Source organism: Neovison vison, chromosome 11 (assembly GCF_020171115.1).
Source record: "Neovison vison isolate M4711 chromosome 11, ASM_NN_V1, whole genome shotgun sequence".
NCBI lineage: Eukaryota > Metazoa > Chordata > Mammalia > Carnivora > Mustelidae > Neogale > Neogale vison.
The window spans coordinates 150,795,926-150,940,104 of NC_058101.1; the positions used below are offsets into that span (position 1 = coordinate 150,795,926).

Consider the following 144,179-nt stretch of genomic DNA (forward strand, 5'->3'; position numbering starts at 1 on the left):
TGGCACATAATGGGTGCTCAATAAATATTTACTGATAAATACATAAGTTAGCAAGGTAGGAAGAAAGAATGAACTTAACAGAGAGATGTGGTGACCAAAAACAAACAAAGAACAAAACAAAACAAAGAAACCGAAACCAAACAACTATGCAAACCACAAAAACAAGAAAAAGAAAGCAAGCTTTTCTTCCCTAGTCTACTGTGTTCTTAGTATGCTTGATTCAAAGCATCCTGGGATCCAAAGATAAAACTCAGGGGTCAAGATAATATCTGCCCTCTTATACTAGCCCCTGTCTTCTGCAATGATCAAAATCAAAATATGTCATCAAACTTTTAACTTTTTCCTGTTGAAGAGATAAGAAGTGACATCTCTGTGTAGTTTAAATTTGCATTTCTTTTATTATGAGTAAAGTTGATCATTTTTTCATATATTTTTTTAAGTAGGTTCTACTCCTACATTGGGGCTTGAACTCACAACCCAGAGATTAAGGGTTGCATGCTCTACTGACTGAGCCAGTCACCCCTCTTTTCCTATGTTTAATATCCATTTGTTCTTTTCTTTTTTGGCCCCTTACTGTTCTTTTTGACTTCCTGATTTGGGAGAGCTCTATATTATCTTTGGGAACATGACAATCCTGTCTTAATTACTTTATGACCGATTGGAATCAATCCAAGTGCCTATCTAAATGGGATTGATTAAATAAACCACAGTACATCTACAGAATAGAATACTATACAGTCTTTTTAAAAAGAAATATACTAATAAGAAAGATCTCCAAGACACTTTAGTGAAAAATCAAAATGCAGGCCGTGTACACATACACACAGCAAACACTGGCTAGTTGTTTTCCAAAATGTTTCCCCTTTTCTCCTGGCACCGCTAAGCAGCAATTCTCAACCTCCATTGCAATATTGATTAAATTGTGGCCATTGAATGTAAGCAAAAGTGATTTAATGTCACTTGCAAACCTCACCCATAAAACTGTCCAGGGGGCCATTTGCCCTTCTTTCTCTTCTTATATGACTGGTTAGATCCATAGGATCTTAAAGAGTTTTCCAAAGTTTAGTGGATGGTAGAGCTACTAACTAGAAGCAAAATTCTTGAAGGCCTGTATGATTGGCCAACCAATACCAGACTGTTGTGAGCAAAATTAAATCTCTTTTGAAATGTAGGGACTATTTGTTACACCAGACAGCTTACACTGATTATAATTATGCTACCTAAGTACTTCATTTTATGCATCAACTTGGGTAGGCCGGGGTCCTCGGTTAGCTTATCAAATAGCCATCTAGATATTGCTGTGCAGGTATTTTTTTAGATCGGTTAACATTTAAATAGGTAGACTTTGAGTATAGGAGTTTACCCTGTATAGCTCAGGTAAGCCTCATCCAAACAGTTGATGGGCCTTAAGAGCAAAGACTGAAGTCCCCCAAAGAGGGAATGCTTCTGCCTCTAAACTCTAACACAGATATTTGCCTGAGTTTCCAGCCTACTGACTCATAATTGCAACATCAGCTCTTGCCTAGATTTCTAGCTTGCCAGACTGCTCTGCAGATTTCAGATTTGCCAGCCACACCCCACAACTGCATGAGCTAATTCTTTAAAAAAAGTGTGTGTGTGTGTGTGTGTGTGCGCGTGTGTGTGTGTGTGTGTGTTGGCTGAGATGGCCAGTAATGGGGAGCCACACAAACATGGCATTAGAGCAGGTGGGAGGCCCAGTGGTTGGCTACATGCATGAGATTGAGCAAATAACTTAATAAATTGAGGACAATGGGAGTCAGGTTTCTCACTGACAGAGACAATCAGTGTACATACGAAAACGAAGAAAGGAAGAATGAACCCTGTAGTATAGATTAAAAATAAAAGTATCAGTGTGAATTCGTGGTTTAATAGATTGGTAGATAGATGATAGATAGATAGATAGATAAATAGATAGGAAGAAAGACGATAAATGGATATGCTGAGAGGGCTTGAGAGCAGGATTCCCCAGCAGAAATGAGCATGTCTGGCTCAGACATCTCCATGGAACTGACCTTTAAATTCCACACTCTACTAAGAGGAACCAGGAATTCATGAAAAAATGACTGATTTCAGGGCTGGGGCAATGGAAGTACAAGGTGAGCCTGGAACTTCTCTTTTTTCTTTTTCTTTTCTTCTTCCTCTTCGTCTTCCCCTTCCCCTTCCCCTTCTCCTCCTTCTCCTTCTTTCTCCTGCTCCTGCTCCTCCTCCTTCCTCTCCTCCCTCCTCCTCCTACTCCTTTCTGCACTTCTTCTTCTTCTTCTTCTTCTTCTTCTTCTTCTTCTTCTTCTTCTTCTCCTCCTCCTCCTCCTCTTCCTCCTCCTCCTTCTTCTTCTTCTTTTTCTTTTTGTAGTACCAGAAATTAAGGAAATTCTCAAAGAATGATAGTAGTATGTAAAAGGACATGGAAACTAGCTTGCAGGGGCTCCTGTGTGTCAAATCTGGAACACTTCAAGCATCAAAACCATGACATTAATAGATTTTGTTTTAAGATTTTATTTATTTATTTGACACAGAGAGAGAGAGATATCACAAGTAGCCAGAGGCAGGCAGAGAGAGACGGGGAAGCAGGCTCCCTGCTGAGCAGAGAGCCCAATGCAGGGCTGGATCCCAGGACCCTGAGATCATGACCTGAGCTGAAGGCAGAGGCTTAACCCACAGGCGCCCCGACATTAATAGATTTTAATCCATTTCTTAAAATAGGAAATCCACACTGATATATGTACACAAACTAATAAACAGATGGGAAGAAGAGAAAGCTCTTTCATATAATAAAATAAGACCTAATAAATACAAAAGAACAATGAAGTTTAAAAAAAAAAAAACAAGGGCGCCTGGGTGGCTCAGTGGGTTAAAGCCTCTGCCTTCGGCTCGGGTCATGATCCCAGGGTCCTGGGATCGAGCTCCGCATCAGGCTCTCTGCTCAGCGGGGAGCCTGCTTCCTCCTCTCTCTCTCTGCCTGCCTCTCTGCCTACTTGTGATCTCTCTCTGTCAAATAAATAAATAAAATCTTTTAAAAACAAAACAAAACCCAATTCACAACCACCAAAAGAATAATTAAATCAGACCAAAACAAAAATCGACAGAGGTTAAAACTAGTAAGTGAGAGTAGAATAAAAAATAGAATAATCACAGAGTCTCAAAGGGTTGCCATACCAAGTACCTTTCTGGTACAAAGTAGGAAGAACATAGATTTTCAGTGGCAAAGCCTGGCAGACCCCATCTTAATTAAGTGATTAAAGTTAATACCACTAGGAATGGAACAAGTCAAATCACGTGAAATCTAATAGGGTGTAACAAGAACACAGCATCGCTTCTGTGCTATTCCTGCCCCCCAAAATGCATAATCTGGGTCTAATCCCAAGGAAATACTACATGAATCCAAGTTGCAGGATCTCCTACAAAGGCTGGCCTTATAATCCTAAAAATATATGTCCAGGGTTTGAATTTCAAGGAGGACCTGTTCTGGATGGAAGGAGATTAGACAGGCGTGGCAGCTGGGTGTGACGTGTACCCCAGGACCGCACTGGGGCCCATGCTCAAATATCTCCAGGGCATTTTGTGTAATGTAAGTGGGGGCTCTTGGTGAAGTTCTTTGTAGCATTTTTGCAACTCTTCTATAAGATCAAAATGGCTCCAAAATAAAATAGAGGTGTAGATGTAGCTACAGATAGATGTAGAGATGGAAGTGTAGATGTAAACGTTAGAATGATACAAAAAAAATTAATAGAAAGTGGTAAGCTAGGATACCAGAGTATGGGAGAAGGGATGGTTGGAGTCAGGCACGAGGACTAGATTTCCCAATGCATACCTTTTCACATAATTTTTATTTCAAACCATGCAAGTATTGATTTACTCAAAAAATAAACCAATTTTAAGAAGCACAAAACACAACTCCGACCATGTCCCTGTTCCACCTAAACCTTATCGTGGCATTTAGTTCTGTCTGTCCTTCTGTCTCAAGCAAGCTTCCTTGCTGTTCTCATCTCTGTTCACACTCCTTTAACCCTGCCCCCGGCCCTGCCCCTCCCTCAGGTTCTATTACTACTGTATACATTGATGGGCACTCAAACTCACTCAGGTTATGCCAAGCACTTGGCACATCCCTTATCTAATCCATGTGCTTCCCCCACTGTGGCCTTGGTTCCACGGAAGACCCTTTACCGAGAATGTTCTTCCACAACCTGGTAGCTTCCTTTGAAACCCAGCCCTCCTCACTTGTTTGAGCTTCTGCCACCAAAATGTCTTTGGGTTTAAAAGATAAAAGGCACAGTCCTTGCCCTCTGGGGACAAATGATGGATTACCATTTACTCTGAGAAGTGCTAGAGATCATTCCAGAAAACCAAGAAACACGGAGAAAGAGCAGGTAATTCAGCCTGCAGGGGATCAGGGAGAGTAAAGCCTTCACAGGTCAGGCCTTGGCAGGGTCAAAGTAAGGGAGAGAACAAGGGATCCTTTTCAGGAGAGACCTACAGGTTGGGGTTATGGAGATTATAGGAGACGAGCCGTGCCCCACCGGTGGGTATCACCTGGGTGAGAAAGTGCACCTAATTCCAGCAAACACTAATCAAGAGATGCTGAGCGGCCCCAGTAATGGAGGCTGTGTCTCCAGCCTTGCTCAGAAGGGTCCAGGGGAGCCTGATGGTTCAGAGGCAGCAGAAGCAGGATGGAGCCAAGATCACATCCTCAGGCCCAGATTTCCTCCTTTGTTCCTCATGTGAGCTTGAAGGTCTGGTCTTCTCGGCATCACATTTGAGCGTGGAAGGTACAGAGGTAATACGTGCCCTCGGCAGGACTCCATTCCCTCCCTGACTACCATCCCAGCCCACAGGATGTTTTGCTTGCCACGGACTGCCCTTTCCCTTCTCTCCAGCCACGCCAGAGCGCATCCAGGAAGAGGAGAAATTTCTCCCCCAAATGGCTCCATTTCTAACCTCTTGTGAATCTTGTTTGGGGTCTGGTGGGCCAGGGAGGTGGATGGGTCGGTGGTTTAAGGATATGTATATGCGGTGGGAGTAGGGAGTGAGGGTAGGCCGTTCAGTCTGTGCCCAGGACTGGATGGATTCCCAGTTTTGGGGAGCCTGAAACTGATATGATTTGGCAGGAGACTGTTTTTAAGAAGAGGAACAGAATATAACAAATGCAAAAATATAGACCTTGGGTATAGGTCTGTGCAAGGACACAGGATGGAGGTTACAAAGATAGTACTGTCCAGGGAATTAGGACCCTGTTCCAGACCTGCCTCTGCCACTCCCTAGATGATGAAATCAGAGCACATCTCTGTCTAGCTCATCTCTAAGGTCCTTTTCACCTTCCTTCCCTCTTTCATTCATTCAGTCATTTCATGAGCAAAGCCATTTAAAAGTCACCCAAGCCCCTATTACTTTTTTAAGAAGCCCCTTCCTGCCTCACATTAAATGCAACAAAATGCATTCATATCATCCATTAACTATATACTCGTATGTGCTGTGTTCTTAAGCTTTTTTTAAACTTCTAAGTTGAGGGGTGCCTGGGTGGCTCAGTGGGTTAAAGCCTCTGCCTTTGGCTCAGTTCATGATCCCAGAGTCCTGGGATCGAGCCCTGCATCAGGTTCCTGCTTGGCAGGGAGCCTGCTTCCCTTCCTCTCTCTGTCTGCCTTTCTGCCTACTTGTGATCTCTGTCTGTCAAATAAATAAAATAAAAATCTTTAAAAATAAATAAATAAATAGATACACTTATAAGTTGAACTTCTTCAACTTCACTTTTGAAAATTTCATTCACTTGACAAATACTTCACTGAGCACCTAGTATGAGCCAAGCACTGTTCTAGATGTTGGGGTACAGAGTTAACTAAAATCCCTTCCCTTACGGAGCCTACTTGGGGTCAAGCTCCACAAATAGGTTTTAAATATATATATATATTATATTTAAATATATATTAAATATATATATTTATATTTAAAATATATTAAATATATATTTATATTTAAAAATATATTAAATATATATTAAATATATATTTAATATATATATATATTACAGCAGATGGTGATAAATGCTAGGGAGAAAAATAAAGCAAGGGGGAAAAAAAGCAAAAAATAAACTTGAAAAATGAAGCCAGAATGGGGGTGAGGTTGGTTTATTGCCCATGAAGTTCCCTGGGTTTCAGCGGTTAGTTCTGGCCCGAGGCCAGGATTAATAAAGGATCACTGAAGTTAGCCCTAGGGAGATAACATCAGTAAGACTGAAGGTCTTGCCAGGAACTCAGGATCCTGGAGCTGAGCCTTGACTCAGAGATGATTCAGATGTTGGTTGGCTCAGATAAACTCGATCCCTTTATGGATGTGTATTGCTAAGTTACAAGCTTAGAATGGAATGTTTATGAATGCTACATTTCAGCATAAGGATGGCATCCTAGAATTACATTTGTAGACCCAGTTAAGTATATGTATATTAGATTGTGCTGGTGCCTATTTCAATTTGGAATCCCAGATGTGCTTTTAAAGGTGTCGCTGATTTCCTATGCCCTGGAAAGCTCGTGGGTATTGTGCCGAGTAAATTGTCCTGTTAATGAACTTCTGACTTTGGGCAGCGGCTCCTGTGGGCATGGAAGTGAGTAAAGACCCAAGTAGGCCTCATCATTTACCTTCCTATCGACTTTGGACTTCTGCATTTAGAGATCTGCAAAGAGATCTCCACCCCATCAGGGGATCAGAGGCTGTAACAAGATCACTCCTGGTCCTCACACAGACCCCCCAACTCTTTGTACCTTCCTCTATATTATCCTCAGCATCTCTCCTTGAAAAACCGCCCTCCCCCCCCCCCCCCGCCGCCGCCACCAGCTCCTCTGCTAGGTCCTGCAACTCTCTATTCGGCCTCAGCCCATTCCCAAAAGTCTGAGTCCTAGAGCTGCTGTCCCTGAGCCCTGCGGTTCCAGCTTCATCATCGCGAACTCCCATGCCTTCTCACTGCCTTTCCTCTTTGGCCCTTCTCCTTAGTAAAGTGGTTTCCACCCTGTCCTTTGGGTACATTGGGAAACCCACTGCTATCACATTCCAGGGCCATGCGGAAAACCGGCGCGTCCCCTGCTACAACATCCAGACCATTAACTCATTGCTGTCCCCTGCTCCTCCTTGGAAGATCATGCCGACTGGCTCTAGTACGTTCCCTTTCAACCCTAAGGTGTGGGCCTGGTGCCCTGATAGTCAGCGGTGCTCACCCTCAGAGGGGTGCCCCACCTGAGCTTGTTTCCACCTTCCTGACCTCTTCAGCCGCAGGCAGCACCATTTTCTAGGACACATATTGCCTTACTCCATGTGTCTCCTACTCAGGGCCTTCCTTTCCTACCATAACCAAACTCACCTTTCATTAAACCCTCAGTCACATAACCTATCCATTTTCCCCACTCCCTTTGTTCTACCTGATTTCCTTCCCCTGGGTCCTGGAGCCCCTTAGCCCCTTTGGTGTTGCCCCCACAAATGGCCTAAACTCCCCTAAATTTATCCCTTAGTTGGTGCACGCTCAGCCCCAGACTATTCTGTCTTCCTTCTCTTTTCCTGCTCCTTGGCTGGGAGTTGGCTGGTGGAGAGGGTTATCATTCCATGCTAAATGGACCGACTGCAAAGTCATCCTATGTCTACTCTTTCCTTTTGGCAATCTGATGCCTTTCTCATAAAAGCACACTTTCATGACTCCAGTCACTATCTCAATCCTGCTCCTTCACCCTCAAATTTTATTCCCACTCCTCTTGCCAATTTCTGAAAATGTCTTCATCTGCCACTTTCTGGAAGCCAATCATTAAGGGTTTTGTCCTTTTGTGCTAAAAATGCCCTCCTTGTCCCAGCAGATTAATCTTGTTCCCTCTAAGTCATAAATGCTTGGTCCAGGAGAAGGACATTCCAGGTACTGAAAACTTGCCAAGGGAGGTCATGCAAGTGTTATTTGTGAACGCAGAACTCATGGAAGGCATTAGATTAGAAAGTGGAGTTCTGATTTTCTGAGGGTCAGTGGTGATGCCCTGTAACTACAGGTTTGGTGAGCTTGCCATCATTCTCAGGGAGGATTACTGAAGGGCTGCTTTAGGTGATTTAGAAAATGTCACAGCAATTATTAGGAGCTAGTACAAGTTCTTTAAGTCTCATTTTGACAAAGTTGCTCAACAGGTAAATCAAATGCCATAAATCTATTTGATCTGGATTTCAAACAAGGTGTTTTCTGATACCCAAGTAAGCAAGGAGAAAAATATGGTCCGTATTAAAGTAAAATTAAGAGGATTAGTTACTGGGGGAGTGTGCTCAAAGAGTGCTGAATAATTGAGTATTCTATCAGAAAGGATGGTTCTAGAAGTTTTCTGGGAAGGTCCTAGCCTGAGACCATCTGCATTCAGTGTTTTCCCAAATTTTTGAATTATAATATAGGAGGAATATTTATAAATAGTTAGGTAATATTTGTAAAGGGGATTATTTTGGAGTAAATAATTAAAACCAGGATTAAGTTAATGAATTCAAACAAGATAACTTTAATAGGAAAAATTCATTAAAAATATATTAAGTGAAAAAAGCAAATCATAGAAAAAAATTTCAAGAAGATTCTAAGTGAACGTATCTTTCTATACACGTCTTTGTGTGTTTGTTACACTTTACAGAAAAAAAAAAATCAATCCATCCATCCATCAGGCCAAAGTCCTCGAATCCCAAAACCCCCCCCAAGCCCCAACAATCTAATCACCATGAGGTGTGGAAAAGACTTTGGGGTTGACAGTGTTGGTCAAAGAGTCAGCTGATCGAGGCTACACGCAGTGAAGACAGGTTTCAGCCCTGTTCTGTGCAAACCGCTGGGGTTGGGGCCAGGGACTGTGAATCTTTGGGGAGCTGCTCCTTTCCTGGGTGTTAGGCAAATGACTGAGTGAGGGGCGCTGACCCCATGTGATGTGAGAGGTCATCTTCTGTCCTCAGAAACCTGTTTTTCTGCTAAGGGGACACTTAGGAGCAATCCCAGGGGGGCAAAAGACAAAATGATGGGTAGAAGACACTGAGACCTGTGTGGCTCCATAAGTAACTTTCTAAGAGACACGTGGCTTTAGTTTTTTTTTAAAGATTTTTTTATTTATTTGAGAGAGCAAGAAAGCACAAGTGGGAGGTGCAGAGGGAGGGAGAGAGAAAATCTCTAGCAGACTCCGTGTTGAGCACAGAGCCCAACACTGGATTCAACGTGGGGCTCGATCTCATGCCCCTGAGCGGAAACCAAAAGTCAGAAACTTAACCGACAGAGCCATCCAGGTGCTCCTGGACAAATGGCTTTAGAAAGTACTGAGCTTCCTGTCTCTGAATGCATTCATGCTGACACTGAAGGAGTTCTGTAACAGGATGTCGTAAAGGGCACAAAGACGTCCGTCGGCTTTGGTGACCTTCAAGGTCCCTTCCAAACTCCCCGGCACATGTTTCTATGAAAGTCCATCATTCTATGAAATCTGTGCATGAATGCCCGTGAGGGAAAGCTAGAGGCTGAATCTGAAACAAAAGAGGTCTGTTTTTAAAGATAAGCTTTGTGTTTTGACAGCCATTTTCTTTTTAAATCAGTACATGGTATTGGTTTAGAAGATTTAGGCACCTTCTACCCCACATTTCTAAGATTTCAGTGGCAAAGAGCTTTGAGACCCCTCCCTCCCACCCACCCAGACACCAAAGCATAGCTTTTCCAGTTGTGCTTCAAGATTCTTGGTGCTGGAGGGATACCTGAGGTCCTGTCTTCCTCCCCCAAGCCAAATACAAGACATCGATACGGACTCACAAGTTGACAGCTGGAACCACAACTGGACAGAAGCTGAGACCCATGCTATTCTCTCCTGCCACCTGCTGGCCCTTCCCTTCAGGTCTTGTTTCTGCAGGATTCTGGTGGTGTCCGTCCAGGAGAATTCATTTCCAGGAGGCCTAGAGGGGAACAGGAGTGTTCCCTGTCTCTAAGGGGAAAGCCTGGATGACTTCCAGTGGTTCTTACTCAATCTAAGAAAATTATAACGTTGCAGATGACAATGACTGGAAGAGACCTTCAAACCTGTTGTAAGTCAGCCCTCTATTGATAGCCCACGGACAAGAATGATTCGGCGCAGGAGTGTTGGGTAATTTTGCGCTGACATACACAAATTTGACTTAAAAATCAGATTCATGGTGTGATTTGCTATTGGATAGTCACGAAGTCGCAGAGCTGAGAACAGCATGTGAGTACACCCACATTTCAGTTGCAAGCCATGCCAATAGCGAGAGGACAATAGTCACAGAAGGCCTGCATCTGCCCTGTCTACCTTTCCAGTCTCTGCACCCCCTGCCCCACCTTCTAGAAGAGCCGACCACTGGGGAAGAGGGAAGCATTGGGGGTGGTGGTCCGGGGGAGAACTGAAAGAAGCGGTGGCCTAGCTGGTGGGCTGAAGTTTTGAATTATATTTGGGATTCAAGTTTTGATTTAAATGGCAACATTTTTTATACCTAAAAGGACATTCTAATTTTAAAGGGAATCTGTTCCTATTTTGGGCACTTGATCAGAAAGTCCCAGAATCTGATCTCTTGGCCCAAGACATCATCAAAAGGTGGACAGGGGAATCCAGAGTTCTGCCAAAGAAAGACCTAGAAGGAAACAGCCACTTCTTTTTTCCTGTGCTATCAAGCTCAGCCCTTCTAATGAATCGGTTAATAAAACCTCGTTCCCCCATGGCAATTGTCCCGAGCTGAGAGGCAGCTGCCGCCTTTAGAAGCTCAAGCTTGGTTCGCCTCGCTGGCCTTCCTTCCCGTTACCTGCCTGACTCCCACAGCACTGGAAATTACCTCACTTGTAGTCCATTTTCCAGTGGGCAAAGGAAGCCCAGAGGGGACAGTCTTGTGCTAGCTCACATAGAAAATGTACTGAGTTGCATCCTAAAATCCACACTCCTAAAGGTAAAATCCATGGAAATGGTGTCTGGTGTGTAGCTCCCTTTCCTTCATGTTCCTGTGCCTATCCTCAACCACACTAGACCTTTTCTCCCAACCCTTGGAAGGGGCAAAGGGGCGCTGGGGCATGGGGTTAGCCAAGTCGCAGGGGGTTGGGGCGTGGACCTCCTGAGTCACTTGAGGCCAGTTCTGTCCCCAGCCCCTCCTCTCCCACCCCCAAGCACCAAACTTAGGTCAAAGCAAGCAGCTCTCTTCCTTCCTCGTGTTCCTTCTCCACTGAGCTCAGGCTGAACTGGAGTACAGGAGACCCTTGAGAGGCAGCCTGTCCAAGCAGACATTGTTTTGTGGGTGGGGACACCGAGACACTCAACTCTTTTGCTCCTCTCTATTTCAGACCTCATTACCCACCCCAAAGCCCTAGGAATCCGGCGTGATGTCTGGGAAGTGGCTGGGCCTTTTCTTTTGGATTAGATGCCCCAGGAGGCAAACACAGAGAGAAGTCCCTCGCCCCTCCCTCCTTAGCTGAGCCTCTGCTACATCCAGGCCCAGCTCAGCTGAGTCCAGAGAGAGAAATTCTACCTTTGATAAAAAACTGTTAACACTGGTTGCCTCCAAAAAGGGAACTGGGAACATATCACTCTGTACCCTTTCCTTCTTTTAAGTAGACTTTTTTTTTTAGAGCTGTTTTCTGTTTGCTGCATAATTGAGCAGAGCTACAGAGTGTGCTCATTTACCATCTACCCCCGCCCCTACCTACACACAGCCTCCCCCAACGTCAACTTCCCACCAGAGGTGTCCATTTGTTACCACTGATATCTAGCCACTGACACGTCACCATCCCCTGGAGCCCAGTTTCCCTTAGGGTCTATTCTCGGTGTCCGTGATGTGGGTTTGGACGAATGTCTACTGACATGTATCCACCATGACAGTATCCTACAGAGAACTCTGTGCCCTCTGCCCTTTTATACATTTGGAATTCTGAACCATGTGTCCCTAATTCATATAAGGGAAAACAGTTTGAACATTCTTCCCAACTCAGAATGCCAGGAGATCCTGGGGTGTGGGGGTTAGTCCTCCAAGGGAGCTCACTTGCAGCACCCGGAGGCAGCCGTGGGCAAGATGAAGTGAGGGAGAGTTTGTGTCCCTGTACTCTCTTTAGTCCCTGCTATTCGAGTTGTCTGAATACAAGCAAGGAAGAAAAAGTCCAGCTAATCAATATATTGTGCTGTTCACCAAGGTTTTACGATGTTACAAATCTTCAGTCGTTGTCTGGTTTTAAACGCGGCGGATAACACTTTTCACCATGGCAGAAGAGAGAACAAGCAGGGCCTCACTTTGGGGGTGAGGGACAGGAACCTGGACCACCTTCTCCCTTTTTGTGGCAAAAGGAAACATTTTCTAGCCATGGGCATCCATAAAGCCTTCTCTGGGACAAAATATAAGCTTTGTCTATTTGAGACCTTCCACCCATTCCCAGACATTTTTTTCCTCCCCATGAAGCATGTTAATAACATCCTGGAAAAGGCCAGGGAGAAGGAATTTCACAGTCCCTGAGCAGACAGCTATAACTTTAGCTTCTCATGCAGCAAAGGCGGTGGGAAGACCAGGCTGATCCCGGTCAAGGGCAGGAACAGGGGAGACCAGGCCTGGCAGGGTGGTCGGAGAGGCCACAAAACTTGCTTCCTGCTAGGAGTTCTGGAAGCACATGGGGAAGACTGGGGCATGATGGTGGATAGGGACTGCCCAGGGGATGCTTTCACATCCAACATTCAGCAGCCTTGGGAGGTCTCATGCCCATTTTGCAGATGAGAAATGAAGGCTCTCAGAGGTGAGGTAGAGACCAGCAAACAGCAAAGGCAAGGCAAGCAGGCGCCAAGGTTTCACATGAGGTCTGGAGCAGGACTATCAGCACAGAGGTCCCCATGGTGATGTTCTCATACAAGCCAATGTATAGTGGCTGGCTGAAGATAGCAGGTTACCATTCTCATTCTTGGCAGAACCATGTGGTCAGACACCCTCTCACTGGCAAAGAGGTCGAAGTCATGGTGGTCCATGGTCTCAGAGGCCTGGGGGATGGCCGCCTGGATATGAATGTCTAAACCCCACAGCATGGGAATTTACCTCGCCCTCGTCCTAGTCATTTTCCGGTGGGCAAAAGGAAGCCCAGAGGGGACAACAGTCTTGTGCTAGTTCACACAGAAAAGGACAGAGGTAGGAGTAGGGGAGATAATGAAGTGCTGGGAACCACTCCCTACCTCGAACATCCTGTTCAGGCCCAAGTTCCATTACTCTGTACGATCCTCTTCCCATGGGCCGTAGGGCAGGGATGAAGGAACATTGGAGCTTGGAAACTCCTCCAGAGGAAACAGGAATTCAGAGAGGTTAACTAAGGCACCCAAGGTCGCACAGGACATTGGAGGCCATGAAGATAAAAGTCCAGGCCCAGGTCCCAGGCTGGGCTGCCTTCCAGGCCAAGGGAAGTGGGGTCAGGGCATCCCCCAATTGTCACTCCAGTGTAACCCGAGCTACCAGTGCAAACAGAGTAAGGATGAGCACTCCAGAGCCATATCCGAATGAAGGCTGGCAGGTAAGGCCAAGCAGGGAGTTGCCCCGAGGAGGGGTTTTGAACTGGCTTTAGGAATGAAGGGAGAATGGACTTGAAGAGTTCCAAAGACTAGCAATTCTAGTTTTGAAATAAGTTATAGAAGCCTCACTGATACAGAGGACATTTATGATAAAATGGAAAAGTTGGAGTCTTGAAGTGACAGAACAGAGATAAGGGCTTCACACCCGAAGAGAATTCTGGCAAGGCTGAGCTGGTGTAAAGGGTGGCCTCTAGCAATATTTTTCTCTTGACCTTCTGCAGTCTGTAATTTTGACCCACTGACCCTGGATTTGGCCGAGGAGCTAAAAAGGTTTAAGACTAACAACCAGTCTTTGACAGCTGAAAGATCCTATTCTCAGAAGCAGAATGCAGGAGTGAGCAGCACACGTTAGCCTGCTCTCTGTGAGGCAAAACCCAAAATACCAGCAGGCATGTGGGCGCCTACGGCCTCAGCCAGGCAGGATGTGAAATGTCAGACCATTAGTCTTGTATTTTTACTGCAGTGGCTACAGGATGGGGTTGAGATGGGAATGAAAACGCATGCTGACTTAGGAGAATTCTTTCTTTCAGCCTTAAATATCACCACCCACTCACCAGGCTCGGGAACGAGTAATGGCTACAGAAGATACTGAGGCTGAGCCTTTGTTTCCCCTTGGCCTCCATTCCTTGGCTCTCAGCAAAGGCAGAAAATGCCAGGTCAGTGGCGACCGGTGCCTGCCAACAGCAGAGAAGTTTCTTATTTCATCTGGCTCTGAGACAGAACTATAGTCACAACCACTAAGGTGGGAAGTTCCTACCATAAGTGATACTGTGAGATCCGAAAGGCAGAAGCCATCAATGTGAGCAAGAAAGAGAGGTTAAGTCAATTCCAACAGTAAACCATGGGGAGCACATGGTGTGAGACAGCTATTTGTATTTGTAGTGTATTCCAAGTATATGCACAGGTCTCCACTTTTTTGGCATGAAAATTCTGGGTTCAACCTATATTCCTTGTATCAGTTATTTACTAAAAACTGAAATCCAAGAATTCTCGTAGCTAAGGCAATTCAAACCAAAAGGATCTAGGTGTTTCCCTGACTAGTGAGAAATAGGATTCAAAAACATCTTGTAATAGTCATTGAACAATTCAAGTATGCTTTTGCAGCTGGGAGAGACTCTGTGGCTCCCCTCTACCCCAAGACCTCCCCCTGCAAAGGTACTCAGTTACAGAACAAGCACCACTACAGAAGGGGTGAATCTGTAAATAACACTGGTCCAAAGTCCCTACATTCACCAGAGATACTATTCCAAGGCACCTGGGTGACTCAGTCACCCAGTTCAATGTTCAGATTATGATCTCAGGGTCATGGGATTGAGCCCTGCGTTGGGCTCCTTACTCAGTGGGGAGTCTGCTTCTCCCTCTTCCTCTGCCCCTCCCCCTACCTGTGCTCTTTTTTTCTCTCTCTCAAATAAATAAATAAAATCTTAAAAAGAAAAAAAAGGAGGCATACCATTCCAGCAAGTCTTCAGAAGTACAGCCTCATCCTGGTCAAAATCTCAGCAGAACCCCCAGGAATTCTGGAAGGTCAGATATCAAGTTGTAAACTTCAAATACTAACATGTAAACATCATGGCCCTTGCGCTCCAGGCTTTTTGCTTCTCTTCCTGGAATTCTTGGGCAATCTTCCCTTCATCCTAATTTGCTCTTTTCCTCCTGCTAAGAAGCAAAACTGTTTGAAGGGCATCATTTTAGGCAGCCAAGAACCTCCTTCTTCCTACTTGCCTAAAAGAAGTATGCACATCCCATCAGTGAGACAGAGGCTTGGGGACGCAACGTGAAAAGTAAAATCCCCCCCCCACACACTTGATTCTACTCAAAACGATAAGATTTTATTGTATTTTACATATCATTCATCCAGGATGCGATGAATATGCAGTTGGCATCTTCTTGTTTGTGAAATGACACAGTGCGCATAAAGCCTCCTTAAGTGTGCTGGGCCCGGGTGGGCAGAAGCTGGAATGGAGCCCTGCTTGGGCGCTGGCAGCGGCCTCATTTCTGAACCATTACACTTACTGGATGGAGTTAGATGGGTTGAGACTGACACTGAGCTTGGAATTTCAGTTTCTAATTTTACACTTTGGATTGTAAGACAGTTTGATTGTTTTATAGTCTACTTTAAAATCAAAAGGTTGCCCACTCACTTTACCATCATTTTGAGTATGGGATTTGTTATTCACCAAGCTGTATTTGCAATCAAACAGAGACAAAGCAGGCTTCAGTATCACAGTTCAGGAAAAACTGGGAAGGTGGTTCTATTTCCCTGTCCGGCACACTGTTCCCCAGAATCTGTTCCCACCCAGAGAACAAGGGCTTCGCCTCTCAGATGCAGAGGTGGTAGGGAGAGCTCTGGTCTCCAGCTGGAGGCTGCAGCTGAATTCTTTCTCCTCCTGCTCTGTGTACGCCTGACACCTTCCTTCCTCAGTGGGGAGACTACTGGCACGGAGTAGTTAAAAGGCTCACCAACAGCCGTGTTTTGAGAAAGTGTTAAAAATAAAACAACAGGGGCACCTGGGTGGCTCAGTGGGTTGGGGCCTCTGCTTTCGGCTCAGGCCCTGGTCCCAGGGTCCTGGGATGGGGCCCCGTGTCGGGCTCTCTGCTTGGCGGGGAGCCTGCTTCCCTCTCTCTCTCTGCCTGCTTGTGATCTCTGCCTGTCAGGTAAATAAATAAAATCTTTAAAACAAAACAACAAAATAAACAGGAGCTACTGACAGGGTTCAACCGAAGCTTGTTGCCTATTCTAATAACCACACCTTCCAGACTTCGGGAAGCTTCCCAACATGTGTTTCAGCACTGGCACTGTGACGGAGCTGCCTTGCCCAAAGACTGTGACCCCAGATCCACAAAGGCCGTTAAGAAATGAATTCTAAAGCTGTGAGAATAAAAGAGCCGAGCTTGTGAAGCCAATTAAATAATGTGACCCTCACCAGCATGCCCCTTGGAGCAGGGCAAAGAGACACAGGTAAAAAGACACACCCTTAGGATGCACAGATTTGATCAAGGGCACAGCTCATAAAAATAATGACCTGGAACTTTCCTATAGGAAGTTTAGTGAACAAGCCACTAGCAAGAAATGAGAGGGCTTCAGTGTCAGCAGCGTGACCTGTCAGCTCCGAGCCAACATCCTCAAGAGAAAAGGTCCTTGTTCTTTCTGGGATCATGGATGCTGAGGAAAAGGCTGCCCCCTACCCAGAGGCAGGGGAGATCAGCACAGAGCAGCTCTGGAAGTTCAAAGAACCAGGAAATCGATCCGGGACAATTCAGAGGAGAGGCTTTGACACTTTAAACCAGTGTGAGGTAAGAATGAGGACAGGTTTAAAATTTGGATCCCAGGATCTCACACATTACACCAAATATAGATGTCTGCTTCAAAAGCTCTAATTCTTCCTGCTGTAATGGGGGGTACACAGGAGTCCTTCAGAAGCATTGGCAGGCTAAGGTGATATGGTGAGGCCCATTCCAGATGTTGGCCACAGCGTGCAACAAGTACCTGAGGTGCCGAACTGGAGCCCTACTAGCTCCCACAGAGGGTGGGAACGGGCTTCCACCTCGGCCCTGTGGTGGGCATGTGGGGGAGAGACATAGGGGCAGCGAGGGAGGAAGAGGGTACCCTTCTAGAAGCTGCCATGTTGAGCCTCAGATGGACAAGGTTCTCTTACAGTCAGAGCACCCCAAAACCAGCATGGGGATGGGGATAACGAGCAAATTCTGAGAGTTCACATATTAATGTCCTTCCAAATTAAAAAAACGATTTTTTATTTTTACATTTCTAAAATCACAGAACTCCAGGCTGAATGTTAGCAGACACACGTACACACACGCGCACATGCGCACGCGCGCACACACACACACAATCTCTGATTTCTGGAGTCCTCTCCCATACCCTCTCTCAAAATCTGGCTGAGTTACGCCTCAGGGAAATTTTCCAGTTCAACCCTACACACCGACTTGGGATAAATAGAAACACTGAATTACCCATAGTTCCAAAGTGCTATAACAGGGTAACTTTTGCTGGGTTGGAATACAATTAACAAGAAAAAAGCTGCATGTGGAGTTCTGGGTGTGGTTAAAATGTGAATTTGTATGCCTCCTGACCCATAGGCTTTGTTCTCCTCCCCTCTGGCTGTTTTGTTTTGTCTCTTCCTACCAGGACGGCAACAAAAACACAACTTCTATTCAGGATCCCACTGGAGAGTAGGTGGTTCAGATGAGCAGTCCTGTTACATATTAAGTTACTGGGCCTACAACTGAGAAATCTGAACTCTGAGGATACAACTCAAAGTCAATATTATCTCAAGGTAAATAAACAAATTACTTAGCTGGCCCCTGAAATGCTTCGTTGTCTCTAAAATCATAACCCGAACACGGGACTTCTGCCTTCTGCTGTATCCCAAAACAAAAATGAGGTAACCTGACATCCTCAAAATGATTCAGATCATGCCGTCCTATTTCTCCCCTCAGTGCTGAGAAATGACTCCAGAGCCTGGAAATTGTCACGTATGTGGTCTGGGTTACTCGGTGCTTAGGTAAACACTGCCACGTGCCTGACCTTGACTAACACAGACTACCTCTCTAAGCACGATGGTAACTGGGGGGAGGCCCTCGCTCAGAGAAAGTATGCGGAAGGTAGAAGCCAGGATGAGGGGAGAGCGGAGGACAACGCTGCTAACACACTCACATGACATTGGGACAGGAGTACTGAAGCCACCAGTCTTCTGAAAATGTCACTATCACCTTCGAAACGCATAAGCTTTTTTGTTCTAGGCCCCTTCAGGGCCAAGGGCAACACTCGCATATACTGCACCGATACATTCTTCTTAACAGAAGTGAAGCTATTTTAAGAATATGAAAAAGCTTTTCAAGACATCTGTTTTCAGGGACACACCAGAGTAACAAATTCTTCTCAGGGCTGGTTTGTTCTAAAGTCTATCCTGAGAACGAGGGCAGCCAACTTTCATGAGGTACCAAGACAGGTTTCAGCAAAAATATTTTCACTTTCCTAAAGTTATATGCCGTTTTTCAAGTCCAAATATATTATAAATATCTGATCCTTTTCTGTCAGCAAAGGAGGAAACTTTTTTTTTTAAGACGCCAACGTTGGTAATATTTGTGTAGAATGAAGGTAGAATTTTAGTAGTGTTTTTTTTTTTTGTTTTTTTTTTTTTGTAACACCAAACACAGATGAAATCAAACCGTCTGCAACTGTCCCGAAATTCACATCTTTCAAAGGTCCTTTCCTCCATTCACATGAATTCATCTGAATCATTGCCATCCTGTAGGGAACAAAAAAGTGCAACTGTAAAAGCCTTCAACATAAACTACTCAAATTTTAAAAACTATCTTAAGTAACAAGCTTCCTGATGTGTAACTGCAAAGTTCAGAAAATAAAAGTAAAAAGTAACATCATTAAGTTCACTCACCAGTTCTCTACCTTAAAGTAGGAGTCGTTTAGACTAGCTGGATTTCTATGGTGTCATTATATGGCCTGAGTTACATAGCCACAAGTGACCAACAGTCTCTAAGTTATGAAGTAAAGGCCCACCCAATCTAGGATAGGACGGAACAGGTGTGACGAAAACAAAATGCAATTGCTCCAACAACAACAAATTATGAAACCAAACAGATCCTGCCTCATATCCTTTGCCAATGATGCTGCCAATAGGCAAACACATTTTTGGCCTAGATGCCATTATTCTGAGCCTCGAGGTTGTCACAAGATGGAATTTTTTTTTTTTTAAATAGGAAAAATGATTAGGAAGTCATGGGCTAGGTACTAAATTAAGTGGCTTGCCAACTTTTGATTAAAAAACCTTAAATGATGGTATACATTTGAAAGGCCCTTGTTTTATTGTGTGGCTTATAGACATGTCCTAAAGACCAAGGACAAGAGTAGAGCCTGACTCCTTTTTGATCTGTTGCATACCCTGAGAAAACTGCCCTGGATGCCACCATTCACTAAGTATCTAAGTTTGGGACATTTGCTTGAAAACGTCACAACCTCAACATATTACTTGCTGTAGCTTCTCCTTCCCCCCGGCCTGATACCTGAGCTGTGAGAGAAGGGGAGGGCTCAGGCTTCCTCCAGGTGTATATGCTCTACTCCCCCTTATTACCTCTTATTAAAGAAGGGCAAGGAAACAGGAAATACAGGCAGGAAACACCGGTTTCTGAGGCCCGCTCTGATCTCGAGTTTCATTCGGTAGTTCTCTCTGTGCTTCTCATCAATGAGTACAACAACCTGAGGCCATGGCAAAAAATGCCTTAAATAATTGTATGAAGAGCAAACTCATGTTGGCATTCTATGCACAAACTGGAACTGTGACTACCTTAGTTAGTGTCCTACGCTGAAATCACAGCATTAGAGATGTTCGAAGAGTCACCATCTATCTTGGAAGGTCCATATTAGATTCCGAACACTGAGGTGGAAAAATGCTCTAAGAAAATTTGGGTTGGTGACAATGAAAATGTGTCACTCCCAATAAAGGCTGTGAGTCAAGATTTGCAGAGCGTCTGTCCCATGTGTCTGAGGATCTGTATTTGGGGATTACAGTAACTTTTAAATATACATCTGAGATCTAAGACTTTATTTGGATAATTTAATTTTTTTTTAGAGAGAATGAGAGAAATGGTGTGTACGAATGGGGCGGGGGATGGGGAGGGCAGAGGGAGATGGGGGAGAAAGAATCCCAAGCAGGCTCCAGTGCGGAGTCAAACGTGGGTTCAATCCCACCACGCTGAGGTCATGAGTTGAGCCAAAATCAGGAGTCGGACACTTGAACAACTGAATGACCCAGGTGCCTCTATTTGGCCAATTTTTATATTTAAGAATCCCTTTAAGAGTCAATATTGGGGGGCGCCTGGGTGGCTCAGTGGGTTAAGCTGCTGCCTTCGGCTCGGGTCATGATCTCAGGGTCCTGGGATTGAGTCCCGCATCGGGCTCTCTGCTCAGCAGGGAGCCTGCTTCCTCCTCTCTCTCTCTCTGCCTGCCTCTCTGCCTACTTGTGATCTCTGTCTGTCAAATAAATAAATAGAATTAAAAAAAAAAAAGAGTCAATATGTTTTTCAATATAGCAAATAGATTTCCTGTCATCCGCCTATAAAGTGATAAATAAACTGAATTGAAAGGAACCGTTCGCTGATACCAAATTTAAAAGATTAGGAAGAAATTAGATTGACAAGAATTATACTAAAGAGGAGAGCAAGAGCTCAAAATTAAAATCAACTTCAGAGTGGAGACTATTTTTTCCTGATGAATTTACATAAGCCACATGAAAACTCAAGTCCTATTTTACATAAACACAAAGCTTTAACTAAAGACCAACCAATCACGCAGCCAAACTGGATCACAAAAGGTCTGTATTCCCGCAAGAGGGTTACAAGGAGAATGGAAACCTCTTCTTCAGCAGTACTGGGGGAAAGATCTAAAAGTCCTTCCACTACAAGGCAGAATAAAAACACCCAATGTAAAACTTCCCTGGAAACACAAATCTGATTGAAACCTGGAGCTCAGCTCAGGGACAGGGGAGCAAACAACAGACAGACAGGAACGACAGAGCAGTTAGGAGTCCTTTGGTTTATAAATCCGCATCACTAATCCTGGAGCTTTTAACATCGGCCACTACTCAGATCATGTCTGTGTATATATGTATATTTGCGTGTGCGTGTGTATTAATTCCAGAATATCCAAAATTTAATAATCCACAATGATGGAAATGAAAATGCCTAAGATTAACATAATACAGGTGCCAGATTTCTGTTGGAAAGTAGTCTCTAAATCACAGAAAATTTTTAAGCAATAATAACCATGACAAAAACAATGGGCTGAGGGTATGTTAAAGACTTCTGTTTAACTGTTTAGCTGTTTTAAGGGTTCCAAGAAATCTAAGAGTAGTTTCCAGAAGGTATTAAATACATCTCATCATCATTAATACTGAAAGTCTGTGGGAAAAGAGCAATTAAGGACTATATTGATGAGAAGCAACAATGACTATTTATATTCAGAGACTAAGAAACAACTTTCACATATATGCCCTTGTTTGAATTTTAGCGCAGACCCAGGAAGTCATTAGGTCTCCCTTCCACTGCTGATGAATACTCCCTCAGAGAGGTTAAATAATTTTATTAGGCTTATCCACTTAGTAAATGAGGGCTTAGGGCTCTAACCTTCAAGTTCAAGGCTGTATTTAATTACATAATGCTACTCTTGTATTTTTCAGGAATTACAAAGCTACAGCTGTGACTCATAAAAGAACCCTGTAAATTTAGTTCTTCACAGAGACAGGAATAAGAATATTGTTCTTACTCATTTTTAGAAGGATACAGAGATATGAACAAGGTATAAAATACTAATAACAAACCCAACTGGTGAACTAAATATGCGGTTTGACTCACTGACCTTTAAGGGATCTTAAATTCTGCTGTTTCTAAGCATCAAAGGAAGTAGTGTTTAATATTATTTTCTGTGATGGTGGAAATGTTCTATTTCTGTGCTGTCCAATAGGGTGACCACTAGCAACATGTGGCTAGTATGACCGAGAAACTGAGTTTTTAAAGTACATTTTAATTTGCTATTTTTAAATTTTAATTAAATTTAAATGGTAACATGTAACTAGTGCCTAGTATCCTGAACAATAAGATCTCAAGCATACATAGTTGACCCCTGAACAACATGGGTTTGAACCACACAGGTCTACTTCTACACAGACCTTTTTCAATAAATATAGCTCAGGGCGGTAAAAGTATTTTCTTCTCCCTATCACTTTATGGTCTTTTCTTCTGGTTTACTTTATTGTGTGACTATGGTACGTGATACATATGACATACAAAATATGTGTGTCAGGGGCACCTGGGTGGCTCAGTGGGTTAAGGCCTCTGCCTTTGGCTCAGGTCATGATCCCAGGGTCCTGGGATCGAGCCCCGCGTCGGGCTCTCTGCTCAGTGGGGAGCCTGCTTCCTCCTCTCTCTCTCTGCCTGCCTCTCTGCCTACTTGTAATCTCTGCCTGTCAAATAAGTAAATAAAATCTTAAAAAAAAAAATGTGTGTCAACTGACTATGTTATGGGTAAGGCTTCTGATCAATAGCAGGATACCAGCAGTTAAGTTCTAGGGGAGTCAAAAGTTACATGCAGGGGCACCTGGGTGGCTCAGTGGGTTAAGCTGCTGCCTTCGGCTCAGGTCATGATCTCGGGGTCCTGGGATCGAGTCCTGCATCGGGCTCTCTGCTCAGCAGGGAGCCTGCTTCCTCCTCTCTCTCTCTCTGCCTGCCTCTCTGCCTACTTGTGATCTCTCTCTGTCAAATAAATAAAATCTTAAAAAAAAAAAAAAAAGTTACATGCAGATTTTCAACTGTGGAGGTGGGCTGGTGTCCCTAACCCCCTTACTGTTCAAGAGTCAACTGTATTTATAAACTAAAAATATGCAACATAGCAAATATATCCACCCAGTTTCGATTTTCTGCAGCCTGGCTTAAGTGATAGCTAAACTGAGCTATCTCCAGCCACTTCCAAATAAATTTTGGTAACAGAGTAGTCATGGACAGTAAGTCCCTGACATAGTTCCAATAAAATCATTAGCTGCTGATGCTAAGAAAATTCTTTCAGTACTATAATCTGGATCTCCATTTCTCTTTATCTGAGGTCCTGAGGAACATGAAATCAACCAATGTTGTCACCTAGACTGCAGGAAAGACCTTGGGGTTAATATTTTCATTTTGTTTTTTAATTGAAGGTAAGGATTTTGTTTTCAGATGTTAATATAGAAACCACGGTCACATTAATGTAGAATATTAATAAGGGCCCTTCTGGCAGCTACAACTAGGAAAGAGGGAAATGAGCAGGAAAGTTCCGAAACAGACCTGGACATCATAAAGAGTGCAACGATCTCTTTCGTGAGGTGACCTACTTAATAACACATTGCCCTGCTTTCCCTTTTGCTCCAGGGAAGAGGGGCAATGCCCAATAGAATGCACCTGAGTTGCCAAGTCATGTCAAGCCATCAGCAACACGTGACTCAGTACTGGCTAGTCACCCGATTATTAAAATTCTTTATTAAGGCACAACACTGAAACAAATACCTGAACATACCTGATTTGAAGACATATTCTCAACTTTCATTAGTGATGAATAGCTCCTAGAAGAAAACAACACATTTAAAATAAGATCATCCAGGGGGTGCCTGGGCGGTTCAGTCAATTAAGTGTCCTAACTCTTGATTTCAGCTCAGGTCATGATCTTAGGGTGGTGAGATCGAGCCCCAAGTCAGCTGGGTGTGGAGCCTGCTTCCGATTCTCTCTCCCCGTCTTCCTCTGCCCCTCCCTGCTTCTCTAAAAATAAAATAAAATACAATAGCGCTATCCAGTCAGCGAGTATTTCATGAAAATTCACCATGTATCCCACACTGCTGAGGGTCTTTCAGAGGAAAATATGATCCCTCACCTCAAGGAGAATGCAACAAAAAAAGGGTAGGTATCTTCGAACAGTAAATAAAATGTGCACAGCACTTTATAATTAACAGAGTGCTTGCTTATACTCATTTCATGGCACTTCCACACTAACTGTGAGGTGGGTGGCGTTGGTCAGATGAGGAAACCCGTATATGGCCAAGAGCAGCCCAGACTCCTTGCTGGGGCAGACTGTGAGGGCTGTGGAGGCTGCAGGAACTCGGGAGGTGATACGTCCGAGTGGGCAGGGCAGGGCTGCTGAGAGGCACATCCAGAGGTGGCAGGAGCAAAGGCAAAGAGATGGTTTTTATAATGACATTCCAAGACAATTCAAGTGCAGTCTGAGGACAAAGTAGTGGGAAAGTAGGCTGGATGTGTGGGGCCCAGTTATGTTGTCCTAACTGCATGAACTAACACAACGTGATCAGCAAGAAGCCACAACATGAGACGGGAGCAGAGGAGAGACGTATGAGAGTCAACAAGTATTTATTAAATATCCATGATGTGTAAAGCCCTGTGCTAAACCCGGTGGAGGATGGGACGGGAAGAAAACAGAACCTGATGAATAAGACAAAGCCTAGCCCCAAGGAGCTTACCAGGAGAGGAGATCTGACCTATTCAGCCATAAACATGCAATAAGTTCAGTTAAAAATACACAAAGAGACAAAGGAAAAATACACAGAGACAAAAGGAAAAGGAAAGTGAGACCAGTGTTTTAAAAAGAGTAATCTGTAACAGACAGAAGAGAGGGAGAAGGGAAGTTAAGGCAAGGAGATGAGTTAATAATAACAGTATTTACAATTTACCAAGTATCCTTTGTTTGCGAGGACCTGTATTCTATGCCTTATAAATTACTGTCAATTGCCTCAACCACTTTATAAGGCAAGGGAGAATCTCATGCCTACTGAAGACATAGGAGGCAGAGCCGCAGACCTTAATAAAGTTGTGCAAGGCCTCCCAGCTAACTAGAGGAGAAGTGAGTCTGAGAACCCACATCCGACTTCCGAGCTCACACTCCTGCCGTCATACTCCATCCAATCTGCTGCAATATCCTCCCAACAAGGGCACGAATCCAGACTGCTCCAACAGCTGTCCTGGTAAGAAGCGATAAATCTGAGAGGAATCAATGATAACATCAAGGTTTCCAGCTTGCGTGACTTGAAGAAAATAATGCTACAGTTGAGAGAAATGGGCATATGTTGCAAAGAAGGTGTGCTCGGTGTGGGGCATGTCGTACGTGAAGGGATGGAGAGACATCCAAGTACAGAGTACGCACTGTAGAAATGGAAAACTGAGAATGAGAGGGAAGGAAGAACAGTCCTGGTCAGTGACGACCACCTGGGAGACCTCTGGAGAGAGTGGTCAGGTGAAGCTTGTTGGAGGAAGTGTTATCTCTAGGAAACACACAGGCCATATCGAGAAGCTGCATGAGCAGAAAGAAAGGCCTGCTAAAGCATGAAGTGGGTCGAGCAGGGAATCTCAATCCTGGCTGCATTTCAAAATCACCCAATGAAGATGGGCATCCACGAGCTGCGTTCAAGAACCATTGGGTCCGAGAGCCCACTTCCATGAAAGCGACACACAGATTTACCCTTCATCAGGCCACATCTGTCCTCTGAGCTCCACCCCATTCATCCATCTGCTTATCTAATATTTTTTTGGATACCTCAAGGTACTTTCAGATTCACAGGTTCCTTCGCAGCTCATGGTCCAAAACCAGTTTGGCTCCTTCCAGTATCCCCCAGCCCACAGAATGGCACCGCCATCCATTCCAGCTCACACACTAGAAACCTAGGAGTCACTCTTTCCCCTGCCCATCCCCTCCAGCCAATCTAGCTTCAAATCTTACAATTTTATCTACAAAATTACTTCTCCCCGGTTCATTTCTCCCCATCTTCATGACACCCCTGTATTCCAAGCTACCATCATCTGTCATGTGGCAATCTGCCATAGTTTCCTAACCAGCCTTGTCACCCCCACCTGGATCCCCTTCCCTCCAGGTCAGTAAAATGAGCTTTCCAAAACACAAAACTTATCATACAACCCCCTGTTAAAAGTCTTGATAACCTCACGAATGTCTGACGAGGGATAAAGACAAACACGACCAACAGGCCCTATGTGCATGGGCACTTCGATCCATGCATTCCCTCACTCCTGCGTTCCACACATTTGGGCCTGCCTTTCAGGCCCTGTGCTTTGCCTTGCTCCCTCCCATACAGTCTTGGCACACCTAGTTCCCTCTGCTTAGAGCCCTCTTGCCACCCAATCCCCTTTTAACCAGCAAACATTGTTCTGATCTTAGCTCAAGCATCACTGTATCAGAGAAGCCAAATTCAGTTATTTATAAATCCATAATATATTAACCAATCACTCACTGCATATGCAAAGCACCAGGTCACACATAAGAGTTACAAAGATGCATATCAGTGCCTCTTTGAAGAAGCTTATCATTAAAATGGAGAGCTATGGCACACAGGACAGTATAGAAAGCAGCAGTGCTCATATGTGAGAGAGAAACAAAAGAAGGTACAATTAAAGCAGACAATTCTAAGCTGGACTATATCATCTTTTAAATTAATGGTCTTGCTGTTGCCTCTTCTACGTTGCCACTAAACTCATCCTACGGGTCTACTACTTCCTAATATCCTAGGACACCTATAATGGCTCCTTATCACTTACAACCTGAAATTCTGTACTATGCAAAACCTTCTAAAATCACTCTCTGCTGTGCCTATTTTTTTAATTCTTTTATTTGCCTATATGACTTTGACTCTGGTCTAGCCAACCTGCTCTGTTCTTGCCTTACAGGCAGCACAGTGTGGACCTCAGGACTCTAGACTTGAGTTAGAATTCATGCTTTGCCACTTAATAGCTATAATTTTCCAAACATTGACCACCTTGCTAAAGTCATCTTTGTCCCCAAATCAAGTACAGGTTACTATTCAAACTGATGATCCATTCACCTGTGACTAACCATTTCACCTGGGTCTTGTACTTGTCTGACTTTGAGTACCCGAGCCTTGGATTCAAATTCGACCTCCCAGACTCCCAGTTTTTAAACTGGGACTGTAACCACAGTCCCTACCTTTTTCTTTTCTGATCTATTACTCAACTTATCCTCTATTAACTGCCTTTCTCTATTATTTCCTCTGGTTTCAATAACCACATGGTAGAGCTTGACTTTGATATTGATGTTGTAATACCACAAAGCCCAAATAAGAGAATATAAGGCTGAAAGAGACTGGCGAACATGCATTCCACTGCAGAGATGAAACAACACTACTAGGACACACCGAAGGGAGCCAGCGATGCTCTTCCCCAGCACCTGCCAACAGATGATGGTGTCTACTGGGAGACTCACGGGTAATCTGCCTAAAGGAATTCTCCAAATGCCTGCTCTCTCAAACCAAATGTAGACTGAGTAGAAGCCATTCTGCTTCTCTTACTCTCAAGGTCACATCTAAGACACCGACTACTCTGAAAGCCTGTGTTGAGTCTCTGCTGTCATTTCAGCTTGCTCAATGTATGGCTTATGGTGTAGCAGTCACAGAAAGGAAGGAACCTGTGAGGAGGCTTCTTTCTTACACCATACCCTACACAAAGATTCTCTAACCCCAAGCCCCATGAGCTTCTAGGCTCACGAGGCATGTGTCCAAGGAGCTAACGAGTAAAATGGGTAAGTGAGAATATGCAAAGTCTAAGGAAGGGGAAATTTTTCAAATGGTTTGGATGAAGAAAATAAACGGTGAGCAGAGGGTATTAAGATAGTGCCCTCCCAACAACCCAAATATTGCTAAAACCCATAAAGAGGATGATCTTTTTTTTTTTTTTTTAAGATTTTTATTTATTTATTTGACAGACAGATCACAAGTAGGCAGAGAGGCAGGCAGAGAGAGAGGAGGAAGCAGGCTCCCAGCCGAGCAGAGAGCCCGATGCGGGACTCGATCCCAGGACCCTGGGATCATGACCTGAGCCGAAGGCAGAGGCTCTAACCCACTGAGCCACCCAGGCGCCCCAAGAGGATGATCTTTATGCAGACCTATTCACATGATCAGACCGTTCCAGGTTCTGCCTGCTCAGTATAAGGAGTATAGGCTCATCGGCAAGAAGATGGAGTTCTGTCTCCAGAGGCTACCGCTCTTCACGGCAGAGCAGGAAGTCATGCCTTCCACAGGGTGGGCTGGGCTTTGTTCACTGCTGAGCTGGGGCTGGACAGGATCCAGACTAGAGCTCGGAGAACTTTTAGCTGTATAATGGCAATTCCATCCAGTGCTTCTCCCGGTAGACATTAGAAAGGAGAAGCTTATTGCCATTCTTGTTCAACAAGTTGAGAAGAGAAAGGGGACAAGAATCTAAATGGCTTTAGACTTGGAGGGAAGTGGGCTATCTCCGGATATGAGGCTATTGAGTATTTCTTTGCTGCAATCATCTGGAAGCATTGGGGAGAACTTCTGGGAGAAGAATATCCCTTGGTTTCTCTGCAGAATCCCCTGCAGACTCTCAGTTTCTTAGGCAATTGCAGCAACTAAAGTGGACATTCCCTACCAGATGGTCCAAATAAAAGAACCATCTGCCAGTGAAAGCTCATGAAATTTTCATTGTCAGAAAGCCAAGGGAAGGATGGAAGGGGAATGTCAGACAGTCAAGGGAAAGACTTGAGGATGAGATGATTCTGTAGGCCCACCACTAGAGCTCCTGGGTGGAAGAGTCAAAGGTAGAAACTCAGGTCATGCATAAAGCACTATAACGTATAAAAACAGATTCTAAAGCAGGTCAGAAGCTTAGAGCTTGTGGCTGGAACTTCACAGAAGCTGCAGGGCACAGCATGCAAACAGGCAGCGGCTTGGTGGGTCGCTGTGTTGGTTCCCCGCACAGCAGCCCTGCCTCACATCCTCCCAAGCCTCGGCAGTTTGGAGAAGTAAGTCACTGTGGTAGTACAGGTTTCACGGGAACAAATATATCAGTCGTTTTTCGCCTTCTCAGAGCCACAATCATTCATTAAAAAAGAAAGCATCAGGGACAAAACTGTGTAGAAAAACATGGACTAGAAAAGTGATTTCCCCATTTCGTTCACTTACACTTTCCTTTTGATAAATACGGGCCAGAGCAATATATGATAAAAATCTGTGTCTGAGAGAACAAATGGAAAAATTACAGGTGACAAGGGACAGCTTAGAATATGGGACTGGTTAGATAAATTTGCTTTTGAGGCAAAAATTTCATTCAACAACAATGAGAATTTTTTTCCCCTCAACTTATGTAAGTATTTTATGGGTTGTTGATACTATAAAAGAAAATCTGGGAGATATGAACATTGTGTCTTAAACTAATAAAATCAAACACACAAAATCCCCTAAATTTTACTAGTACCCAGCTTGATTTCAAACAAAAATGATATACATTTCAAGATAAATTCCCATATCTAGAAATTTCTTGATTCATATGCAATAAATTTTACTTTAAAGCTGAATAAACTGATCAGAGGCAGAAGAGAGTGCTAATAGCGTGTTGAGCTTGAGAATCAGAAAGACTCGCTATGTGACTTTGGGCAAGTTACTTAACTGCTTGTCAGGCTCAATTTCCTCTTCTAAAAATGCAAGTAATAACAACATTTGCCTCATATCCGTTATTGTTAGGGTTCAATGAGATAATGGAGCTAAACATAGTACAGCGTTTGGCAGATGACAAGGGTCCCAAAATGTTAGCCATTCTTTCTCAAGTTTTCAGGTAAATTAAGTGATATTATATTCCTAACATATTATGTTTCTAAACAAAATTGTTAGATTTAGAAAGGGTACCAGCAGGTATGTTTTAAATCTTTTCCCCCCTTCACATGAAAAACAAAAATGACACATTGCTCAAAATCGCACACATTTTACTGCGCTGATCGAGCTGATAATTTTTCTTTCATTCACGAAACAAAGCAGACTCCCAATCTAGGTCAAATCCAATCTGTGCATTTGTTTGTCTCGTGTCAGCAGATTATAACTCAGGATAACACTTCTGGAGTTCTCCATTTGAATATTATATTTTAATTGAAGTCACTTATCCCACTTTAGCAGAACCCCCAAAAGGGGCACATGTAGGCAGATAACTAAGAAATACCAGTACTTGATCATTATACCTATGCCAGGACCCAATACTCTTTCTAATCATCCAGTGTATTGGAAGGAAACAGAGTCAGGACATGGCAAGACAGCTCATTTTGATCCTATACCTTTTGCAGAGGCACAGCAGTATCCTTTCTTCCCCCCTTTCTTTTTGGTATACTTAACACAAAAGGTATCTATGGAGAACTGTGGGAAAATCCAGAAATCCTGTGAGTAGAAGGTGTAGGATTAAATTCCCTCTTTGACAAAGCAAACCCAGTAGTCTCTTTAAGTATAAACTATACATCAATTATAGATTTAGAGTGGTGGGCAGAATAATGATCCCACCTGTAGATGTTCACATCCCATCGCCAGAACCTGCAAATATGTTGCCTGGCATATTATCTGGCAAAAGGAACTCTACAGATGTGGTTGGGTTAAGGATCCTGGATGCAGAGGCAATGGATTGTCTGGGTGGGCCCAATGTCATCACACTGGTCCTCAACAGTAGAGAAGGCTGTACTCAGAGACAGGGCTGTGACTGTGAGGGTATGTTTCAGAGATGCCATGTGGCAGGCTTTGAAGATGGAGGAAGGGGCCACAAGCCACAGAATGTGGGTGACCTCTAGGAGCTGGAAAAGGAAGAAGAGTCTTCCCTAGAGCTCCAGAAAGGAACACAGCCCTGTTGAACCTTGGTATTAGCCCACTGAGAACCATGCTGGACTTCTAACATATGAATGGATGGAACTGTAAGATAAGAAATCTCTGTTATTTGAAGCCACTGAATTTGTGATAATTTGTTACTGTAGCCACAGAAAACTAAAAAAGTCAGTATTCTCATACACTAGAATTTTAGGACCCAAGCTATATTTTAACTACTCCTTATCATTTTATTTATTTTTATTTGTTTACTTTTTAAAGATTTTATACCTTATTTTATTAGGTAGGCTCCACACCCAACACTGGGATTGAACTCAACCCCAAGATCAAGAGTCACATGCTCTACTGACTGAGCCAGCCAGGCGCCCCCTACTATTTATCACTTTAAAATGTAGCGCTTTGGAGTAGGCCCATTACATTAATCACTTCCAACTTTCAGAATGTTTTTCTTTCTTTAAAAAAAAAGGGTTTTAAAAACATTTTTTTTTTAAAAAGATTTTATTTATTATTTGACAGAGAGAGATCACAAGTAGGCAGAGAAGCAGGCAGAGACAGAAAGCCTGACATGGGGCTTGATCCCAGGACCCTGAGACTATGACCTGAGCCAAAGGCAATGGCTTAACCCACTGAGTCACCCAGGAGCCCCTAAAAACAGATTTTAAGAAATACTAGCATTGGGGCACCTGGGTGGCTCCATGGTGTAAGTGTTTGCCTTCGGCTCAGGTCATGATCCCAGGGTCCAGTGATGGAGCCACATCTCAGGTTCCCTGCTCAGCTGGTGGCCTGTTTCTCCCTCTCCCCTCTGGCTCTCAACACCCTCACCCTACCACCCTTGCTTGTGCTCTCTCTCAAATAAACAAATAAAATCTTAAAAAAAAAAAAAATTACTAGCATTGGTCTTCAGAGCTAAGACCATCTTATTCAAATACCACAGTGAGTCCATGTTAAACCCTTAATATAGCATCTTTTCTTTTCCTGAAGATTTTTACAAACCAAACTCTAAAGATAACCCATGACAGTTTATCTAAGAATAAAATTAGCTCTTTTTATTTCACACACACTCATATCCTGCCCCTATAAAAGGGAGTCATTTGACTAATGTATCAGCATAACTGCCCTTCAGGGCCTGAAAACAGCCTAGGGAGAACATCTGTCCTGCCCTCCACTGGTCTAACCTTCCTATGGTCTGGTCCCTGATGAAAATTAGCGGCGATGAATCTCCTCGGTTAACACCAATAATGCAGCTCCGACATACCTAAGCTCGTCCATTTCCCGCTTCTTCTTCATCTCTTCCTTCTCTCTCCTTTTCATTTCCTGAATTTGGGCTTTTTTCTCATTCCTCTCTTCTCGGTCTCTGCATTCCTTCTCTGCCGCGAGGTCTGGGAACCGCTCCATTTTGGTCTTTTCTAATCTGTTCAGGATCTCATTCACTTTCTTCTCCACAGTCACGATTTTCACCTTTGAGGGAGATTTGGGGGGCGGGGAATAAAATGGAATCTTTATTGTAGGTTTCCCCCCAGAACAGAGGCGATGTTTTCGAGGAGCTGAGCAACCCAGCTGAAAGGGATCCTGAAGGCAGACATCACGCGGAGCCTTCAACAACCAAGGCAGGAGCCTGCAAAGCCTGGGCTACACCCTGCCCCCCCTCTGGCGGTGTGCGACACTTACATCCCTTTGCCTGTGAAAGCCTATCTGTCCCACGTCCATGTCGGCGGTTTTCTTCAGGTTAGACCATGGTGTATATACCACATTCACGTTGTTCATCTTGCAGCCTGCCAAGAGAGACTGTCTTCAACATGCAGGCCGGAGGATACTGAGCAATGCGCTCCCTCACCCACTGGCCAATTACCCAAGTCCAACAAAGGGAAAGGCAGCGCGAACAGCCATAGAGGGATTCAATCCACCAAATACTTTTTTCTTGAACGCACCCAGAAGAGATAAATGGTAAAGGTGACCAACACGACTCAAGCAGAACTATTATGAAGAAAAGCAGGGGTCTGTGGCTCAGCTTCAGGGACTTCTGAGACTCCCAAATATTGAATGCAAAATTTAGGATACGCATTTTTTAAAAAGAGAAATGGGTGCGCCTGGGTGGCTCAGTGGTTAAAGCCTCTGCCTTCGGCTCAGGTCATGATCCCAGAGTCCTGGGATCAAGCTGCTCAGCAGGGAGCCTGCCTCCTCCTCCTCCTCTCTCTTTCTGCCTGCCTCTCTGCCTACTTGTGGTCTGTCTGTCAAATAAATAAAAATCTTTAAAAAAAAAAAAAAAAAAAAAAGAAGAGAGAAATGGACCAAACAGGTTTCCCTCAGATTCCCAATGGAGTCCTTGATTCAGCAAAGGCTGAACATCAAGATAAAAAACCACGGTCTGAGATTCAAGAGACCGGCATGTCCCCTAGAGAGCATGCCCATGGCTCCCGGAATCTCAGTTGAAACAGGAGGCGACTGGACTAGCAGAGTTGTTTGTTTCTCTTCACAGTGGCCCCCCTCTTTTACTAAAGAAAACATATCAAAGGAATAAAAGCAGAGATGCTCTGGATGAAAGGGGTGCTGGGTACCCCATACCCCACTCATTCCTCCTACCACCTCCACCTCACATTTCCCCTCTGCCCAGGACTGCTTCTCAGGCAACTTGAAGAACTTCAGTTTAGTCACTGGTCCAGCACTCTTTAAGGCCCTCTTCAGTATATTACAGAGTTTATTAAATCACCATATACAGTGGAGAAAACTGGTGCCCAACTGCTTAAGTGATCAAAATTAACCTCATCAAAAATGGAGCAAAATAGTACCATGTGCCTCCCGACTGTAACACACAAGATTTCACTTATGTGGTATCCCTGACTCAAGTGGAAGTATCAGACCAACACATATTACAGGATATCCTACAAGTGGTTTCCATTCAAAGGATCAACATCTTGAAAGATAAAGAAGTGTCTTTAGAAGTAGGAAAAAATATACAGTGGAAAAAGACCATCTCTTCAATAAATGGTGCTGGGAAAATTGACCAGCTATGTATAGAAGAATGAAACTCGACCATTCTCTTACGCCATACACAAAGATAAACTCGAAATGGATAAAAGACCTCAACGTGAGGCTGGAATCTATCAAAATCCTAGAGGAGAACATAGGCAGTAACCTCTTCGACAATGGCCACAGCAACTTCTTCCAAGATATGTCTCCAAAGACAAAGGAAACAAAAGCGAAAATGAACTTTTGGGACTTAATCAAGATCAAAGCTTCTGCACAGCAAAGGAAACAGTCAACTAAACAAAGAGGCAACCCATGGAATGGGAGAAGATATTCGCAAATGACAATAAAGACAAAGTGCTGATATCCAAGATCTACAAAGAAGTCCTCAAACTCAACACACTCAAAAGAGATAATCACATCAAAAAATGGGCAGAAGACATGAACAGACATTTCTCCAAAGAAGACAAACAAATGGCTAACAGACACATGTAAAAATGTTTATCATCATTAGCCATCAGGGAGATTCAAATCAAAACCACACTGAGATACCACCTTACACCAGTTAGAAAAGCCAAAATCAACAAGACAGTAAACAAGTGTTGGAGAGGATGTGGAGAAAGGGGAACACTCTTACACTGTTGGTGGGAATGCAAGTTGGTACGTGTAGCCACTTTGGAAAACAGTGTAGAGATTCCTTAAGAAATTAAAAATAGAGCTTCCCTATGACCCTGCATTGCACTACTGGCTATTTACCCCAAAGATACAGATGTAGTGAAAAGAAGGGCCACCTGTACCCCAATGTTCATAGCAGCAATGGTCACAGTCACCAAACTGTGGAAAGAACCAAGATGACCTTCAAATGGATAAAGAAGATATGGTCCATATATACAATGGAGCATTATGCCTCAATCAGAAAGGATGAATACCCAACTTTTGTATCAACATGACAGGACTGGTAGAGATTATGCTGAGTGAAGTAAGTCAAGCAGAGAGAGTCAATTATCACATGGTTTCGCTTACCTGTAGAGCATAAGGAATAACACGGAGGACATGGGGAGATGGAGAGAAGGGAGTTGGGGGAAATTGGAGGAGGAGACAAACCATGAGAGACTGTGGACTCTGAGAAACACTGAGGATTTTGGGGGTAAGGTTGGGGGGTTGGGTGAGCCTGGTGGTGGGTATTATGGAACACACATATTGTATGGAGCACTGCATGTGGTGCATAAACAATGAATTTTGGAACACTGAAAAAAAATTAAATTAAATTAAATTAAAAAAACAAGTGTCGGGGTGCCTGCATGGCTCAGTGGGTTGAGCCTCTGCCTTTGGCTCAGGTCATGATCCCTGGGATTGAGCCCCACATTGGGTTCTATGCTCCGCGGGGAGCCTGCTTCCTCCTCCCTCTCTCTCTGCCTCTCTGCCTAATTGTGATCTCTGTCTGTCAAATAAATAAATAAATCTTTAAAAAAAAAAAAAAAAAGGTCTTTAAAAAAAAATAAGTGTCTTCAGGTTAAAAGAGACTAGAGATATGATGAATAACTCTAACATATGATCTTGGGTCAGGAAAAAAAATGCTATAAAGGGACAGTAGTAGGACAACTGGGAAAACAACTGGGACTGTATTTCAAACGATAGTATTATATCCACATGAAATTTCCTAAATCTGGTTCAGTAATACAGTTACTTAAGACAATGTTCCTGTTCTTAAGGCATACTAAAGAGCTACGAGGTCTAGAATTTTTCCATCAAATGATTCAGCTAAAAAAACAAATAATTAGAACATTATAGAGAGAAAGCAAATACATATGGAAAAATTATTGAATCTAAGTGAAGAGCATATAGGAGTTGTATTTTTTTTGCAACATTTCTGTAGCTTTGGAACTTTTTTTTCAAAATGAAGATTTAAAAAGATCTCCATGTGCATGGTGCTATGGGAGATCTAAACATGGATCAGACAATGGGTCTTGCCTTCCAAGACTAAAGGAAGGCAGGTAAGTATGTAAATCACTACTATGAAAAGCAGAACTCACCACGGCACCTAGGTGGCTCAGTTGGTTAAGTGTCTCCCTTTGGCTCAGCTCATGATCTCAGGGTCCTGGGACTGAGCCCCATGTCAGACTTCCTGACTTCCTGCTTAGCAAGAAGTCTGCTTCTCTCCCTCTGCCTTCCCTGCAACAGACACCCTCTCCCCTGGTCCCCGCGCTCTAAAATAAATAAATCTAATCTTAAAAAAGAAAGAAAGATAAGAAAAGCAGAACTCATCAAATGCTACTTGAAAGGTAGAGGTAAAGTGCTCCGAGAGGGCAGTGATCACCCACGCTGGAAGAAGGCAAAGACTCCACTGGATCAGTTAATACAGTTCAGTGATTTAGACAGAAGACTTTTAGGTCAGACTGACTTCAAATGCACCTGCTGCCACACTTCAGAGCTCTGAGGACTTGGGCAGGTTCCTTAACTCCCTTAAACTCAGCTCCCTCATCTCTAGAATGAAAATAATAATGCATATCTCCGTAGCGTTGATAAATGAAATAATCCGTGAAGTTTTTAGCACAGTGCCAGGCATGTAATTAACGCTCAAGGTTAGCTATTAGTACCATTACTACAACCACTGGGTGGACCTTGAACCTTAGCTTGCATCTAGACGTGAGATGACTGACAAGGCAGATAAAACTGAGGAAAGAGAAGACAACATAAGCAGAGGTGTATGGGAAGAAAACAATCAAGACATGCTTTGGCTGGAGGGTGAAATATGTGAAGGGAAAAGAAGCCTGTAGTCAGAGCAGAGATGCTTACCTTCCAGCTTAAGAAGTCTGGACTTAACTGTGTAATTAAGGGGAAGCATGTCATAGATAGTATCTAAGCTTTTAGAAAGTTTAATCTGGCAAAGGAGTCTACGAATAAACTGACCAGATTCCATGATGACAAACAAGTTTAACTCAATTTCTTGGTTCTGAGAGCCAGAGATGGTCAAGCAGGGGGTTGGGGGGTAGATATTTTAACCACACAGCAAGGAAAATGGAGCAGCTCAGCATCCTCTGCTGTCAACTCCTAGATGAGGTTCCTGGGCTCAGCTACTTGTTCTGCTAAGAGAGCTTTCACCGGGGAAAGCTGAAGTGGAAAGCAGCGGAAGGCAGTGTCAGAACTCTTCTGTCTTTTCTGTCTTCTCTAAAACTAGTAAACTACAAAGAGATTAAGAAGAAAGAGGCCAGGCCCAGAATAAACAGTCCAAAGATCCCTTAATAAAGTAACATCTCCTCGCCAGGGCATGGAAAGGGGACAAGATCATATGAAAGGTTGCAACACACAGGAGGATAATGATTGCTTTAATTTTATTATTTTTACTTTAATAACTGAAGCTCATGACTGGAAATCTTAAGAACGCTGTTCTGCTCATAAAAATGGAATGTCCTAAGATTAACTGCAATTTAATGATTTATGGAGTTGAAAATCACTGGCTCTTCAAGACCAGACTTCTACTTTCTTTGGCTCAGTATCTGACTCAGTAAAGCTGCCCAACTTAGATTTAGGAAACCCTGTCTAAGTGATGAGGAAAAGGTACACTGGCCAGCTCTTATCCTATAATCTCCAACCCTGGTACCCGCTATCAGCTATGTGTCCGCCCTCTATCCAAACCATATTACTTTCCAACCCTCTAGATCATCTCACAACCTCACATCTCACCAAACTTACCTCCACTCTATCTAACTCTATGTCCTACACCCCAAAAATCCAACCTACTAGCTCAACCATTCTTAGCAGACTACCATCTCCTGGCTTCCTTTTTAAGTCCCACTTCCTCCCCCAAAATTATCCTTCTTGACCTGTACCAACTACTGACTGATTAAATCTACTACTGACAGAACTAAACAAGCACCAAGCCCAGAATTGCAGGCCTCCCCTAAAACAAGCCAATTGTTCTCAACCCTCTGTGCACATTACAATCTCCTGGAAAACACCGGAAAAATATGGATACTTATGGATCACCCCAGACCAACTAAATGAGATTCTCTAGGAGATAAAAAGATCAACAGACTTGATACCTTCACAATATACAGGGAGAAGAAAGAATGAAAAAAAGAGAAGGAAAGAGTAGGAAACAGGGATACAGAGCTTTGAGTTCTAGAATTTAAGAACAAATGATGAAAAGAAAGACATCACACAGCATTAAAAAAATAAAGCCTTGAGACAATCTCTTGCTTAGCTATTAACCTAACCTCATTTCCAAAAGCTTTCTTTCTTTCTTTCTTTTTTTTTTTTTTTTAAAGATTTGTTTATTTGTGGGCGCCTGGGTGGCTCAGTGGGTTAAGCCGCTGCCTTCGGCTCAGGTCATGATCTCAGGGACCTGGGATCGAGGCCCGCATCGGGCTCTCTGCTCAGCAGGGAGCCTGCTTCCTCCTCTCTCTCTGCCTGCCTCTCTGCCTGCTTGTGATCTCTGTCAAATAAATAAATAAAATCTTTAAAAAAAAAAAAAAGATTTGTTTATTTGTGTGTGAGAGAGAGAGAGAGAGAGAGCGAGTCGCTAGTGTTAGGGCAAGGGCAGATGGAGAGACTAGCCAAGCAGACTCCCACTGAATATGGAGTCCCACAAGAGACTCGATTTCATGAGCCATGAGATCAGGACCTGGGCCAAAACCAAGAATCAGATGCTTAACTGATTAAGCCACCCAGGCGTCCCCAAAAGTCTTTCTACGAACAACATCAAGGATAGGCAGGTCTAGACAAGGTTCCAGACAAGGTAATGAGAACACGGTAGAAAGAACTGAGAAAGGACCAGGAACGTGAGAGGGGTGGAGAGATTAGTTTTCAATTCTTGGACAGGTAGCAGAACTGCCACCTTAAAGAACAAAACAGGGGAAAGGGGTATTACAGATTATTTGTTTGACTCAAGCCGAAGTCACTGACATGTTTTCTAAAATATATTCAATTTCAGACACAGACATTGGCATTAATTCTGAAAACACTTCTAGGAAAACTGACCTTGAATGCTATTGGCCTTCACAAGATGGGCACAGTCCATCAGGACTTCCTTTGGAATGTCTTCTATCTTCTCCCCCTGGAACATAAAAATAAACCAGACGGTTCACTACCTTGTGACTGATCAATACCAGAGCACTTAGAGGGCTTTAGTGCTTTATTACTAGGCACAATTAAAAGCAGAATCTCTTCACCATATCTCTGAACACTGAAAAATGAAGTCTATATTATGGGAATGTTTGAGAGAAGGTAGTACAAGTAATATGGAAAATAATAATACTTAATAAGTGGGGGAAAAGGGTATAAAAGAAAACCACCAAAATACTAATTGGAATTATGTCTCAGGAACTTTCTCCTCTCTCTTGTTACTTTCTTCTCTTCATTCTTACTTCTGGAAACATTGTAGGGAAATGGTACCTATTTTTGATAATTGGAAGTCTTCTTTGATGAGGTCCCTACGACCTTCCTCTCACAGAGATATCTTATGGTCTTGGGTCTCAAATGTCATTTGAGGCAGGTCATCCACCAGCCTTAATTAGGAACCCAGTTCTTGGTGTGTTCGATATAGCCACCCACCCTAACGGAAAAATAATATTGACTCATTTTTCTGTACAGATACTGTAACAAAGTCCAAGCTGAATAAGCAAAGCCATTCCAAAAGAACAAAAATATTTCAAAGGCAGAGCAAGCCGGAATCACCTCAGTGCTGGCTCCAACTAGGCATGGGACTAAAGCAGCACTTCTGTATGGGAATGAAATGTTTTACCTACCCAAATAACTTGAGATAAATTAAGTTTATTCCATGACGTTTCTGAATTTTGTTTTGTTTTGTTTTAAAGTGGGGATCACTCAAATACATGAGTTTTGACCAAAAAAATACACGATTTAAGTTTGCCACTACTTCAATGACATACCTCATGCTAAGCAATTCCCTGACCACTTAAAGAAAGGATTCTGAATTTAACATCTTGATAATACAGTGTCATTACAAAGACTACCAACCATTACACTAGGCCATTAAATGGTGATAGTGATGGCTTCAGAAGCTTCTAAAATGCACAGAAGGACATTCTGTTCTACATAAATTCAAATGAATAAGTAAAAAACAAAAGAGCTACCACTTTTTAAGTAGCCACCATGTGCCAGGCACTAAGTAAACAGTCATATGAAATAGACAGCATTATCTTCACTTTAGCAATGATGAAAATGAACTTTAACAAGGTTAAGTAATTGGGCCAGGGTCCCCCAAATCTAGCAAGTGACAGAGCTGAGAGATAGGCTCTCTCAGCTGAGACAGGCCTAAGCGTTGTAGCAACTGACCCCAGGGTACAGTGCTTTCAGAATTCTTACAAAAACATAGGTTCTTGGTCCCTGATGTTAGGCTACATCCTGATATCCCTTCTTACTACCTGTGTCTGTCACTATGGCTGAAGCGATCTCATCTTTCTGTTGGCTACTTCTAATATAATAAGGGAGGACTTAAAGCAATCTTTCAGCTTAGCATCATGCATAAAGTCAGACTGAACTGACTGGAGAAGTCTGAGGTGCTCTCAATATGTAAATGTCAGAATTGTGACTGTGGGCTTTGTGCCATCTCTGTCAACGAGATAAGAGACCTCTAGATAGGTGAGGGTTTTCTACAGGTTTCTGAAAGTCAAAGAAGCCGAGGAAAAAATACTGCTGAAAATCCATGATCTTCAAGTTCTGGGTTGAAATGAACTGAATTCAACAACCAAAAAGTTAACAAATACGAAGCTTAGCATGTGCTAGGCATTACTTTAACTGCTTCAGTCATTATTCAGTCATTATTCTAAATGCTCAGTTAATCCTCACAATGGCCCAGGAGGACAGGCACTATTAGCTCCTTTTAGAGATGAGGAAACGGGCACAAGGTGATCTCCTCAAAGTCACACAGCTACAGAGCCACGGCTCACCTCCAGCAGTCTGGGTCCCCAACCACTTGGTCTGACTCCAGCTCCAACACTCACTTAGGACCTACTAAGTACAAAAGGCTATGCCATTTACTGCAGATCGAACAGGTAAACTTCCCTAAAGAGTATGTATTTTTATAGAATACATGACGTGCTTCCAAAAGAAAATGAAATTAAACTTTTTCTCAAACAAGGAGTAACTGGTGGTAAATGAACTTGGGGCTACCACTATAATTTCCATTTCCTGACAAAGCAGAGTCTAAAGGAAAAAAAAATTAATTTGAACCAAAGGGAAACTTGGTAACACCATACTCTATTTACTCTAAAATTAAAATAGTTCCAAAATGGCAAGAAGTTGCCAAGGAGAATCCAGACTTTTGTTCCAGCACAGAGTTCAATCTTCCTTTTTCCTTTACAACACAGTTCTCAAAAACAAACAGTATAAATAAAAATGGGGCACACTTTTTAACCTTGCTAAAAAACTAAGAAATGAATATTATTATAATCATAATGAAATAGCATCTTATACTTATTTAAAAATTGTCAAAAGATTCCTATTGTTTTTAAGTTATAAAATCCCAGGAAGGATTTGGAAAACCTGTACATATCAGGCAGCATTTTAAACTAGTGCAATTATTTTTAGAGGGCAATATCTTTTGACTTGGTCATTCCATTTCTGAAAATCACTGTAAAAAACTTAATTCAAAAGAAAAACAGAAAATGGTTCATTAAAAAAAAATTTCTTGTTGGCAATTCATAATGCCGAAAACCATAAAGAACTCATGTTCTGACATGAGAGGTTCCGTATTAATTGCGGCACAATATCTATCAACTCAAAGCATCTAGTCAAAACAATAAATATGAAATACAGTAAGATGAAAAAGCTTATCAAACTGTCATTTTAAAGAGTAATATAATTAACTAGGGGAACTAATAATTGTTTCATAATACAACAGGATGGAATGTAAACTGAGACAAAAAAAACTAAGTGCGTGGCATGACATCACTGAAAGGCATCGGGTAAAAAACGGAGCAGCTTAAAAATAATTTTGGAAAACAGTATTTTGACTGGAAACTATAAGGCAAAAAGATAAAAAATAATTGCATATAAACACTGTACTTTAGTTGATAAAGTTGTTTTGCATGGGGAGATACCTGAACAGATCTGAAACCACTTATACAAATAGTGAGGCTGAATAAGCAAATAGATGGTGGATCGTGGGAACCAGGCTTCTTGCTCTGGGAAGTAACAGAGAAGAAAGGAGAAAAGGCTAGAATGGCCTCTGTAATAACAGGTTAGTCAGAGACATCAGTATGAGCTCATGTTTAGCTTAAAATAGATAAAAATGGAGACACAGAAACAAAGGTTCATAGGAATTACTAACATGTGTTAGTATACACACATGTAGTTCCTAGCTCTGTAGCTGGCATATACATACATGTAGTTCCTAGACCTCGGAGAGGGCCTAAAGCAATGACACTCCTGGAGAGGTGAGCACACCACATCCAGACTTGGCTTCTAAGTACCATTCCCCAATAAAAGGAATCAGCATCCCTTGAAGAAAGGGATGATTCTAGGACTGTGCAGGGAAAATACAAGACAAGTCCACAGCATCTTGCAAGCCAGAAAGGAAGTGCTCAAAAACAAAAGGATGGGAGCATATCAGAGGAACACAGAAGTCAGGCTGAAAGAGCTCCGACCGAAGCTGGGACAATTTCAGCAACCAAATAACACAGAACTGGTTTATAACCCAGAGTATAAAATAAACATATGAGTCCACAGTGATACAAATAAATTACTGTATTAAATATACAGGGCAGAAGAGGTAAATCTTCCTTATATATGTAAATACTCCACCCACTGCAAGAAGTAGAGCTTAATTCCATCCCTACCCCCTTGAGTATGGGCTGGACTTGATGACTTATTTCCAAATAACAGAGTATGGAAGGGGGGAGAAAAATAACACTCCAGTGGGCAAACCTCGCAAACACTGGCCTGGCCAGGAGATGAAGGTTAGCCATGTCAGTGCTAAGTTCTATCAATGCATGTACCCTTGACATGATGTGATGAGGAGGGCGCTCCACCTTTGTGCTATTTCTTCCTCCAAAACCCAGAACTCCAGTCATGAGGAAAACATCAGATAAACTCAAATTGAGTGACATTCTGTGAAGAACCTGGCCAGTGCTTCTTAAATTGTCATGGTCATGAGAAATACGGAGAGTCTCACATTTTCAGTGTGAAACTGCCACGTATCAGAGCCTAGGCAGATGTGACCATTAAACACAGTGTGGGACACTGGGCTGGTTCCTGGGACAGAAGGAGGACATTAATGGAAAAACTGGTGAAATCAAAATAGAGTCCAGAGTTTAGTTAACAGTAATGTACCAATGTTGGTTTCTTGGTTCTAATCAATCTGCCATAGTCATGTAAGATGTTCACAATGGGGGGAAAATAGGCATGGGGTCTAGGGGAACTCTGTGCTATCTCTGCAACTTCTCTCTAAATCTAAAATCATTCCAAAGACATTAAAAAAAAAAAAAGGAATATACATAGCAAGTATATACACCCTATGATTCAATTGTATAAAATGTAATATATGAAATAAAGATATTAGAAAAATAGCACTTTTATGTTACTAGGAGACACTTGCATTTTTTTTTCCCTTTACTAATTTAGTGCTGTTTTAAATGTCTCAGAGAAGCCCCTGATAACTGGGAACATCAGTCCTCAGCGAGGCAGGACAATCCCATGAGTGTGAGAAAAAGGAACCACACATGATCTCCACAGGAAAAGACAGAGGTCCAGAATTGTCAACTGAAATGAAAGGGAGAGGAAGCAGAGGTGACAAACCACACAGCTGAACTGGCAGGATAATTACGCCAGTCAGGGCAGTGGTTCTAGCTGGGGTATATGGACGATGGCCCCTTCCAAGTATCCAAAAATCACCAGACTTTCCCTTAAGTGATGTTCCAGGTCAGGGGTAAGACATCTCTTCATTTGCTCATTTTTCAACTGTTGTACATATTTATTACTTTAAGTAATTTAAACTGCAAAAAAAAAAGGACAGAGGACGAGATAGGATTTTCATCCCCAGAGAAAAAGTCATGAGTCCACGTTTAAATCCAGTTACCTTATGTAATCGAAGGTATACATGAGCCGAAGAGAGTTTGTCCACATGAAACCTACAAAGAATGAAAACCACTTTTAGCAAGAGGTATAAGACAACCATCTCCTCAGGTCCCTTGCATTTAAAGCATTCCAATTCAGAAAGTATTAACTCAGTGCTTACCACATGCCAAGCACCACAGGGAGTATAAAACACAACCATGGCCTCCAAAGGCACTATCAACTGGGAGAGGTAAGATAAACACGAAAAGTTCTGCAGCTGTGTGAGACGAAGTGCCAAGATGAATACCAGAGAAATGGAAATACCCTGGAAAGGGTGATTTTTCCAGTGAGAAAGAGCTACCCATGACCAAAGGCTTCTCTGAAGGACTGAGGTTTAGAGAGTCCCTGAAGGAAGCAGAGGACTTAGAGAAACACAGGGAAAGGAATTTCAGGTGAGGAGAGAAGGGAATGAAAGACATCATCAAGACTTGAGTGTTGCAAGCCTGGGAGACTGGTAGGACCACGGGGGGAAATACTTTATAGCTGGAGAAGACACCAGCTTGGGAAAAAAGATGAGAGGTTTGGTTTGAGACATCCTAAGTTCCAAGGCATGGCAAAACAATCCAAAGAGAAGCACAGAGTTGGGAAAGTCATAAAATGGTCAGACCAACAACTCATCCTCCCTCACATCTGGCAGTGGCCCTAATACAGGCCTTCTCGGAAAGCATGGGACATACCCTTTATGATACTGTCCTAAAAACATTTGGAATGTCCTCCCATCTCAATATCCCAAATAAAACCTTACCTTTTATTAAGGCTCTATCACCCACCAATGTAATGAAATCTTTCTAAACTTAATCCTTTTCTCACCTAGTCTAGTGGTTAAGGTTTTCATACTTATAATTTACCAAATAAAGTTGACTTTCTCTCTTTTCAACATCCAGAGATGCCCCCAGGATTCTAGCACCAAACAACAGTAACACATGATGGTCACTTCGGGATTCTGTTAACTTGACTTGTCTCTTCCTTAGTCCATAATGTCCCGGGCTGTAGAGTTTTCAGTAAAAACCTAAGGAGGTTCCATTGCATCCCATTATGTATTTCTTAAGACATTTTCTTAGCATTAATGTATCTTTCAGAAGTGAAAATAGTCACTCACACCTAGTACAAGATGCAGACAGTATGATTCTACATAAATGTTAAGATTATGGTGTTCCTAATATTCTTTTCAACAAATTAAGCATCTTGTTAGTCACTGTGGATACAGAAAAACAGTACACATTTTTGGCAGTCAATGATGACTCTAGGTTTTTTTTTTTTTAACTTTTTATTTTTTAAAAGATTTTTATTTATTTATTTGACACAGAGAGAGCAAGAGTTCACAAAGCAGGCAGAGAAGCAGGCAGAGGGGAAAGCAGGCTCCCTGCTGAGCAGAGAGCCCGATGTCTATGGATGCCTATGCCAGGCTTGATCCCAGGACTCTGAGATCATGACCTCAGCCAAAGGCAGAGGCTTAACCCACTGAGCCACCCAGGTGCCCTCTAGGTTTTATTTTTAACCATCACTGCTAGCCAGAAGTGGATACTGATTTTTCCCCAACTGGTTCATTTACTCATTTGCATTCCATATAAAAGATTGCTACTGATTATCGTCTTCAGCTTGGCCTTTTCCATTGGGAAAAAATGTGTTTTTACAAATTTAGAAATTATCTATCTCATTACTCTCTTTCAGAATCTTAGGAAAGACTCCATGAGGAAGCAAGTTCAGCTGAGAACTAACTCCTCCCATTCCAACTTGTTTTATTTATTTTTTTATTTTAAAGATTTTATTTATTTATTTCACAGAGAGAGATCACAAGTAGACAGAGAGGCAGGCAGAGAGAGAGAGGGAAGCAGCTCCCTGCTGAGCAGAGAGCCCGATGCGGGACTCAATCCCAGGACCCTGAGATCATGACCTGAGCTGAAGGCAGCGGCTTAACCCACTGAGCCACCCAGGCACCCCCATTCCAACTTGCTTTAAACCACTTCTCCACTTACAACAACTTTTTCCCACATACATACAGTAGTTTAATTGTATTCTGATTTCCTTTAAGAAAAGGTCTCTGATATGGAATTTTGTCAAAGGAAGTACACAAATAATTCAACGTATATCTAATCCCAAAACCCACAGGGGAATATATCACTACTGATACACAGACCAATTCCACACTGGTAGGTTAACCTCTATGAGGGCACAGGGAATGCAGGGAAATACAGGGCTTGGTTAAACTGTAAAAACAAACAAAAAACCCCCCAAAAACCCAGCTCTACAAGTTTCCTTAAAAAAACTTTTCCAAACCTTCTAAAATGTTTATTCCAAAAAGTTTCAATTATTCCCCGTAGTTTCCTAGTTCCTTCTTGTCCTTGTTATCTTCCTTTCTCTTACTTCATCCCTGTTTTCTTTACTGAATTCAAAGACTAGAAAGCTCAATAAATGATTGTCAATGACTGGGAGATGCAGACCCTCAAAACTGAGTCATTTAACTCCTCAAAGTGGGGTCCCTGGAAATAGTGTTCACTAGGGTGTCTGGAGGCAAACTATTTCTATTTTTCTTTTTCTTTTGTTTAAAGATAAACCCAGTTTCATTCTCACTTAGTCCCGGGAAAATCCTTTGCTTAAAGGTGCCTCAGAAGGTTTTCTGGTACAAACTCAGGTAAAGTTCCAAAGTGTACCTTGGAGAGACAAGGTTGGAAAAATCACCTTGGAATGCTGATCAACTGAATCATTCCTAGCATGCCGAGGACTGTTCCCAGGATTGCCAAGACAGTCCTGAAACTGAGGGCTGGCTATTCCACCTTACATTAGGCCCCAAATAACTTCAGAACGTAAAAGTCCATCACTTCCAACAAGTCATTAGTCTCAAGAGTTGGTCAAGATGGGTATCAAGGTATCTATAGACATTAATTTGGTTAAATAGCATTCCAGGAGAGAGTAAACCATAGTGAAATAAAAAACTCAACTCAGAACACATAGGGCATAGAAATTTCTCTTCCATGTACTTAATTTTTAAAAAAATTAAGGTAAAAGGCTGTGGTAAATTGACTTCCGTGGTACATCTGAATACTCTGAATATGGCACCTTTACTAGGCGAGTATTTACACCTCAAACGTGACATGTTAGAAATTCACAGCAGATAACTACATAACAGAGGCAGCCATTCTCATCTCCCTTGGCAGGATCTGGAGCTCTGTGGGTTTTAAGGACAACTGAAATAAGCCAGCTCAGTGATACGCCCTCAAAATGAAGATACCAGAATGCAGTTATTGTGGAGAAATGTCCAGTAGAGATGACTGCTAGAGAGGAAGAAAGTTAATCAGGAAGTTAACAAATATTTATAGGACATGTGCCATAGGCCAGGTGCTATGGTGGGTAATGGGATGGGATAGTAAGTAAAGTGATCATTGTCCTCATGAGGCGTATAATCTAGAGTTCCAAGAAGGTAAGCAGTGCTCAGTCCAAAAGCCCCTTGGCAGTGCACACTGCCCACCTGAGGTAAGAGGGAACCAAGCAGTGTCTACCTTGAGGACCCCTAATTTTTGAGTTCAGAAGACAGGCCACTGTGCTGGAAGAGGGGGCAGATTGAAAAAAAAAAAAAAAAAAAGACTTTAAAATTCTTCATGTTTATAGTGCCTCCGGGCTCCTGGAGTGTGGACTTCAGAGAAGACAGACAGGAAAGCATTTCCTCTTAGTCATGAATTATCCCCTCCATCATAGGGCAGACTGAAGCAAGAGAGGAGGCGCCCTTTGGTGGGTACCTGCAGCTGGGCTTGGGGGTTCTGGGGATGGCCATCTCTGGCGGGGAGCTTAGGCTAACCTCTGTGCAATAGTTTTCCTATTAAATGTCCAATGCTGTCCACTTTATTGAAACTAAAGCAGCCCTTCTAAAAAGTGTCTAACTTCTGTCTCTCTAGGGAATTGAGTGAAGGATCCAGGCCCACACTTGGGAGAAAGGAGGTCCAGAGAGAGCTGCAGCAGTGGCCCGAGGGAGGAAGGAAGTCACATTTAGCCAGAGCGCAGCAGCCGAAGGGAAGAAAAAAAGTTGGTACTTCAGAACTCGAGCCAGCTGGGGAAACAGCAACAACCAGAGCATAGCTGTTCAGTCTCCCAGAGCCTTAGTTTCTTCGTCTGAAAATGGGTATAATACCAGTAACTCTTTTACAGGGTTACTGTGAAATTAAAGGTATTAATAAAGTAAACATCTACCAGCACTTGGCATGCAGTTAGGTATTCAATACGTCTTTGTTATTACTATCATTAAAGCAAATAGGATCTGTGTGCTTATCTTTAGGGACAGCACTGAGGGGAGGGGCGGTGTTTGGGGAGTCGTGGAGACCATTTCCTGCTCTCTATATAGAATTAGGCTTCAGGAAGAATAAATAAAACAAGATGGGATTGGGAGGAAGACAAACCATAAGTGACTCTTAATCTCACTAAACAAACTGATGGTTGCTGAGGGTCGGGGGCGGAGGGGGGGTGTCAGTAGGGAGAGGAGGGTGGGGTTATGGACATTGGGGAGGGTATGTGCTATGGTGAGTGCTGTGAAGTGTGTAAACCTGGCGATAGACAAACCTGTACCCCTGCGGATAAAAATACATTGTATGTTTATAAAAAATAAATAAATTTAAAAAAAGAATTAGGCTCCAGGAGACACATCACAAGAGTATAAGTTGAAGACAGAAAAAGAATGCAAACTGAGCCCAACAGTATTATGTGAAAGTCATGGGAGTACATGTCCTCCTAAAAGGTTCAAGGTCTGAGAGGTAGAAACGCCCATATGGCATTCTAAGGCAGTCAGAAAAAGAACTCAACTAAAATGAAGGAGTTTTTTGATCATTGGTCATTGTCCTTTGGGCTGGGTTTTGTGAGCAGCAAAAATAATCTTGGAAGGAGGCGAAGAAAGTAATTATTATGTTTTAAATTTCCAGAAAATGTTTTAAAGAGGGAGTAGAGGCTGGATCAAGATGGTGCTAACTTCATGAGGGAGCTGGAAAGACAAAGGGAAGCCAGATTCTGTTTTCTTTAAAGCTGGACCTGGTCAGATGCTCTATCTATTCCATCTACAGGAAAGCTTCTACTTTCCTCATTGCAACTTGTAAGGCCCTCACTCATCCTTTGTCCTTTCAGGAAGAAGGGTCTGAGTGTGTGAGTGAGATGGTCTCATTAGCCTACTATGAGAAGACACACATGAGGTTAAAGGAAAGCCTAGGTTCTAGAGGCCTAGTCATCCCTAGTTTACATGGCAATTGTAAATGAGGGGAGCTGGCAGGCAGCTACTTACCACTGACCATTCATAAACAAAATGCAAAGCGTTAAGTTCTAGGTTTCAACATAAATACCAGGTGGGCTGGCCAAATCTAAAAAAGTAAACAAGGCATAGAAAGCAGAAGCAAAATTATTTCTTACCAAATATCTTCAGGCCAGCCATGCTTTATTAGATCTTCATCTATAGTGAGAAACAAGAAAACAAAGAAAAGGTTTAAAAAAAAAACCTGTCAAATGAAAATATGCCAGAGTTTATAGTAAGCTGGGGAGTGGAGAAATACCAAGCCTTTCCACAACCGTTTCTCTCACTTAATGGAGGAAAGAGTAATTCAGAGAGGCTATGATACTTGAAAACACAAGAAAAAGAAAAATTTGTAAAAATGGTTTTTACATTTGGGCCATGATAATTGTTATTATTTTTATAATAACACTTCTAAGAAACTTCAAAGATATTTCTATTAAAAAGTAATGAAACTTCAAATCAGAGCAGCTAAGAAGTTAGATGAGGTCTTACAAAATTGATGCACTGTAAGAAATTTGTTAAAATGGTTTTGCTAATCAGAGAATCGCATTTTACTTTTTTAAAAAAGACCTCTCAATTATAAAATTGTAGGACATTAGAGGATGCAACAACCACCAGAAGTATAAAAAAGGAAATAAAAATCACCTAAAATTCTGTCACATATAAAACAAAAACAAAATAGAAGAAATAGCTAGAAATTAAAACTGTCTCTCTGGGATGGAACATGGGTGTTGGAAAGGATAGGGTGAAAAACAAATGTTTTTATGATATGCATTGTTACTATTTGAAGTTCTGAGCTATGTATTTGTTAGATCAAAGTAAAATAAAAAATGAAAAAGTTCTTTGGAAACAATGACTACTTAATTCTGTCATGTGAATAAACTTTTCTACTGTTCATATTTGTACTGTTTTTAATTATAAATACTTTAGTAAATATTTTTAAAATAAATATGTCCATATTCCTGATTATTTCCTTCAAGCATATTTATAAAAGGTGAATTATTCCTTCAAAATGTATACTTTTACATTTTTAAGGCTAATAATATATTATCAGTACAGAAAAATAGTATCAATATACATTTCCAATAGCCACATTAATAATTAAAAACTAATTGTGTTTAATACAAAAGCATTATTTAAAGTGTTAGATACAAGGTTAAAAACTGTAAGGTAAACAAAATGATTAATGTGATGATTTAAAATGTACCCAAGAAAGTATAATCTATCTAACTTGAAAGGGGTATTCATTTTCCAGAAAAACAAAAGGATAATAAATCTTGGATGAGGGTGCAGACACCATAAATTTTCTGAAGGGCTTCCTACTAGCTTAAATGGGAAGCTGAGCCAATAGCCAACAAGTAACCAAAAAAAGTAAAGGGAAATACAAAAACCTCTTTCCCTCAGTCAGGCCATGTTTGGCTCCCTGGTGACACCTGCTGGCTAATAAAAAGAAAACATCTGAAAGCTTTTCAGTAAAAGAAAATTATTCAATTAAAAATTCACTTATGGGGACGCCTGGGTGGCGCAGTTGGTTGGACGACTGCCTTCGGCTCAGGGCGTGATCCTGGAGTCCCGGGATCGAGTCCCACATCGGGCTCCCAGCTCCATGGGGAGTCTGCTTTGCTCTCTGACCTTCTCCTCGCTCATGCTCTCTCTCACTGTCTCTCTCTCAAATAAATAAATAAAATCTTTAAAAAAAAAAAAAAATTCACTTATGTTCCACGTAGTCACTTGTCTGAAGTCATCAAGTCTGTTAGAAATAAGTATGAAGTGCTAGGAACACTAGAGAATGGGGTGTTTTAAAAATTTAATATTTTCATACAAAGTTGACTAGGAAAACGGACATCTCCAAATAACTCCAAATGGTCGTGGGGAAAAAATGTTCTATCATAGATTTCTTTCTACATACATTTTAAGGACAGCAAAACACCACTCCAGTGGGTTCTGGAAAGAATCTAAATTTATATCCGTAGAATCTAAATTTATGTCTTTAAATATAAATCTGTACATAAAAGTTTCTACAATGGACATTCCTTTAAATGGGCTACAATCAAGCCCATCCTAATCCTTCCTTCTCCACGAAGCCTTCCTGGTTCTCTCCCAATCACTCTTACTCTCTGCCTCTCTACTGCTATAGCACTTACTCATACTGCTTCAGTGAACCCATACTTTGTTTTTTTTTTTTTTTTTTTAAAGATTTTATTTATTTATTTGACAGACAGAGATCACAAGCAGGCAGAGGGAAGCAGAGAGAGGGGTAAGCAGGCTACCCACTAAGCAGAGAGCCCAAGGAGGGGCTTGATCCCAGAACCCTGGGATCATAACCTGAGCTGAAGGCAGAGGCTTTAATGCACTGAGCCACCCAGGAGCCCCTAACCCACACTTTTTAAAATAGGCTTCATTTTTAAGAGCAGTTTTTAGATTCACAGCAAAATGATCATTATTTGTTTTTGCATGTACCTCTCCACCTTTAATGCTGCAAAAGCACAGATTACATCTTCCCCTTTGGCTACTCAGAGAGGGTGGCATGTGGACCCACACAGATCAGCCTCAGCAAATAGTAAACTAAAATGGAAGGAAAAGAGAGACATGATGGGACTGTCCCTGGCACAGCTGCCTTGGGAGCTCGTCAATGAGAAGCAGTATCAATGCAGTCCTTCATTGTAAGAAATAAAGTTTCCTGCCCAGAGTCATACAGTGCAAAACCCACACAACCGTAGGGAGCAGCTCTCCTTTAGGTGCTTCTCAGTAACCTAAGTCTTGGGCTTGCATCCTCAATGTAGTAGAAAGCAAAGTAGATTTGATCAGGTATGGATCTATATCTAGTGTAGGTAACCAGGACTGGTTCTAACTGTTCCTCCTTGTTCAATGTTCTATATAAGGAGACAGCATCCTCTTCTCAGCCACATTCATCAGGAGGATGCTATGAAAAAAATACAAATTACCTATGATGATGTATGAGTTACTAAGAGAAATAGAAAACTCAAGTATTAATATAGCGCAGATTGCTTCTCTATAACTCACACCAGAGACAATGTCATATATTTATTATAAGGAAAAACTGTTTAAAAATTACTTTATTCTGTTGTTTTTAGGGTTTTTTTTTTGGTCTTGGATGGGATGTAATTGTCTTGCTTATTCTCATTCTGCTTTATGCAACCAGTATTATTGCAAAGTTCTAAACCATTTATACAGATCTGATTAATAACTATATATATTTACACAGCTATTACATGTATCACATTATACATTTTATATATATTACATTATATGTTATATTAAATATGTGTATATGTTAACTATAGTTCTACATCTACAATACTATAGTAATATATAACATTACTGTTCTCTGACATTTTTTTCATTTTTGGCTTTATTAATTTCATTCATGTCAAATGTCTCATACTGAAGAATGTTATACTTGCCTCTTTTAAAGAATCAAGTTTAAACTGTTGTCAGTTTCAAACTGCACCTGGAACAGACTGATGATTTTAGGGGTGGGGGGGGATAAAGCAATACCTGGAGGTTAAAGAAAAGTAACTGGAAGGAACTGGCCAGCTCTCAGAGTCCTAAGGTGGTCACCCAGCCATGGAGCGGTCCCAGGAGCAAGAGGAGCTGGTTCTGGGGAGCTAAAAAAGCTCCACTGGTGACTCCTACCATTGCTGAGCACCCACCCCAGGCTAGGTGCTTTACTCAGGCTCTTTATTTAACCCTCACACCCTTGCAAGGCAGACAATGGCCCATGATCCTCTTTGTACACCTCAGCAATGTGAGGTTCAGAGAGGTGAAGTGACTACAGCCAGTCTGCTAAGAGCTTGCATTTTAACCCACATGGGTCTGAGTTCAGAGTGCTTTTTTCCAAAACATGACATAACCCCTGTGAGAAGAGCCACTGCATATTCTCCAAGCTTGAAGAAGAGGGGTTCTGTCGGGTCTCCAAGCTCCCCTGCTGCCTATCTTTTCTCCCTCAGCTCAGGGCTGTCAACTCCCTGCTCCATAGCAAGAAAGCTCACCTCCGCTTTCGTCTCCCTCCTCACTCGGGCAACCAGAAGGCCACATCCCTAAAGTGGTTTTCCCTTTTAAACTTTAGTTTACATTGATTAGTGGATCAAAAAATTAATATAGCTGGTTGAGTCTAGCTTTGTAAAAATCAAACAAAACAAAAAACAGGCACAGCAAAAAGTATGGGCATTTTTTGTAAATTTTTATTTTAGTTACATCGATGTGTACAGTGTGGAATAATGTATTTCATTCTGAGCAGAGTGATCAACAAAGTTTGAAAAAAATAATGTTAACATTCTGTAACTCAAAAAGAGCCATCTTCGGCCTCAAAAATCCTAAAAGTATGTTTCCTCTATTCTTAAATGTGGTAAAAACATACAGAAAATGATCTTTACAACTAAGTTACACATGACTTTTACTTGATATAAATTAGCACAAGTTAACCTCTGATTCATATCACCTTACATCTGACGATACCACAAAACTCTTAGTAAAAGTTAAGTTTCTAATCAGCAACAAGTGGTCCAATAGACCCCAATATTATTTGATATAATTAAATAGTAGGAAAGTTAACCTACTGGAGTGTCTTATAATGGGTTTAATTAGTAGTAATTAGCTGAAAACTATCTGACCAACCAAGGCGGGGGTAGGGGAGGAGGCAATTAACACTTACCTGCTGGAAATTTCAAAATCAAATGCTTTTGAAAACTTACTTTCATATTTATCCTTTCCCATGTAAATAGTGTAAGCAGATGAATTAACTAAGACAAAACAAAAATATAAAAAACAGTTAGGTAATTTCATCCCCAACAAAACTGCTTCATGGGAAAAATACACAACAATACTTCGATTAGGGGTTGGCAACACATGGCCCACAGGCCAGATCCCGCCCTTTTTTGGAAGCCCGCATGCTAAGAAATGGCTTCTACATTTTTTAAGGAGTTGAAAACACAAAATGAGGAAGAATAAAGCTAGAGACTGGATGTGGCTCACAAAGTCTAAAATATTTACTACCTGGCCCAAATAGGAAAAGTTTATTGACCTTTATACAATAGATACTTTCCTGCTTTCATCAGGGATAGAGTTCAATACAATTCCATTTCAGCCCTATTCTTTTGCCTTCTTCAAAAGAGTAAAAAAACAAATAATTTAACCTTCACCTCAACCATTTAAAAATAGGCTCCTATACTTAGCTGAGTTTTTTCATAATTTTATTTTGGCAATATTATTCTCTTCCAGGTGTGCTGCAAATTATATATATATAATGCACTATCCCATTCTGGGGAAAGACAGGTTTTCTTTTTTCTTTTTTTTTTTTTTTTGACAGGTTTTCAATTATCTTCAAAATCAGTGACTGAGCCCTGATTACACATTAGAATAACCTTAATTATGTCCCAGGTCTATTAAGACTAACCAAATCCAGATTTCTGGTGGATAAGCAATGATGTATATACACATATATATTTTTTTAAGGATCTTCAACTATCTCTAATGTGAAGTGAGTGTTAGGAAATACTGCCTTAAACCAAACTGAATATTCTAGATATGGCTTACCTTAGAAATGACATTTGTTTTACTGAGCTAGTGACTTGCCGCAGGCATATTCCATCTGGAGTCAAACAAAAATTTAAGTTTCTGAAATTGAAATTCTGTCTGGGCACTGGGTTTCCAAGCTAGTCTACCAAAACTTGTTTGACCCCATCTGGATCTAAACTCCTGAGTTAATAGTCACAGGGCCCCCAATCTGGGCAGCCTCTTGGCTGTCATTCCAGGGCACAAACTAGTACATAAGAGTGGTGCTCCAAAGGCCAGAGGCAGCACTCTCATTTATAAATTTTTAAATAAATTGCCTGTACTTTCAGTAATGATAAACTCCTTAAATTATCAATCATAGTTGCTCTGTTGGGGTGGGAAAATCCCATTTCCTTCAGTTAACTGTTATAAATACCATAACCCAAATTATGGCATTTATGGTAAGTAGTTGAGGAAACTATCTGGAAAAGAGAGAGTATTTGCATTGACTAGTTGACAGAAATACTCATCTATAATTGAGTATTACATTAGCTTGGTAAGACCTTAGCATAGACAGAACAGCCATTATAACAAATGCCAGAAGTGCAGGAATAAAACCATTTCAGATTGTCTCTGTACAACCTAGTGTTATTCTATGTGTACACTCTTTGATCCTATAATGTCACCACTAGGTATATACTATAATGACTCAATCAAGCAATGATGTTCTTTTTACAATCTAAATACCCATTAATTAAGACTGGTTAAACACAGAAGAACATACATAAACAAAATACCACGTACCCACTGAAAACAAAAGGCAGGAATTAAATAACTATTTTTGTATACATATGGCAAGATTCAATTTGTAAAAAATTAATATATAGTTGTATATTCAGGTTTACAACCATATGCTTAATATATGCATCTGTTTTCTTTATATGTATGAGAAGATATATATATAACTATTAACAATACTTACCTTGGCTAGCTTGCTTACCAAATATGTAGATGGTTTTTTATAATCAGAACAAAAGTAATTTTTCAAATGATTAAAATAAAATAAAGCTGTTTGTGCAGGCTAAGCCACCCAAATTGTAGCCAAGAGAGTGAGAGACAATTGTTTGGATGGTTAACCTATAAAATGAGGTAATTAAGAATATAACTCAAGGGGCGCCTGGGTGGCTCAGTGGGTTAAGCCGCTGCCTTCGGCTCAGGTCATGATCTCAGAGTCCTGGGATCGAGCCCCGCATCGGGCTCTCTGCTCAGCAGGGAGCCTGCTTCCCTCTCTCTCTCTCTGCTGCCTCTCTGCCTACTTGTGATTTCTCTCTGTCAAATAAATAAATAAAATCTTTAAAAAAAAAAAAGAATATAACTCAAATGCAAACTAAGAGACATTCTACAAAATAATTCTTAAAAAAAAAGCGTCATGAAAGACAAAGACTAAGCAACTGCTTCAGATTAGAACAGGCTGAAGAGTAATGAATGACAACCAAATGCAACAAATGATCTGTAATGTTCCTTTGTTATAAATGCATTATTAGAACACCAATGAAAACCAAATAAAAGCTGATGAGTTAGTAGTATTGCTGCAATGTTAATTTCCTAATTTTGATAACGAGGAATGCTTTTTGATAACAGAACATCTTTGATTTTAGGGGGAAAAAATCCTGAAGTATTTGGGGGTAAAATGTGACTTACCAAAAAATGACTCAAGAAAAAAAAGTGTGTGTGTGTACGCACATGTGTGCACACACGTGTGGAGAGAGGGAGATGAAGAAAAATAAAGAGGGAAGGAAAGAAGAAGTTCTAATGTTAGAATTTGGGTGATCTAAGAGGTTATAAAGGAAATCTTTCATTATTTTTGTAAGTTTTCTGAAAGACTGAAATTAGTCAAAAGAGAAAATTAAAAAAAAAAAAAAAAGGAAAATGTTCAGTAAGAAATCTGAAGGAAGTTCCTGTGTATGTTAAGAGGGATATAGGAAAAGTAAATTGAATTATTCTAGTACTTTTGCTATTCTTGCCCAAAGAATAGGGTTGATTAGTATGGAATATAGCCATCTTAAAGGTAGAGGATTCAGGTGTAGCAACCAATCCAACTTTAGAGGCTCTGAAATAATTTCATTATTTACAGATGCAATCAAAAGGTACTAGAAGTGCAGATACTGTGTGGATCCATAAATCAGATGGTCTTGAATTTGACAGTGGAAATACAGTAAGGCTAATGTTTCATTATTCCATTATGACAGAGCATGAAACACGAATTAAGTCAAGATTTTAGTCAGAAACTAATTTTAAAAGGAAAAGCAGTAACTTTGTATTGAGATTTTCCCCCATTTAAAAAAAAGTTTTTATACAGCAAACCCTAAGTTGTCTGAAAAGCTTGGCAAGTGCTTTCCTGAAGAATCTGTATGTTCAAGTTGATTTCTCTAAGAGGATATGTTAAAGTTCTATTAATATTTTACTGACCAAGTTAAAATTTTTCCATTAACTTTGCAATTTTATTTTTAAAAATTTTATTTATTTATTGGAGAGCAAGAGAACAACAGAGAGGCTGCAGGAAGAAGATGGGTAGAAGGGAGAGGACGAAGGACGACCCTGGGATCATGACCCAAGCTGAAGGCAGATGCTTAACCGACTGAACCATCCAGGTGCCCCTTGGCAATTTTAAAAGATTTGCTGCCCAAGTGCGTTTTTGTTAGACTTAAAGTCCAAATATCTTTCTAACAGGAAGCAGTTCTGACCTTATAATGGAAGCCAATGAGGAAAACATGACCCATAATCTGCTAAAACACTGCTCTATTATGGGCATCTGTGTAAGTACAAATAGTGCTCAAAGAATTTAGAATGGCTTTAAGGAGAATAAAGCAGCTAACATAAAATACATGTAGTACCTATAAACCCCGCCTGTATTTTTTATTTCATCATTGGGCTTCTTCTTTGGATGCCTATATTGTTGGGAACTCTCATGAGTGGAGAAGCTAAAAAGAGATTGGAGTTAGGACAAAGTCAGCAAACAAAAAAAAAGGGAGGATGCTATTAGGGGTCAATAACAGCTTTTCAGGCTAGTGTGAATTATTTCTGACAATTTTAATAATAAGGGTAATACAAACCAACTCTATAAAAGCAGACAAATGGCTTAGGGCACACTGTCAAGTCTAGACTACCGAAAAAAATGAGATGGGACAGTGTTATGGAACGAGGATGGGGGCAGTCTGTGAGCAAATTCCCTGGGCTTTAATGTTCTCATCTTTAGAGAAAGTATCACCTTATTCAACAACATGAGGCTGGTTTCGCTTAACTCTCACGTTTAACAAGTAAGCAGAGAGAGTAACAACAGAATAGTATGTGCTGTGACTAAGTCAAAAAATACCTTTATTCAATAAGCATTTATTAACTACTATAAGCCAGGCACCAGACTAGGAAACAAGGAGATCTGCCCCTGTCCTCAAGAAGCTTACACTCTAGATTAAGCAGTCAGCATCTAAAACCAAAGATACACAGGGGGTGTTAATGGGGTTCCCCAAAGGGGTTTAGCTAAGTAATCTCTGGGTTAGGTTGGGAGAGGCATTTGCAAAAGATGGGCCAGAGCTGTCTTACGCGAGTTAATGAGATTGATCAGGCAAAAGGAATAACATAAGCACAAAAACCGAGGTCAAGACATAGCATTTCCTGGGAACTAAAAGCACCCTTTCCTGGGCTGCCAAAGACAAATCAGAAACACTATCATGTGTCAAATTTTGAGATCTGGGACATCAACTCTAGCCAGTGAGTGGCTGTACCGCCACTCCACCGTTTGTTTGTTTTTACTGTTTTATGTTGCATTCCAGGACCTACAACGCTATCCTAGAAGGGTAAGGCGCACTTCCTGGAAGGCAGTGTGGTTGGCAGGTAAACCCCTTCTCTCTCCAAGTGGGTAATTACCAGGACGCAGTCAGAATAAAGGTCAAGGAGGTGGAGATGAGACCTGCGACGGGGGTGTGAAGAAGCCCACAAACTCTGCCCAATTCCAGGTAGCGAAGGGGGGTCTTTCCGAGGAAAAAGAACTCCCGGATGCAAAGACAGCAGGAGTGATGGTCCATCTACACTCCCCCAGACCCACACAAGGGGCACAGGGGGAGGACAGGGACGGACACAAAGTGGGGACCGAAAGGGCGTAGGAAGAAGCCCCCACTGCCGAGGAGGAGCAGCTTTAAGATGAAGTTCAGGCTGAACAGCCGGGGGTCCCGGCTTCGGAGCCCCACTGTAGAGCAGGGACGGAGGAGGTCACCGCGCCCACTCACCGCTGTTGCTGGTAAAGTAGAAAACCATGATCTCGGCGGCGGCGCGAGGACTCCAGCGCTCAACAGCAGCACTCAACTCGCTAGCTCAGGATACCAGAGAGCGGAGGCCGCCTGTTCCCCGGAACTCCTCACGCACTTCCGGCGGACGTCGGGTCGCGTCATAACGCCAGCCTTTGGCGCCATCTTTAATCCTGGCGAATTGGTGAGTGGGGGAAGGGTGCGGGCGGGCTAATAGCGTTCATTGGTTTGAGGGTTGAAGGAAAGTAGATGGAGCTAGGACAATTCGTAGTTGGAAAACGCAGCGAGGAAATTCTATCCTCTTAAAAGAAAAATACCTTTGGCCGACTTTGCTTTTAGAGTCACCACCAAGTGAGCGGTCTTATCCTGAGGCTTATGTGTTGGTTGTTCACTGCTACCCATCACCCCCTGATGTGCTCCGGCACAGCAGAAACCATTGCCTCCACAGTTTTCCCTGCGCCAATCACAGTAGCTGGCACGTAGTAGGAACCTTTAATTTTGAAATGAACCCAAATGCTTCCACTATTCATATTCTAGCTCCACCACTTACAAGGCATTTGTTGGCCACATTTTGTGCTTCACTCACCTAATCTGCAAAATGAAGATGAATACAGCAACTAATTCATAGATTACTTTTCCAAGGTGAAGTAAGTTAACAGGTGTAAATGGTTAGAATATAGTGAACGGTTAACTAAACTGATTTGTTAATGACATTCCCCACAGGCATATGCTTCTTGGGGTTTGGACTCAGGACTAGTCTGCTATAAACTCTATGATGGGCCATCCATTACCTGTGTTATAGGGCAAATTCCAAACCAATGAATCTTAGAAATCTAACTGCTTTTGTCACGTGGGAATAATATTACTTATGTAAATATCCCTAGCAGTTAGTTTTGACTTGATGGTTTCTCTTCACTCCGACAGACTACGTTCTATGAAGAAAAGTGCATTCTTCACCCAAATTTATTTAGAACTAAAAATGTGCCAAAGACTGTACCAGGCTCTGGTGACACAAAGATAGTAACAGTAGCTGACAGCCCATGAGTACTTTAAGAACCACAGAGCTTCCCAAAGCAAGAACCTAGCTATATCCTATAAATAGTAATTGTTTTCGGGCCCTCAGTTTTAGTTTCAGTAAAATGGGAATGATAATACATATCTCACAGGTTGTGACGAGAAGTAAATGGAATAAAACTCGTAAAGGGTGTGAGATGCCTGGCATGTCACAGATGTTTAGAGCCAAGATTTAATTTTTTTTTTTAATTTAAGTTGAAAAATTTAAAAATGAGCTAGAAATCTAACATATTACTAATAAAAATCGTTAATGAACAAAGCTTCGAACGTAAAAGACAACTGCCTCGAGAATCTTGGGGAGGCTACTTTTCAAAAACATGCAAAACCAGTAACCCCAGAAGGTGACTCGACCTCAAGAGGGTGACTTTATCCGCCGAAAACTACAATCCCCAGAATGCATCTAAACCAGACCTAGGGAAGGGAGTCCGGCGCTCCCGCAAGGGATTATGGAAGGTGTGGATTCCTTGCCTGAAGAGAGCGGTTCACCTGCCAAGGGCGGGAGAATCTTGGAGACCCCCTCCCGGATAGGCGGGGCAACAGCTAATGAGCGACCAATCACCGAGCCAGCCCTTGGAGGGTCTGAAAAGCGGCGAATCAAAACGCAGCGGTTTCAGCCTTCACGGGCGCGCGGTAATTTGAATATAGTGGAGGAGAAACGGGCTCTACCGGAGAGAGATTCCCGGCTTCGAACCTCAGGTGAGCTGCGGGGGCCGAGGCGCGGGGCGGTAAGACTGAGGAGAACGGGAGATTCTGTGGAACGTGCGGGTGAATGTCAAGGAAAAAGGGCTTTAGCTGAGAGCTTGGCGCCGCGGCGGCTCGAGACCGAAACCACTCGGGGGTTCTCCGCACTTTGAGGTCACCGGGTTTCCATTTTTCTGACTTAAGGTTTCCTTGTCTTTTTGCCCTGACAGGGTTTGAGGACAGGCGCGCTTTTCTGTCATACTTTTCTTCATTCCTCTCCAGAAGAGTCGTCTCTTAAGCAGGGGCTCGACACTGAGTTCAGAGACCCGGGTTTTCTCTTTAAACTTGAAATCCTGCCCGTGTGTTACTTTTTTTTTTTTTTTTTTTTTTAATGTACCTAATCCGAAGGAAGGAGGAGAAACTACTGAGCAACATAACCAGGCTCTCTCATGCTCGAGGATTAATGTGCAGGATTGTGTTTATTTTCAGCAACAGGAGGAGCTCCTAGTCTTTTACAAACAAGGAACAAGCGGCTTGCTCTAGGCTCCTCAGAAGATGGGAGAGGATTATGCTAAACCCATTTTCTTGCATGAACTCTGAAGAAAAAGCTAGAAACGGTCTCTGCCTTCATTGAGCATTTGGGCTGTTGAGGAAGACAGTTAAACCACCTAGAAAATGTGTTAAATGTCGTATTAAGGAAGTGTGGGGTCTGGTGAGGGAAATCACAGAAGATATCCCGGTAGAGTATTTAAACTTGGAGTTAATTAATCAGGCTAACTAAAGGGGAAAATGTGCCCTGAAATGGAATTAAAAACAAAACAAAACAAACTTCTTCCTTGGTGGGATCATTTTCCCGCTTGAAACATGTACTAATTCTACTTTTATTTCTTCTTCTTAATTGCTACTGGGAGACCGTGTTTTCCTTCTTTTTTTTTTTAACCTTTTAAATATTTATTAAGCTGATTTTCTTTTTAAAGTACCTCTCCATCAAAAAAACTTTTTCAGACTCTAAAAGTATAATTTTGATAGCAGTGACTTTTATACATATTGGATAAATTTGGTTGTTATAATTTTCCTGTTGCTTTTAGGAGTTCAATTAAGAAGATGTCAGCTTTTACTCCAAGAAAAAGGAAGCAGCATTCTTCAAACTATGACAAGTGAGTCTCATCCCGTGGTTAGAAACTCCTAAAAAAGTAAAATCCACCTTTTTGTCTTTCTTATATTTCCTTTCTCCATTATTCCACTTATCTACTTGTGGCTATAGCAACATTTTAAATTCCAATTCAAATCTGGAAGTACTGTAAACTTTCAAAATTAATTATTCAGTACTTTGGGAGAGAATCAGGAAGAGCTGTTTTCTCTGACTTGGAAATGTATGTTAAATCTTTTATTATCTTCCTCCTTTCTGTTCTCTTATAAGAATTAACATAGTGGTTTTTATTCAGTACTTTTCTGTGAACAATCTTAGAAAGTCTGTTTACTCACTGCTTACTACATGTCATAATAGGAGATAAATTACTCTGCACAGAACAGGCTTGAGAGGGTCAGTTTATTACATAGAATTAATAATTTTAGGGAATTTGTAGTCAGTTAAGCCTGGTGAGCTCTGAATATATGGCCAAAACTTAGAAATAGGTTTTAAAGCAAGGGCGTGCCACGATATAAAAGCTTTTTTATTAACAGTGTTTGTTATTGCAAGCATTATTGGGAGTTTACTTTTTGAAAAATATTTGAATGCTTTGGTAAAGACACAATTTGAGGGGCGCCTGGGTGGCTCAGTGGGTTAAGCCACTGCCTTCGGCTCGGGTCATGATCTCAGGGTCCTGGGATCGAGTCCCACATCGGGCTCTCTGCTCAGCAGGGAGCCTGCTTCCCTCTCTCTCTCTCTGCCTGCCTCTCCATCTACTTGTGATTTCTCTCTGACAAATAAATAAATAAAATCTTTAAAAAAAAAAAAAAGATTAAGACACAATTTGATAATCCTGTTTAATAGATAATGTGTATGGATGGATGTTTGGTAGAGAAGATGTATTATTTTTAGTATGACATACAAGTATGGCTGTTTATTACTTAGCAGTAGATTGCCATAAAATTGAAGCAAGATGATACTTAAAAATGGACTTTGTTGCTTTTGGGTAAATTGGAAGGGGAGATGAACCATGAGAGACTATGGACTCTGAAAAACAATCTGAGGGGTTTGCAGTGGCGGGGGGGTGGGAGGTTGGGGTACCAGGTGGTGGGTATTATAGAGGGCACAGCTTGCATGGAGCACTGGGTGTGGTGAAAAAATAATGAATACTGTTTTTCTGAAAATAAATAAATTGGGAAAAAAAAATGGACTTTGTTTCTTTTCATAGCCTATTATCAGACATTCCATCAAAGAAATTAATTCTGGACTTTGCTGAGAATATACTTCCATCACCTGACCAAAATTACATTTGCCAAAGAAGTGATAACAGTGAAGAAAAGGCACATTGCTCTCAACAAGGCCATTTCCTTTCAAGTCCACTCGAAACAACTAAAAAAACCAAATTTCCACCTGCAAGTCAAGGTTCGCCATTTAAATCTGCTGTGTCTACTGTATCCTTTTACAACAAAGACAAGTGGTACCTCAACCCTTTAGAAAGAAAGCTGATAAAAGAGAGTAGATCCATTTGTCTAAAAACTAATAATGAAGACAAATCTTTTCCCGTTGTGACAGAAAAAATGCAGGGAAAACCAGTCTGCTCCAAGAGATTGAATAAAAAACCACAAAAGAGTTTAACTTCTAAGTGTCAACCAAAATATAAATGCATCAAGCCTCTATCAAAGAATTCTAAAAATTCTAAGCAAAATCGAGTGGCCTATAAGCCAATTACAGAGAAAGAGAATAGTTACTATTTGGCTCAAAATAATCTGAATGCTCCTCGGGTTCTAAGCCAAAAAGTCAAACCACAAGTTACACTTCAGGGTGGAGCGGCATTTTTTGTTAGTAGAAAAAAGCCCTGTCTTAGAAAATTGTCTCTGGAAAACAAGCCATTATTGGGACTCACACAAAAGAATATATCTGAAGTGATTGAAGATTCTGATGTAGAGACTGTCAGTAAAAGAAAAAATTTTGAGACAAGGCAAGTGCCAAAGTGCTTGTTACTAGAAAAAGAACCGAACGTCGAGCTGCTTCATGCAAGAAGTAAAAATGAAGAAAAATTAATAAAGGTAAAGAAAACCAAATATGTAACTTTAAAAATAACTAAAACTAAAGTATACGTAATATATATGTATACATAATACGGTTGAAAAAAATTTTATTTTCTTTATTGTCCAAAGGACTGTTTTATGAAGCCAAATAGTATGTTTAATCACCACAAAAGAATATAGGGGCGGGGTGGAATGATGGGACTTTTGCTCTCTTTTTTGGCTTAAGGACACCTAAACATTTTCTTGCATTAGGTATGCATTTCATTAAATCTCCTTATTACTAAAGTCCAGAGAAGCTTAGCAATTTTTACTTGGTAGTATTTTTAGAAAGTCAAAATAACAAAACCAGGGTAGTAGTTTTTCAGTCTATGAGCATATTGCTTTTGTTTGTTTCAGCTCATTATTTAAAGTGCTAGATTCTAGAACATTTAGAGAAGACAAAGTACAACTTTTTTTTTTTAATATCTTGTTTTTGCTGGCTAAGCCATGTCATTATGATTTTACTAATTCTTCCTATTTTTTCTGTCAACACCACTATATCTTGACTGGAGTTTTGGGTTTTGGTGATGTGTTTAAGTTTATCAAAACTGATCAGATTGTATACTTTATATCTGTGGACTTTACATAAATGTACCTAAGTTTTTAAACATGCACAGTTCAGGGTAAAATTCTCAATTTAGCAAAACCAAGTGGTGGTGTGGGGGTAGTTTCTACATTTCCACCCATCCATCTTTTTGTTAGTATTCTCCCTATCTGTTTGGTAATAGAGAACATTTACACAGAGACCTGATGAATTCTCTGCAACTGTCTTTTTTGCCTTATTTTCTTTTCTGAACTTCCTTTTGAGGGGCTGGGTATTGGGTTCTGTCTAGTTTTCAGTAATCTTTGAGAAGCTGGGTTTTTGTGCATCTTAAATTTGTGAAACTGAGCTCTGCTCAAGATTCTTAATAATTCGTTAAATACCTGCTAATAGTATTCATCTCATCTAGCCAAGGATGAATCCTCTTTTCATTTGTGGGTACATCACCTTTCCCCAACTCATTATGGTGCCCTGAGAAATGGTGAACTGATGTGTTGTCCCATTTCTACTGAGATGTAATGGTCTTAAATAAGAGTTCTACTTTGATCAAAAGGGGTTTTTTCCTTTCCCCTCAAGCTACATATTCTGAGTCTTACCAAATTAGTAGTGTTAGTGAAATACTTGAGAGTGTTTTCTACTTTGCTTTTCCCTGCTTCCCTGCTACTGCCCAAACAGGTAGGATTTGGAAGTCTCTCCAGCTACTCCAGAGTGTTTTGTTTTGTTTTGTTTTTTGTTTTTTCCCCTTGGCTGCCTCTTTTTTTAAAGTTCATGACAGAAGGTTGTTCCTTCCAGTTTGGTGGCTGCTGGGGAAATTTTTGCCATTTTTTTTTTTTTTTTTTTTACTTCACTATCATAGAAGGGATTTTTTTTGTTTTGTTTTTCTTTTTTTTTAAGATTTTATTTATTTATTTGACAGAGAGAGATCACAAGTAGGCAGAGAGGCAGGCAGAGAGAGAGAGAGGAGGAAGCAGGCTCCCCACTGAGCAGAGAGCCCGATGCAAGGCTCGATCCCAGGACCCCGAGATCATGACCTGAGCCGAAGGCAGCGGCTTAACTCACTGAGCCACCCAGGCACCCCTAGAAGGGATGTTTTATAATCTTCAATCTACCATCTTTACCAGGAAATGTAATATGTTTTTGACAGGATGACAATTACAGTGTTAAATATGTGCCCTCTGTCTTTTAAAAGATTATGTACATTTAATAAACAGAGAGGAAATTTCCTTAAAGTAGTCTGAAAATTGAGGATTTAAAATCAATTTAAAAGTGTAATTTATAATAAACTTAATATTTTGCTTTAGGAATATATCTATTGGGATTCATTCATGAGATAGAAAATAATTTAAGAATTATAACTTTCCTTTAATTTTCCCTATTCATTATTTTCAGGATTCATTAGGTGGAGTAGTTTCTTTAAGAGAATGTAAACCTAATGAAAATAAGTGTTTTCCTTCAGAGGATTCTTTCAGTGAAAACAAGGCAGGTAAGTAAGAGAAAACGTCTCAAAATGAGTTTATTTACTTGTAATGATAATTCATGTGTCAATATGGAATTATATACTGTAATATATTGTGAGGTTTTTTATTTAGTATGTGAGCTTCTGTTTTGTATCTTTGTGTTTATCTCAGTAACACTGTTATCAATGATAAGCATTGCAATGCATTTTGAAGACAAGGAGAATTTGGGCTGGAATTTAAGACAAAATACTGATGCATAATTGTTCTATGCGATTTGGCCAAGTTACTTAGGCTCCTTAGAACTTGGTCTTCTCATCCCACCTACCCTACCTATCTTTTACACAAAATAATAGGAAGGAGTAAAAACAATTTATGTTATATATATGTGATCAAAACCCTGTTGTAAATAAGCATAATTTACAAAACCATAGAAAGAACACTGAATTGGGCATCAGGAACCTTAGGATTTTGTCTAGGTCTGCCACTATTTAACTGTGTGATCTAGGGAGGAGATGGCTAAAGTAAGGGGTTGGTCTTCATTTTTAAATTTCTCTTAGTTCTGAAATCCCATTATTAACTCGTGGTGTCATTGTTCAAATAACCAGTATTTACTAAACTATGAATATACAGACAGGTTAATTAACATTTTATTTACCAACCAGATTCTTGGTAACTTTACCTTGTTGGTTATATCTGTAATTTTGGAAATAAATTCTGGGAGTACATATGTTGACTATAATGAGAAAACTGCAGTTTATAGGAAGAAAACAAAGATAAAACTAAAAGCATAATCTGGAACAATAGAACGTAACAGGACTTAATGATATACACAGAAAGATTGTTCATAATGATAATTCTGAAATACACTGTTAATAACTAGTATTTACTAGGTGATGAATATGGGCCAGGCAGTGCTAAGTGTTTAGTATGGGTTGTGCTATTATTGATATAATAGAACATGTAACAGAACAATAATGGCTTTCTCTTTGCAGTAGTTATAATGTTTTCTTTTAAAATAAATTTATTTCAGTACACTAAGTCCATTTAAAGAAGAATATTTAATGAATAAAAAATAATACAGATGGCATAAGGATATGGTAAAATTCATAAGGTAGTATACAAATGGTAAAAGTTTAATTTTTACTTCATAATTAGTTTATCATTTCTCACAATAACCCTAGGAAGTGGGTTTGTATGCCCATTTTATAGAAGAGGAAAGAGACTTAGGTTAAGTAACTTAGCCACAGCGGATCAGACCTGTTTTGGTCTTGTTTCTAGAGAATGAGCTCTATTTTTCAATGTGAAGTTTAAAGTTTGCTTTTTTCTACGTAGCCCACTTGCAACATATTTTTCTCTAGTCAACTACTATTTTAACTTCGGTCTTTAAAACTTTTTTTTTTTAAGATTTTATTTATTTATTTGATAGAGAAAGCAGGGAGATCGGCAGAGGGAGAAGCAAGCCCCACACTGAGCAGGGAACCCAATGTGGGGCTCCATCCCAGGACCCTGAGATCATGACCTAAACCTAAGGCAGATGATCAACCGACTGAACCACCCAGGCCCCCTCATCTTGACTTAATTTTTATGGAAAGTGCTGTCAGGTTTTTTTGCATATGACTGCACCATTTGTTGACTATCCTTTCTCAGCTTAATTACTTTTGCTTCTTTGTCAAAAGTCGGTTGGCTGTATATGTGTAGGTCTGTTTGGTACTCTCTATTTTGTTCCATTGATCTATTTGTCCTTTTGCCAATACCATATGGTTTTGATTACTTGTTAAGTCTTGAAATCAAGCAATTTGAATACTTTGGTCATATTAACATTTAAAATTTTATGATTTGGGGCGCCTGGGTGGCTCAGTGGGTTAAGCCTCTGCCTTTGGCTCAGGTCATGATCTCAGGGTCCTGGGATCGAGTCCCACATCGGGCTCTCTGCTCGGCGGGGAGCCTGCTTCCTCCTCTCTCTGCCTGCCTCTCTGCCTACTTGTCATCTCTCTCTGTCAAATAAATAAATAAAATCTTTAAAAAAAAAATTTATGATTTAAAGCTTTGAGTTTATGTTATAAATTATTGTCATTTTTTTCTCCTCCCAGTTTCTCCTGAGTCCATTGTTTATCCCATCTTCAGTGTGTCTCCAGTCAGTACAAAAAGGTAGGGATTGCTCTTCTTTAATGTTTAAATTTTTAATTTGGGGTCCTCTGGGTATCTTTCTTTCTTGCATTCTTTAATTTGGAGAATATTTTTTTTCCTCCCCACTAAAGGAATATTGAAAATAAGATGAAATCAGGTCCCCTCATAGAAACTTCGTAAGAACCTAAGAGTTGAGAGAAGGGAAAAATCTTTATGGGTTTGAGCAATAATAATTGTTAGCTTTTTTTTAAATAAAGATTTTGTTTATTTGAGCGAGGGAGAGCATGAGTAAGGGAGAGGCACAGAGGAAGAGGGAGAAGCAGGCTCCCCACTGAGGAGGAAGCCTGATGTTGGTCTCAATCCCAGGACCCAGAGATCATGACCTGAGCCAGAGGCACAGATGCTTAACCAACTGAGCCTTCTAGGCACTCCATTTTGTTAAGGTTTTTATACAGTACCTGACCCATAGTAAATAGTTTATATTCTTTATCTCATTTGATTCTTACAGTAACCTAGAAGGTAGGTAGTATTAATAATTTCATTTTCAGCTGAGGAAACTGATAGTAATTCAGTTACAATTGCATAACTCTTAGGTATAACAACTTTTAGTAGCCATGATTTGAACCCATATCTGAATTAAAGCCCATTCAGCTATATTGTCTTTCCTGGGTGATAATATATTTATAATAGTTCATGTTTAACAAGCATTTATAACTTCACGATGTAGGTACCATTATTACATTATTACCCGTTTTATAGACTGGGAAACTGGCCAGGGGAGTGAGTAACTCGCAGCAGTTCAGTGCTCTTATAAATGCCAGCTGAAGCTACCACTATCCTAGTCAAAGCTAAGACTGGGATGAGGGAGCATTGGCAGGTGTGAGCAGGATAGGTGGAAAAGCTCTGGAAAAGAAGTTTCTTACAGTCTTAACATCTTCCTAAGTAGTTTTGCTCCTTCTCTCCCCACTTGATTATAAATAGCAAGGTATTGAGCAAGGAGCTTGTAACTAGGTTTTACTTTCAGGACACCTCAACTTCTGTCACCTCAGAGACTGGGTTGGGTAGACAACTTTCTCACTTCAAAGGCCATTTTGTGGGTTTTTGTACGTTTCCATTTTTTCATCTATGTCTTCTTTCATGAGTATTTATTGCGAATTGAAACCTGCCACAATTGACTGACAAAACTATATACACTAATCTAGCCTAAGGAGATACTAGGATACTATTGCTTGAATTGCTCAAAATTTCTCTTTATGTAGGATCCAAAAGGTCAAATCTCATCAATCCCTTACAGTTTAACCTATGATTTTTAATTTAGGTAGGTTACAGATTCTCCAGGCACCTTGTCTCACATTTGCTTTTTGTTCAGTCACTCATTTGGCCAATATTTAGAGTACTATGCGGTACTGAACTATACTGAGTTTTGGAGCTGTGAAGATAAATAACACATAGTCCTATCATTGAAGTTATGGTTGGAGGAAGACCGGTATTTAAATGAGTACATATAATAAAGTATTAAAATTACTAGGATAGAACAAAGGGGGTGCCTGGCTGGCTCAGTCACTTGGGCATTTGTTTTCGGCTCAGGTCATGATCTCAGGGTCCTGGGATTGAGCCCTGCATTGGACTCCTTGCTCAGTGGGGTGTCTGCTTCTCCCTCTGCCCCTTACCCCTTGCTTGTGCTCTCTCTCTTTTTCTCTTTCATAAATAAATAAAATTATAAGAAAAAGAAAGAAATAGATTGTGATCATACATGCAGGGGTGGGAAGAGCTGAGTTCCTTAGCAAAGTTTGCATAAACAGGAGGGGTTAAATCAACCTAGAGAATGTGTTTTATTTTGCAGGTGTGTACCATTAGAGGTATGTCAGGTCAGTTTAAAAGCATCATATCTAGCATTTTTTAAAAGGAATAATGCATCTCTCACAGTTACTTATTTTCAGTAAGTCGTTTAGTGGAAATTCTTTGTTTTTAGTTTTATATATGTGTCTGTATTGGTCAAAATGTAAAATACATTTCTTACCATAATATTGCCAAATCAGTCTGAAAAATATTCTTCTAGTCAAAGGATAACAGGGTTGGTTGGCTTAGCCTTAAAGCACTGGACAGGACTTTTTCTAGTGTTTGTTTGTTTGTTTAACTTGTTAGTTTTCTCTGAATCTCTTGCTTTGGGCCCTTGGTTTTTTACTTGCTAATTTTCTTTTACCTCTACCCTCCACAGATTTTTATTCCTTTCATTCTTGGAAAACCAAGGTCTTTTCATTATAAGACAAGAGTTACAAACTCGGCCTCCAGAGACTGGTGAAGAGTGCATACCTCATCTAAAAGAGCATGCACGCTATTAGTTACATTCTTTGAAGAAATAGTGGTCTGGTGATCTTATAGTGTCTCTTGCAATATTGGAAATAAATATTTTTAAGTGAAGTCTGTAGATTTTGAAATATTGGTAGTTAATCCAAAGTTTTAAACATTGTGTAAGCCAAACAAAACATACCTGCTAGCTGGATTTGGCCTAGTTTACAACCTCTGTAAGCCAATCCCAACATTCTTTCCTAATGAGAACAGGTTGCCTCAACACCATTTATCCAGCCAAAATATTTTTTTCCTAAGTATTTGAGAACAGTGGAGTGGTGCATTTGGTATGAGGACAAGTGAATATATTAGCCTCATTCAGCTGCTCAAGTAAAGAGTTGTTAGATCATGAAATGCTGGTGACTGACTTCCTGTGGAACTATGAGGTTCAATAATAAATCTGCTTATTTTGTATGGTGTTAGGAATTTCTTTATGCCTACATGTCCTATAATTTGGTAAAGAAAAAAAAAATTTTTTTTTTTTTCACTTTTTAAGAAGGAAGTCAACTTACAGCTATGTATGTACATGTGATACTTTCGATGAGAGTCCCTTGGATTTTGAGTTAGAATATAAGGATTTGTGTTTTACTGCCATTCTTTACTACCTTGCCTGGATGAAACTACTGATCCTCTCTGAATGGGTTTCAGGTTTCTCATTGTTCTGAGCCGTATTCATTAAGTTACTGTCAATAAAGAGCAATAAAAATTGCAAGGTTCTCTGCAAGTATTATATACATATGTGTTTTCATTGTAAGTCCTTAGACATTTTTAATTTATTAAATAATTAAATGCTATTAAATATTAAATAATAATTAATTTTCATTTCAAAGATCTTTAGTTGAAGAGCAGTCTTCTGTGGGATCCATCATATCTGCTAACTCCTTGAAACAGATCAGTACGCAGAAAAGTACTAATACCAGAGATACAAATAAAGGAACAAAAGAGCAGCTCATCATTGTGAGTAAATTTAAAACAAAGCTTCTCCTGTTTTGTGGCTCTCACATACAGAGCATGAAGTCAGACATGTTGGCTTAGCATAGTTAACATGGTTTAGAGACATTTTGAGTTTTGTAAATGCCAGCTTTGTTGTAGTGATAGCCTTTAAAGTTAGTCGAGTAGATTTTCAGACTCATAATGTTAGGCAATGCTAGTAATTTAGTAGAATACTGATGAATAAGTTCTCTCCAGATAAGGAAAATTATTAGTGATCCACAAAAGATGTAATGAGCATAGCCACACTGTATTAGACCTGGGCTTGGCAAATTATGGCCGTGGACCAAATCTAAACTAAGAACAGCTTTGACGTTTTTAAAGGGTTGGCAAAAAGAAAAAGAGAAGAATATGAGACAAAAGGAGCCTAAAATATTTTCTGTCTTTCCCCTTGCAGCAAAAGTTTTCCAGCCCCAGTATTCATTCACAACTTGGTGTTTTTAGTAGCATTAAGTATTGCCTTATGAGATAAAATGGAAATTAATAAGCCATAAAATTGAATATTCCTGACTATCCTATAGTTATGAATTTATTTGTGCTTTTTCTGATCTTTTATTATGTATTACATTTGGGGTTTTTTTTATTAACTCTTAGGGGAAAGAATTTTAATATTTCTAATCACTTAAGGAAAAAGTACTATATAACGAATATACAAGTCCTGAGATTTTTGCCCTACCCCTTTGAAACAAGGCCTTTTCAGATCTTTCATTTAAGAGCTTAATAAAGAGGCTCTATTGTTCATCTTAACTATTGTCTTTATGATTTAATTTGATTCCTTCTAGAACTATGGGTCCAGGCAAGGAATCTTGATTTTTTTATATTATCAAAGAAACAGTTTCATTTCTTTCATCAATTTATTGCATTTTTAGGTTTCTTCTCATTCCATTATTTTTAGGAGATGGGGGAAGAGCATATAGTAACCAGACTTTCATTTAGTATTTCACTCATGCCGGCATAAAAGAAAAATAGGGAGAAATTTGAGTGAGTGGTTACATGAACCTAAACATAGAGCTATTTGTGATATGTTTAAGATGGGCTTTCTCTTTTCTTTTCCCACGTATAGGACGCAGGTCAGAAACACTTTGGAGCCACCATGTGTAAGTCTTGTGGCATGATCTACACTCCTTCCAGCCCTGAAGATGAACTGCAGCATGTACAGCATCACTACAGATTTCTGGAGGGCATCAAATACACTGTAAGTGAGAAATAGTCTTTCAGTTTGGTCTAAAAGTAAAACTGCCTTAGAAGTTATGTATCTTTTAAAAATAAATAAATAAATACGCGTGTGTGTGTGTGTGTGTACATATATATTTTTTCTTTTGCTTAGATGTTGAAAAGGCATATATGATCCATAAATAACATCATCCGTAGTTTTGTTGTCTTAATATTTGAGGCTGACGATACTCAAAAGCTGAATTTTAATAAAAGTGCCAGTTCAAACTTTCTATCCTAATATAAGAGAAGTATTGTTCTAGGTTGAGTGAACACCCTATTCCTAAGTCTAGCCTTTTGAGCAGAGCTGAACCATGAGGATACAAAACTCAAAGACTTGAGGAAACCCTCACTTCCCCTGGACCTCCTCACTTTACTTTCTCCTTTGTAGATAGGATTAGAAAAATAGCTTTTTTGTGACTTCTCCAGACTCTTTCTTTTCTCATAGGAGAGGTTCCATCTTTTTATTAAGCACCTGTCTAGTCCAGTACATCCACTTGTTGGATTTGTGACGGTTCCTGCTACTCACATGCATTTCCTTTTTTCTTCTATTTTTAGTGTGGTTTATTAAAACTGCTTATTCTAGCCCTCCCCTACCTTCCTACTGCTATTAAGTCATCATTTTTTCTCTATATTGCTATGAAGGGCTCTTTAATTGACTTCATCTTATTTTGTAGTAAATTATGTACATGTCTCCCACTAGGGTGTCAGCCTCCTGAGGACTGGCATTTTATTTTAGGCATCTTTTATTTCCCTTTTCACATTCCTTTACAAAGATCGTGTCTTTTTTCATAGCATTCATTGTTCATCTTTTTGTTCTCTCCAGACTATTTGATGTTTTTTTTCCCCCTTCTTCAATTAAACTGTGACTTTTTTTCTTTTTTGTCAGGGCTGGAAAAAAGAACGTGTAGTAGCACAGTTTTGGGATGGGAAAATTGTGTTGGTCCTGCCACGTGATCCAAGTTATGCTATTAGAAAGGTATGGAACATTAGTTTTTTAATCCTTATTCTCCTCCTACTCCCTCTTTCTCCTCTCACCAAGAAATCAACCTAAATATAAAATACCATTCCTAAGGGCTAATCCACTTCGGTGCACATCACATGCATCTTTTAAAATATAAATATATATATATATTTTTAAAATTAATTAAAAATTAACATAATAAAAGGTGCACTTTCATTTTGGTTTATATAAAACTAAAAATTATAAGACAAAATGTCAGTAAAAGATTAAAGAAAACGGTTGTCTGTTTTATCTTTTACCTTCATTTTCACTTATGAAAGATAAATTAAGCTTTTTAATATTGAGAAATTGCCCCCGTAGTCTTTTTCTGTACTGGTATTGTTATTTCTTGGGCAGGATGTTGCGCCCCCAGTAAACAATGAATAAAGCTGAAACAATCTCTTCTGACATTTCCCACTCCTTGCTCCCCCAGGAGTCTGAATTTCTTTCCGCTGAGAGTGATTTATAAAATCGGTTTTTCAGACCCTGTTTCCAGAGTGACAGATACATGCAATAGTGAAGTAATTTGGGGAGTGTGTAAATTTAGGAAATAGAGGTAAAAGAGGCTAAAATGATAGTAATCGTAAATTAATCTCTTCTCATGTCTAACATCGTTAGGTAGAAGATGTCCAAGAACTGGTCGATAATGAATTGGGCTTCCACCAAGTTGTTCCCAGATGTCCAAACAAAACCAAGACTTTTCTCTTCATATCTGATGAAAAGAAAGTAGTTGGGTGTTTAATTGCAGAGCCCATCAAACAGGTATGGTATATGTCTTTTAAATTATTGTCATAACATGTGAGCAAAATAAAGCAGTTGGGTGAAATCTCAATAAGCATTTTAAGCATGCTACCATTAATGACTTTTTTCCCTACTAAAGTATCCTTGACCATGTGGATAGTTGAAGTCATTTATTTCTATTAGATTTGGCATTTTGTCATATGTAAGCAGAGTAAGTCAGTCTTAGGTTCATGTAGTCCTCTCCATACCTGGGCTGTAAAATACAGGGATTTTAAATAAGCAAATCTGTAGAGCCCAGATATTGAACATGTGGCTTAATCCAGGTTAATATATCTGGCAAAAAAATTATTGTCCCTTAATTAGCATCTATTTTAAGTGCTAATTAGCAATGTTCTGGAAGAAGAGTTGGCAAACTTTCACCCCATGGACCAAGTGAAGGCCACCACCTGTTTTATAAATAAAATTTTAGGGGCACCTGGGTGGCTCAGAGGGTTAAAACCCCTGCCTTCAGCTCAGGTCCTGATCCCAGGGTCCTGGGATTGAGCCCCACATCGGGCTCTCTGCTCAGCAGGGAGCCTGCTCCCTCCTCTCTCTGCCTGCCTCTCTGCCTACTTGTGATCTGTCAGATAAATAAATAAAATCATTAAAAAAAATTTTATTGGAACATAGCTATGCTTTTTAATTTCCTATTATCTAAGGTTGCTTTTGTAACAGAGACCATGTGGCTCAAAGTGCCTAAAATACTTACAACTTGGCCTTTTACAGGAAAAGTTTGCCAACATTTGTTCTAGACTAGAGAGAGATAGTTTTTGTCTTTAAGGAGCTTATAGTATAATCTTTAGCTAAAGAGAACTATAGTTCAAATATGGTTTTTTGTGTTTTGTTTTTTTTTTTTTTACCAGACTTTATAGTATTCTACCCTTATGTCTCCTTTTAAAAATACTGTTTCAGTGTCTTAAAATGAAATTAACGTAAATGTATCCTTTACCTTTGTATAGGTCTTCCCTTTCTCCTCTCATTTCTACAAACTTTTTTTTTTTTTTTTTTTTAAAGATCACATGTACTTATTTGAGAGAGAGCATGTGCACAATCGGGAGGTGGGCAGAGGGAAAGGAAGAACAAAATTCCTGGCTGAACTGGGAGTCGGCTGCAGGGCCCAATCTCAGAACCTTAGGATCGTGACCTGAGCCAAAGTCAGATGCTTAACAGATAGAGTCACCCAGGCACCCTTCATTTCTACTATCTTTATTGTTCTTCCTTATTTTCTCTTTTTAATCTGCCTTTTCATTGTGTATATATGTGATACCCATAAATATGTGTGTGTATGTGGAAATGTGTGTGTGTGTGTATATGAGATATATACACAATAATTGTGTGTATATATGTGAGGTATATACAGACATATCCACATATACACACACATAATATAGGGTGTCTTGTGGGTTTATCAGAAAATGGGAGAGAAAAGTTACTGGTTTGTATTAGTGATCAATTTGGCCTTTTCATTTTAAGGAAGTAGACTATTTATGTAGTGATGATAGGCAAATACAGCCAAATATATTCTCTTCTACTTTTTATTTCTTACTTCAAAAGCAAAGTTTTCTTGATGTTAGTTAAAAATTAAGTACCCACCTATCAGAATAGCTACATTTAAAAATAGTGACAATACCAAATGCTGGCAAAGATGCAGGGAAACTAGATCTTTTAGACATTGTTGAAGGAACATAAAAATGTTAAGACTGAAAAACATTTGGCAGGATTTTTTTTGTTTTTTTTTTTTAAGATTTATTTATTTCAGAGAGAGGGAGTGAGTGCCTGTATGTGCACCCAGTAGGGAAGGGCAGAGGGAAAAAAAGAGGGAGTCCCAAGCGGACTCCATGCCAGACCCAGTGCCAGGGCAGGACTCGATCTCACAACCCTGAGATCACAACCCAAGCCAAAGCCATGAGTTTAAAGCTCAACGAACTGCACCACCAGGCACCTTGGCAATTTGTTAGAAAATTAATCATACGTTTTGCATATGACCCAACAATCCTACCCCTGGGCATTTATCCCAGAGAAATGAAAACTTACTCTACACAAAAGCCCATACCTGATTTTTTTTTTTTTAACAATTTTATTTATTTGACAGAGATCGCAAGTAGACAGAGAGGCAGGTAGAAGCGGTGGGGTTGGGGGAAGCAGGCTCCCTGCTGAGCAGAGAGCCTGATGCAGGGCTCCATCCCAGGACCCTGAGATCATGACCTGAGCTGAAGGCAGAGGCTTAACCCACTGAGCCACCCAGATACCCCCATAACTGAATGTTGATAACAGCTTTATTTGTAGTAGTCCAAGCCTGAAAACAATGAAAGTGTTCTTCAGTAGGGAATGATTACACAACTGGTACATCCATAGAGTGGAATATGACTGAGCAATAAAAAAGAACAAACTGTTGATATATGCAACAACTTGGATAGATGTTAAGGGCATTGTGCTAGTGAAAAAAAACATCTCAGAAGGTCACCTGATGTATGATTCCACTTAAATGACATCCTCAAAATAACAGAATTATTGAGATAACAGACTGAAGTAGCCAGGCTTTAAAGCTGCTGAAGGGGAAAAGGTGGGTGACACTATACAGAGGCAGCAAGAGAAAGATCTTTGAGATGATACGGTAGCTCTGTGTACAGGTTGGCTGTGGTGCTGCTTAAATGAATATACAGGTATGATGAATTGTTCCCTGACATGGAACTATATGCATACATTATACCTATGTTAATTCCTTGGTTTTCGTATTGTATTTTTTTTTTTTTTAAGATTTTTATTTATTTGACAGAGATCACATGTAGGCAGAGAGGCAGGCAGAGAGGAGGAGGGAAAGCAGCAGACTCCCTACTGAGCAGAGAGCCTGATGTGGGGCTCAGTCCCAGGGCCCTGGGATCATGACCTGAGCTGAAGGCAGAGGCTTTAACACACTGAGCCACCCAGGTGCCCCTTGGTATTGTATTATAGTTAGGAAAGATAAAACCACTGGAGGAAACCCGGTGAAGGATACATTATTTCAAAATAGAAAGTTTAAAAAAATCCTTAAATACCAACCAAATTTCATAGTTAATTTGCAAAAATCTTCTTTAGTATAATCAGTTTTTTGGGATATCATAAATATGGTTGAGGCTGGAGAGAATGGGAGAAGTTTACGTACTGGATTAAAAGTAAGAGTCTGATTTTTCTAATTTTTTAATCAGAAGGAAGTTTCATAATGGTATATAATACTCTAGAATGTAGGAATATCTCAACACCACTAGTTTTTGTTTTTAAGCATTGTGTGACTAAATGGATAAGAATTCAAAAAGTATCAGAATTATTATTTTTTTTTTTTTTAAGATTTTATTTATTATCCATTGGACAGACAGAGATCACAAGTAGGCAGAGAGGCAGGCAGAGGGGCAGGCAGAGAGAGGTGGGGAAGCAGGCTCCCTGCTGAGCAGAGAGCCCGATGCGGGGCTCGATCCCAGGACCCTGGGATCATGACCTGAGCCGAAGGCAGAGGCTTTAACCCACTAAGCCACCCAGGCGCCCCAAAAGTATCAGAATTTTAACATTTTTGGTGAAGGTATATAACAGGATTAATTTTAAATACTTAAGTTTTGTTTAAGGAATGGCTTTTAAAAAGAAATATGAACACAGCTGTTTTTGTTAGCTCTAGATGTGTCTGTATATCATTGCAGGCCTTCCGTGTCCTTTCTGAACCAACTGGTCCAGGATCCCCAAGCTCTAAAGAATGTCACCGGGCTTGGCAATGTTCAGATGTACCAGAGCCTGCAGTCTGTGGAATAAGTAGAATCTGGGTCTTCAGACTGAAACGAAGAAAGCGCATTGCACGACGATTGGTAGATACTCTCAGGTAAGAAATAAAATAAAATGGATCTAGACCCAGATTAGCTTTCCCATAACCTTTCCCAGCTCATGAGTCAAAGGGAATGAGTCAAAGGGAATGATGTTGTTAAAACACCTTTGTTTAAATATTACCAAAGTCAGGCGAAGGCAAGTGTTGGCACTGGGGGGAACACCCAGTTTAGGGCACAGCATTCTAAGTTGAAACATGATAACCCAGAGCTACTCAAACTACCTGTGGTGAAAAACTAGCTTAATTATATACCAACCCTTTAATAAAAACAATAAAATGAGGGACGCCTGGGTGGCTCAGTTGGTTAAGCAGCTGCCTTCGGCTCAGGTCATGATCCCAGCATCTGGGGATCGAGTCCCACATCGGGCTCCTTGCTCCGCAGGGAGCCTTCTTCTTCCTCTGACTCTGCCTGCCACTCTGTCTGCCTGTGCTCTCTCTCTCTCTCTGAAAAATAAATAAATAAAATCTTTAAAAAAAAAATGTAATGAATATTGTTTTTCTGAAAATAAATTGGAAAAAAAAATAAAAATAAAAAAAATAAAATGAGATGAATTGCTAGAAAATGAAATAGAAAATAAGAAATATAAGCCCAAATTTTTATTAGATTCAACAGAGGTAAATAAAAGTAATAAGGTAAATAATATTGCAATAAATACACTTTATACAAACAAAATTCAAGTTTAAAAAATAACTATAGATATGGTACTTGTTCATTGACTAGTGGGTGACCAGGTATAATTAATGAAGACTTACTGTAATTCACGGGTGCAACTAAATGTAAAAGTGAATTAGCAAGGCAGCCCACAAAATGGGAGAAAATATTTGCAAATCATTCATTTAAAAAAGGTCTAGTATATCCAGTATATATGAAGGAATACTTACTACACAACAATAAAAAGACAGGGAGCCCAACTTCAAGATGGGCAAAAGATTTCAGTATACAGTTCTCCAAAGAAAAAATACATATGGCTCCTATCAGGGATTTGCAAACCCAAACCACGATGAGATACCACTTCACACTCACTAGCGTGATTATAAGGTTTTTTTTTTTTTTAAAGGGGGGAAAATAACAAATATGGGTCAAGATATGGAGGAAATTGAAATCCTTGCATGTTGCTGGTAGGAATGTAGGATAGTACAGCTACTGTGGAATAGTCTGGTAGTTTCTCAAAAAACTAAACTCTTAACCATATGACCCAGCAATTCTACTCCTAAGGTATATACTCAAAAGAAATGAACGCATGTGTCCATATAAAAACTAATACATGAAGCTTCATAACAGCATTTTTTGTAAGAGCCAAAAAGTGTAAATAGCCAAATTCATGATTAACTGATATATATAATGTGGAATTTCCATGCAATAATACAATGGAATAGTATTTGGCCACAAAAAGGAATGAAGTATTAACCTGTACTACAACATGGATGAACCTTGGAAACGGTATGCTAATTGGGAAAGCCAATCACAAAAAAACCCATATTGTATGATTCTATTTACAAAAAATATCTAGAACAGGCAAATCCATAGATAGAAAATAGACTAGGAGTTTCAGACTAGGAGTTTCCAGGGACTAAGGACAAGGTGAGCAGAGAGTAACTATAAATAGGTACAGGGTTGCTTTTAGGGGTGATGAAAATGTTCTGCAATGGATATTGGTGGTAGTTTCACTGTTGTGTGAATATACAAAAAAAACACTGAATTGTACACTTTTAAAGAGTGAGTTTTATGATATATGAATTGTATCTCAATAAAAAACAGTGATTTGCTATTTTAAACTCCCAGGTGCACATTTTCAATAACATTTAATTATTTGAAGTTTCTTCCGTGACAGATGAACTTAACTTCTTGCTTCATAATGTACCTACCTGATCTAGGTTGGCTGGATGAGTTTCGCAAAACTTCCTCTCTTGACCCGAGATAAAGGTTATGATCCAATGACCACACTTTGATCAGACCAGAAACCAGGCTTCAAGTAGCACTCGTCTAGCATTTTGAGTCCTGTATACTTATTAAAACCCAAACCACTGCGGGATCCAGTGTTGGCCATCATCCTAGTCCCCTACACATTCCTTATAAAGGGGAGCAGTGAGAAAAGTTAGTGTCTGTAAGATTTTTGACAGTTAATTATGAAATACCTCTACTTTCTGTGTATTAAGAGATGCATGTCTTTGGCATGGGGAATACCAATATCAAACCATCTTCACCAGTCCGTAGTACAGTGCTTCTCAAATGGGAACGTGTGTATGAGTCACCTGGGGATCTTGTTAAAATGCAGGTGTGAGGGGCATCTGGGTGGCTCAGTGGGTTAAGCCGCTGCCTTCGGCTCAGGTCATGATCTCAGGGTCCTGGGATTGAGTCCCGCATCGGGCTCTCTGCTCAGCAGGAAGCCTGCTTCCCTCTCTCTCTCTCTGCCTGCCTCTCTGTCTACTGTGACCTCTCTCTGTCAAATAAGTAAATAAAATCTTTAAAAAAAAAAAAATGCAGGTGTGATTCAGAGATGTGAGTGGGGCCTGAGAATCTGCATTCCTATGGGGCTCTCAGGGTCTGATGAATGTTTCTGGTCTATAGATCACACTTTGGGTACCCAAGCAATAGGTTATCCATAAGCAATAATGAATAAAAATTACGTTGCCTTCAATGAAAAAATAAAAGCACATTTATTTGAGAACATCTCTTTCTTTTCATGTCCATGAGTTAAAGCTACAGGCAGCATAATTGGCAGCTATCCTGTATAAGAGGAGCTTTGGGCTCAACTCTCTCATCTATATAGGCAATACATATTTAAATCCTCACAAGAGTTGAATATTGTTCCTAGTTGTTTTACCTAAGAACCAACTGAGACTCACCTGGGATTATTAATACACGTCTACACTGATAGGCAAATAGAAGGACAGAGTTAGGGCTCAAACCCACAGATCTAATGTTCTTTCCGTAGCTGATACCACTTATAAAGATAGAAAGACCTGTTGAATCAAACCAATATTTTGCCTTGGAATCTAGTAGATTTAGCAATAAACTTTGTATGAAATTGCTTAGTATACCATATGCTTGTATCTTCTAATTGAATCCAATCTTTGGTTTTATACTTTTTTTAACTAATTTCAAGCCTATAGGAGTAGTAAGAATAGTAAAAAGAAACCCTTATTTACCTTTGCCTAGATTCATCAAGTTTTAACATTTACTTTCTTCCTGAATTATTTAGAAGTGAGTTATGTACATTATGCCTCTTCAGCTCCTCTTATTTCAGTGTGTATTCTTAAGACCAAAGATAAAAGGTAGTCTCTTTCATAAGCATACTTCAGTCATCAACACAGGGTATTGAATGGGAATGTAATGCTTTCATGAATGTATAGTTCATATTTCTGTTTTGGCATTTGTCTCAAATGTCCTTCATAGCACTATTTTTCCCTGCCATGATCACATTGCACATAGTTGTCCTAGCTCTTTCGTCTTCATCTTCCTTCACTTGGACCAGTTTCTTAGTCTTTGTCTTCTATGGCATTGAAGAATTTGAAGAGTACTGGCTGGTTATTTTTGGAATATCCCTCAATTTTGTTGAATTCTTTTAACCATTTGATTTTATAACTGTTAATCCTAGCTGAGCTGGGTCAGGAGAGTTGTGGTCAAATACAGGTTAGCTTTTGCCTCCTTAAAGCTCTGAGCGTGTGAGTGTGGTTGAGGAGAATAGTTGTTAAAATTATTGATGGTGGTTTTTTGGTTTTAATGAACTATGGCTTTTAGTCAGCAATATTATTGTCTATTCATTGCTCATCATCATGGATTCCCCGGCATCAGCTAGATGGTTTTTATGGTTCCTTTTGCCTCTCAGCAGAATTTTTTCTGGACCTCAGTTTGCTCATCTGTGCAATGGTATCATTAAACTTCCATCTCTAAAATCTAAGACATTAAATCACTTTATTGTTTAATAATTTTTACTTTAATCAAGGGTATTTAAGGGGATTGAAATTTTATAATTGGATTGCTTTAAAATAAATTATAATGATTAACGAGAATTTTAAGTTTGTTCCATTGTTAAATTGTCTTTTCGTCTTTAGGAATTGCTTCATGTTTGGCTGTTTCCTCAAGATTGACGATATAGCGTTTTCTGACCCAACACCAGATGGCAAGTTATTTGCAACCAAATACTGCAACACCCCTAATTTCCTTGTATACAATTTTAATAGTTGAAGTCACTGTCTATTATCGAACAGTTACTGTGTGGATGAGTTCAGACAGCCCCATGTCATATAATCTGAACTATTTGACAAATATCAAAATAAATCTGTTAAGACACACATACACACATAAACCTGTATCAATTTTGTTCCTTATGAATTGAAAAGTGAGGGATAAATTTGTTAAAAATTATCTGGAGATTCAAAAAAAAAGAAAACTTTTTGGATAATATACTGACAAGCGCTGGACTCCTTAATTATGAAACTTTGTAGCTATAGCTGGAAAATGGCGTGCCTCCTACTAAAAGCATTGGCAAAGCTAGTTGTTTCCACAGATACATAACCATTTTATAAAGCATACTTTTGCACCAGGATTATCTCATGCTTAATCAGAAGCAAATAGCAAAATTTAAAGATGTGCAAATAATTTCAATGCCTGGTCTTTAAAGTTAATTCCTGAATTCTGTACAGAAAGTTCTCACTTTATAGGTATCGGCTGGAAGAACTCAGTTGAAACAGATATAGAACGTATTTTGAATTTTTAATTTGTGAGAGGGCTTTTCCATCTTTATGGTAAAGAAAGTGTAAGATTTCCATATCCTTTTATGTAGAACAGAATTCTATAGCTTAAGGTTTTAATCCTTTCAAAAATCCTATTAAGCAAAATGTACCTGTCACTAGATCTGATTACAGTTAAACGAAGTAATTTTATTGTTGTCATTTCATGACTTTCGGGAGTGTGAAAATGTTCATTGTGCTGCTTATCTTCATCAGTGCGATCGTTGCTGGGGATTGATGGCATTAACAGAATGGACCCCCAGTTTTATTAGATGATTCATATGGTTATATTTTTAATATGTTTGTATGTTTAAAATACATCTGACTTGTTCTGAGTCTGGCAAATGTGCTGACAAATTCAATAGTAATATATAACTGAAGTCAGTAAATCAATGTATCTAGGCAGAAGGGGCAGAGAATGTGATGACATTATGTAAACACATCAGTGTGCACACATTTTTCTAGTATAATTCATTCTTGGATACTTACTTTGAAGAGCAAAGAATATTGTTTTGATTCTAAAATTCATATAACTGCTTATCTGGTGGTAGGACTCTAGGGAAATAGTTTTCCAGATTATAACTCTAGAATCAGTTCATCTTCATTCTTCTATTTGCCTGTAATTTAACATGATCCCCAGACTTAAAAGCCTGGATTCCAAAAAGAATGTGGAAGTGTTAAAATGTCTGAATATGCAAACATTTTAATGCTGTTTTCTGCACTGCTGTTTTTGTTTTAAATATTTTATTTAAAAATTTTTATTAACATTATATTGCTTGCTTTTAATGCTTTGTGATAAATCAATTAAAATACCTTTCAGTGTTCTCTGTCTGTTCTCTTTTTTTTTTTTTAAGATTTTATTTATTTATTTGACAGCAGGAGAGATCACAAGCAGACAGAGAGGCAGGCAAAGGGGGAAGCAGGCTCCTCGCCAAGCAGAGAGCCCAATGTGGAGCTTGATCCCAGGATGCTGAGATCATGACCTAAGCTGAAGGCAGAGGCTTAACCCACTGAGCCACCCAGGCGCCCCTCTGTCTGTTCTCTTATACAACCAAATGTATTGATTTTCTTTCTAAATTATTTTTGTGATTATAGAAACAGTATATGCTCATTGATTGTAAAAACTGATCATTGGAAATATATCCACACAAAAACCTGTCCAATGGAGATTTATAGCAGCTATATTCATAATTGCTAAAACTTGGAAGTAATCAAGGTGACCTTCAGTAGATGAAAGTACATCCAGACAATGAGGTATTACTCAGTGCTAAAAAGAAATGAAATATTAAGCCCCAAAAAGGCACAGAGAAACCTTACTCTGAGTTAATGAAAGAAGCCAATGTGAAAAGGTTACATACTGTATGATTCCAACTGTATGATTTTCTGGAAAATATAAAACTATGGAGATAGTAAAAACATCAGGTGTTTATAGGGAGGGAAGGATGAATTGGTGGAACACAGGATTTTTAGGACAGTGAAGCTAGTCTATATGACACCGTAAGCGTGGATACATCTTAAACATTTGTCCAAACCCATAGAATACCAAGAGTAACCCCTAATTTGTCAGTATAGGTTCATCAACTGCAACAAATGTCCCACTCTCATAGGGGATGTTGATAGTTGGGGGAGGCTGCGCATGTGAGGTGGGGAAAGGAGTATATGGAAATCTCTGCTTCCTCCTGATTTTGCTTGAACTTAAAATTGCTCTAAAAAAATAAAATCTTCCTAAAACAAAATTTTAAAAAAGGATAGCCTGAAAAATTATTATAACCAATGAGACATGACATCTAAATATAATATGAGATCCTAGAATGGAAGAGGACATTAGGTGAAAACCAAGTAAATCTAAATTAAGTACTAAGTATACTTTAGTTAATGTATCAGTATTGGTTCGTTGGTTTTTTAATTGTGACAAATATACCAATGTAAAATGTTGACATTTAGGGGAGGCTGGGTGTGGGGTATATAGGAATTCTCTGCAGTTTTTCTATAAATGAAACCTTATTTAAAAGTTTATTTTTAAAAATGTACACCTCAGTTATCAAACAACTTCATAATTACTACCCTGGTTTAAAAAAAAAAAACTCTCAGAAGTCTCATGTTCTCTTCAATCATTTTCCTCAAATGTTACTATCCTTTTTTTTTAAAGATTGTGTTTATTTGAGAGACAGAGTAAGAGAGAGAACATGAGCAGGTGAGGGGCACTGGGAGAAGCAGACTCCCTGTTAAGCAGGGATCCCCATGCAGGGCTCTATCCCCAGACTCCAGGATCATGACCTGAGCCGAAGGCAGACGCCCAACTGACTGAGCCACCCAGGTGCCCCTACCATTTGTTTTTGGCTTTTTTTTTTTTTTAAAGACTTTATTTATTTGAGAGAAAGAGAGCACAAGCAGAAGGCAGGGGCGGGGGAAAGATAGAAGTACACTCCCTGCCATGGGGAGCCTGACTTGGGGCTTGGTCCCAGGACCATGGGATCATGACTTGAGCCAAAGGCAGATGCTTACCAACTGAGCCACCCAGGTGCCCTGTAACTACCTATTGATGTCTCAAATTTTAGTCTGTTTTTTAACTTTATATAAATTGAATATGTTGTCAAGATGCATCCATGTTATTCCATCTAGCTAAAACCCATTTTCATTGCTGTATATTCCATTATAAGAATATACCGTAATTTATACTACTGTTGATGAGCATCTTTGGTTGTGACTACTGATCTATTTATTTTTGATTTGCAAACTTTGTCATAGATTGTGTCCAATATATGGGTCCATTTCTGCCTGTTTATTCCCACTAGCCTTGTGGGTTTTCCTTATGCTAGTTCCACATTGTGTTATTACATTCTTGATGTTGGTATTATAAATGCTCCCACTTTTTTTTTCCTACAAGAGTATTAGTCTTGGGGAACCTGAGTGGCTGAGTCAGTTAAGTGTCTGCTTTCGGCTCAGGTTATGATCCCAGGGTCATGGGATGGAGTCTCACATCCCCGCATTGGGCTCCCTGCTCAGTGGGGAGCCCGCTTCTCCCTCTACCTGCTCGGCCTGTTGCTTGCCCTGCTTGTAATCTCTCTGACAAAATCTTTAAAAAAAAAAAAAAGTATTGGGTCTATTCTTGGTCCTTTGCATTTTCATGTACAGTTTACAATCAAAAAGCTCTCAAAAGCCAACACCAATTCAAAAAAACAACTATTGGGATTTTACTAGAATCACATCAAATTGTATTGGCCAATTTGGGAAAGATTGTGGAAGCTATTTTATCTTTTATTTGTACACGTGTTATATTTCCCCATTTATTTAGTTTCTCTGTAATTTGGGGCTTTCTTGTTAGAGTTCTTGTGTAATTTATATAGATTTATTCATTTGATCCTTTCTTTGAAGCCACTGGAAGTAAAGTTATTGAAGTTTCATTTGTTTGCTGATAAAATAAAACTGACTTTTCTATATTTGACCTTGCATTCAGCAGCCTTTCTAAACTTATTTAATCCAAAGTTTCATCTGTAGATTCTTTTGGATTTTCAGTTTTGAATTAATGTCTCATTCCATTTTTCGTAGGAAAAGCTTTCAACATTTCACTCTTGTCTTAGTTGGGCGCTATAACAAAAGTACCATGGCCTGGGTGGCTTAAACTATTTATTTCTCACAGTTCCTGAGGCTGCTGAGTCCAAGATCAAGGCACTGGCAGATCCAGGGCCTGGGGAGATCCTACTTCCTGCCTTGCTGCAGCCTCACAGGACAGAAATCATATCTCTGTCAAGGACAGTAAGTCCACTCCTGAGGGCTTTGCCTTTATGACCTAATGACCTTTCAAATGTTCCCCCTTCCAGACACTATGACGTTCCGGATTGATTAGGCTTCAACCTGAATTTTAGGGGACATAAACTTTCTATCCTTGGTAACTATAAAATGTTAACGTTGACTTGTTAGATGCAGACACACTTAAGGAAACTCCTCTGTTTTTAGGTTTGTTTGTTTTTTTTTAAGATTTTATTTATTTATTTGATAGACAGAAATCACAAGTGGGCAAGAGAGGCCGGCAGGGAGAGGAGGAAGCAAGCTGTCCGTGGAGCAGAGAGCCCGATGTGGAGCTCGATCCCAGGACCCTGGGATCATGACCTGAGCAGAAAGCAGAGGCTTTTAACCCCCTAAGCCACCCAGGCACCCCTGTTTTTAGGTTTCTAAGAGGCCTTTATTTTTATTTTCTAAGCTTTCAAATGTCTTTATCAAAATTTTTCTTCTTTGGAGATCACTGAATTTTCTTCATTGGGCAAATATGATGATTACATTGATCTTTGAATGTTAAGTCAACCTGGTCTTGCTGAAATAATTCTCAACTTGGCCTTGGATTGTTTTCAGCTGTTCATGAATGAGACTGAGTATCTGTAGGGTATGCACTGTTACCTTTTTTCATTAGTGATGCCTTTTTTACTCTCTGATGACTTACTAAGGCTTATTAGGCTTATGAATTTTATTTGTATCTTCAAAGAACTTTTGACACTATTGATTCTATTATAGGTTTGTTTTCTGTTTTGTCTGGTAGATTTTGTTTTTAAATTTATGCTCATTTCATCCCTTCTATTGGGAGTTTTGTTTTTCCTATGTACTTAGCTTGCCAATTTTTCAGGGTTTTAATAGCATTTAAGACTATAAATCTTTATAAAGCACCATTTTAGCTGCACCCTCAAGTTTTTAGGTATAGTGTATGATTACTTAAAAATCTCTTCTAGTGGGGCGCCTGGGTGGCTCAGTGGTTGGGCATCTGCCTTCAGCTCAGGTCATGATCCCAGGGTTCTGGGATTGAGCTCCGCATCAGGCTCCCTGCTCTGTGGGGAACCTGCTTCTCCCTCTCCCACCCCACCTTGCTTGTGTGCCCTCTCTTGCTGGGTCTCTGTCAAATAGAGAAAGAAAATCTTAAAAACAAACAAAAACCTCTTCTAGTAGCACCTGGGTGGCTCAGTCTGTTAAGCATCTGCCTTCAGCTCCGGTCATGATCCAGGATGTGGAGATTGAGCCCCACATCAGGGTCCCAGCTCAGTGGAGAGCCTCTCCTTTTGCTGCTCTCCCTGCTTGTGCTGTCAAATAAAATCTTTAAGGAATAAGAATTTGTAAAAAAAAAAAAAAAAAAAAAGAAAGAAAATTTTCTGGTGGCACCTGGGTGGCTTCATCAGTTGTGTCTGACTCTTGGTTTCAGTTCAGGTGGTGATCTCAGGGTTGTAAGGTTGAGCCCCAAGGCCTGCTCTGTGCTCAATGGGGAGTCTGCTTGAGGATTCTCGATCTCCCTGTTCCTACCCCTGCTCTCTCTCAAATAAGTAAATCTTTTTTAAAAAACCAATTTTATTTTAAGCAACAAATTGTGGATAAAGTAGGAACCAGGAGCCAATGAATAATCCACATTTCTTGAACAGCTACTGATCTCTGTTTTCTAGAGGTGCAAATGGGTTCTTGGAGGCCTTGCCCTGATAACAAAGGGAAATTTTCTGGGAGGTGAGAAAGCTAGTTGGGAGAAGCCTGTGTAGGATTGCCAATTATAATTAATTCAGCAAAAAAGTCCTGCTGTATCCTTCACTCAGTCACATTACTTTTCTGAGAATAAGGCAAATGGTCCCAAACAAGGTAACATCTAAGATTCACGGAGCAAGTTCCAGAACAGGATAAAAAACTTTCATTTTTTATCCTAAAAAAAAGTTGGCAGCAGATCGCCTACAACTTTGTGTTGAGGACTTTAAGACCCCCCCCATCCAGACAAAAAAAAGGCCAGGAACATTTTGCAGTGTCTGCCATTGATAAGTGACAAGTGCTGTGAATTTGCTGACCCAGTTCTTGGGTATTAGTTTGTTCCCATTTAGATATTCCAACTATAGCACCCAAAACAAATTTCTCATGGGAAAAAAAAGTATAGGTTAAAAAAAGTATTGGATTATGTATTAAAAAGAAAGCTGCAATTCATGAGAATGGACCAAGAGACTTGTCAAACTTGGCAGACCTAATGAGATCATATAAAAGTCAACGTGAGGGTAGCTATATACAGCATGCAAACTTGTATACTCGATTTTTCTATGAGTCAGCTTTCAGTTTGCTTTAATGTCATTTTACTGGTATGTTGATGGAACATACACCCATTAATATCTGTGTACTATTGCTTGCTACAATCTCATTCTAAAAGGAACCTCCAATGAATTCTAGAATTGTTTAAAGCTCAGTGTGTAATGGTTCTTCCTCTGTCCACAAGAAGGGACAGTAACTTTTCAAACTCTTTGTACAGTCAAGTGCAGGTGTATCACCTGGAGTCACAAACACAGCTCACTAACTGAAAATGCCCAGGTTGGGGGCACTGGGGTGGCTCAGCTGGTTAAGTGTCCAACCTTGATTTCATCTCAGGTAATGATCTCAGGGTCCTGGGAACAAGCCCCATGAGCCTGCATTGGGCTCTGTGCTCAGCGGGAAGTCTGCTGGAGAGTATCTCTCCCTCTCCCTCCATCCACCCCCTTAATGTCTCTCTCTCAAATAAATGAAAAAATCTTAAAAAAAGATAAAATGCCCAGGCGGCTGTGGCAGAGAAATTGCCGATCCAAATCACTCTTGTTTTATAGGCCACAAGAAACTCACATTCACTCACATTCATTCAATACATTTAATGACGACACTCAAATTAATTATGTATAAAATAAGACAAATTCTGGTAACTGCAGTCTCCTTTATTCTATATCATCCTATTCAAATTTTATTGTTCTTACACCGGAACTATGAAATGCTTAAGACAGATCACTAAATAAAAATAAAAAAGGGATCTCCATGCAGAAAATACATTTAATAAATTAAAGCAAAAGCGAAAGACCTGGGGAGATCCAAGAGAGCAAGACAAGCCTGAACCAAAAATGCCTGTAAATACCCAAGGAGCCAGTTTTTTGAGCCTCATTCTCTCAGCTTCTGGTGACCATATTTAGTAATAAGCACATCAGCCAAAAAGGCCAGGAAAAAGTTTAATGGTTTAAAAAAATAAGCAAACATGGACTTATTTTGTAGTGCGCAAAGTGCTAATCTCAATAGATCCATTAGAATAAAGAATTTTTGAGCATTAATATAAGTAATGGTCACTCAATCTAAATTGTTAGACGTAGAGTGTATAGTATTGTGTTATTGCTAGTGTTTTAAATTGTACAAACAAATTCACATACTTAAGTAGCTAGTTTCTTAAACTTAATAGAAAACTTCTACAATCTCAAATGCTTACCATCATAAACATGTTAAATATAAATAATTGTTTAAATGTTCTAGGAGCTATGGTCCTAAAGCTGGTCACTTCAAAAAGTATAGTAATTACAGCTTATCATAGTAACTATATAATGTATTACACTAAACAGAACAGTTATATACATGAGCCAACGTAAAGCTCAGGAGTCACAAAAATGAAGGGATCACTGGACATCTATTTCCAAAGCTTCCACAATGTGTGCGGCAGAAGGGCGATCTTTAGGATCTTCGTTAGTGCATACAGAGAAGAGTTCAATTACTTTCTGGTACGTTTCATCTAGTTCTTCCATATTAACAGGAGGCCTCGTCCCCAGAGCTGCATAGTATGCTTCATCATCAAAGTCACTTTCATCAAAAGTTTGATCTGCTCAAGAGGAGTTGACACAAACAAAATAACACTAAGTCATGGAAAATCTTAGCATCTGCTCAAACTCACCCTCCAAAACAATAGCTCGTCACCTGGGAGGCAGGTGGTCTCTTCCATTACCCAGCCATGGCAGAGATGAGCTACCGTCATGGTTTACAGGTCATGAACCCCTCCCTTCTTACTACATGACAGCTCTCCAGTCAATTCCGTTGGCGAGGGGAGTTTCCAAGGAAACTTTCTGCTCTGCAGGATCTTCTCAATTTATCTCCCTATTTATTGTCAAGTAACATATATCTCATTTGTAGGAGATTAAACGGGGATCGTGCCAAATTAGTCCACATTAATATAATCCATTATCTCATGCACTAGATCAAATAACTTCCTCTTTTAAATTTTAACTTAATAGAAAGATGAAATATAATTTTATCAGCTAATCTTAGTTCAAAATGAAGAGACTGGGGTTTATAGTAAAAATATGTAGTTATACCTTCATCGTCATCATCTGGAAGATTAATGTGTGGAATAGACAAAGTCATCATTTCCCACAGAGTCAGGCCAAAGGCAAATATATCTGCCTTGTCAGTAATAATCCCATTCTCTTCCAAAGCTTCTTTGGGTTTCCAAGGCTCAGTGCCAATGTAACAGGCCTCAGGGTCAGTCACTGAAACAAGTAAAATATAAGAAAGTCGGTCTTTAGGGCAAACACTAGAAATCACTAAGAAAGGCAACCAACCTAAAGAAAACTGGATAAATGTTTTAATGGTTACTAAATATAGGTAATAAACATGAAAATACACTCAATCGCAATAAGAATTACTTTTTCCTTATCAAATTGTAAAATATTCAAAAAGCCGGCCAGTTGGCAAGGGTGTAGAGAAACAGCATTTCTCTCAGAAGGTGGCAGGAACTGGGGTGCCTGAGGGGCTCAGTCATTTAAGGATCTGACATGCCTTCAGCTCAGGCCATGATCTCAGGGTCCAGGGATCAAGCCCCAAGTGGGGCTCCCTACTCAGCAGGGAGCTTCTTCAGATTGTCCCCCTCCCTCTGCCCCTTCCCTCTCTTAAAAAAAAAAAAAAAAAAGAGAAGTGGCAGGAATATAGAATATAGATACCACAAAAGACCTCAAATAGCCAAAGCAATCTTGAGAAAGAAAAACAAAGCTGGAAATACCACAATTACAGATTTCAAGATATACTACAAAGCTCTAGTAATCAAAACAGTACGGTACTGGCACGAAAGTAGACACACTGAGGGACAGAACAGAGCCCAGAATGAAACCATGCTTATATGGCTAATTAATCCATGGCAAAGGAAGCAATCAATATATGGTACTAGGAAAACTGGACAGCAACATGCAGAAGAATGAAACTGGACCCCTTTCTTACACCATAAACAAAAACAAACTCAAAGTGGCTTAAAGACCTACATGTGAGACCTGAAATCATAAAATTCCTAAAAGAACACACAGGCAGTAATATCTTTGGCATTGGCCTTAGCAACATTTTTCTAGATCTGTCTCCTCAGGCAAGGGAAACAAAAGCAAAAATAAACTACTGGGACTACACCAAAACAACATACTTTTTTTGTACAGTAAAGGAAACCATCAACAGAACAAAAAGACAACTTACCGAATGGAAGAAAATATTTGTAAATGATATATCTAATAAGGGTGAGTATCCAAAATACACAAAGTCTCATAAAACTCAACATAAAAAAACCAAACTATTAATTAAAAAATGGCAAGAGAATCCAAACATTTTTCCAAAGATGACACACACCCAGCCAATGGGCACATAAAAAGATGCTCAACATCACTCATCATGGGGAAACTGCAAATCAAATTCACAAGATACCCCCTCACACCAGTCAGAATAGCTGGTATCAAAAAGACAAGAAATAACAAGTGTTGGTGAGGAGGTAGAGCAAAGGAACTCTCGTATACTACTGGTGGGAATGCAAACTGGTATAGTCACTGTAGAAGAGAGTACGGGGGTTCCTCAAAAAATTAAAAATAGAATTACCATATGACCAGTAATTCTACTACTGGTATTGGCCCAAAGGAAATGAAAACAATAATTCAAAAAGAAATATGCCCCTCTCAGTTTACTCTAGCATTGTTTACAATAGCCAAGACCCAGAAGCAACCCAAGTGTCCATCAATAGATGAATGGATACAGAAGATGTGGCTTACACACATGTACATATATGCCTTGTGTGTACGTATGTATGTACACACATACACACACAATGGAATATCATGGAGCCATTAAAAAAAAAATGAGATCTCACCATTTCCAACAGCATGGAGGGACCCAGAGGGTATTATGTTAAGTGAACTAACTCCAAGAAAGATAAATACTATAATTTCACTTATATGTGAAATCTAAAAAACAAAACAAATGAACAAACAAAACACAGAAACAGACTTATAAATTCAGAGAACAAACTGATAGCTACCAGTGGGATGGGAAAAGTGGGTAAAAGGGAGTGGGAGGTACAGATTTCCAGTTATAGAAAGAGTAAGTCACAGGGATGAAAGGCACAACATAGGGAATAAAGATGGTTCTGTAACAGCGTTGTATGGTGATAAGTGTAGTTATACTTGTGGTGAGCACAGCAGAACATACAGACTTGTCAAATCACTATTGCATACCTGAAACCAACATAATATTATGTGTCATCTATGCATTAATTTAAAAAATACATATAAAAGTTTTAAGAAGGGGTAAGAACTGTGTCCATCCATTTTCCTCTACATTCATAGTACCTAGCACAATACCTGACTGCACTCAATACAAAAATATTTGCTAAATCAATCAACCAATCTAGAGATAACCATTGTTAAAATTTGGGCTTGTCACAGAATACCTCGTGTATAATCTACATGAATATGTCTCCTATTAAAATACAAAACTTAAAAATAAGTTTTAAAGATTTAATGTATTTTTTCCTAACTTGTCTTAATATATACATATTTAAGTGCTATTTTAGAATGTGTTCATTTCACTTAATATATCTGGACATACCATTCCTACAAATATAAACCTATGTAATTCTAATGAAATTCTATTGTGTGGTGATACAGTAAATTAAGTCATCCCTTACTGATGGACATTCACTTAAAGTTCTGCTATGACACATATTTTTGTAACACAAATTAGTGCAGAAAAAATGAAGTATAAAAAGATTAATTTTGTTTCCCCATTACCTGTTATTTTTAAACTTCCTCATAAAGAGAAAGCCTTTGCTCAAGAGAAGAAAAATGCCTTCTCTTAATGCACGGCTGGTCTAGCAGCTTTAATAACTGCTAGGCTCACTCTAACCTTAAATTGTCTCGTGAAGCTGAGAGTTCCAGTAAAGGAGCTGCCCAGACACTTCCCCCAAGCTTGCCAATATTTTTTTTTCTTGAGAAAGCCAGATCAAATTTTAAATTTTATTTTTTTATTTTGTAAAGATTTTATTTATTTGACATCACAAGTAGGCAGAGAAGCAGGCAGAGAGTGGGGGAAGCAGGTTCTCCACTGAGCAGAGAGCCCGATGCGGGACTCAATCCCAGGACCCTGAGATCGTGACCTGAGCCGAAGACAGAGGCTTAACCCACTGAGCCACCCAGGCACCCAAATTTTAATTAAAAGTATCTATTGAAAATAAATGCCCTCAAGGAAGCGCAAACCCAGGTTTATATTTACTCAGGATGGACTGAGGCTGAGGGTCAGCCAAAATTCCAAGTGTTCGTATTTTTATCAGGATCGTTATTGTTTTTGTTTCTGCTTTCCTTTTAAAGCTACATGGGTTTTGATTTTCTGTCTCAATTCTATTTCCTCTATAAGCCTATGTCTCCTTTGCTTTTGCTAAGTTAATATATCAGGTCATTATTAAAAATACCTACTCTGGGGGCACCTGGGTGGCTCAGAGGGTTAAGCCTCTGCCTTCGGCTCAAGTCATGATCTCAGGGTCTTGGGATCGAGCCCCCCATCGGGCTCTCTGCTCAGCAGGGAGCCTGCTTCCTCCTCTCTCTCTGCCTGCCTCTCTGCCTGCTTGTGATCTCTGTCTGTCAAATAAATAAATAAAATCTTAAAAAAAAATAAATAAAATAAAAATACCTACTCTGCCCAGTTGTTTTTTTGGAATACGTTCTTGGGAATGAAATATAGGATCAAAGGGCATTTTGAAAGGGTTTTTGTCTTTAAAAAAATACCCCTTTCCAAATTGCCCAGTGTAGCAGTTACCAGTGCTGTTCAACAAGTAGTTCATACTCTCTCCCCTCAGGACACATGGCAGGATTGCACTCTCAGGCCTGTCAAGCTCAGATGGAGCCAACTGCCTGGTCCTGGCCAGTGAGTTGTGAAAGAGGGGACTTATGTCATTTCTAATCTTGAGTATCTGTTAACACAAGATTTTCTAGGGCAGCACTTTCCAACAGAACTTTCTGTGACAATAGAAATGCCCCATATCTGCATTGTCCAATATGGTAGCCAGTAACCATACATAGCTACTGAGCATACACAGTTAAAGTGGGTGGGTGGGCTGAGAACGGAATTGTTTAAAATGTTAAAATATTAATTTAGATGTAGCTAGTATCTACTGCAGTGCACATCCATAGAGCCTTTTTTTTTTAACCCTCCATACATAAAACAATGACAATATTCCATACAATGGATATTCGAGCACCTTAGGTCCTTAAGTGAGCATGCGTGGAACGCAGCCATCTGGACGTGCAGCCTGAAAAAGCCTTGGTTGTTGATGCCACTGAGTTTTTGAGGGTTTGCCGCCACAGCACAACTTAGCCTAACCTGAATGGTACACTAATCGTACTTCTACATCGCGTACAAGAGTACACGTTAAAGCTATCCTATCACTCGTAGTAGCAATGAGAAATTTTTTAAAGAATTTTTCATAGTCATGGCTTTTTTTTAAATTGCGTCTAACTTTGGTCCTTCTTAATCCCAATATTTAGGAAATATTTACTTACAATTTTTTCCACTTTTTTTTTTTACATCCTCAATCTATGAGGATGAGCGTGAGGATGGAAAACAGCTTTATTTTTCTAAAACATCCAGACATCATCATTTATTGACTCAAACACCTCTTTCCCACTAATACTAAATTGTCACTTTTATTATAACAAATTTGATATATTTGAGAATACCTGACTTTATATTTTTCTGCCTATTTTCTCATGAGTATCACTGCTTTAATTACTGTGGCTTTATAATACTTAACATCTCCTTGGGAAAATTCCTACGGGTCATTCTTTCATAGAATTTTCCTGGCTTGTTTGAACATATATCAAGGATGAACTGTTAATATGTTTATGAACTGTATTACATGTTTATAAACTATGAACTTTGACACATTCTGAAATAAAATAGATCATATTGGGATAATGCAGAATTTATGGGTTTTTTAATTCATTCACTTCCTGCTCTCTGTTTTTTAGGGCTTCATTTTTTTTTTTTCTGATGAGAACTGAATACTCAAACTTAATTTCATAAAGATTAAATAATGAAAATGTTTTAATCTGTGTAGTGTTGACAATATCAAATAGGTTTTGGTTTGTTGTTACATTCTCCTCATTTTGTAAACATTTATGTAGGTGGAATTTGATTTCAGGTAAGATTTACAAATATTTTGAATTCCTAAAAAATGCAGGTGTTTTGTTTCTAATCGTGTCATTAATTTCTAGATTTTTAGTGCTAAGTGACATAATGAATGTCAACCATTAGGCCACTTATACTATAATTTTAAATTTTTTTTTTCAGTGTTCCAAAATTCATTGTTTATGTACCACACCCAGAACTCCATGCAATACTTCCACTTTTTGTAATCTGAGGTTTTCTCTTATAATTTAATATATGTTCAATTTTAATAAATACTTGGATGCATAGAGAATGACCTTATTATCTACTCAGAACTTCTACATCTTAGTTTTGTCTATTTGTTCTATTAAGAACTGAGAAAATTATGCTAAAAAAATCTTATTTTTATTGTTTCACAAATTCTCCTTTAATATTTGAAAGTTTCAACTCTGCAGCAGTTATGTAGCCTAAAGGCTTATAATAGGCCTACCTTCATGAATGATTACAGACATCTGTATAAAGTTGCTCTATTCATCTTGGTTTTTTCCTTAGACCTAACTCATAGATTATTTTACCTTAGTTAGAAATTAAAGTGTGCAAAAGTTCTTAACAGCATTCGTTAATCTTATATTCATATCAAGAAGCAAATTGAAATGTTATTTATTAAATAACATGTTGAAAGCAAAGGCTTTCTTTACAAGGCTGGCTTTTGGTTCTCACCGAGATCTTAAATCCTCTGAGGATGTATTTATATTAGAGTGAAAAGAATGAGTAGAGACAGGCCAAGGGACAAGAAGCAGAAAGCCTTTAGTAGCACCCCACTTTCCTACTTCTACCCCGTTTCTACCAGTTTCTCCAATCTTGTCACTAAATGAATTCCTTTATAAAACCTTATTAAAAGAAAACTTTGTTTTCTAGTCTCAGATCTTTTATCACATAGAAATCCCAATCCTGGTTAGAAATGGTTCCTAAAGTCATCTTTGGTTAAAGTAGATGTTAATAAAAATGAAATAATTTACATTATGGGTGTAGTGAGTGGGGGGGGGGTGCTGGAGGCTAAGTGGAAGAGAGGAAAGGAAGGATACTGTTTACTGTATACTTTTTATACATGGTTTTTGATTTGTGAAGTACATAAGCTTATCTATTAAAATACATAAAAATTAGAAATATAAAAACTGCATAAGAATAACGTTTAAAAATTTAAATATTACTGGGGCACCTAGGTGGCTCAGTCAGGTTAAGGGTCTGCTTTCTGCTCAGGTCATGATCCAGGGTCCTGGGACTGAGCCCCCAGGGAGTCGGCTTCGCCCTCTCCCTACCAGCTGTTTGTGCTCTTTCTCTCTCTCAAATAAATAAATAAAATCGTTTAAAAAAATAATAAAAATTCAAATACTACTTACCAGTCATATTTTCATCCAGTGGTAGAGAGACTCCTACATCACAGATTTTAATTGTTTCAAAATCACCTTTAATTACAACATTTGAAGACTTTATATCTCCATGAAGCAGTTTCTTTTCTTGGTGTAGATACTAAAATAGTGGGAAATTTAACACATCTGAGCAAACACATAAACTGATAAAAATATATATGTTAACTTTCAAATACAAAAAAACAACAACTCCCTTCCTGAACTACATGCAGGGTGATCTGTCCATCATTTCAGATTACTCGAAGTCAGACAAGAGAACATCCCTGGTTACTCCAGTCTGCCATACTGAGCAGACATAAGGCGGCTTTGGAAATCAATGTCTGTTTATAGATAAGCTAACTTTTCCTTTTCAAATGCATTTCATACTTTTACAGCAAAAGGGGATACTGTGGCTTTAAAAATATATTACAATTCTATTTGAGACTAGTAAGTTTTAGAAATGAATTTGGAATCTTCAAAATGAGGCACATTTTTCACAAACAAGTTGTTAAGATAATGCAGAACAACAGATAAGGGCATTAGTTACAACAAGAAGAGGAAGCAGAAATGTCATCTAAGACTAATAGTTTATTTTACACATTAACCCTTAGTAATGATACTCACCCATAATCAAAAATAATCCTGCCAAACTCTTATTTGTTCATTCATCAGCATTTGAGCAACTACTCTGTGAGCTACTTGAAACTAGTGCAGAGACAATTTTTGGTATATACTTTTGAACACCTACTGTGCTTAATTTAAATGTTGATCATAAATTGAGTATGCTCAAATATATTTATAGTGAAATTTATTAATTCTACTATCCATAAAGTTATTTATTAAATAATTCAAATGATTAATTTAGCTTATCCTATCCATTTAAAATCAGTTTTTCTACATACATATGAAAATATGTACTTAGAAATATTGCTTTTATGCAGTCTCATATTTCACAAGTCAATTTTATATGAACTCTTAACATGCAACTTTGACGTCAACACCAATACATGCTCCAATTTCCAGTCACCCAATAGTGTTCCCAAGCCGCCGTTTCTCCTGTTCGGTTACCTACCATAACAAATTCTTTTCCTTTTGTTGTATGTATTCAAAGGCACAACAATTTATCTGACAACACTAAAAGAGCTTTTTTTTTTTTCACTTGACTTATAGATGTATATTGATATCCAAAACTTAACATCTCACAAAGCAATCTTTAAGAGGTTTGTTTACATCCACAGAGGATTAGGTTACCCCCCCCCCAGGAATAATTACTAAATTTGTGTAAAACTGATTAATCCTTTTAACCAAACCTAACATATGATCTCTATAAACAAAACTACCTGACTTGGATTATTTCAGGCTCTGTAAAGGCCTCAAACAATACTCTGCTCATCAAGATAAGGAAGCCCTGGGGCGCCTGGCCTTCGGCTCAGGTCATGGTCTCAGGGTCCTGGGATAGAGCCCCACATCGGGCTCTCTGCTTAGCAGGGAGCCTGCTTCCCCCTCTCTCTCTGCCTGACTCTCTGCCTGCTTGTGATCTCTCTTGCTCTCTGTAAAATAAATAAGTAAAATCTTTGGGGGAAACAAACAAACAAACAAACATAATGGCCTGCTTACCTTTAACCCTCTCGCCATGTTCAAAGCAACTTTTAAAATTATGGCTGCTGGAAAAGGATCTTGGCTGTCTTTATTTCGTTCTTCTATTAAGTCATTTAGAGACTTTTCACCTCCGTATTCCATAGCAAGACAAAGACTGCCATCACTGGCTTCAGTGAAAGCACGATAACCTTAAAGAAAACAGGCCATTTTCTTACAGGAATAGGAAAAAATAACAGTATTTAAGTTTTTTTACAGTAATGTGATTGGAAACTGACAAAATACAATGAAACAATTATTTATAAAGCTAGTTCAGTAGATACAATTTAAAATGACTTCCGTGTTTGCCAATAGTAACACAAATTAAAATATTTTTAAATGTTCTATGCCTTCCTAAATACAATGGTTTCACTAGTCTTATTTATGTTAAAGATGAAAATAAGGAAATTATCTACATGAAGGTCATTTTATATTCCTGAATTCTCTACAGTGCCAGCATCATAATGAGTATACCTAGTCCCATTAAATTTTAAAAATACATAAGCAACTAAAAATATAATTCTTATTTTAGAACATTCACAATAATCTGGTTCTTGCCAAACTCCAACACCACCTTCATTTTGACACTGGTCAAGAGACTGTATAAACTGTTTCTGAATAAACACATGCACTACTTCAAGATAAATTTAAACTTACCTACAATATTTGGATGATGGAGGTTTTTCAAAATCTTAGCTTCATCTATTAGTCTCTTTTGATACATACTTTGATAATGATCATTACATCTAGGGTTAATCTTTTTCACAGCCCAAGGAGAATGAGACAAACCTCTGGGAGATCTTAAAAAAATAATCAAACAATATATGGAAACAATAATAACATAATGCATTTCAAATGACTAACAAGAACATTCAGATTTTGGAAAGCGTTCAATAATAATTTGTTTAAAAATTTTTTACAAATATTTTCGACTCCTGGGACACCTGGGTGGCTCAGTCACTGAAGCATCCAACTCTTGGTTTCAGTTCAGGTTATGATCTCAGGGTCATGAGATCGAGCCCTGCATTGGCTCTGTGCTCAGTGCACTGTCTACTCAGGACTCTCTCTCCCTCTCACCCTCCCCCACCTCCATGCACGCTCTTTCTCAAATAAATAAATCTTTAAAAAATTTTTAAAATAAAGTATTTTTGATTATCAACACCTCTGCTACATATTCTTTTTAATTGGAAGATATATAGCTCATATATCTCTTAGTTACAAGAGAAGTCTGATATCTATTGCTGAAAGGGAAGGGTTAAAAAGAGACAACTAAAAGGAAAAAGATGAACATTATAAATTCTAAACTTCAAAATTATTATACTATTTTCTAATTTTTCCATTTCAGCATGTCAGACTACCAACTACTTATCAAACATTTAACTATATGTACCAGAGGTAAGTTATAGAATGCTAAGTAATAAAGACTACTATTCAAGAAATTTAAAGAAGAGATGTATGAGAAACATTTGGCCCATATACAGTTGTGCAAAGAGTAACAGACTGTTCTTCACCAACAAATATTGTGACTCCACAGTAACCGATCCGTCCTATACCTTCCATCATATACTCAAAGACACAAGCGTAAGGAGATAATGAACACAAATGAGAAAAAACATAAACTGTCTGTTTTCTAGGAAGCGTCAGTCATTTTCAGAATATTTAAGGGGAAAACATTCTAAGGTTTAAATAAACAGGTGGAACAAAGTCAAGGAAAAGTTACCTGATAAAGTAACTCTGCAGTTGCATGGGATGACAGCAAATTAAGAAGAACAAAGTGTATGCAGCATATGGGCAGGAAAGCTAATGAAAGAGCCTCGAAAGTTAGAGATAAAACGTTTTACCATAAGAAGATAAAACAGACTAAACAAAGAATCAGGAATCCACTGTTTTTTACTAACTCATGAACATGGCTCCATGATTGCAGGATCTTTTTTTTTTTAAATCAAAAAACATACACTCAAAGGATCACTAGATTTCTTAATTCACATCCATCTATCATAAGTCTATCCAAAGTATTCTTAAACCTCCAGTTTTAGATAAGAATAGCATTTAAGGATGACCTCTTCCATGTGATTTTATTATGAAAAATATATTTTTCAAATTTCAAAGTGTACCCCTCAGCTTCTGAAGATTTAGAATTCAGTGAACAAATCCATCTTCACCTTTTCCACAACATATCTGAATCTACCGAACACCAAGAACATATTTACGAAATCTGAATAAAATATTTTGCCAAGCTAAAAATTGATTCATTGAAAAGACAAAACAGGCAGATTTTTAAAATGAGATTGCACAAGGGAAAAAATGAGACCCAAATAATATTGCCAACAAAAATAGAGACATAACCACAGATTTCTCAGATAAAAATTATAAGTGAATAAACACTAAAACTTTTGCCCCAATAATTTAAAGGACAAAATGGACAAATTCTTAGAAAAATGTAAGAAACCCGACAAAAGAGAAAATGTAATCAAGAGTTTAAAATATTCCCATAAAAAATACAAAGCCTAAATAATTTTACAGGTCAGTTTACTAAACTTTCAAGGAACCTATCATTCCATCTTACACAAATTGTTCCAGGGAATAGAAAGAAAAGGGACTATGAATCTAGCATAACCTTAATAAATCAAATAAGGACAACAGAAAAAGAAAAATCACAAACCAATTTCACAGACATAAAAATCTTAAATAGCAAAATAAATTCATCAGGTTTATTAAAAAATAATAATGTGTCACAACTAAGTTAATCTAGGAACGTAAATTTGATTTAACATAAAAAATAGACTTCTTGGTTAAAAATATAGATTTCTAGCTTATACATACACAATTAATTACGATCTGTCCCAAGCCCCATTAAAATAAGAGAAAATGGGTATTTGAAGACCTATACCCAATGAGAGGGATAGAAATAATGAAAAGGAGATAACAACACACTTTCGGAAGCTTGGAAGAGCATGGGGAAGCCCATGAAAGTGACAGACTAAACAGGCCTACTGACCTTCTTGAAAGTCACTTAAAAAGCAGGTGAATTTCTAGACACACCCTCCCCGATTCTGCATCAGCTGTCTAGCTATTCCCCCAGCTTCTGAACACTGGAGACCCACTTTGGAAGGGTTAAAGCAGAGGACTTTAGCCTGAGGTTTACTGCCATAGTTGAGAACTCGTGAAGCACACGGGAAGAGTAATCCATGACCATATGCATATTAAATGCTGAATGTGTTTTCACATGATGTGTTATACTGGTTTATTAACATCCAGACCAGGATAGAGAGCACTTACAGCACCCTCAAAAGACTTAGGATGCCATCTGAAAATGCAAAATGTTAAGATAATTAACGAAAAACAAGACAGACAAAAATGAAAAAATAGAAGTATCAGAAGATGAAGTTGTTGGAGAAAGCTCCCAGAAAGCAGAGCAAAAAGAAAATCAGCCCCGCACCCAAAAAAGAATAATAGGAATTCCAGATAGAGAAGAGAATAATGGGGGTGAAAATTATCAACAAAGTAATTTAAAAAACAATTTCCAAAGATTTAAGAGTAAGAATTTTCAGATTCCAGAAGGCCCACACCCATGTATGTCATTGTGAAATTTCAGAACATGGTGACAAACAGAAGATCATACGAGGTTCCAGGACAGTGGGAGGGACAAATAACCTAAACCAGATTACATAAAAAGAAGCAGCATCAGAAAGGCTTCAGAAATCTCAATAGTAACATTACAGGCTAGTAAACAATGGAACAATGACCTCAAAATTCTAGAGGAAAATTATTTCCAAATAAGAATTCTGACTCAGAAAAACAAAAAGGCCCATTCAAGAATGAGAGTAAAATGAAAACATATTCATAAATGCAGATTTGCAAAAAAGTTATTTCCTGTACGTCTTTCAATGGGGAGCTACTACGTGCCCTCAGTCAAAATAAAATATAAACCAAGAAATAGTAAGATAGAAGATACAGAAAAACAGAGAGCCCAATTCACCAGAGAAGTGAAGGAAATCTCGACCAGTTAAAAAAAAAAAATCCCGGGTGCACAAGGCTATGTTAGGAGGAGTAGTAGGTCAGTAGGTGACTACTAGTGTCAGTATCAACAATGTGAAATTTTCTAATTAAGTCTTGCCTACAGTAGAACTTTGTTGGTAACACACATTTTACATTTAAGGATTTTTTTTAAAGGGAGGGGAAAATAAGACTAGTCATAAATCTGTGAGAATTTTTTCTTTCAAAATAACAAGCTTTTAGGCACTAAAAAAATGAAGGTCTAAAAAACAAATAGCCCAAGAACACACGAAGGGAGTGTTTAAACTACAAATATTCAAGAATAGCCACTTAGTAAAATAATTGCTATGCTAGTCTCAATTCATTACCTTTTTTATTGAAGAAAGCATTTCTATTTGGAAACAATATAAACCTAGATAAAGCTAACGATATGCTGGTAGTCAGGCTGATTCCAAGAACGCATTAAGGAATATATATTGACAAGTTATTTGCCACTTAATAAATAAAAGTACAGAGTAATGGATAAAAGAAACAACTTTAAAAAAATGTTTATTGATATGTATAATTTCACTCTTCTTTTAACACAATTTTCCTACTTTAAAATCAAGCGTATACCCCTTTTTTAAGGTTTTAATGTATTTATTTAATAGAGAAAGAGATTGTGTGTGTGTGAGCAAGAGAGCACAAGCAGGGGGAGCAGCAGAGAGGAAGAAGCACACTCCTCACTGAGCAAATTCCTTCTCCTTTAATAATCCATCAGTAGGAAGGTAAGAGAAAAGTTAACCAGGCAAAACTCTGGCAAAGTTATAAAAGGCTTCTAAGAGAGGAATATAGCAGTCAGATAAGACCAGGAACATATCTGAGATCAAAATATTTGAATTTTCATCTTCCTTTTTGTCTTCAATTACAGAGCAACTAGGGTTCCATGTGAAAAGTTTAATGTGGAATGTTATACTCACCTTTTCATAAGGTAGACGTTTACCCCAGTGCCAAAGCCAAGCTTCTGCATAAATGGAGAGGCAGGAATATTTATACATGCAGTTGAACATAATGCTAAATGTCAGAAAGAGAAATAAAAAATATAAAATGAGTATTTGAAAAGACCTCAACTAAAGCATTAATTGGCATAGTCTTCTAGAGAGCAATTTGATACTAACTACCCTAATTTTAAGTGGAAACCCTTTGACCAAATCTACTTTTGAGGCCCTGTCTTACAATAACACCGAAGCAGGGGACAGCAAACAGCCTATTTTCGTTTGGCTCACAAGCTAAGATTTGTTCTTAGATTATTAAAGTGTTGTTAAAAAACAAATAATAATAATCCACAGAGTCCCTATGTGGCCCACAAAGCCTAAACTATTACTGTATGTTGTTTGCCAACTGTGTACTACAGCACGTGTGCAGACATCATACACACACATGCATGCACACATATATATTTGAATATTGGTATTTGATTTTGTGACTGCAAAAAAACAAAAGCCTAAGTAGGCATCATTAGGGTCATAATTACACTGTATCTGTATTGCAGAGCTTTATGTAGTCGTTAAAGAAGATGATATGGAGGAGTTCTACTTTTGTTCATGGAACAAATGAACAGCCTTCTTGCCATGAATAACTAAAACACTTGACAAAATGTAAGTTTTCAGACATTTGACGACAGGCAGAGCAGGGTTGTGAACTCTGAGTGAAGAGAAACAATGATGTGAGCCCTATCACAGCCCTAACTTGCTGTTTTAAGGCAATTTCTGGGCTGCAGTGCAAAGAAACACAGCCCAGAAGTCTCGTCAAACTCAGGAGACAGAGATCAGAAGTCCAAGAGACCTAAGTAGCTAGAATTTGTGGAGTAGAGAACAGAGAATAGGGAGCCACAAAATGAGAGAGAAATCTCCAGAGACCTGAAAAGAGGTCTCCCTCTTTTCAGTGTTATAAGCACATCCAATGGATAGACCCCCCCCCCCCCCGCCGCCAAATCAGGGAAGACACCAAGTGTAAACAGTAGACTAAACAGCTGTCAGAGAGCACATGGGTCCAGGAATGGTTCAGTTACCAACAGCCAGGGTGTGGTAACTCAGTTAATACCCAGGGCATTGAATAAAGTCCTCTAAACAGTCCAGCTAAATTGTAACCCAAGGAAAAGGTTTACAACAATGCTTAAAAGCAAACCTCAAAAAAAACAAGCTAATGTGCAGGTAACGTTAACTGGACCATCACAAAACCACACAGTCCTCCAAGGAATGATGAAATCTAGCACTCAACAATGTAAAATGTCCAGCAGCCAATAAAAGAACTACCAGGCATGAAAGAAGAAATATGACCCACACCAGGAGAAAAATAAACCAACAGCAATATACCATAAAAAGACAGTGATGTAGAATTAGGAGGTAAGTACCTTAAAATAGAAATCTTAAAAATATGCTCAATAATGTAAAGGAAAATGTGAGTGTAACAATAAAAAGAAGATGTAAAAAAAGCTTCTAATGGAACTACAAGAAATAAAAAAGACAATGGATAAGAATTAGAGCATCTAGAGATGCTGTTAGAAAAGCATCTAGAGAAGAAGGTAACTAAATTTTAAGACAAAGCAACAAAAACTACCAAAAATGAAATACAGAAAAAAAAACACAAAGAAATAATCAGCAAGCTTTGGGACAATGGCAAAATAGTAGATTTGATCCAACCACAGAGAATTACATTAAAGGCTGTCTAAATACTGTTGTCCAGTAGAATTTTCTGTCATGATGGAAATGTTCTATATCTGTGTTGTCCACTATGGTAGCCACTGGCCACATGTAGTTACTGAGCACTTGAAAAGTAGCTAGTACAACTAAGGAACTAATTTTGTAATTTTATTTTTAATTCATTTGGACCTAAATTTAAATAACCACATGTGGCTAATGACTGAACAGTCCAATTAAAGGCAGAAATTGTCAGAATGGATAAAAACAAAACAAGACATAATTATTTGCTATCTATTATAAACTCACTTTAAATATAAAAACATAGATGAGTTAAAAAGTTGGAAAACATCCTATTCAAACAGTAATCAAAATAAAACTGGACTGGTTTTATCACATAAAAGTGAACACATATCACATAAAATGAACTTCAAAGAGTACAACACTGGATAAAGACATTTCATAATAGTAAAGTGGTAAATCATCAAAAGAAATAACCATCCTAAATGTAAAAGTATCTAATAACAAGCTCCAAAATATATAAACAATCACTGTAGCACTCAAAGGAAAAAGTAGGTAAATCCACAATTGTGGTTTGGAGATACCTCTCTCAAAAACAGAATAAGTAAAATTGGTAGAGATACAGAAGACCTGAACAAAACAACTTAAGTCAATCAGCTTGACCTAATTGATAGTCATGGAACACTGTACCCCTAAGCAGCAGAAAGCATGACCTTTTCTCTCTTTTTTTTTTTATTTGACAGAGATCACAAGTAGGCAGGGGGCAGGGGGAAGCAGGTCCCCCGTCGAGCAGATCACGACCCGAGCCAAAGGCAGAGGTTCAACCCACTGAGCCACCCAGGCACTCCAGCATGACTTTTCAAGTGCCTGAAGCATTCACCAAAATAAATAAACCTCAAGACAAGAAAGAAAATGTAAAATACCAGTATCAGACATGAAAAAGGAGATATCACTACAGATCCAACTGACATTAGAAGGATCATAAGGTAATAAAGAGTATATCAAAGATAACATTTTGCCAGTATATTTGACAATTTTAAAGTGAAAAACTTTATTGAAAAACACTAGCAAAGTTAACACAAGAAGAAATAGATAATTTGAAGATCCCTATGCCAATTAACTTGTGAAGTCACTGTTAAAATCTTCCTCCTGAGAAAACTTCAAGCCACATACATGGCTTTACTATCAGTAGAAGAGGAAAAACCAGTTAAGGAAAAAAAAAAATTATCAACTCCACATATACTTTCCAAGGAAAGAGAAGGAAACACTCCCCATCATACTTTATGAATATAAAATATACTAATATCAAAACCAGAAAGACATTCCAAAAAAAAAGACTATACAGTCCAATATCCCTTATGAACACAGAAAATATTAGCATACCGAATCAAACAATACATAAAATACACCAGGAGCAAACTGACTTTACCCCAGGAATGAAAGGTTGGTTTAACATTTGAAAATTAACATAAGTTACATTTAAAGACTAAAAAAAGGAAACTATCTCAACGGATTCTGAAAAAGCTCTTGACAAAGTTCAACATCCATTCATAATAACCTTCAACCTGATGAAGGATAATAAAAGGAAATCCCTCACTCTGATAAAGGATAACTGAGGACACCTGGGTGGCTCAGTGGGTTAAGCCTCTGCCTTCTGTGCAGGTCATGATCTCAGGGTCCTGGGCTCGAGTCCTGCACTGGGAGCCTGCTTCCACCCTTCCCCACTGCCTGCCTCTTTGCCTACTTGTGATCTCTCTCTCTCTCTGTCAAATAAATAAATAAAATCTTAAAAAAAAAAAAGATAACTGAAAAACCTACATCTAACATAAAACTTCACTAGGAACAAGGGAGGTATGTCTAATTCACACCTCTTCTATTCAAAAATATGCTAGAGCCAATGAAATAGAGAAAGAAAAAAAGAAACTAACACAGACTGGTTAAAAAAAAAAAAGTAACACTATCTTCATATATTCATCTACAACAGTACCAACTATGTATGTAATAGCCTAAGGAACCCATAAAAAGCTAATAGAAGTGACGTTAGCACAGTTGCAGGACACAAAGTCAGTACACAAAAATCTACGTACTAGAAATGAACAAGGTAAGATTTTCTCCTAAATTATCTTCCAGAAAATGTATAATTTTAATCATTTTTGTATGATTAAAGTAGAGATAAATTTGCATATGAATATCCAAAAGCTTTTATTTGTTGAAAAGATTACCCTTTATTCACTGAATTGCCTTAGAAATTCTTCCCCCACAAGAGCACTGCATGTACCAGAAGGGGAAAGCTAAAGTATTTCATGGTTCAAATTAATTCTTTACCAGAGAGAACCTCCAAATCTGTTAGAATATCAATAAAATTACCCACTAGATGGCCAAACCCTGGCCTACAAAACAAGTCTTATTAAAATCAACATTACAAAGAGGACTTACGCTAAAATTGTATGTGTATGATAAATAATAATTAAAGGATCAAACTCTAATAATACTAAGACATTTCTATAGCAATAACAACGAAAAAAGATTTTATATCTCACCAGATTTCTTTTTTTCAGATACTTTGCTTGGTGTCTTGAAATTATTGATTTCTTCCATTGTAATAAACACTTTAGGTCCTATGATAAAAACAAATTGAAAATTACACTGCAGTTATACAGAATACAACTCTTATTCATGAAGGGAAAAAACCCTATAACACTGTAACTCAATTTATCATATAAACATAAAATTTGAGAACTGAAAAAAACCAGGACAAATATTTAGTCCAATTTTATTTACAATGAGAACACTGAGACCTAGAGAAGTAGAACTACTTACCCAATGTCATACTATTAATTATTAGGTTTTTATGCTTGTGTGTTATTAAAAAGTAATATACATACTAGGGGGAAAAAAGTTATATATGAACTTGGTTAAAAAATAAAAATCACCTAGTACATAAAGTTTCCCTCTCACTTCCCGGAGGTCATTGTAAACAGGTCTTTCATACATTTTAGAGAAATTGTCTGTGCAAGCAGCATTTATTCATAACAGCCAAAAAGAAGAAGCAGAAGTATTCATCAGATGATGAATAAACAAAATAAGGCATACAATATACACAACAGAATATTATTCAGTAATAAGGAGGAGTCTTGATATATACTACAGTATGAATGAACCTTAAAAAGATTATGCTAAGTGAAAGAAGCTGGACACAAGAGGCCACATATATGATTCCATTTATAGAAGATGTCCACAATAAACAAATCCACAGACAGAAAACAGATTAGTAGTTGACAGGAGCTGGGGAGAAGGGAGAACACAGAGTGACTCCTGGTGGGTGTGGGGTTTCTTTTCGTGATGATAAAAGTGTTCTAAAATTGGGTAGTGATTTAATATACTCAATTCAGACTATTTCTAAAGTCACTACATCATATATTTTCAGAAAGTAAATTTAATAATATGTGAATTATATATCTCAAAAAGTTTTATAAAAATTATCTATCAACAAAAAATACACATACTGTGTATACAAGCAAGTTAATCCAAGCTTTTTATTTCTTCTGTAATACATCTGTTAAAGAATCCTTTTTAATGAAAATTTTAAATATTACTTTTTCTTTATTAAAAATAGTTTGGTTCATATTAGATTTATTATAAAGCAAACTGTCACTACATGTCTATAAGATTGTTTGGTTTGCCTATTAAAAAAATTGGGAGGCAGATTAAGGGTTTGTATCCAAAATATATAAAGAACATAAAAAAATCCAATTAAAAAATGAGAAGACTTGAATAGACATTTTTCCAAAGACATAACAGATGACCAAGAGGCACATGAAAAGATGCTCAACATCACCCCATCAGGGAAATGCAAATCAAAATCACAGTGAGACATCACCTCACACCTGTCAGAATGGCTAAAATCAAAACCACAAGAAACAACATGTGTTGGTGAAGATGTGGAGAAAAAGGAACTCTCATGCACTGTTGGTGAGAATGCAAATTGGTGTAGTCACTGTGGAAGACAGTATGGAGGTTCCTCTAAAAAACTGAAAACAGAACTATTCTATGATCCAGTAATCTCACTACTTGGTATTTGCACAAAGAATACCAAACACTAATTCAGAGGGATATATGCACACAAATGTTTACTGCAGCATTATTTACAATAGCCAAATTATGGAAGCAGCCCAAGTGTCCATCAATAGATGAATGGATAAAGAAGATGTGGTACATATATGTAGTGGAATATTACTCAGTCATAAAAATGAAACCTTGTTGTTTGCAACAACATGGATGGATCTAGAGAGTATAATGCTAAGTGAAGAAAAATACCATATGATGTCACTCATATGTGGAATTTAAAAAACAAAACAAACTGGAGGTGATGAAACAAAAAACAGACTCTTAACTACAGAGAACAAACTAATGGTTACCAGAGGAGGAAGGGATGAGATGGGTGGAATAGGTGAAGGGGATTAAGAGTACACTTATGATGAGCACTGAGTAATACACAGAACTGTTGAATCACTATATTGTACACCTGAAATGAATATAACACTGTATGCAAACGACACTGGAATTTAAAAAACAATAATAAAATAAAATAAAAATTGGCAGGTAGAGAGAACATATGTTTAAATTTTGAATAGAGCTCTTAATAAATAGTATTTTTAAAAATTCTGCCAAGAAAAATCACCTCAAAGGCCTACCTTTAATTGTCTATTAATGAGAAGTTTGGTTTTTTTTAATTAGTTACAATCACCACTGTTTTCAGATTTGCCTGAATTTTGAACACCAAAGATCTCCTTTTCATGCAAAAATACCCTAATTTTATCAAGCGAAACATTTGACTAAAAGGAAGGAACACATTTTTCAGGACATTTGAGGTCTTTCAGGCAGGATAAACCATTTTAACAGAGGGTTGGAGGAGCTACTTCCACTTGGGAAATAATTTCCCCATATGGTTCTGATTGCCCTTCTTCCATCTTCATTCATTTGCCCTCAAAAGAAGTTGTGAGGGAGCACTCAATGAGCTTCTAAGATTCCTATGTACCTATGAGAAGCCATTCTTCATTCACTCAGTCAACACACAAACTTATTGAACATGTATTATGCACCAGGCACTGTTCTATGCACTGGAGACCCAACAGTGAACAAGACCCAAACAAGACAAATACAGAAGATAATGGTATAGGGACTGGGGAAATATACAGCAGTGAGGTGAGACGGGCTGAGACAGGAGCTCCTTTCAAGGAGCTTGAAATTTGAAATGGGGTGGTCCAGAGAGGTCTCCTTGAGATGTTTAAAAGAAGTAAGGGAGCTAGTCCATGCAAATATCTAGGGGAAAGCTGCAGGACAAAAGTAGTAAATACAAAGGCCCTGAGGCTGAAAGTATTCAAGGGAAAGCTAAGAGGGCAGGGCTAGGAAAAGGAAGAAAGAAATGAAGTCAAAGAGATTGGGCATGAATGAGAGCAAACCAAGTGCAACACTGAAGCCACAAAGACCTCATCTTTTCTTCATAGAACTTCTGTCACAGGATTTCAGCTCTTGCTGAGAAAGGGGAAGATATTGGAGGGTTTTACAAGGAAGAGTGATATACTCCATGTTGTGTTTCGACAGGATCACTCCCACTTGTATTTATTAACTGAAGGGGAACAAGGACAGACAAAACACTGCAATAATCCAGGAGAGATATGGTGGTTTGGATCAGGATGGTAACAGTAAAGAGATGGTGAGAAATGGTTGGGTTCTGGACGTATTATGAATCTGGAACCAAGAAGAATTCCTAATGTTTGGATTTTTGTTAGGAATGAGAGAAAAGTCAAAGACAGCTCCAAGTTTTCAGACTGAGCAACTGAAAGAATAGAGGTACCATTACTCAGATCAGGAAGTCATTTTTTCTTTAAACTTTTTTTTAAAAGATTTTATTTATCTATTTGACAGAGAGATAGAGAGCACAAGTAGGCAGAGCAGCAGGCAGAGGCAGAGGGAGAAGCAGGATCTCCGCTGAGAGGGAGCCTGATGAGGGGCTCGATCCCAGGACCCTGAGATCATCACCTGAGCTAAAGGCAGCCGCTTAACCAACTGAGCCACCCAGATGCCCCAGGAAGTCAATTTTGAATACCTGATTAGACACCTGAATAAAAACGTGAAATAGGCAGCTGGATATAGGTCTGGAATCCAATCTGAAGGTACAAATTTGTGGCATATCAGTATATATATAGTATTAAAGCCAAGAGACTGGTTAAGATCATCTAAGGAGTAAGTAAAGATAGGAAACACAGAACTCTGAGGAATCTCAACATGAGAGATTAAGAAAAGAGTAAACTGACAAGGAGCCAGAAAACTAGGATGCAAAAAAATCCCACAAAGTGAGGTATCCTGGAAATTTTACTGCCTTTTAAGTCTCATTGCCCTTTCCCTCAGCATAAAGAAGATCTGATCCTCAGAAGCAGCATAAAATCTTCCTCCAACTAAAAACATCTAAGTTTAAACAAGGCTTTTAATATTACATTCTAGAACACTCGAAGACTCAGTCCCGCTTCCCACTACAGCCTACTTGCACCTAAAAACACTACACCCTCTCCATCTCACGGTTGTCTGAGCACCTTCTGTTATGGCAAAATAGTTCAGGCCTCAGGCAACTGAAAGATGGTTTCTAGCCACTAGTCCAAACTCACAGATTTGATATATGTAATCTATATACATATAGATCTATCTCTTTCTCTATATATAAATGCTAAACAACCACAGTGTTCTGAATCTCAAGGTTTTTACAAAGGTAGCAGCATTAAATTGTGAATATCTTACATGACGATACATTAGAAATGAAAGTATTATGACTGTGGGCAAAATTTCATTGTCTATGGAGTATTTAGGAGATTTTTTTAAATCAAGTACTGTTTAAGAAGCAATATTTAAGAATTAACAGAGCTCAGCAAGTTAATCAAAAGATCTATTGGATCAGATGTCAATAACTTTGGTATGCGAAGCCATTGTAGGACTAAACACATGGACACTAGTGGGCAGAACTGAAGTGTATAGACAGGCAACAACAACAAAAAAGAAACAAAGAAAAAAGAAAAAGCAGAAATACAGAATTGGTAATGATAATGAGAAAAGGAAATAGAGGGGGAAAGAAGCCTGAAAAAGAAAGGCAAAATTCTGATCGGATTATTTCTAAGGTCCTGCACGCTTTACATCCCAGGGCTTCCTGGAGGTAGAAGCACAAACCGTTTACCCACCCCGTCTGCTCCCCCCCACCCCCCATCCAGGAGCTTTCAGAAGGCTAGTAGTTAAAATCCTTCTTCCACCAGCTCAGTCACCTCACCTGAAAACTGGAAGCAACATTAGACGTGAAGTTCAAAGGAGGGAACCGTGCTTTCTCAAGAACCCTCTTTTTCAAGCCCTACCCTCTCTGTTTCCACCAGAAATCCCTCACCAATTCCAGCCGCCCTGAACTGAGCTGGAACTGAGATTCACTGGGCGGCGGTAAGAAACCAGCGTTCCCACCAAGCGCAAGCCTGTGTACGGATCTGGTGCATCTAAGATGTCCCTAAAACCTGGGGTCTCGCCTGGAGCAGAGACCCGGGCCTCTCGGCGTCTGTCTGTGAAACCAACCGTAAAATAAGGGCAACCCGCTAAATCCTTGGTCTTGTCCTACGGATCTTCCATAAACAGTACAGACTGTTAGGCTTCACTTCGAGGAAAGGGCAATTTCTTTCTTGAAATCCCCACCCTACCCTGCGATTCAGATGCGCACGCGGGTTTGGGTCGAAAACACTTTTCCTAAGGGAATTCCCCATTGAACGCCACATTCCCAACGTCACCTTTCCCTCTGGGCCCCGAGCTGTCACCAAGCAAACCTAGAGGCCGCGGCTCCGGGGGGCGGGGGCTCTGCCCCAAGCCGGGCCCACGCGCGGTTAGGGGTCCACCAAAGCCCACCTTACCGCAACCGCGCCGGGGTGGAGCGGTCCAGGCTAAGGCTGTCTTGAAAACGGATCCCGAGTGGCCCTCAGCACAACCGCGGGCTGCCTCAGGGCCCGCCACCCGCCGACACGAGCACTCCGTAACAGTCGTTGGGACGGGACGCTCCCCGCTTTCAAAACCGCGCGCGCCGCCCTTGCACGGCGGCAAACTACGGGGCGGCACGAAGGACATAACAAACCGTATTCGTCGTTCTCGGCATTCCTCCTCCCCCCGCCCCCCGCTGGCTTTTCCTATCTCAGCGATTCCATCTTACTATCAAATGCGGACGCCTTGAAGACAAACGAAAGAAAGAAAAGACAAACTGATTTTTACACATCCTGTCAGCCATTCAGAGGGACAACTTCGGTTAAAAAGAGTTCTATCCATGCATGTACTTAAGGCCGAAATTCTTCCCCAATTACGAACACCGTTCTTAAAATGTGTAATGATGATTATATAAATTTTATTAGAGATTGATTTGGCCTTGACACACTCTAAAAACGCATTAATCTAGAGTAACAATCATTTCTGGCTACGAAGACAAACAGATATTTTGAAATTTTGCTAACTCTTGGCAATTACCACATTCAGTTCAACGTTTGTTCATCTCTTTCTAGAGCATCATTGGGAGGGCACTACCATTGGCCAAGTGTGTGTTGACTGTCCACTGCATGGTAAGGACTATAGTAATTATACAAGAGGCACAAAGATGATCAAGTCATAGAATGACCTCCTGCTCAGGAGGAGCTTGGACTCTATGGGGTGGGAGAAGGGGAGGGTGAGGAAATGCCCTAAGAAAACACACACACGCATATGCACACAATATAATACAAAAAAAGACTATTTTGTAGGTTATTATGATCATAAACCCCATCTTTCTTTTTTTAAATTTAAAATCAATTAATTAATATGTAGTGTATTATTAGTTTCGGAGGTGGAGTTTAGCGATTCATCAGTTGCATATGACACCCAGTGCTCATTCCATCATGTGCCCTCCTTAACGCCTATCACCCAGTTATTCTATCCCTCACCCACCTCCCCTCCAGCAACCCTCATTTTATAAACTCCATTTTTCAAATGAGGACTCTATGGTACAGAAAGGGTCATTTACCTAAAGTCACAGAGCTAGTAAGCGGTAGGATCAGAATTTGAACACATGTTGAGCTTAGACTTCCTCTTTAACAAATGTACTCAAAATCTCTTCCAACACATACACATGCATACACAAAGAGACACACACACACACACACACACCTCTCCACCTCAAGCACCTTCTCATTTGGGCATCCTCTCCTAAACATAGATGATCTCATTGAACCTTCCCTCTATTTGAGTGCTTTTTCTGTGGAGGTGTAATATAAACCTCATCACCTTTTTAAAAAATCTATAATTTTCTTTTGGGGGACATAAAGATTTATTTATTTAATTGAGAGAGAGAGAGAATGGGGGTTAAGGGCAGATGGAGAGGGAGAGAGAATCCCAAGACTCCCGATGAGCACAGAGCCCAACAAGGGGCTTGATCTCACAACCCTGAAATCATGACCTGAAGGGAAATCAGGAGTTGGATGCTTAACTGAATGAGCCACGCATGTTCCCCAAAATTTACAATTTTCTACATTTTTTATTTAGTCCAACATTTTTACAGTTCTCTATTTTCTATTCTTATTGGCTAATAAAATCCTGCCTAAAGCCTGAGACTGAGAGACACTTAATTAACCAGTTTTTGTGAAAAGAAACTCTAGGAAGATGAGAATATTGACACAGATGTAATACAAGGCAGAAAATATTCACAAAAATGAAGGCCCTTGGGTAAAAACTTATAACCATCCTGTTCCCCATCTTGTAACCAAAAAAGTATCTCCAGAGATTATCCCTAGAACCATCTGAACTTTACAAGCTTAATGTTATTGCCTGTGAAATGGAATCATTAATCTCAAAGTCTTGCATGCCAGTCAGTTGTCATGGAAACAGCTGCCAAATTGGATTGGCCATTTCTTCCATAAATGCTCTGGAATCCTTGGTTTAGGCAAAAGAACCACAAACTCTATTTGGCTCTGGGATGGTTGTGCCCAAAGAAATATCTCTATTGTCACCTTTTTTTACAGCGTAAACTTCAACTTCTGCTCTAAGGAGGGCCTCTCCTTCTGGCTTTCAAGAGCCTAGTTTGAAGCAAGCAAGCAAGCAAGAGAAAAGGGGGAGGAAAGAAAGAAAGAAAGAAAAATATTAACATTTTTTCCTCTTTTCTGCTGCTGTTACATTTGCATTCTCTTTGAGGCCATATGAATCTACTGATTGGCTAGAAGAATGGTAGGAATATTTTAGGAAAGAAATAAAAAATAAATTTCACCATGTCATCTTGTTATATCTGTATATCCAACCAGTCAGCTCCATGTGTCCCTCGGGTGCTGTCAGGCTTCTTGAGATGTAAAAGTGCCTCTGTGTCACCCCGTTCCAGGGGGAGGACTTCAGATATGCCAAACAGTCTGTTTCTTCTCACACAGCTCTAGTTTTTGGGAAATTCTTCCTCATTTTGTGACAAGAATGTACATAGTCATAAACTCTAGCCTAATGACAACATTTAACTAATATATATATATATATATTTTAAGATTTTATTTATTTATTTGAGAGAGAATGAGTGAGAGAGAGCATGAGAGAGGAGAGGAGAGGGTCAGAGGGAGAAGCAGACTCCCCAAGGAGCTGGGAGCCTGATGCGGGACTTGATCCTGGAAGTCCGGGATCATGACCTGAGCCGAAGGCAGTCGCTCACCAACTGAGCCACCCAGGCACCCACTAATATATATTTTTTAAAGTCCTCTCTACACCCAGCATGGTGCTCAAACTCACAACCCCAAGATCAAGAATCACATGCTCTACTGACTGACCAGCAAGGTGCCCCATCAATATTTTTGATGCAACTACTGTATGCAAGCCACAGGGCTACATACTGGGGAAGCAGTGTGGACAAGATCAACAACTTGGCCCCTTTAAGGGGGAAGGTAGACAATAAATAAGCAGTTAAAGCACTTGCAAATGTTGATCAAGGCTGTGGAGGAAATATGCAGGCTGCTGCGACAGAGAATGATGGGCAGTTGTGTAGAAGGTTCTGCTCTCACAAGGTAGTCAAAGAGAAGTTTATCAGAGATGATTTTAAATGATTTTTTATAGATTATTTATTTATTTATTTGATAGAGAGAGATCACAAGTAGGCAGAGAGGCAGGCAGAGAGAGAGAAGGGGGAAGCAGGCTCCCCGCTGAGCAGAGAGCCCGACGCGGGGCTTGATCCCAGGACCCTGAGATCATGACCCGAGCCGAAGGCAGAGGCCCAAACACTGAGCCACCCAGGCGCCCCGAGGAGATGATTTTAAACTGAGGCTTCAGGGAATAGAAAGAGCCTGTCTCGTGTGGAACCAGGGAAAGATCCTTCCAAGCAGAAGGAAAGGTGAGCTCAAAAGCAATTGGATTGTGTAGGGGGATGAAAGGAAGGAAAGCTGCCTGGGATATAGTGGGAGGTGGGTGGAAGTTGGTCCAGGATGAAGCTGAAGAGGTAGGTGTCCTCTTAGTGCAGCAAGAAGCCATTGCAGAATTTTAACAGGAGGATGGCATGGTCTGATTTTAGTTTAGGAGGATCACTTTGGCTGGAACATGAAAAACACCTGTCCTGTTTTTTCAACAAATGGTGCTGGAACAAGCAATTGGACATCCATAGGCAAGGAAGGAAAGGAAAGGGAAAAAAAAAAGAAAAGAAAAGAGCAGGGAAAGGAAGGGAAGGGAGGAAAAGGAAAGGAAAGGAAAAGAAAAAAGAGAAGGGAAGGGAAGGAAAGGAGAAAGGGAGAGGGGAAAAAAAGAAAACTCTTTACCTAAACCTCACCTTATAAAAAAAAAAAAAAAACTAAACTAAAAATGTCACTTTATCCACACCTACATATATACCCAGCTAAAATGCACATATGTGCCCCCAAAAGACATATACATAATTATTTATAGCAGTATTATCTGTAATAGTCATACTGGAAAAGGACCAACCATCAACCGTAGAAAGGCTAAAGACATGGTGACATATTTATACTGTGGAATACTATGCAGCCATGTCACTATCTGTACTATCTGGATTAACATCACAATGCTGAGCAAAACACTGGACACACGGGCGCCTGGGTGGCTCAGTGGGTTAAGCTGCTGCCTTCGGCTCAGGTCATGATCTCAGGGTCCTGGGATCGAGCCCCGCATCGGGCTCTCTGCTCAGCAGGGAGCCTGCTTCCTCCTCTCTCTCTGCCTGCCTCTCTGCCTATTTGTGATCTCTCTCTCTGTCAAATAAATAATAAAATCTTTAAAAAAAAAAAAAAAGAACCAAGATTAAAAAAAAAACTGGACACACACACACACACACACACAAGGCATATCACTTTATAAAGTTCAAATGCAGGCAAATGAAACCATAGTACTTAGGGATATGTTACTTTAACTGGCATATATATATGTATATATACATATATATATATTTTAAACCACCAAAACAATGACAAAAACAGGTTTGTTGTCACTTAGGAGGAAGGGAGCAGAAGTGATTGGAGAACCGGAAGGGCTCTCTAGTGCTGACATTCTAGCTCTCACCTGGACGATGCTACATGAGGGTTTGCTTTGATCAATCATTGAACTCAACATTTTGCTTGAGTACATTTTTGTTCTCTTTTACCATAAAGGAGCTTGGAAACAAGAGTAAAGGAAGGAAAAGAAAGTGTGTGATGGAAGGCGGGCCTGAGAAGTTTGGTAACCTGCTGAGGGACTGAGTGAATGGGCTCCGATTATGCATTTGACTCCCCTGACCAGATGTACCCAGTGCGGTCTGGAAGGCAGAAGTGAGATGGATCCTCCTTCCTGCCCCTTCACCTATGTCCCCAGGCAAGCAGAGCTGTGGCATTTGGGAGCTTTGGCAGCTGTGTTCTAGTGTCTAGTCACTCACTCCTGTGGACATGAAAAGACATCTGCCTGGCGATGGCGGAATGGGCCAAATTGTGTAGACCTGTGGGTTACAGCTTGGGTGGATATCCTTGAACCTGATTTTCCCAGTCTCAATCTCCTGCCCAGCAATGGGCACAGATCCTCATAGAGGAAAGAGGGAGAGAGAATAATGCAAACAACAGTACAGTCCACCGCAGTATCCTAGAAATCTTCATAACTGGGTAATAGATTTCATCATGGCAAACAACAGGAAAACATGGATTCAAAGGAAAAATCAACAACGCTAAAACTTTTAGAAAAAAATGTAAAACATAAAACCATGAAACTTCTAGAAGTAAACTAACCGGTGCTCCTTGGGAAAAGAAATCCAGAACCAAGGGCAGGATGAAGGGTTGGTGGCTCTGACATTAAAAGCGTGCTCTGTCAGGGGGAAAAAAATGATCAACTGACCCTCATCACAATGAAAAATTTTTGTTCTTCCAAAGACCCCGTGAAAGAAGTGAAAAGACAAGCTAGAGAATGGTGAAAAAAAATATTTGCAAACCACCCATCTGCAAAGGATTTGCATCTAGACTGTTAAGTAGAACACTCTCAAAATTCAACAGTGGAGAAAACAATCCAGACAAAAAATGGGCCAAAAGCATTGTAACAGGGCTAAATAACAGCCCCCAAAGCCTGCAGGTCCTAATCTCTGGAATCTGTAAGCGTGAGTTCATTTGAAAATCAAGTCTTTGCAGATGGGATTAAGCGAAAGGATGTTAGATGGGGAGTTTATGTTGGATTATCCAGAGAGTCCTAAATGCAATCACATGTGTCTTTACAGGAGGGAACAGGTGACTTCACACACACACACACACACACACACACACACATATACACACAGGGAAGGCAATGTGAAGATAGGGCCCTGTGGTCACAGACCAAGGAGGCTGGGAGAGGCAAAGCATGGATTAACTCTCCTCACTCCCACTGTATTTCACAGGGACCCACAAACCTGCCAAAGCCTACCGCTGCCTCTGAGACAATGTTTCTTTATTTTTTTATTTTTTAAATTTATTTGACAGAGATCACAGGTAGGCAGAGAGGCAGGCAGAGAGAGAAAAAGGAAAGCAGGCTCCTTGCTGAGCAGAGAACCCAATGTGGGGCTCAATCCTAGGACCCTGGGATCATGACCTAAGCCGAAAGCAGAGGCTTTAACCCACTGAGCCAGGTGCCCCTGAGACAATGTTTCTGAGGACCATGTTTGCCCTTTGCACTTAATCTCCCAAAGATACCACCATGGCCTAATGGTTGTCACCTGCTTTTTTTTTTTTTTTTTTTTTAAGATTTTATGTTTTCATTTGACAGAGAGAGACACAGTGAGAGAGGGAACACAAGCAGGGGAAGTGGGAGAAGGAGAAGCAGGCTTCCTGCAGAGTAGGGAGCCCAATTCGGGGCTCAATTACAGGACCCTGGGATCAGGATCTGAGCCGAAGGCAGAAGCTTAACCTTCTAAGCCACCGAGGTGTCCCATGTCACCTGCTTCTTGGATGCATCTATGGGAAGTAGGGAAGTGATAGAACATGGGGCAAGTATAACACGTTAGTGCAGTTTAATCACTTTTCGGCTTCATAGTCTGCCCCCTCTCCCTGAGGACAGTAAAAGAGCAAGTTAGTTCAGATGGCTTGTGATCAAGAGATGGAAACGTTTGAGGAGAGAAAAGAGAAGACAGGAATGGGAGTATCAGTAAACTCTAAGAGAGACTGCTTGCCCAGAGCAGCGCCCTAACCCTGGGGATCTGGGCGAGGGTGCAGCTGTAGCCTTGGAGGCCAGCAGGAGCTGGGAAGTCCTCTACACAGCGGCCTCCTAGCAAGGCTGAACTCCACCAGCATTTCCTCATCGTCAGTGGCTAAAGATTTCCACTTGCAGCTCTCTGATTTTTTTTTTCCTACCGCCCAATAAGAAGGGAAAATTGGCTTGTTCTGGGAATACGGGCTTGAAAAACAAGAAGGGCTTTGGAAAAAGTGCTGGGATCTGAGTGGCCTATAATTGATGAGTTCCTTCCTCCACTGTGGTCCAGAGAACTGAGAAGATGTGACAGAGAATTCTAACCTCCCTCAGGGAAGACGCCTACTTCAAGCTTGACAAAGATGAATATTCCAGCCTCGGGGACGGTGGGAGACTTCTGGGTTGGCCCTGACATCTGGCCACAGTTTGGACACCCTGACACTGTTTTTGCTTCACAGCGTTCTTTGCTGTCTAATGCAGCCAGAAAACACTTCCTTGACTCTCGGCTTCTTGGGAATGAATCGATACAGGGAGCGGCAGGAAAGAGGTTTTGGTGGTTTATATTTTACTCACTCAATACCCCACCTGGAATGTATTGGGAACTTAGAGGGAATGGAAGTCCTCTTCCTTCATGCTACTGGAAATTACCCCACCTCTAGGGCCACAGCATCTACTGACCAGATTGTGTCGTGAGAAATAGACCAGATGATCTCAAGGCATTTGAAAATATATTTCAAATACAAATATATTCAAAACCCTATTGAAAATAGGTTCAGGGCCTTTCCCGCAGGAAGATAGTTACATGGAGAGGGTGGTCAGGCTGTACACATGTGTGCTATATATTAAAACCAGCGAAGCAGAGCCACAGAAACAAGCCCAGAGCTTGTTACCACCAGAAAGAATACCATTAACCAGAGATCACTTTTCCAGTAACATGATACACCCACTTTTTGCAATAATTATTCCTCCAGAGCTGTGAAGAGCTAAATGAGTATCAGAAGGGAAGGACCCTCCCCCTTCCACCCCAAAATCCCCAAAGCTATGACGTTTCATGGACCTATTAATGTTCTCAGCAAAAAGTCAGCAGTCCTGAATCTGAGAACGGCCCTAAGCTAGGTCTATGGCTAATTAAGAAGTGGCCATTGTAGTGAATAGGAGCTAGTTGTTTGTTTGTTTGTTTGTTTATTTATTTATTTAATTGTAAAGGGGAACTAGGTAGACTTTGATGAGGCTCCTTCCTATGTGTGGAGAGATTACACTTTAACAGTTGGTTATGAAGGGAACACCTGGATGGCTCAGTTGTTTGTCTGATTCTTTTTTTTTTAAATTTACTTTTTTATTTTTTAAAAAAGATTTTATTTATTTATTTGTCAGAGAGAGAGAGCACAAGCAGGGGGAGTAGCAGGTCCGCTGCTGAGTGGGGGAGCCCTATGCATGGCTCGACCGCAAGATCTCGGGATCATAACCTAAGCCAAAGGCAGACTTAAGGGACTGAGCCATCCAGGGGGTTCCTGTCTAATTCTTGACTTTGGCTCAGGGCTGTGAGGTAGAGCCCTGTGTGGGGCTCCATGCTCAAACAGGGAGTCTGCTGAAGATTCTTTCTCTGCTCCTTCCCCCGCCCTCGCTGGCACACAGAATTTGTCCCTCTTTTTTCTTTTTTTAAAAGATTTTATTTATTTGACAGACAGAGATCACAAGTAGGCAGAGAGGCAGGCAGAGAGAGAGGAGGAAGCAGGCTCCCTGCTGAGCAAACAGCCCGATGTGAGGCTCCAACCCAGGACCCTGGGATCATAACCTGAGCAGAAGGCAGAGGCTTTAACCCACTGAGCCACCCAGGTGCCCCTGTCTCTCTTTTAAATGAATAAATCTAAAAAATAAAAGAAAAAAATGTTCATGAGAATTCCAGAAGTGGGTGAACTCATTCATCCCCTACCTCCTTCCCTTATTCATTTTATTTCTTCATTGAGCACATGATCCTGAGCCAGATGCCAGAGATTAGAAAGATGAAAACAAAACCCCAAAACATCCTGCCTCCAGGGAGCACACAGACAACGGGTTAAGTAGAAAACTAAGAGCCTGACTGTGCTTGGGAAAGATTTCACTGATGTGGTCTTATAGAATGCAAGGTTTGGGTGACCCTCCTGATTGGTGGGCAGAAGGGGCGTGGCAGGGATCTGCCCCCAGAGGACAGAGCGTATGGAAGATGATAAAGGCTGTATAGTAGGGGCACCTGGGTGATCTCAGAGTCCTAGGATCAAACCCTGTGTCGGGCTCTCTGCTCAGCAAGGTGCCGCTTCCCCCTTTCTCTCTGTCTGCCTCTCTGCCTACTTGTGATCTGTCTGTCAAGTGGATAAAATCTTAAAAAAAAAAAAAAAGGCTGTCTAGTATGAGGGCAATAAATAGCAGGGAAAGTGACTGGGAAAATAGGTAGAGATCAGATCACAGCCTTTTCTAGGAATTTTGTTCTAGGGTTTTGTTTTGCAGGTAGTTTTGCAGGTAGTTTTGTTTTGCAGGAGCCACAGAAGGATTTAAAACAGGAGAGTTGTATGATCAGAATCACATGTTAGGGACGCCTGGGTGGCTCAGTTGGTTAAGCAGCTGCCTTCAGCTCAGGTCATGATCCCAGGGTCCTGGGATCAAGTCCCACATCGGGCTCCTTGCTCGGCAGGGAGCCTGCTTCTCCCTCTGCCTCTGCCTGCCTCTTTGCCTGTGCTCACTCGCTTTCTCTCCCTCTGTCTCTGACAAATAAATAAATAAAATCTTTGAAAAAAAAAAAAAAGAATCACATGTTAGATGGAGAGATTTCCTTGGTGTGCACTGGTGGGGCGGACAACGGGAAATTCTTTTGGAAGTCCAGGTGAAAAAAATCAAGAGGGTTAAACTGGCCGGTGATGGTGTGCCCGGAATGGACAAAATTAATCTGCAGTGTTTGCAGCGCAGAATCCACTTGCAAAATTTGTGAGACTTTCAGAAGCCTATTGCCAAAACAAAAGGAGGTTAGTCCCTCGGGAAGAGTATTGGAAAATGGTCAAACGAGGGAAAAAGGCCAAAAGGGCTTTCCCAGATATTGCTCCCCTGTGGTAGGGAGAGGCAGAAAGCTGGAAGGAAAGGAAGCTAGGAAAGGCATCCACCAAGCTAAACTGACGTCACATTGAATTCCCTTTGTGGTTTAGGTCAAAAAATCCATTAATATATAGTAGAAATTCCAGGTAGGATCAAGACCGAAAGCATGCCTTTTTACATCTTCTGTTAATTTCTTTCTTTCTTTCTCTCTTTCTTCTTTCCTTCTTTTTTAAAGATGCTTTGAAAAATGCGTTTATTTTCATTCATGTTGAATTGAAATTCACATGCAGTGAAATGCATAGATTTTATGTGCACAATTAGTAAGTTTGACTTATCTCTCATACAATATGCAAATGTCTACCTCTGGGTAATATATACTACAATCAAAATGATATACATTTCCATCACCCAGAAAGTTCCCTCAGCCCCCTTCCTGATAATCCCCACTCTCCATAGATAACCATTGTTCCAATTTTTATCATTGGATTAGTTTTACCTGTCTATGAGTTTCACATAAAAGAATCATACAGTATTAACTTTTTTTTTCTTTTTTTTTTGTCTGAATGGATATATGATGATTTTTTTCCCCCTAATTTTCTCTTAGAGCTGGTTTCAATTTGGGACTATTATGAATATAACTGCTATAAACATTCTTGTACAAGTCTTTTTGTGGATATATGTTTTCATTAGTCTTGGATAAATATTGAAAGTGGAATTTCTAGGTCATGGAGTAGATATGTATACTTAACTGTATGAGGGCTTGCCAACTCATTTTTTCAAAATTGTGCCATTTTACACTCCACTAACAATGCATGATTTTGTTTCTAGTACAAAGTAGTATCATATTGTGGTTTTAATTTCTATTTCCCTGATGGCTAATCATGTTGAGCATCCTTTCACCTGTCTATTGCTCACTCACATTCTTTTCTAAAGTGTCTATTAAAGTGTTTAGTCCATTTTTTCAATTTGATTGCTTGCCTTTTTGTTATTTTTTTTTTAAAAGATTATATTTATTTATTTGTCAGAGAGATAGAGAGAATACAGGCAGGCAGAGTGGCAGGCAGAGGCAGAGGGAGAAGCAGGCTCCCTGCGGAGCAAGGTGCCCCATGTGGCATTCGGTCACAGAACTCTGGGATCAGGACCTGAGCCGAAAGCAGCCACTTAACCAGCTGAGCCACCTAGGCGTCCCTACCTTTTTATTACAGAGCTGTAGGAGTTGTTTATGTACTCTGAATACAAATCAGAATACAAATCTGAATACAAAATACAAATACAGGATTTACATGTAACAGAAGTACTTTCTCCTAGTCTTTGACTTGCCTTTGATTTTCCGGACACCATTTGAGGATCAGATTTTAAAATTTTTTCTGAAATTCAATTCAACAGTTTTTCATGGTTGGTGCTTTTATGTCCTTTCTAAAAAGACTTTGCCTAACCCAAAGCTGCAATGATATTCTCCTAAGTTTTCTTCCTTTTTTAGCTTTTAATTTAGGTTTCTGATCATCTCAATTTTTGTGTATGACATGAGGTAGGGCTCAAGGCTCATATTTCTCACATACATATCCAGTTCTTCCAGCACTGTTTACTGAAAGACTTTCTCCCATTGAATTACCTTGGTGACTTTGTTGAAAATCAATTGGCAGTATACATGTAGGTATATTTCTGAACTTTCGAATATAGTTCATGGGTCTGTTGTCCTTATGCTAAAATCATATTGTGTTGATTATTATTAAGATTATAATATTATAGCAAGTCTTTAAAAATCAGATCATCTGATTTTGGACAGCTTCTACTGTGTTTGTTCTTTTCAATGTCGTTTTGGTTATTCTAGGTTCTTTTCCATATAAATTTCAGAAATATCAACTTAAACAAAAAAACTCTTAGAATTTTGATTGAGATTACATTGAATCCATAGATCGACTTGACATCTCTAGTAATATTGTATCATCATGTGAAGATTTACTTCACAAAACATCTCTCTCCATTTATTTAGGTCTCCATGGCAATACGTTATAGTTTTTTTGCGTAGAGGTTTTGTATGTTTCTGTCAAACATGTTCTTAATATTTTATGTTTTTTGATGTTACTATAAGTGATTGTGTTTTCCACTTCAGTTTCCATTTTTTGTTGCTAGTATAAACAATACAGTTAATTTTTGTATGTTGAGTTTATAACCTGCCACTTATTTATTAGTTCTAGTAGGGTTTTTTGAGATTCCTTAATGTACACAAAACAAGTACATGTAGTTCTGAATTTAATTTGCCAGTATTTCATTAAAGATTTTTCTACCAATATTCCTGAAGAATATTGGCCTGCAATTTTCTGTCTTGTAACATCCCTATTGGGTTTTGGTATCCAGGTTATGCTGACCTTGTAAAAAAATATTGGGAAAGTATTCCCCTCCTTCTTTATTTTCTGAAAGATTTTAAGATGAGTATTATTTCTTCCTGAAAATTATAAATTTAACTCTTAGCAGATATGGGCTATTCAGATTTTCTATTTGTTTCTGAGTTAGGTTTGCTAAATGCATCTTTCAAGGAATTTGTCTGTTTCTCTAAGTCCTCAGATTTACTGAGAGAGGGTTGTACATAACATTCCCTTATTATTATCTGTAGTATCTATAGTGATGCCCCTCTTTTTTTCCTGATTTTAAAAATGTAATGATGTTTTCCCTCTTTTTTAAAGATGAGTCTTGCTAAGAGATAATAATTGATTTTATTCTTTTTTTCAAAGAATATACTTTTGGCTTTGTTCATTTTCTCTATTGTCTATCTTCTGATTCATTATTTATCACTCATTTTTTAAAATTTTCTTATCTTCTAGTGGTTTGGGACTTAATTTTCTCTCTTTTTAAAAATTTTAATTCTTATTCTAACTTCTTAAGGTGGAGACTTAGATCATTAATTTTAAACTTTTTTTCTTTTATTATGTGAGTATTTAAAGCTATATATCCCCTTTAAGCATTGCCTTAGCTGCATCAGATAAATTTTGACATGTTGCATTTTCATTATACTTTAGTTCAAAATATTGTCTAATTTCCCTACTGATTAATTTTTTAATTTAGGCTTATTTAGAAGTATGATTTCTAAAATCTTATTAATTTGTTTGAGAGAATGAGAGAGAGTGTGTACACACAAGCAGGAGAAGTAGCAGAGGAAGAGTAAGAAGCAGGTTCCCCTCTGAGCAGGGAGTCTGACATAAGACTCAGTCCCAGGACCCCAGGATTGTGACCTGAGCCAACGGCAGACACGTCAAACCAACTGAGCCACCCAGATTTCCCAAGAAGTATGATTTTTAATTTCTGAACATTTGAAGACTTTTTTGATATCTTAGTTTATTGATTTTTAATTTAATTCTATTTAGTCAGAGAACATACTTTATAAGATTTTTTTTTGTAATTTATCAGAATTTATTTTTATGACCCAAAGCTCAGTCTGAATTAGAGAAACTTTCAGGTTCATGTTTAGAAACAGTACATTTTGAAGTTTAGAGTGTTCATATTACCCTATGAATGTCAGCTGATGAATTTGTTCTAAATGGAAAACAACATATATTCTATTTATATAATGGCTTCTATATTCTTACTGATTTTCTGTCTACTTGTTCTATCAAGAACAATTAATTAGAGAAGGGTGATAAAATCTTGAACTATATAAATTTGTCTCATTTTTCTTTTTTAGTCCTGTTAGTTTTTGTTTCATGTGTATTAAAACCTAAGTGGTTGCAGGTTTTTTCATGAAGAGGCCAGGAATGGGAGTGCCTGGGTGGCTCAGCTAGTTAAGCATCTGACTCCTGATTTGGGCTCAGGTCATGAGCTCAGGGTGGTGCGATGCACCCCCATTGGGCTCTGCACTCAGTAGAGAATCTGCTTGAGGTTCTCTTTCTCCCTCTTCCTCTGGCCCTCCCCACTGCTCTCTCTCTCTCTCTCTCTCTCTCAAATAAATCAGTAAATACATCTTTAAGGGAAAAAAAGAAGCACAGAATGTCTGGTTGTATCCCTCTTTATGTTAGTAGTTATTGACGTCCACTCCCTAGATCCATTAACTTCTTGGAAGTTACATAAAGGTCACTTTTAATTCTATCAGTTCTTTTTCATTTAGCAGTTTCTTCTCAGCTATTATTTTTATGTAGTTATACCATTTGTATAAATGCCTCATTTTTTCCATTTGTTTATCAATTTTCAAAGTAATGAGTTGGTTGAAATCATCCTTCTAAAGTGACCACTTACAGTTTTTCTGAAAATATCATTATAAATACATGGATTCCAACAGATTTGATGGATTTTTAATACACTGCAACTGTTGTTCTTACACACTCATACTGTAACATCTTTGGCTTGCGGAAGCCGCTTCAAGTTGGCTTCTGAATCTTGCTTACATGACCTTAATAGTTTTTGGTAACTTTGTCTCTAACTGATGTGACAAGATGTTTCAGATTCATCTTGTACATTTCTCACCCAAGACTTGATGTTGGCCATTTTTCCAAAAAGCCCCTGTGTTTTTCTTTTCTTTCTTTTTTTTTTTTTTAATTTATTTATTTGACAGACAGAGATCACAAGTAGTAGGCAGAGAGGCTGACAGAGAGAGAGGAGGAAGCAGGCTCCCTGTGGAGCAGAGAGCCTGATGTGGGGCTCGATCCCAAGACCCTGGGATCATGACCTGAGCTGAAGGCAGAGGCTTAACCCACTGAGCCACCCAGGCGCCCCTATGTTTTTCTTTTTAAAGTGGGAAACAAGGGGCACCTGGATGGCTCAGTTGGGTAAGCATCTGCCTTCAGCTTAGTTCATGAACTCAGGGTCCTAGGATCAACCTTGGGTCAGGTTCCCTGCTCTGCAGGGAGTCTGCTTCTCCCTCTTACTCTGTCCCTCTGCCTCTGCCACCGTCCCTTTGCCCCTCCCCTCAGTTCATGTTTTCTCTTTCTCTCTCTCTTGCGAATAAGTAAATAAAATATTTAAAAAATAAAGTGGAAAATGATGTTTCAATACCACAGTCTTGGTGCTTGGGATGATCTTTTGATTTGGTCACTGGTTTTTTTTTTTTTTAATATTTTATTTATTTATTTGACAGAGAGAGAGATCACAAGTAGACAGAGAGGCAGGCAGAGAGAGAGAGAGAGAGAGAGAGAAGCAGGCTCCCCACTGAGCAGAGAGCCCGATGCGGGACTTGATCCCAGGACCCTGAGATCATGACCTGAGCCAAAGGCAGCGGCTTAACCCACTGAGCCACCCAGGCGCCCCGATTTGGTCACTGTTTTAAGTCTGTTTTTTTTTTCTTTAAAATAATTTTTTAAAATTTTATCTATTTATTTGAGAGAAAGAGAGAGAGAGAACTAAAGAGCATAAGCAGGGGGAGGAGCAGAGAGGGAGAGGGAGCAGGCGGCCCTCGTTGGGGCTTTATGCCAGGACCCTGGAATCATGACCTGAGCCAAAGGCAGACACTTAACTGACTGAGCTACCCAGGTGACCCTTTACTTTTTTTCTTTTCTTTAATTTTATTTTTAAGTAATCTTTATGCCCAAATGGGGCTAACACTTAACAACCTTGAGATCAAGAGTTTCATGCTCTACTGACTGAGCCAGCCAAACACACCCAGGTCTAACTATTTCTTAAATAGACTTAAACAGTCCTCTAGTTTCAGCCCATCTCTATCCCCTCTCCAAAAGTATCTACTACCACAGAATCCAAAGATTTTTGGGAATTCTCCACTTCATTTAGCCTTACATTTGGCCTTCTCAGAAAGTCATTCACTACTTATCCATCAGCTTTCTGATTTCAAAAACGGTGTTGCTTTTGTCTCCCAACCTATAACCCCACTCTTATAGGTTTATGTCTAGAAAAGACAAAATATCTTTATTCTTATTTCACTAAGATTTGGGGAGGGAGTAAAAGGTGATACATAGGTCCAAACTACCATTTTTTTTTTTAGTTCTGAAAGTCTCTCTTGGTATTCCTGGTCCTTTGTATTCCTGGTCCAAGCATAGGCTTCATTACTCTTTGGTAAGTATTTATAAATGAGAACTTTCCTCTCACAAAGCCTTGTTAGTGACAAGATAGGCTGGACCAGGACACGCTGGGGACAAGATGTCCCTAGATATTTTTCACTTCAGTCCCTGACTTCACCTGGCCTATTCTTGGCAATCATATCATCATTGAGGTTTTAGATCCTGGACTTGTGTTCCCCTGAGGACTCCAGATCTCAACACGTGTCTAGTTGATCTGGACTTTCTGATTCAGTCAGGGTTAGAGACTCCTTTCTTGCTTAATAACCTTGCTCGTGACTGTCTGGTCACCAAATCTTGATCCACAGCTCTGATTCCAAAAGGATGCCTCTGGTGAGCTGTAAGTTGCAACAGAAAGCCTTATGGAGAACAAGCCCTGATTACACTGTCTTTTAAGGCAGTTAGGCCTTCTCAAACAGGAAAACACTTCAGGAAAGGACCGTTGTGATCCGTCTATGAGCATGGAATATTATCAGCCCAGATCTCCCTTTGGCTTGATGGAATCTGAGCTGTCTTCCCCACCCTAAAGTCCAAAGAAGAGACTTCTTTCTGTCAGAATTATTATTTATTTCAAAACATTTTATATTCTGGAAAGGGAGGGAAAAGACACTTACATTGTTTGTTTTGGAAGATATTTTGCTCTGCCCCCAGGTTATTTCTCATCTTCCAAATAATTTGTGGGATGAATGGATTACCTGATTTCTCTTGTAAAAAAAAGGAAAAAAAGGAAGAAAAAAATAACTCCTAATTCTCTGGAGAAGCAACATGGAATTAAAAATGGAAAAAGAGGCATCAGTTATACATTCCATTTACCTCCAGCAAACACTGTGTAGGGGACGCCTTGACCACAGAATCCACAATGCCGAAAATGAATGCCGGCTCCTTTTTTCAAATGTGACATATTTTCCACAGCATTTGATCCTGATCTTTGCTATTACTGCCTGTGGCCACTCAGTTACTGGAAATCTGCAATGCCAGCTCTTTGCTAAGTGGCTTTGGCAAGGCCTTTCCTAGCATTTAATCTCAGTAAGAAGGCTCCAGAGACTTTATTAGCTGTATAAAGAATTATAGAGATATTAGCATAAGTTGGATGAAGCCCAGAGCAGCTGTACTGCTCTTTAAGTGCAGGAAAATTTCTCAGAGATATATTGTGCTAAGAGAAAAGTATCCTGGGATTTAACCATAAATTATGTGACTAATAAACATAAGTACTCTTAAATTTTACAAAATAGCTATATTCCTGAAAATCGTTGTGTTAAATCTAATGTTTCATACCCAACCCTACTTCCTCATTTAATACCTTATAATTTCAAAATTCCTTAATCTCCATTTATGGTTGAATGTCAATGTCACACTGTTATCTTTTAATCCCTCTATTCTCCAAGTTTCTTTGACAGGTACTTGAGTATAAAAAATGTAAATATACTGTGATAGATAGCTATGTATTTAGAGGAGAGTTTGTTAAATATTTTGGTAAAGAGAATAATTCACCCAGAATTTTGTTTTTTATATAAAGTGTGCAAATGGGGGAGGGGTAACTTGCCAAAACAAAGTTTGCCATTTTTATTTGTTTAGGTTACAAATTTTGATGGTTCCAAAATGCCAATTTTCTAATCTGTCTGTAACAAATTTCCCACATAAATACCATACTTGGAGAAAATAAGGAAAATAAATATTTTAGAAGACTAAATGCATTTTTTAAAAAATTTTTTTTTTTTAAGATTTTTCTTTATTTGACAGATCAGAAGTAGTCAGAGAGGCAGGCAGAGAGAGAGAGAGGAGGAAGCAGGCTCCCTGCTGAGCAGACAGCCCGATACGGGGCTCGATCCCAGGACCCTGAGATCATGACCTGAGCCGAAGGCAGCGGCTTAACCCACTGAGCCACCCAGGCGCCCCGAAGACTAAATGCATTTAATTTAAAAGATTATGCTTCATAATCCTGAGATAATGACCTTTTTTCTTTATTGATGCTTAAACGCCCTCTTCGATCTGAAATTGTGCTGGTTTGTATAGAAGGTTTTTCAATGATGTCCTTATACAACAAATATTAAAAGTAGGCAACTGTATGTATAACAGTCTCCTGATTTGAGGTGCGGGGGTAACTAACTTGTCAGTAAAATTCCAAAGTGGCTGGCTTAACTTTCTGAAATGTATTTTCCTGTGATGAATATGTACTGTCATGAGGTGGTGATAACACTTTGGCCATGCATACTTTATCAAATGACATAAATAAGCTCTTCCTTTGAAAATCCTATATGAATCATATTTTACTGTTGAAATAGGTACAGCCTGTGTATTTTCCATTAATCATTAAATACCATCACGCTCATCGTACTCTAATTCTCTGTTTATTCCGATGCTTGATTAGTCTATGTCAGTGTTTTTCAAAATAAATTTTGTGTAACACTAGTTCCTTGTATAATAGTTTTCCCTCCTACTGAACACATTACCAGAATCCTAGCAGATTTAAACAACAAACATTTAGATTTTTACTTCTGGAATGACCTCTCGAAGAGCTCCACAGTATCCAGAAAAACAAGCATAACTAGTGAGAATTATTTTTAAAATCCAATATTTAAAGCCTTAAGAAATCGTCCTTAGGGTATAAAAAAATAAAGAAATATTCATTCAAGAAAATCCAGCAAAACTTGGGTAGAACAGTGAAAGTCTGCAGCATTTGAACAGTGACTCATTGGCTCCCTCCTTACTCCAGGCTCAGTGTGACAGAAACTCCACTCCAGGCAGGTGAAGCCAAGAACACAGGGCTCTCTCTTCTCCTAGTTTTCACTTAAGGGATATGGATCTTCCTGATGCTTTTCAAGCACCCCAGCTACATATTGGCCAAGATCTGGAGAATCAGAACTCTTGTACACTGGTAGAAATGAAGACGGCGCAGCTGCCTTGGGAGAGAGTGTGGCAGTTCCCTGACAGTTCAGTCACACAGTTACCGTCTGACCCAGCGGTTTTACTCATGCATATATTCCCAAGAGAAATAAAAATATCTGTCCCCATGAAAACTTGCTCACGAATGCTCACCGCAGCATTGTTTATAATAACCAAAAGGCAGAAACAACCCAAACATCCATCAGCTGACGAATGGACACCAAATAAGGTGTTATCTATACCATGGAATATTATTCAGCAATTTTAAAAAGCTAGGTACTCATCCATGCCATTACATGAACAAACCTTGAAAATGTTATGCTAAGTAAAGGAAGCCAGTCCCAAGACACTGGCTTTTACATGATTCCATTTATGTGAAATGTCTAGAATGGACAAATTTGTAGACACAGAAAGTAGATTAGTGGTTGTCTAGGGCTGGGGGAATGGGAGAATGATGATTGACTCCTAAAAGATGTGAAGTTTCTTATGGGGATGGTCAGCATATTATAAAATTGATTGTGTGATGGCTTCACAATGCTTGAATAAAAACTACTGAGTTATACACTTTAAATGGGTGAATTGTAGGATATGTGGCTTGTATAGCAATAAAGTCATTACCAAAAAATCTACAAAAACCTACGCATTATCTCATATTTTCCGTGGCAGGAGTCTAGGCATGGTTTAACTGGGTACTCTGTTTAGGAGCTCACAAAGCTGCAGCAAAGGTGTTGGGCAGGGCAGTGATCTTATCTGAGGTTGGGATCCTTGTCTAAGTTCACTGGTTATTGGCAGCATTGAGTTCCTTATAATTGTATGACTTAAGTCCTCAGCTTCTACAGGCTACCTGCCATTCCCTGCACATGGCCCTCTCTGTACCAAGGCCGTTTATTAGCTTTTGTGATTTTGAACAATTACTCTAGATATATATATAAATATATAAATAATATATTCCATATTCTTTATTTGATATGGTAATAATAATAACTGCTTATTATGGTTGTTATAAAAGTTGAATTTCATATCCAGTCAATTAATCTTAGCTAATACTATTAATAATAGTATATTATATATTATATATTATATTATTAATAAGATAGTCATAGATGTTGCATAAAGAGTTCTATTAAAAAAAGTTTGAAGAGTCCAACTTCTAGAATGATGTATTAAAGATCTACAAAAACCCACTCCTCCATAAAGCAGTGAGAATACTGAAAAATTGCCAAAATCAACCTTTTTATAACTTTGGATATTAAAGATTTGCAACAGTCTGAGGAGATTTTATTAGGAAAAAAAAAAGACAGCTGAATCTCAGTAAAAAGAGTGAACTGTGTAGCACTTTAACTTGCCCTATCCCATTCCCTTCTCCTCAGCTCCATGGTAGCCTTGAAAACCAACAACCTCACAATGATGGTAGCCATGAATCAGCAGGCTAGCAACCACTGAAGGGGAAAATGTGTTTGCCTCCCCTTAAAGCCCCATTCCCAGAGCATTGTCATTATTTGACCTGACTGGAAGTTCCCTGGAAACACCCACTTGCAGGGCTTGTCTTTATTTGATCTGACTCAGAGTTTGCTCAGTGTGAACAGCCTTTTCCCTAGGGCATTTGTTGAAAACAATTAGTGGCAATTGCTTAACATCACAGCTGGCTTTGGCAGCACTAACAGTTGGGGCAAACAAATAGCTGACCAAAAATTGTAAAAAGAAAAGCTGGGAAATGAAATTTCCACAGGGGCTTTGAAAAGCTCTGACACATTCCTGGGAAACTAGAAAACCACATACATACATGTGCAGGGCTGTGAACATGCTCAGGAAAGTCCTGTGAAGACTGTAATCTCTCACCTCTGCTTGACCTTGAAGCTCCATGCAAGCAGGGAGTGAAGGCAGAGGCAGTGTTGCAAACTGCATGCTAGAACACTGAAGGCATTTCCCAAATGCCACTCAGAGCCTCTGGGCAAAGACTGGAAGACTTGTTGGTTCAAAGTATTCCTGTCTGTCCATTAGCTGACCACTAAGGTAACCTACTAGAGAAGAGACTTCCATGGTTACACACCAACTGCAGGCTTTACAGAATTCACTAAGGAAAGTCACTAAGCAAACAATCACAATAGCAACAAACAGCAACAACAAAAAACCCCGTGGAATGGAAGGAGGGGGATCATGTGAAAGAATTTCAATTTAAAATAAAACTAAAGGATATAAAATGGAGAATTTCACTCATGTGCGCTCAGAAAGACAAAGTTAAGCATTAAGATATTGATTTCCTGGGACACCTGGGTGGCTCAGTGGGTTAAGCCGGTGCCTTCGGTTCAGGTCATGATCCCAGGATCCTGGGATGGAGTCCCGCATCGGGCTCCTTGCTCAGCAGGGAGCCTGCCTCTCTCTCTGCCTCTGCCTGCCTCTCTGCCTGCTTGCGTGCTTTCTCTCTCTCTCTTTCTGACAAATAAATAAAATCTTAAAAAAAAAGATATTGATTTCCTATAAATGTCTGATTTACAGAAAATTGATAGTGTTGGAATTTTCTTAGATGGTAAGAGGGTGATCAGAGGTGCCTGGGTGATTCCATCAGTTAAGCCACTGCCTTTGGCTCAGATCATGATCTCAGGGTTCTGGGACCAAGCCCTGTGTCAGATTCCCTGCTCAGTAAGGAGTCTGCTTCTCCCTCTCCCTCTATCCCTCCAACATGCTCTTGCCCATTCTCCCTCCCTCTCTCTCTTTCATAAATAAATAAAATCTTAAGTTATATCAACCTTGGGAAGTTTTTCCAGGGCATGAATGGGAGATGACCCAGGTCAGACTGATCTCACAAAGTGGGCTGAATTGAGTTTTTTAAAGATTTTTATTTATTTATTTGCCAGACAGAGATCACGATAAACAGAAGGGCAAGCAGAGAGAGAGAGAGAGGAGGAGGCAGGCTTCCTGCTGAGCAGATAGCCCGAAGTGGGGACTCGATCCCAGGACCCTGAGATCAGGACCTGAGCCAAAGGCAGAGGCTTAACCCACTGAGCCACCCAGGCGCCCCCTGCTTTGGGTTTTGTATGTTGGGTTATGTATGAACTGATCCTGGCTGCTTGGGAAATTTTCAAGGCTGGTCTCCATGTTTTTTATTTTTTATTTTTAACTGACTCTAAGTGAACTGTTCCTGTACATTCCCTGCCTTAGTGGACTCACCTATAGCTTGCTACAGTTCACTTGTTCTGAAATGCAATTCCTCTGCAATTCCCATATAAACTCATCTTTTTGAGTTTGCCTCAGTTTACCTCCTTATTTAGGTCAGCACCAATTTCCAGAGTTGCCATAGTGTATTACTTAAATGTTCAATTTTCAAAAAGAAAAAATTGTGAGGAATGCAAAGAAATGGGAACATGTGGTCCATACACAGGGGGAAAAATAGCAGTCAACAGTAACTGTGAGGAATACCAGATGTTGGAATTACTGGACAAAGAGTTTAAATCAGCTATTATAAATATTTTTAACCAACTGAGCCACCCAGGCACTCCCAGTTATTATAAATATTTTTTTAAAGAACTAAAGACAACTGTTTAAAGAACTAAAGGAGAGTATGAGAAAAATGCTCAAGAAATAGTGAGCATTAATGCAAAGAAAATATAAAAAAGAATGGAAACAGGAAGAGAGCAAATGTGGTCTTTAAGAAATACTGAGGGAAGTGAGTCTTTCAGGCTGAAATGAAAAGACACTAGACAGTAACTTGAATAAAGAGCACTGGTAAAGACAACTGCATAGTTAAATGTAATGTGGCCTTTATTCATAAGTCTTTATTTTTTTCTACCCGATTTTAAAAAAACCCAATTGTATAAAGCAATACAGTTGGCCCTTGAATAGTGTAGGGGTTGTGGATGCAGTCAAAAATTCACATGTAACTTTTGACTCCTCCAAAATTTCACCACTGATATACCCTACTATGGACTGCAAGTCTTGAAGATAACATAAATGTTCATTAACACATATTTTGTATGTTATATGTATTATACACTGTGTTCTTACAATGAAGTAAGCTAGAGAAAAGAAAACATTATTAAGAAAATCATAAAGAAGGCGTGCCTGGGTGGCTCAGTCACTTAAGTGGGCAACTCCTGGTTTCTGTTCAGGTCATGATCTCAGGGTCCTGGGATTGAGCCTCATGTTGTTGTCGTGATTGTCCTGTCAGGTTCTGTACTCAGCAGGGGGTCTGCTTGAAGCTTCTCTCTCTTTCTCCCTCAGCTCCTCCACTTGCTTGCATTCTGTCTTTCAAATAAATAAATACATTTCTATTAAAAAATAATAAGAGAAAATATATTTATAGTACTGTATTGTATTTATAGTACAGTACTATATACTGTATAATCCACATATAAGTGAACCCACACAGTTCAAACCCATATTGTTCGAGGGTCAACTATAATTATAACTCTGTACTGTGAATACACAATATATAAAGATGTAATTTGTATGATGACAATAACAATACTAAGAAAAGTGGAGGAAATGGAGTTGTGTAGGAGCAGTTTTTGTGTAATGTTGAAATTAAGTTGGTATTAATTCAAACTGCATTGCTGTAAATTAAGATGTTACTTATAACTTTTAGGGCAACCACTAAGAAAGTAATTTTTAAAAGAGAGTAAAAATTTTTAAAAAGGGAGTTAATATGGTATACTAAAAATATTCAACAAAAAGGCAATAATAGAAGAACAGAAAAACAAAAGACATAAGATACGGAAAACAAATATAGCAAAATGGCAGACTTAAATTCTGTCTTATTAGTAATTACATTACATGTAAAAGGATTGAACAGCCCAACCAAAAGCAGAGATTGGCAAAAACAGACTATTTTTTTTTTAAGTTTGGGGAATAATGGCCAAAAAAAATTAAACAGATTTCTTTACTTTTCTGAACCTGAATAAGCTTTAGGATATGCTGGTCTGCATCATTCTCATGAGTAACAAATCCTATCTTGGAGTCAAATTTTTTGCACTTCTGGTCAATTTTGAGTCAGAAGTGGTTTGTACACAGCATTGCAGATTTTGTTGTCAAAATTTCTTTAGTTTCTCTAACATGGTGATTGGGGTTCTGGATTTTTTCCCTTGAAGATCCCCCATGTTAGCTACTAGAAAAATATTTCCTTGAGTGGAACACATTATGTCTCTTTTTAAAGATCTTATTTATTTATTTTTCAGAGAGAGAAAGAGCACAAGCAGGGAGAGCGGCAGGCAGAGGGAGAAGCAGACTCCCTACTGAGCAAGGAGCCTGATGTGCGACTTGATCCCAGGACCCTGGGATCATGATGTGAGCTGAAGGTAGACACTTAACCAACTGAGCCACCCAGGTGCCCCATAATATCTCTTTTTAGTTCTCCTAGTTTTCTTTCAAGTGGCATAAATAGGAGAGCAAAGAGTCACTTAACAGTATAATATTCTTGATGATGAGAATAACCTGGAGATAATCCTTAACTTTTCATGCCTCTATTATAAAAAAGTATTTTCAATGTCAGCTACCAAGGTATCATTGTACATGAAAACATTTCTCTACAGCTCACTGAGACAAAGTATTAGACTAGAAGCCAGAAATCTTTTATTCTAATTTTGTTATTTACCAGCTGTCTCAGTTCATTCGGGCTGTTATAACAACACACCATGGACTGGGTACCTTATAAATACCAAAACTTGTTTCTCACAGTTCTGGAGGCTGGATATCCAAGACCAGGTGCCAGCTCTCTTCAGGTGTGCAGATTTCTTACTGGGTCCTCACATAAGGGAAGAGGCTGGGGAACTCTGAGGGGTCTCTTTTATAAGAATACTAATCCCATTCGTGAGGTCTTTACCCTCATAACCTAGTCACTTCCCAAAGACCCTACCCTCTAACACCATCACGTTGGGCGTTATGATTTCAGCATGTGAATTTGGGCAGGGGAGTGGAGCACACACAAAAATTCAAACCATAATACAAACTATGTAACTTTAAGCAATTCACCTAACATTGTTGTGCCTCAGGGTCTTTACATAATGGAGATGATAACTGCCTCAAGAACCTCACAGGGCAGAGGGTACCTGGGTGGCTCAGTCGATTAGGCATCTGCCTTTGGCTCAGGTCATGATCCTGAGATCCTGGGATCTAGCCCCACGTTGGGATCCCTCCTCAGCAGGAAGCCTGTTTCTGAACCCTCTCCTTTCAGCTCCTGCTCCCTCTCCCTATCTCTGTCTCTCTCTCTTAAATAAATAAATAAAATCTTAAAAAAAAACACACCTCTTTGGGTAATTATGAAAACAAAATCAAATAATACACAAAGCTGACTTAAATTAGGTTATACTATGCAAATATAAGGGTTTATTTTTATTGATGATGATAATCATGATGATTAATCACTGATTGGCTACAAATGACTGAATTAGCTTTAGAAAGCATGGCTATTCCAGTGAGTTATCCATTTTTTAAAGGATTTTATTTATTTATCGAGAGAACGTGAGCATGAGTTTGGGAGGCAGGGAGGGGCAGAGGGAGAGGAAGAGAAGCAGACTCTCTGTGGAGCAGGGTGCCCAACAGAGGATTCTGAGATGAGATCTGAGCTGAAGGCAGATGCTTATCCGACTGAGCCACCCAGGTGCACAAGTGAGTAATGCTTGATTAAACAGGTTTGACCCCAGTTCTTGTGGTTATTCACTAGCACTGCCATAGAATAGTCAGTTATTTACTAGGATAGTGGTTCTCAAGCTTTCGTGTGTTTTGGAATCACCTGGAGAGCTTGTTGAAACACAGGGTTCAAGACCTCTTCTGCAGGATTTCTGATTCAGAAAATCTAGATTGTGTCTGAAAATATGCATTTCCAGTAAGTTCCCAGAGATAGTGATTCTCGTGTTCCAAAGACCACAATCCGAGAACCATCTTAGGAGGATAGGAAATTTTTATTCTTGTTACAAATTGCTAGAAGTGCCCTGAAGGAGAATGGCAGGGTAATATGAAAGCATTAAAAAAAAGAAGCTGGATGCCTGGTGGCTCTGTCAGTTGGGCATCTGACTATTGATCTTGGCTCAGGTCTTGATCTCAGGGTCATGGGTTCAAGCCCCCTGTTGGAGCCTACTTAAAAAAAAAAAAAAAAAAAAAAGCTCCTTCATTTAGAGGGATCTCAGAAGTCTTTAAGAAAGAAAGGACGTTTGAGTTGAAATTAAACAAATTACTAGTAGTTTATCAATGCGACAGGGTGGAGAGTGGGAAGAACTGCTAGCCTCAAGGAAGAGTGAGTCAAAGACTCTGAGGCCTGATAGAGCTTGATGCTGCTGGTGAAGGGAAAGGTCAGCATGCTGGAATGCAGGGGGAATGGTGAGGAGAGGCACCAGCTGAAGCTGGGGAGAGAGGCACAGGCCAGACCAAGCAGATTCTGAATTTAATGCTAAGAGCAGAGGGAATTCATTGAACGATTTTTCTCAAGGGAATGAACAGAACAAGTGTGTATTTTTTTACATTCTCTCTGCCCACTGTATGGGAAAATGGTTGCAGGCAGGCAAGAGTAGAAATGGTGTGACAAGCTGGGAAGGTACTGAAGTTACTGAAGTTGCCCAAGGGAGCTGGGGGCATGGGCTGAGGAGGTCTAAGTGCGGGGGCCAAGGGGTGGGTAATGCACTGGATGTAGTGGCAGGAGAGAGGACTGTCAGCATGCCAACTGGAGAGTGGTGTGATGTTCACTGCACTAGAGAGTCCTAGAAGGCAGTGGGCCATCACATGATGGCAGTCACAGATAGTTGTGGATTCTGGATTCGGTTTTAGAATTATTACATTATAATTTTTAAAAATTGACATAAATAAAATTCAGGGATTTTGTGGGGGGAGAATATACATTTCTATGAATTTTGGCAAATGGCCAGATTCACATCAGCACCACTATTATCAGGATACATACTAATTTCATCTCCCCAAATTCCTGCCTGTTGTCCTTTGTAGTCAAATCTTTCTTACTCCTAAAACCTGACAACCACTGATACTGTCTTGGGCCTTATAGTTTTACCTTTTCAAGGGTGTCAGATAACAGGAATCATGCAACATATAATCTTTTGGGCCTGGCTTCTTTCAGTTGGCGTAATGCATGTGTGATCCATCTGTGGAGTTGTGTGTATCAATATTTCAACTTAAAGAATTGCTTTTTTGGGGGTGCCTGGGTGGCCCAGTGGGTTAAGCCACTGCCTTCGGCTCAGGTCATGATCTCAGGGTCCTGGGATCGAGTCCCACATTGGGCTCTCTGCTCAGCAGAGCCTGCTTCCCTCTCTCTGTCTCTCTGCCTGCCTCTCTGTCTACTTGTGATCTCTCTCTGTCAAATAAATAAAATATATATTTTTTAAATTGCTTTTTTTTTTTTTCCAAAGTAGGCTCTACACTCAGCATGGAGCCCAATGCAGGGCTTGAACTCACGACCCTGAGACCAAGACCTAAGCTGAAATCAAGTGGTGGATAGTCAACTTATTAAGCCACCCTGGTGTCCCTAAAAAAAACCTCGTAAGTCATATTGCACTCTATGGGTATACCACAATCTGTTTAACCACTCACCCACTGAAGGACATTTGGGTTTCCAATTTGGGGCATTTATGAATAATGCTGCACATAAGATTCGTGTGCAGTTGTTTATGTGAACATAGATTTTCATCTCTTAAGTAAATTCCCAGCTTGGTGTTGCTGGTTTGTATAAGGGGATGTTTAGCTATAAAAAACTGCTAAGCTATTTTCTAAAAATGTTGTGTCATTCTTCATCCCCACTGGTGAAGTATGAGAATTCTAGTTATACCACATCTTCATCACTGTTTGATATTGTCATTTTTTGTTTTTTAAAAAAATTTGGCCACTCTAATGGGAGTATAGTGCAGTGATTTTCTTGGCATTGAAAGTCTTTCCATGCATTTATTTCCATATGTTTATCTTCTTTTTTGAGGGGTTTGTTCAAATCTTTTGCCTAATTTTTAATCAGGTTGTTTGTTTTCTTTTGGTGAGTTGGCCATCCTGCTGGGCCAACTTTGTGACAGGTGGGTGATGATGTAGGCCATTGGATCTATAAGATATATTGGGTTCAGAGGAGACATCTGGTCTGAAGATTTCAGTGGTGTATAGCTGCTTGAAAGCCCAAGGAGTGCTTACAGGACTGAGTCTTGAGGAATTCCAACACTTAGTGGCCAGGGGAAAGGGTGAGCCTGCAAAGGAGACTGAAGATAAGCAGCCGCAGAAGTTGAGGGAAACCTGGAAAGTGTGGTGTGAAGGCAACCAAGTAAATATATCACAACAAGAAGAGTGAACAACAGAGCTGGTGAGTGACCATGCTTAATAAACACTATAGAAGACCCATTTGGTTTACCAATTCTGTTCATAACCCTTCTGATACGAAACGTGTGGGTTTTCCACACTATGCAGTTCTTGAATTCTCTGTAGACACCAACGGGGGGTCCTGCAATTTAATTCAATTCTGCTAACTACCTGGGGTTAACACAGACTCCGCAGGTTAGGGACTTAGGGTCTCAGTCCCACAAGATGCCCATAGCAAGTCTTAACCTCCCATATTTTGACCAACTGGCTACAAATCAGGGGTTCCTGTGACTCTCTTCTTTGGACTGATAATTTTCTACAATGGCTCACAGAACTCAAGGAAATACTTTACTTACGATGAGCAGTTTATTCAAAAGCATGGAACTCAGGAGTAGCCAAATGGAAGAGATGCATGGGGCAAGGTAGAATCAAGGGTCCTGGAGCTTCCATGGCTTCTCCGGGCATGCCACCCTCCAACCCAGAAGCTCTCTCAGTCCATTGTTTAGAATTTTCATGCAAGTTCTGTTATTAGGTACGATTGATTGAAATCATTGGCCATTAGTGATTGACTAAGTCCGTACCTCCTCTGCCCCTTCCCAGAGATCAGAGTAGGGCTAAAATCCCCAACCATCACATCAAATGGTCAGTTTCTCTGGTAACCAGTCCTCATTTTCTAAGAGTCACCTCATTAGCATAAACAGTATGGTTGAATGGGGTCTTATGATGAGTACCAAGAGACTCCTCCTCTCATCCTTATCACTCGGGAAATTACAAGCATTTGGGGTAGCTCTGTCCCAGGAACCAGAGACCAACACCAAGTTTGCATATTTCACAATATTGTACCAACTTGGAAGCCATTGGTAAGCTTCAGACTATTTCAGTGTCCTTAAAAGGGTAAATGTCAGATTGGAACATGATGAGAAAGAGAGTGGGAACTGAGGAAATGGAGTCAGCAGGTCATTTTTTTCTCTAATTGATTTTTTAATTTGAATATAGCTGACCCACAATGTTACAAATTGCTAGAAAGGTGTATGACATAGCAACTTAACTTCTAGTACATTACACTATGCTCAGCACAAGTGTAGCTACCATCTGTCACCATGCATCACTATTTTTTTAAGATTTTATTTATTTATTTGTCAGAGGGAGAGAGAGCACAAGCAGGGGAAGCAGCAGGCAGAGAGAGAAGCAGGCTCCGCACTAAGCAGGGAGCCCACTGAGGGACTCTATCCCAAGACCCTGGGATCATGACCTGAGCCAGACAGACTCTTAATGAACTGAGCCACTCAGGCTTCCCAGTCATACGTCACTATTATAATATATTTGAAGCAAGTCATCTTCTCAGATTTGATTTTGAAGAGGATCAAGGAAATTGTGTTCTTACACTTTGTGAGAATTTTAGGATTTCTAAATTAAGACTTAACTCTTCATTCACTTACTCAACATTTCTGAGGTTCCACTCTGTGCCAGGCACAGTGTCACTGATGCAGGCAGGCCGGGTCCTAGGACCTCCAGAGGGGGTCCCACAGGACCAGTCAAGAGGGTCCTTTGCTACATGCAGGATAGCAGTCAAACCCAAGCCAGCAAGGAGTGAGAGCAGTGTTTATGGAAGATGGAGAGAGAGCAGATAGAAAGAGAGCATTTGGGAGATGCAGAAAGGAGGAGTCTCATCTTTGTTTGGGCTCTGGGGCTTTTATATATGATGACTGTGCTCCAGTCATCCAGGAGTCAGAACAAGGACAAGTGCTCAAAGGTCTAGCCCCCTTGGTCACTTTTGCCCTGGAGCCAGGGATCTTGGGTTAAGGTGGAAAATGTACATGATGACCTGGCCTGATCACTCCTTAGATGGTATCTGTTATGCTGGAGGACTCCAAAGAGATCATTGACTCCTTGACTTCTATAAGGAGGACATTTTATTACAAGTACTATAAGCCATGTGTGGGGCAGGGGTTCATGTCCTAGAAAGAACAGAAGCAGGAAAAGGAGCAAAAGAGCCTTTTTTCTTTTTTTTCAGGGCGCCCTTCCATTTCCCTGTCTCACCATTTGCCAAGGAAACAGCTAAATATGATCAAGGTCCCAGATGACAGGCAACTAGCTGTGTAGACAGTTCTCAGGCAAAATAGACATCTCTGTGCGCAGCATTAAGGTACAGGAATGCTCTTACTAGCGTAGTAATTCTGAATTGTCTCTTGCAGATTTGGGGGTCTTAAATTATTGGAGCTGGAAAAGAACGGAGAGATCATCTAATACAACCCGTTCACCTCACAAATGTAGTAGATTTGAGTCCCGGAGAGGCTTAAGATTTGAGCCCCAGAGAGGCTAAAGAGCTTGCCCAAGGACACACATCTAGTAAGTGGCAGATTCAGGGAAAGAGCCCTTATCTTCTGCTTCCCAGATCAGGGAATTTTCCATGACCCAGGCCAGATCATACACACAAGTGTCAACTTCTGCATTCCTGAATTCATAGAGCTTAACCG

The 144,179-nt window shown here is 39.7% G+C and overlaps 3 protein-coding genes and 1 long non-coding RNA gene across 7 annotated transcripts; 1 reads left to right on the plus strand and 3 right to left on the minus strand.

Moving 5' to 3' along the window:
• Positions 1–9,210: 9,210 nt before the first annotated feature.
• LOC122889656 lies at positions 9,211–16,092 on the minus strand. Its single transcript, XR_006380953.1, has 3 exons — positions 15,016–16,092; positions 9,788–14,239; positions 9,211–9,507 (listed from the first exon to the last, which is right to left on the minus strand). It is a non-coding gene; the product is annotated as an uncharacterized LOC122889656 (long non-coding RNA).
• A 1,197-nt stretch (positions 16,093–17,289) lies between these two features.
• Positions 17,290–58,973, minus strand: CCDC25 (coiled-coil domain containing 25). Of its 2 annotated transcripts, XM_044225001.1 has the most exons (9): positions 58,850–58,973; positions 53,768–53,815; positions 49,172–49,211; positions 43,752–43,803; positions 38,693–38,768; positions 32,417–32,520; positions 32,004–32,206; positions 23,644–23,689; positions 17,290–18,835 (listed from the first exon to the last, which is right to left on the minus strand). In XM_044225001.1, the coding sequence occupies exons 1-9, from the start codon at positions 58,875–58,877 to the stop codon at positions 18,806–18,808; spliced, it is 627 nt and encodes a 208-aa protein (XP_044080936.1). In that variant the 5' UTR covers positions 58,878–58,973; the 3' UTR covers positions 17,290–18,805. The 2 variants fall into 2 exon arrangements, with proteins under 2 accessions (XP_044080936.1, XP_044080938.1); XM_044225003.1 differs by lacking the exons at positions 53,768–53,815; positions 58,850–58,973 and adding an exon at positions 51,513–51,583.
• Positions 58,974–60,378: 1,405 nt separating this feature from the next.
• ESCO2 (establishment of sister chromatid cohesion N-acetyltransferase 2) lies at positions 60,379–83,601 on the plus strand. Its single transcript, XM_044225004.1, has 11 exons — positions 60,379–60,637; positions 61,711–61,779; positions 62,980–63,817; positions 65,769–65,862; positions 67,927–67,984; positions 71,143–71,269; positions 72,366–72,497; positions 73,404–73,493; positions 74,136–74,279; positions 77,966–78,141; positions 82,201–83,601. The coding sequence occupies exons 2-11, from the start codon at positions 61,727–61,729 to the stop codon at positions 82,331–82,333; spliced, it is 1,845 nt and encodes a 614-aa protein (XP_044080939.1). The 5' UTR covers positions 60,379–60,637; positions 61,711–61,726; the 3' UTR covers positions 82,334–83,601.
• A 5,945-nt stretch (positions 83,602–89,546) lies between these two features.
• On the minus strand, positions 89,547–113,884 carry PBK (PDZ binding kinase). 3 transcript variants are annotated; one of them, XM_044225005.1, is made up of 8 exons: positions 113,743–113,884; positions 108,349–108,426; positions 104,069–104,162; positions 99,771–99,913; positions 99,096–99,265; positions 97,470–97,599; positions 90,978–91,151; positions 89,547–90,487 (listed from the first exon to the last, which is right to left on the minus strand). In XM_044225005.1, the coding sequence occupies exons 2-8, from the start codon at positions 108,404–108,406 to the stop codon at positions 90,288–90,290; spliced, it is 969 nt and encodes a 322-aa protein (XP_044080940.1). In that variant the 5' UTR covers positions 108,407–108,426; positions 113,743–113,884; the 3' UTR covers positions 89,547–90,287. The 3 variants fall into 3 exon arrangements, with proteins under 3 accessions (XP_044080940.1, XP_044080941.1, XP_044080942.1); XM_044225006.1 differs by having other exon boundaries at positions 113,738–113,884; XM_044225007.1 differs by lacking the exon at positions 113,743–113,884 and adding an exon at positions 113,124–113,142.
• Positions 113,885–144,179: the final 30,295 nt, after the last annotated feature.

Coding starts and splice junctions, on each gene's coding strand:
- CCDC25 (XM_044225001.1), bottom strand. CDS start 58,877: ATGGTTTTCTACTTTACCAGCAACAGCG. Junction 49,212..53,767: donor GGGAAAGGATAAATATGAAA/GTAAGTTTTCAA, acceptor TTCTCACTATAG/ATGAAGATCTAATAAAGCAT. Junction 18,836..23,643: donor AGAATATGTCTTCAAATCAG/GTATGTTCAGGT, acceptor TGTTCCCTACAG/GATGGCAATGATTCAGATGA.
- ESCO2 (XM_044225004.1), top strand. CDS start 61,727: ATGTCAGCTTTTACTCCAAGAAAAAGGAAGCAGCATTCTTCAAACTAT. Junction 63,818..65,768: donor ATGAAGAAAAATTAATAAAG/GTAAAGAAAACC, acceptor CATTATTTTCAG/GATTCATTAGGTGGAGTAGT. Junction 73,494..74,135: donor CAAGTTATGCTATTAGAAAG/GTATGGAACATT, acceptor TAACATCGTTAG/GTAGAAGATGTCCAAGAACT.
- PBK (XM_044225005.1), bottom strand. CDS start 108,406: ATGGAAGAAATCAATAATTTCAAGACACCAAGCAAAGTATCTGAAAAA. Junction 99,914..104,068: donor AACGTCTACCTTATGAAAAG/GTGAGTATAACA, acceptor TATTTTTTTAAG/ATCTCCCAGAGGTTTGTCTC. Junction 97,600..99,095: donor ACATGGCGAGAGGGTTAAAG/GTAAGCAGGCCA, acceptor CCACTATTTTAG/TATCTACACCAAGAAAAGAA.